Source organism: Biomphalaria glabrata, chromosome 9 (genome assembly GCF_947242115.1).
Source record: "Biomphalaria glabrata chromosome 9, xgBioGlab47.1, whole genome shotgun sequence".
In the NCBI taxonomy this organism is placed as follows: domain Eukaryota; kingdom Metazoa; phylum Mollusca; class Gastropoda; family Planorbidae; genus Biomphalaria; species Biomphalaria glabrata.
The window spans coordinates 22,604,472-22,725,810 of NC_074719.1; the positions used below are offsets into that span (position 1 = coordinate 22,604,472).

General features: G+C 37.1%; 5 protein-coding genes and 1 long non-coding RNA gene across 13 annotated transcripts; 2 read left to right on the forward strand and 4 right to left on the reverse strand.

The window, feature by feature from the left end:
* Positions 1-2,752: 2,752 nt before the first annotated feature.
* Positions 2,753-5,025, reverse strand: LOC129928324 (uncharacterized). Its single transcript, XR_008779928.1, has 2 exons — positions 4,511-5,025; positions 2,753-2,920 (listed from the first exon to the last, which is right to left on the reverse strand). It is a non-coding gene; the product is annotated as an uncharacterized LOC129928324 (long non-coding RNA).
* Positions 5,026-6,379: 1,354 nt separating this feature from the next.
* On the reverse strand, positions 6,380-27,351 carry LOC106066665 (uncharacterized). Its single transcript, XM_056042227.1, has 6 exons — positions 27,333-27,351; positions 26,465-26,533; positions 25,774-25,827; positions 19,324-24,056; positions 7,875-7,975; positions 6,380-6,564 (listed from the first exon to the last, which is right to left on the reverse strand). Exons 2-4 carry the CDS (start codon positions 26,508-26,510, stop codon positions 23,062-23,064), a joined length of 1,095 nt encoding a protein of 364 aa, XP_055898202.1. The 5' UTR covers positions 26,511-26,533; positions 27,333-27,351; the 3' UTR covers positions 6,380-6,564; positions 7,875-7,975; positions 19,324-23,061.
* A 584-nt stretch (positions 27,352-27,935) lies between these two features.
* LOC106066666 (uncharacterized) lies at positions 27,936-40,887 on the forward strand. 3 transcript variants are annotated; one of them, XM_056042230.1, is made up of 5 exons: positions 27,936-27,952; positions 29,906-30,281; positions 33,725-33,763; positions 36,125-36,178; positions 39,433-40,887. In XM_056042230.1, exons 3-5 carry the CDS (start codon positions 33,727-33,729, stop codon positions 40,416-40,418), a joined length of 1,077 nt encoding a protein of 358 aa, XP_055898205.1. In that variant the 5' UTR covers positions 27,936-27,952; positions 29,906-30,281; positions 33,725-33,726; the 3' UTR covers positions 40,419-40,887. The 3 variants fall into 3 exon arrangements, with proteins under 3 accessions (XP_055898205.1, XP_055898203.1, XP_055898204.1); XM_056042228.1 differs by lacking the exon at positions 27,936-27,952 and adding an exon at positions 29,439-29,502; XM_056042229.1 differs by lacking the exon at positions 27,936-27,952 and adding an exon at positions 29,540-29,696.
* A 10,989-nt stretch (positions 40,888-51,876) lies between these two features.
* On the reverse strand, positions 51,877-55,959 carry LOC106066667 (GTPase IMAP family member 1-like). The gene is made up of 2 exons (XM_013225735.2): positions 55,802-55,959; positions 51,877-52,925 (listed from the first exon to the last, which is right to left on the reverse strand). The coding sequence occupies exon 2, from the start codon at positions 52,920-52,922 to the stop codon at positions 52,248-52,250; it is 675 nt and encodes a 224-aa protein (XP_013081189.2). The 5' UTR covers positions 52,923-52,925; positions 55,802-55,959; the 3' UTR covers positions 51,877-52,247.
* An 8,573-nt stretch (positions 55,960-64,532) lies between these two features.
* Positions 64,533-80,524, forward strand: LOC106079959 (F-box/LRR-repeat protein 6-like). 4 transcript variants are annotated; one of them, XM_056042223.1, is made up of 12 exons: positions 64,533-64,589; positions 67,809-68,018; positions 68,258-68,370; positions 68,531-68,660; positions 70,137-70,326; positions 71,013-71,153; positions 71,618-71,743; positions 73,430-73,591; positions 76,477-76,571; positions 77,125-77,287; positions 78,773-78,927; positions 79,066-80,524. In XM_056042223.1, the coding sequence occupies exons 2-12, from the start codon at positions 67,882-67,884 to the stop codon at positions 79,223-79,225; spliced, it is 1,572 nt and encodes a 523-aa protein (XP_055898198.1). In that variant the 5' UTR covers positions 64,533-64,589; positions 67,809-67,881; the 3' UTR covers positions 79,226-80,524. The 4 variants fall into 4 exon arrangements, with proteins under 4 accessions (XP_055898198.1, XP_055898200.1, XP_055898197.1 ...); XM_056042225.1 differs by lacking the exon at positions 64,533-64,589 and adding an exon at positions 64,694-64,718; XM_056042222.1 differs by lacking the exon at positions 64,533-64,589 and adding an exon at positions 64,798-67,417.
* A 393-nt stretch (positions 80,525-80,917) lies between these two features.
* LOC106066659 (uncharacterized) lies at positions 80,918-120,874 on the reverse strand. 3 transcript variants are annotated; one of them, XM_056042221.1, is made up of 9 exons: positions 120,744-120,874; positions 118,756-118,988; positions 117,781-117,857; positions 117,455-117,643; positions 97,663-97,805; positions 93,911-96,492; positions 91,046-91,211; positions 88,898-89,027; positions 80,918-81,148 (listed from the first exon to the last, which is right to left on the reverse strand). In XM_056042221.1, exons 2-9 carry the CDS (start codon positions 118,982-118,984, stop codon positions 80,939-80,941), a joined length of 3,726 nt encoding a protein of 1,241 aa, XP_055898196.1. In that variant the 5' UTR covers positions 118,985-118,988; positions 120,744-120,874; the 3' UTR covers positions 80,918-80,938. The 3 variants fall into 3 exon arrangements, with proteins under 3 accessions (XP_055898196.1, XP_055898194.1, XP_055898195.1); XM_056042219.1 differs by having other exon boundaries at positions 88,898-89,030; XM_056042220.1 differs by having other exon boundaries at positions 88,898-89,030; positions 118,756-118,991; positions 120,744-120,859.
* Positions 120,875-121,339: the final 465 nt, after the last annotated feature.

Below are 121,339 nucleotides of genomic sequence, written 5' to 3' on the forward strand. Positions count from 1 at the left end.
TAATACCGTTAATTAAATTTTTTGGATGGTCTCGTATAAAAATTAGATGTACTACAGCCATGTGGAGAGATTTTCATACCTTACTTTGGTGTTTGGATTCTGTTTTCCTTAAAAATCGGAACATAATATTAACGATAATTAGATTTTTTTATGTTTTAGGTAGAAAGTTAAATGTACTGTAATAGAGTAGTGAGTTAAAATATTTTTCATAAAAATCCGTAAAAACATTATTTCGTAAATGAGAAGATTATTTGTTTATTAATTAGAAGAGGGAGTTCAAACAATTATTTGGCATTAGTAGATTTTTAAATAAATTCGGAAATTTCTGGCGACGATTTGTAAGAAACAAAATCCGGAACTTTCTTTATCAATTACAAAACTTCTATGTTATGTTTCAGCAAGAAAATTAAATGTCTAAAAAGTAATTTTCAGTAATCAATTCTAGTAAATTATTTTTTTTTAAGCCCTGAACAACCTATTGTCGATATTTTTAAAATTTGTTTAAAGATGAAAATACGGAACAATTTGATATTGATAACCAAATTATAGTGACGCATTGTCAAATAATATAAGTGTAATATTAGTAAATTATGCGATTTCAAACAATCATTAGGCATAATTCATGTTTTATAAAACAATATCCGGAACATTTTTACACTTAATGAAATATAAGTCAGTATAGAGATTTTGATTTAGCATTAATATGCTATTTACATAAAAAACGGAACAACATATTATTGATAATGAGTTTTTGCAACGTTTATGCATGGAAATGGAATGTAATATAAATTAGAAGAGCAAACAAACATTTGTTTGTGTTGATTAGTTTTGCACAAAAAAATCCGGAACAATCAATTTGTTTAGATACTTAAAACTATTGAGATGTTATGGGAGGAACATTAAAGGGTAAATCAGATTTTCAATATCTTTTAGAGTTCTAGTTTTTTTAATCTAATCGTGACGGACAGACCGACCAACAGACAAAACGCACAAAAATAATCTTCTTTTATTCAGATGGGGGCACTAAGCAAAAAATAAATAAAATCTGATTTTTAAAAAAAAGTTTAAGGGATTGGTTTAGCACCTGGTCATATTGCGACGTTACGCTACTGCACGAAAATCGCTGCATAAAAAGTCCATTTAAAAAAATGTGCGTGATATTTACATACAAAGTGCATTATTAGCCTTTATAAACAAATAGAAATGTTTTCTTTTAATTTTAGCAACTAGTTGACCAGAAAAAACAGCGTTTCAGCCCACACGTTACCGCGCGCCTCAATTCGTTTTAGTCAAGTTACGCAATTTATGGCTTATGCTACTGCTTCAGGCGTATTCTAGTTCTACATCTACTGCTTTTGATCAAGAGCTAGATCTTCTTTTCTCAGATCATTAATGATGTATGAAGTAGACCTAAATTTAATTAGATGAAGTCTAGATCTAGTAATAGTAGTAGGCCTATTGGATATTTAGAGATTAGACCTATCTATATAGATCTATCTAGACTGATCAGATCGAGGTGCTGGGTCTAGATCTAGAAAAACAAAGTTTATCTATACACTTAATAGTGATTATTAACTTATAGTCGTCCCTAAATAGGCCAAATATGGGGAAAAAAAACAACATTAATTACAATGTTGAGCTCATTCAATGTAGTTATTGTAGTACACGATTATATTTAGTTTGAATCTAGAGTCACAACCTCGTACAACACTAGCAAATAGCTTTAACCTTAACCTTGACTTAAAGGTAGTCTGATTTAGATCTAAATTTCTAAAAACAGGCAAAAATTAGACCTAGATCTACCAATTCTATATTATTATTATTATTAATATACGAAATATGGATTTTGTAACACTCTTACTTACATAGTTCTATAAATCTATATGTAAAAATTGAATTTTCATTCATCTCACCAATAGAATCATTAGATAGTTAAGTTAGCAAGTTAATCTGTAACTGTAACAAAGTTTTAAATTGTGTTTAGACTATAAATAGAAGAGATTATCCTACTGGAAAAGGAGTTGTTTTTTTTCTTTTCTCTGGGAAGTGGAAAATAAATTGTAGCATCAATATAATATTCAGTAATGCATATAGGCTACTGTTGATGTAGTTATGCAACTCATTTTATTAAATTTTAGTAACCCAATTATTGCCAGTTAATCACTGAATATATATTTTTTTTTTTTTTTTAATTAAAAAATGCAGAGCTATTCATAATTTAAAGTGTTAAATAAATAAGTCTGGCAGTCGAGTCGAAAGATTAATGAGGAATGCAGTATTTTCCATGGCTACGCAGCCCTAGCTGGTGGTCAATTTAAATGTTCTTTACGACGTCTACGTCTTCCCTCGGCAGTGGAATTTCTTATGGCCTCTAATATCTATTCCACCTTGCAATTTCTAATAAATAGCATCATTCAAAGAATGAGATCCAACTCTTATTTTTTTTAAATGTAACCCCTTTACAGATCAAGTCATCATTGCAATGGACATTCAAAACTGCAATAACATAGAAATTATCAAAATTTCAATACGTTTCGAAACGCAGAAAGTTGTGTGGTTTGCGCTCCTAACTGTCTTCTCTGTGGTCTCAGGTTCAAACATTGACCACTGCCATTAACTAACATCCTGGTGGAGTTTTGGGCTATGACATAATAATATTAAATCCTGATTCGAAACTTTGTCTAAACCTAGCAAGTGAAATGGAACATACTAAAATAATGTTGTGTGTATAATGAAGAACTCTATTAAAATGTGATTTTGTATTTACATTTATTGGTATTTATTATATAAAATAAAATTGTAGAATGTTTCTGTGATTTGTTTCACAATAGAAACAGGGAATATTAACTCTTCTTGTATTTCCAAAATGATGAAAGATCCATCTAGTAAACTTGTCTGTATGCCACATGTCATATGTTGTCTGTAAAATAGATTTTTAAAAATTTATTTATTAACATTTATACTTAATTATGTATACATATATATAGAACTAGTGGTTATATATATATATATTATATGTTATACTGATTATCTGATCTAACATTAACATCTAACTCTTATTGTTCTTAATAATAATAAATTACTCTACTCTAGGTCTAGGCCTAGGCAATATAATATATTTAAGACCAGGGCCGGTCTTAAGCCACTGCAACCTATGCGGTCGCAGTGGACCCTGCACTTTCATAGGCCCCACGCTAATTCTAGGTGTAATTGTTAAATTGCAATATATATATATATATATATATATATATATATATATATATATATATATATATATATATATATATATATATATATATATATATATATACCGGTATATATAAAACCTGGAAATCTCATGAAAGCTCATAAAAATCTCCTGAAAAATAGACAAAATTATCATTTGTGGGTGTCATTCATTCTGGAAAACGCTAATCCTACGCGCAATAAAAGGCATTGTCAGCTTTTATGTAATAAAATGTAATAATCAGGCAAATTCTCACTTTAATCGGAAATTTCCATACTTTATTTACTTTAATAGTGACTGGCATATTAATATGCCATAGGTTGCAAGGTTCGTAAAGTAAAGTGAATTTGATCGTAATCTTGTAATTAGTAAAGATTTAATAAAATTCAAAGTCGAATTTTTAAAAAATACAAAAGCTTAATTTTCACTTATTATCCTTATAAGTTATTCCCACCCAGACTAAGCCCTGCGCAATCAGTTTCACATAAGGCCCAGCAATCGTTAGGACCGACCCTGTTTAAGTTTAAGACTTAAAGACATGTCACATATTTAATATTACCAATATAAATGATGACATTATTTTTTAGATCTAAAGTCTAGCCTTATTAATAAGTATAGTAAGGGCTAGTAGAGGGCTATATTAGAATTAGATCTCTTTTATAAATATATTCTATATAGATTTAGCTTAGGCTTTAGGTTTAGTCCTTGACTAATATAATATTATATTTATTTATATCTATATGAATAATCTTTATGCTAGGACACTACTCATTAGGTCTTACTACTCTTACAATTAGATCTAGTACTATTACAGAGATATACAAATTCAAGCATTAAAAAATGTTGGCGACTGGGCTTAGACTTAACATAGATAGAGGCTAGTCTAGCTTACTCTAGATCTACTTAAATCTAATAGTTTATAAACTATTACTCTAGTGTCTCTAGTATAGTTATTAAACTCTATTAGTATTACTACAAGTCAAAGTCAAGTATTATTATTATATAAACTAGATCTATTCTAGTGAGTGACTAGAGTCTAGTAAAAGTGTTAGAAAAGGCCTAGCTAGAATTAGATCTAGAGATAGATAGATCTAGATCTATTCATTTAGTTTTGTTATAATAAAAATTATAATAGACTTATACTATATAGTATACTTTTAGTATACTAGTATAGTTTATTATTATAATTTATAGTAGATCTAGAATCTACTTCTATCTAGATCTAGAATCTAGTCATAAGTGACTGTCTACCCCCTAGTAGTCTAAGTAGTCTAGTCATATCACCTATCTAAAGTATCTATTCTATTAATCTATATATAGTATAATAAGAGTTATCTTCAGGGCATTTTGGTGCATTCCATGATAAGTATCATTTTAAATTGTTTGACAGCTAGATTTAGATAAGTATATCATCTGAATGGCTATCAATAACGTATCCAGCCATGTCTATTTTTATTTACATTTTCTCAGTCCATTACAAGACGTCACTTCCGGTTTCGGCCATTAAAGCTGATTTTCAAATCTCGTTATTTTTTCCACTTTCAAATTACTTTTTCTAATATAAATACGCTTTTCTAAAATCTCAAAATTTTAGGAACTAACTTTGATGCTATCTACTGTCTGAATCAATCGCTATCTCAATTTCGAAAAAAACCTCTTCAGTTGGTCTTTAAGTAAGAGTGTAACAAAATCCATATTTCGTATATTAATAATAATATAAAATTGATAGATCTAGGTCTAATTTTTGCCTGTTTTTAGAAATTTAGATCTAGTAGATCTAAATCAGACTAACCTTTAAGTCTAGGTTAAGGTTAAAGCTATTTGCTAGTGTTGTACGAGGTTGTGACTCTAGATTCAAACTAAATATAATCGTGTAGCCTACTACAATAACTACATTAAATGAGCTCAACATTGTAATTAATGTTGTTTTTTCCCCATATTTGGCCTATTTAGGGACGACTATAGGTTAATAATCACTATTCAGTGTATAGATAGAGGCCCAGCACTTCGATAGGATCAGTCTAGATAGATCTATATAGATAGGTCTAATCTCTAAATATCCAATAGGCCTACTACTATTACTAGATCTAGACTTCATCTAATTAAATTTAGGTCTACTTCATACATCATTAATGATCTGAGAAAAGAAGATCTAGCTCTTGATCAAAAGCAGTAGATGTAGAACTAGAATACGCCTGAAGCAGTAACATAAGCCATAAATTGCGTAACTTGACTAAAACGAAACATGTGAACTGAGGCGCGCGGTACTGAGTGGGCTGAAACGCTGTTCGCTTGACTACATCAAGAATAAGCCGACAAACAGTAGATCTAACATGCAAAGCCATAAATTGCGTGATTTGACCTAATTTCCCCAACTCTAACATCCACATTTTATAAATTGGTGTGTTTTAGTCGCCTTTGTTTTCAGAAACTAGCATTCCTGTAAAAAGGATTAGGGAAATACGCTAAGCCATAAACTGAAAAATTTGACCTAATTTCCCTTAAACTACGTCATCGACCTTGTTTGTCTGGGAAATGCTGATCTCGAATGGCTTCGAGATTGTGAAATTTAATAGTCCCTAAAACGCACATTAAATTGCTTATATCTAAATAATTACAAAGAATATATGTCTAATATTTCGTATATATGTTTCTTTAAGCATTATGAAACTAAAAAAAAGTATTACACCGGTTTCCGCGTCTGACCCAAAAACCTCTTCAGTTTATTTATATTTGTTGTAAACATTTCTGTACATTTTAAAAATATATTTGACTTAGTGATTCTGAAAATACAAAAAAAAATGTAAATCTTTGTTAGCATATTGTAACATTGCCTCCCTTACATTTACGTAATTGTTTTAGAATTGGTGTATTTTTATGAAAAAATCGCTTGCATAATTAATTTTTATAAATTAAACGGTTTGCTTTCAGAAAACCAAAAGTAGCCGTTGCATCTAAACTTTTCAAGCCGCATTTAATGATGAAATAATATTTTTCATATCTCTTCTAGTTTTCGAGATCTGAGTGTGACAGACAGACAGACGGACATTTTGCACAAACCTAATAGCGGCTTTTTCCCCTTACGGGGGCCGCTAAACAATAAGCATTATGTTTTATTTGTATTATCTTTTAAATAAATGAAAAATAAATAAGTCGCTGTAGTGACATTTTATTGTTTCATTGACAAAGATCCAATATAATATATAATTCAGATGTCAGGACAGTTTTGTTTTTTCAAACTTGGACTGGTTTCTTTTGACGTAAACAGCATTGTCAATGTTTGGGTGCATTCTCATAAAGTTCTTCGGCTAGTTTTTGTACAACATCAAAATACCTTTCTGTAGAGAGAGAAAATCGTACACAATTTTATGACTTTTATTTTTGAATAGCTTTCTCAAGTTTGTAATAAGAATATTTCTATGTTTTCATCTAAATCTAATATTTCACACACATGAAAAACAAAATGTGCAATCGTCAAAATGGTTGACATTTGATTTCAAGTGACTTTTATGGAACCGACTTTTGTGTTTCTGGTGCTAAAGAAAATATCAGAGCAGAAGTAATTTCAATTGAAAGAATCATTGCTACACGACCCACTCATAATCTAAATACCAAAATACAACTGTAACTCCCCCTACCCTTTTCTTTCATGCTATATAGAAGTCAACATGACTTTCACCAGTATTGATACGACTGGGTGCACGAAATAACTTTAAAATCTGTAATAGCCACTTTGAATTATATAATTTTATCCACCTCAGATAAACCTTATTTAAAACAACAACACAGACCAGCACCCTGTGTGGAACAACGCAGCTTAACCAGCACTCTGGAACAACGCAGCTTAACCAGCACTCTGGAACAACGCAGCTTAACCAGCACTCTGGAACAACGCAGCCTAACCAGCACTCTGGAACAACGCAGCCTAACCAGCACTCTGTGTGGAACAACGCAGCTTAACCAGCACTCTGTGTGGAACAACGCAGCTTAACCTTGTTGATGTCCAAGGGTTGAGCCGAAGAGCTCTTCGAACCCTAAGTTTGAAAAAAAACCTGTTTGGACAGTAAAAAAAAAAACAACCTGTGAGAACACAGTTCTGTTTGAGAGAGACCCGAGTCAATGCCTATGTAAAACATTGCTGTTTCCAATGCCTTTGGCCCCCGACGCATGCTTGGCTGCACATGGCCGAAGGCCGAGGGCACGGGAGCCTCCGCCATTTTCCTTCGTTGTACCAAGCTAGCTGTGCGGGACCCGCCATTTATGTAACGGTCCCTTTGAGGAACAGCGCATGGATGTGGGACGTGTTTGTGGGGACATTTTTGTAAATCCGCCCGTGCAATGGGTTGACTCTCGTCTACCCGTGGGCATCCCCACGGGGGTCTTGTTTTGCTACCCATTTAGCATAACCACTTCCTTAACCAGCACTCTGTGTGGAACAACGCAGCTTAACCAGCACTCTGTGTGGAACAACGCAGCTTAACCAGCACTCTGTGTGGAACAACGCAGCTTAACCAGCACTCTGTGTGGAACAGCTGAGAAGAACAGCAAGCTATTGTTTCTTTGGTACAAACTGCAAAAGAGTTTACAGCTCAGCAGCAAATAGCTGGCTAGAAGAGGAAAAAGAAAAACTTTTTTTTTATCAAGTTACCTGACACGACGCAAACTACTGCTACCACCAAAGCAGCAGAAACAAGAAGCTTCTGGATTTTATTGGACATCTTTGAGGACACAGCACACGGGATGATATCTCTATGATCAGGTGAAATTCAGAAAAGGTGAATGAACAAATAAAGAAAAAAAAACATTTTAAAAAATTAATTAAAGGCACAGTCTATGTATGTGTGTGTGTCACATTATATAGGAGCACATTGATATCTGTTTTTTTTTTTTGTTTTTAGTTACCGAAAAAATGTGCAATCAATTACAGATAAAATTATATAAATGTTACAGGATATGTAATTGGTCATGACCCAGACATTATTATATTCATAAGTGAGCTTCTATTAATACAATTATGCTCAGGTTTTTATTGGTTTAGTTGTGTTTCTTCCAGATGTCCTGTCGTTACGTTCAATCGCTGGTGGAAACGTGACAACGCGTAGGCCTACTAAGTAATAAGCCCATTAATTTAGATATAGTTCACAGGTGTTCATTCTATATAATGAATCGAAAACGAGTCTCTTAATATATGGATAATATTATCATCAAATACACAAAGGAATATTTCACCAGCCCCAAGCTTTTTAAACATATTCTATGACACCCAACTTTAGAAACATTTCAGGTGTGGTCAAACATGTAATATAGTTTCGGGGAAAATAAAAGTTACACTTTTTAAAGGCTCCGAAAAAGGGAAAAGCTGCTATTAGTTGTGTGTGATCGTCTGTGTGTCCGTCAGTCTCAAAAACTATACACGATATAAAAAATCCAATATAATATTCTGCAGCTTGCAAGGTGCTGCTTTTATCTACTGTAAGCAATTTATTTAATATGTAGTGTGTTTTTTTCATAAACATATGTGAGCAGGTCAGGGTGGCGTTAACTGAGTGAGGCCTTTTATTATCTGCTGCTCATCATTTATTCAATATTTTACAGTAGGCAGGTGGTAGCTCTACTGGGTGGGCCCAATCTGTGCACCTCGGTCTGCGACCAAGGGGCTAGAGTCGCCTAAGCAACCAGACAGCACAATTAGACTAAACTAAACTAATCTAGCTAACTAAAAGAACAAACTAAACTAAATTTATAAAACAAAACTAATATACACTTTATTTACAACAAACTTACAAAGCAATAAAAATATAGATGAATACGAAAAAAAAAAAACTTTACAGAAACAACTAAATAAACTTAGAAATAAACAACTAATCAACCTGACTATACCACTACCAACACTAATAAGAAACCCAAATGTCTAAATATCTTTACTAGATTATACCTAAAAATACCAACACTAAACACAACAGTACAGCAGACAGCTTAACTGTGGCAGTAATATACTAATAAAGGCAGCTAGGCAGTGGAAATAATGACAGTACTGCCGCACAGTTAGGCAGTAGACGTAACGACAGTAAACAGTTGGCGGTAATAGGCGATATTATGCCGCCCACGCCTGATCCGGTTCTTTCTGTGGTCCTACCGTAGACCATAGGCTCATAAACCTACCCTCCAAAGCTGTACCATCGCAAATTAATATTAAGCGTAGAGTTTTGTTTTTAGTGGTAAACAAACTGATATTCTAATGTTCCGTCTTCCGATAACTTAATTTGGCTATAATTTCTAAATTACGCTTAAAACCTATTGTAGTGTAGACCTCTCTAGATAATTGTTTCCTCGGGGGCTTTGTGCAGTTCTTATGAAAGAAGATGATTGTTGGTAATTTAAAGTCAATTTTGTTTTCAGGATACAAACTCAAGCTGATTCATGTACCCTAATTTTGTATAGGAAGCTTAAGTTACGCCCTGGGCGTATGTCAAAGATGAACAACTCTGTACCGATTAGGTAGGCCTAAATGTTAAAGACAATTGTAATAACATAAAAGACTGAACTAATTGGATGCTCTTTATTTTGTATGTTTTTCTATAATTTTGTGTCCAGTTTTTTTTTTGTGTGTGTACTATTGAGCTAATCAAAAATAAAAGTTGTTTTAAAAGAAACTTTTAAATGTCTAAAAAAAAAAATATTTTGCGAAATTAGTTTTCTAACTAAAACACACATTAAAGTAAAGTATTAAAACCAAGCTTTTTGTTAAAATTCACAAGTTTTCAACAATGACGAACACGACTGAACTTCATTCCATTCCACCACAGCATTACTCCCTTTGTTCTTCTGAGGCCAACTCTCTAGCAGAACTGCTGGTGATATTTTCATTGCAGTGCTTCATCAACCCTGGTCTATCAATCATTGGATTCATCACCAACATGCTAAGTCTGGCCATACTTCACCGTAGTGGCCTCCACAAGCCGTCCAATATACTTCTCTTCGGTCTGGTCATAGCGGACAGTTGGTGCTTGTTTACGACCATGAACTTCGCTATGATTCTCAACTTCTTCGGACCAAATAAATACTTCAAAATGTTATGCGGGTTTCAGTATGAGGAGACTGTTAATCTTTTCCTGGCTTATTCAGAAGAAGTTTTTTTCTTTCTTGGTTACTGGGGTCGCTATGTCAATACTTTAATCCCCATTTTTATAACACTGGAAAGAAATTTGGCAGTATTTAAACCAATGACCTTTAAAGCTATTGTAAAAAAGCAAGCAGCCATAACTGTCGTAGTTTTATCTTTTGTATTTTGGTTGCCATGGACACTCTTTTACAGTGCACTGACCGAAATAATTAATTGGAGTTTAACGGATGAAATTACTTGGACAACCGTTATTCAAAATCTTTTCTTTTATGAGAATATGGAGATTATTACTTTCTTTGAAATTTACGTTGTCGACTGCCTTGTGTCCTGGATTCCCTTGTCTGTCATTAGCATCGGATGCTGTGTCCTAGGGATTAAAGTCAAATTGACCTTATTGAAGAGACGAAGGTTCAACTCTGCTAAGAAGTTGATGTGGTCACCAAGAACGACACTGACCTTGATGACGACCTGTTTCGTGTTCACAACAACCCACGCCGTTGCCTCGCTTATCCAATACCTCGCCCCTTGTGACATCTACGTGCACGTGCTGATGAGGAACTACTTTGTCTACTTCTTTTACGCGCTCAATGCCTCGAGCAATTTCTTTGTTTACATAGCAACCAATGAAAAACTTTTTCACATCTTTCTTCAAATGTTTTGTGTTAAATATAAAAAAAAACAAAAAGCATAAAAAAAATATTTTTTTTTACAATCATACACTAAGCTATTTCTTTCTACAATAAAACGTCCCATTGGCTATTTATATAAATATAAAATCTAACAAAAGCTTAACAATGTTACTCTTCAAATTAGAAAGATAACCTAAAGGATGTGATGCAGCGAGGGTATAATGGCAATGTTTAAAGTTGGAGAAAGAGACAAAAAAACTGACTGATTTCTGACATGCTTTTATATTTAACTATAGAAGATCTGCATTTAAAGGATATGTTAAACTCACAGTCCACATATATGTTAGATCTAGACAGGACGCGCCGATATCTAAACACCACACAAAAATGTCCTTTACTAGTGTGTTTTTTTGTAAAGTAGTTATAAGTAAAGTATTTTTTAAACCTAGCCTGTATAACATACAATATGTATGAAAAAACTTATGTTAAAACTATAATGCCTAACAATTTTTAGATGGGAAGGCAATGACTTTTTAAGATGAATTTATTTGCTAGCTAGGTTTAGAGATATCTTTTGAAATGTACACTCTAAAATCATGATGGCATTGTCTTCGATTCCGAAGATTAAGGGTGAGTGCAGTGTTTCACATGACTACGCAAATTAAATGTGTGATTAAAGTCAAAAGGATTGAAACATTTAGATCTAGGATTGTCGAAAAAGCGACATATTTTGTTATCTTCATGTAAATTATAAAAAAAATAATTATAAAAATTATAGCTTTTATATAGCGCTAATTTCATACTTGTATCATAGATTTATCCTCTTCTATTTAAAACCCGCAAAATTGGATTGTATTATTTCTAAACTTTGAAAACTAAAGATCATCATTTTCTGAGACAGAAGAGCGATTTCTAAATTTCAGAAGACGAATTCCCTTACAGCTTAAGAAAGGGTTAATTACAGTCGTACATAATGATCTGACACGAAATTTGATTGTTTCCAGTCTAGATAGATAGATAGATAGATAGATAGATAGATAGATAGATAGATAGATAGATAAGATAGATAGATAGATGATAGATGATAGATAGATAGATAGATAGATAGATAGACAGACAGACAGACAGACAGACAGACAGACAGACATCTGTGGCTAAACCTTTCAACTTCCTATCACTTTGAGAAAAACATGTCTCACCAGATACTCGAAAACAAAGTTGCAGGCATAGAAAAATAATTATTTGTGGAGTCAAAGCATCACAGCAATAAGAAATGCTTACAGTATAGAATACTTTCTAGCTAACTTCTGTTTCTCTCTTGCTTCTTTTTCAAGGACCCAAAAGATTATTTTATTATATTTATAAATCCATGTTGGATTATTAACCAAGCAAAATGACATTGTTACAATATTTCAAAAATTAAAATATTTTAATTAAAAAAGGTTCTCAACAAGATGAACTTAAAGATGCTCTTAAGTGATCCTGATGTACCTCACATGTTTCTCACGTTCTATTATTGGCCAATGCTGCCTCTTTTTGTATTTGACTTAATTTAATCTGCACTTTTTTAAACACTAATATGAAAATTAGCTCTTGACAGTTTTTCTTATAATTGCTTTATTTGGTCTACCCTGTTCTTACTATGATTTAAAAAAATTAGCTCTAGACACCAGGTTAATTATCTACCATAGCTCATAACGCAAGAAAACACTTTGCGCCGGGGATCTGTTCCTGAATCCACTAAACGTTCATCGTTCCCCCCAAATACATTTGCTGGATGAGTCGGGCCAGGTGGGGGTGATTATCTGCCATTCCAAGAAGGAACTTTTCAAGGCTTTGTAGGATGACCCATGAAACACTGGCTTCGAAAAGGAATAAAAAGAATAAACCGACTAGGTTAAACTAGGACATTTGACATGCTGCATAGAGTACATAATAACAAACTGTTTCTAGCAAAGAGAAATTAGAATGCCGTGGCCAATCTCTCGCTATGGTGTAGATGTTGGCGTTACAAAATCTGCAAACATTGGCAATAACTTATCAACGTTTAATCCAAACTGGACGTCGAAAAAATCAAACACCCTACCATGAAGTTTTTCAACGAAGATGTCTGAGCGAATTCCGAAAAGTTTTAGCAGACGACCGCCAGTCTCTCTATAAGAATTTTGTGTAAAAGTCGTAGGAGACTTATGTCCATCAAGGATAGAACCGAACGAAATATCACATCATATTCTTTGTTTCTGACTCTGTCAGGCTGTATCAGTGTGTTACTCTTGGACTTGGAACCTAAACAAGACATCTGTGTGTAGTCACTCAATGTATCTAATATGTAGCATCCTTTTTACAAAGCTTACATCAACTCACTCTGTCTGCTAAAAAAATTAGAAAACGTTTTTTTTTTCCAGTTCCCATTCTCGGATAAAGTTGAAACTTTTCAGTTATTCAATGAACCTGACAAGACGTGAACCCATAAAAAAGATAATTAACCAATTGCCAAATTATTTTAAAATATTAATACCGGTAATTAAAAAAAGCCATGTTGAGGCCTTTCACTTGACAGCTAGATTGTCTGGGGGAGCGCTGCAAGCACCCCCAATGGGGTCCGGGGCAGAGCCCCGACGCCAAAAGCGTTTTCTTGCATTCTTCACTGATGAAACGCATTCTCCTGACATCTACAGCTCATTATTAATCGTATTAAAAAGGACCTTTTGAATAATGTTTAACTTGAAAAATATTTTAATATGAATTTCAGCACCTTACTACATTGCAAATACAACTGATTTGTTCCTTGAAAAAATAAGATAACCCACATATTTAGATTAAGACTTTGAGGATCGCCGCCGAAAAAAGAAACATTCGTAAAATAATATTTAAAAACAAAAGCTCATTTGTAAGTGATACATTTTGTTCAATAGGCATGTTTGTAACTTATTTTGTTACAGAACTATAATTCAAAGCTCTAAAAACAAATTTCTGAAGTGGTAGGAGAAATTAATTGGGTCAATTAGATTCTACTCTAAATTTCTTGCCTTTTTAGGATTCAAGTATATATTGTGAGTTATAGTCTCAAAATTTTTATACAATAGAAAAATATCTGTTTGAGTAAAGGTTGGAAAAAGGTGACTAGGAAAATAATATTAGTGTTTCTGAAACAAACCAGGGTTTCTGAAACTTTTTGCTTAATGGAACACTTCCCATTTTCGGAGAATGTAATAAGTAGTTTATATATCATTAATATAACTAATAAATTCGTATACACCTAGTGTGATTTCTTTACTAAAATTCGTCGGCCGAGTGGATCCGCCATTGTCCTAATCTGCAGGTGTTCATGATATGTAGTCAAAACACATCTGGCGTCAGGTCAGCCAAACCTGAGGTTCTAATATTCATTTTTGTGTTCGACACTTCCAAAGTAGCCTACATTAAAAAATATCATTTTCCCCAATACTTATAAACACGTGTGTGGGTCTTTGAGAGGACACGCAAGCAATCTTCAGTTATTTTATTTTTTTACAGGCATGTAAAATTATTTCATTTTATTTAGTTCCTGTGAATATACGATTGTTTTAAATTATTGTAACCATTTCATGTAACCATGATAATTGTATTATCAGCGTAAAAAATGAAATTAAAATTGTACCGAGCTTTTTGATGTAAGAATAAATCTATGGATGAGTTTGTATACTAATTTTGTTCCCAAACTATGATTTTTGCTTAAAAATTGGAAAGTGGTTTAAATTTATGGAAAAAAAATCTTACATAACTGATTTTAAAAATAAAATTTTTCGCTTTCAAAAAAAAAGAAGAAAAATTAGCCGATGCATCAGAATTTTGAAAGATCTAAAATATCATAAATTCCGATTTTCAATATATTTGCTAGTTTAGGAAATGTAAACGAGACGGACGGATAGACAGACCACACAAAACTAATAGCAGCTTTTCCCTGTTCTGGGACCGCTTAAAAAAAAACAAAAAACAACCTAAAACAATATCATTTTAAACTTTGAACTGATGTAGCTTTTGACTTGAATTTGAAACAAAGCTACACAGATCAACCATTCAATGATTTTCCGGTAGATTTTGTCTGAAAAATATCAAAATATTTCAAAACAGCTTAATGTTTAACTTGTTAAACAACCTATTTGTGAGAAACAGATTTTTTTATACTATGTTGAAACAGAGTCAAAGTCTAGATCTAGACACAGGCGGTTTGATGCCAACCAGGGGCGGACTGGCTATATGGGCAAACGGGCAAATGCCGGTGGGCCGGTACCAAATGGGCCGGTCTGGTCGCGACCAAAGAAAAACAAAATTCAATGCAGACAACTTTTTAAAAAAGGGACAGCAGAAAGACACAAAACGCCCGAACACGTTTTGTTGTTGTTGTTTTTTTAATTCTTATTACAATTAATTTTGTTTGAAATTCAACAAGAATATCAAGAAAAATACACTATACACTGTACGTATTATCATTTGCAAAACGTTAGACCGTACTTTCTGCTATGCAAGAGCGGCAAGGACTGCTTTGATGTCTCCGAGGTTGAGTTTGGCCTAATCATTTTGCTGGTCGGCATGGGCCTTTGATGACACTTCCATTTTTTTTGCTCCTTCCCTCTCCCGTCTTTTAATGGTTCCAGTGAAATTTAACCAAAAAGAGGGATGAGAGAAGTTTAGTTAGAAAACATTGATATAACGCAGTAAAAAAAAGCGCGACAATTAGCTCTTTAACAATACTTAATAGAAATTAACTTTAACACATACACACAGCCGCGAAATTGCAAACCACCCAACTTATTCACAGCTCAATATGGGTATAAACTATAAAGCTCTACTTTCTGCGATTTGAAAAGAAAAAGTAAGTTTGTTTTTGTTTATTTTTAATAACATAGATCTAAAAATACTACACTTAAGGCTTACAAAAAAAAATATTTAATTAAAAAATAAATCTAGATCTAAATCGATTTTTATGCTGTTATAATTAATGGCAAACTTATGCTTAGCATGAAGTCATTAATGATGAAATTATTACAATAATTACAACTAGTCGACCGGCGGCGTAGCATATGCCGCTATTTTGCTGGGCTGGCCTTAGGCGCCTGCTACCTATGCGACCGCAGTGGGCCCCGCACTTTCATAGGACCCGCACATTCATAGGGCTAGCTCTAATTCAAGGTGTAGAAATTATTAAATTAAACCATTTTATAACTTAAAAGAGATTTCCCGCGCCCTCCTATCGATTTACCAGGAGCACTTTCATAGGACCCGCACTTTCATAGGACCCGCGCTTTCATAAGACCCGCACTTTCATAGGACCCGCACTAATTCAAGGTGCATAAATTAATTAATTAAACCATTTTATAACTTAAAACAGATTTCCCGCGCCATCCTGGCGATTTACCAGGAGCTCCCGAAATCGCAAAATATACGAAAAAGTTCTTAAAATATACGGAAATATAATATATACACGAAAATTGTCATTTTGTCATTCAATATGAAAAACGCCAATCTTATGCGCGACATTATGCATCAGCCGTAATTGTGTAATCTGGTGAAAGAAGCTTCACGCGCCTCACACTAATGAAGAATTACTTGAGATCAACAATTCTCAAAAATAGATTAAAACATTTGGTAATTCTTGCTATTGACAATTGAGCGTGATCTTTGTAGGAAACAGAATTATTGTTATATACTGTATGACTTATCTACACTCAAGGCTCGTAAAGTATTTCTGTACGTAGAAAAGAATAAATAAAATGCATAGACGAATTTATTTTCTAATACAAACTCTAAAATTTCATTTATTATCCGCTTCCCTACTCAAACTTGGCCCCGCGAAATCCGTCTCGCATAGGGCTCCACAATTAGTAAGTCTGGCCCTGCTATTTATATATATATATATAGTAGATTGCTTAGATTACTTCCTAGTCCAAACCTCCAGCTGGACAAAGGGGGATGGGAGCGGGCAGAGTTTGATACATTTAAACGACAGTCCATCGCGCAGCCAGTCATCCGTATATATATATATATATAAATTGCGGAGTGTGGTAAACCCCCCCCCCCCACACACACACACCGAAAATATATGACATGCCATTTGTGGGCCGGTTTATATGGTAATGCCCGGGCCGATTTTGATACCCAGTCCGCTCCTGATGCCAACCAGCTATTAGAATTAAGCTTATTAATGTCATGCCTGATCTCAAGAAAGGGAGTTTTTCAAGAACACAATACCATCGAAGTAATTAAACCTTCGTTTTTGATAATGCCTATATCTGTATTTTTATTATAGTATTATTCTAAAACAGTGCTTTTTTTTGTAAAAAAAAAATAGGTGCCGGTAGTCAGTGATGGATTGCCTAACTTTTAACTACTAATAAATTAATAATAAACGTTAAAATACAAGTAATAATTTTTCCCACATTGAAAAAGGTGCCGGTACGCCGTACCGGTGCGTAACGTCACAAAAAAATCAATGTGCTTAAAAATGTAAAAAATCTATATTTAGAAAATGGTTTAACTAATATTATTTTTATTTAATCGATTGGCAAATAATCTGACCTAAAACAAAACAAAACGAGGTGTTCCACTACATTCTCCGAAAATGGGAAGTGTTCCGTCAAGCAAAAAGTTGGAGAAACCCTGGTTTGTTTGAGAACCCTTGGTTTGTTTGAGAAACACTGGTTTGTTTGAGATACCCTGGTTTGTTTGGGAAACACTGGTTTGTATGAGAAACACTGGTTTGTTTGAGCTACCATGGTTTGTTTGAGAAACACTGGTTTGTTTGAGAAACACTGGTTTGTTTGAGAAACACTGGTTTGTTTGAGAAACACTGGTTTCAAACATTTGAGACAAACTAAACAATGTCCAGAACCATAAATCGGGCTTTAAATTTGCAAACTATATAAGATTTACTAATAGAAGAGCTTAACCTTTTTGGGTCTACAGCCCCTTTTCGTGTTATTTTCTTTTTTAAAAATCCGCCAGCACCCCCTCCCCTCTAATAAAAGATACTGTCATGTACTAGTTTAGAGAGTAGGTTAGTTTTGTTAGTTAAATATATTGTGTATAGTTTTAGCGACGGTAAAAGTAATGACGTAGTAAGACAGACTAATGACGTAGTAGACTTAGGCGAACAAGAGACCAACATGGCGTTATGTTAGAAGTAGGCTGTTTTGAATAGTAATTGAATAGCAGTTAGATATAGCGACGTTTTAGAAAGACTGGACGGATTTCCCAGTGCTTAATAAAGTCCCATTTTATAGAACTGAATGTTGTTATCAAGTCTATCTATTTTGTAATGTTCTGTGGCTAATATTAAAGTAATAATTGCACAACATGAAGTCAGATTAGATTAGCCCACAACAATACTAATATAAAAGCTTGAGAAAGCAAATTTGAATAAAATGTCATTTATTAGTTAGTTCTTACGCCGTCAATTAAAGATCGTTAATTTTATAACTATTATAACAAAATTATGTTAAAAACTTACAGTTATTACACAAAAATGTATCACATTATCAAGACATTCTTTCAAAAGCTGTACTCGGCAGTAGTATAAGTTATGTAATATTAAGGCCTACTATTTTTAGGTTTAACTGTAATGGGAAAATTGTGTCTCCTGCAGTTTGACAATATTAGAAATGTCAAGCTTTAAATTAGTCTAAAGCAAGGCCAATGTCTCCTCTAGTGGCTACATTTAGTCTATTTCTTTGCTTACTCATTAAGTTTGTAATGCACTAAATCCATTTTAATCATGTATGTTGACGGACAAGCTAAAAATAATTCCATTTTCGACCACAGTTTTAGAATTTTTTAGAAACATTTAAGAACAGCCACATCTCTGTTGTCCCTTTTATGTTAATATTCTTTTCATTGATGACAAAATTGTGTAATTTTGTAAAAAAAAAAATAATTTCTGCAACTCAATTTGAACATTAGTAACAGATATTTAACAATTGCTATTTAAATTTATTTATTTTTGTTTTAAATTTATTTACTCCTAGAAGCGAATCGTTATTTCGTCATAGAGCATTGTTAGGTGAATTACATAGACATCGATGACCTATGGCAGTAATTCATTTATCAACAAACAAGTTGTGTGGGATTGTAAAACCCTTTAAAATAGATTGAATTATGTCAATAAAAAAGAAACTGATTTAATGGATGAAAGTCAATTTCTTTCCTTGCAGTCGAAGCTTGGTTTCATATATTGGTGTTAGATGCCTACCTAAAACAAATATTTGTTAGCCTTCTTTAAGTCATCGTCAATCAATAAATCTTCCAACTTCTAAAATAATTTCAAAAATTGTATTAAAGAGTTTAACGAAACAAACAATAGAACTCACTTTTGATAGCAGTGTAGCACAGAGTACACTAAGAGTTTAACATGTGGCATATCATTTGTTCCTCACAACTGTTGTTATTATAGGCACGGGTTTGTATTTAATTTATAATTTTTTATAATTAGATTCTAATAGGAATGAAATTGTAGGCTTAAATTTTAACAAGCTGTTGCCTGTGTATTACAACTCACAAAGTGAATAATGGATAGATTTGGATTATCTTGATCTATATTACTTATGAAGCCTTTGTAGCGTCCAACCACTGATAGTGTTCCATGTGTCGCAATAAACTACTATATTGTATAGTGTTGAAATAATAGTTCATCACTAACCAAAAAGATTAAGTCTTTTTGTGTCACTGATAAGTTTTGAACTATTGGAATTTTAATTTAAATACATTTCAAACAACATTATAAGACTTAATTTGTTTTTTTTTTGGTTTTGTTTTTTTGACTCTGTGACAGGTGGGGAAATGTGACGTGTGTTTGGCGCGTTTTATGTCTAGGGGATGATTATTTTTAAAGCTATCACACCCCAACCTATCAGCATATGTATCGGGAGCAGACACGCAACTAGACAAGCAATGAAAGATAGATACAAAAGTTAAAAATGAAGAATATTTATTTACATAAATATACATATAAGAATAAAAAGGGGGAGGGTTTGCATCTATCTCTAGTGAATAATATGTTTAATCATCACTCTTGCACCTAATAAGAGAGTATGTCACTTTGTCCTCTGACTTAGCTGGTATTCCTGTTGATGTCGCAGCTGGCTGTGTCCTGGCTTGAGGTTCTGCAGCTGGATTTGGCGCTCTAGCGGATAGAGGGACGCCGGTGTTATAGTTCTTGTGGAGTCTCAATCCCCAAAATCTAATATCTGTAGTGGGCACAGTAGGGCGGGTGGCCGGCTACCGTGGGCACAAGGTTACTGCGGGCAGAGCGGATCTGCCGTGGGCAGCGTAGTTGACAGGATATGTCCAGTGAGTTGCAGAGGGTTGGCGTAGCTATGACGTCTCACACAGATCAGAATCTATAGGGACGTCGCACCTAATAGCTTGACAGGTGGGCTGTCGAATAGGCGGGCAATGCCGATAGCGCAAAGTAGTAGAGTTGAGTAGATCTCAGTAGGCAAGTGCAGCGCTGAATAGCACTAAGCACATAGGCAGTAGTTGAGTGGCGTCGAGTAGACACTGAACAGCAAATAGCAAATAAATAGGCAGACACCTGAGGGAGGCTGCGGATAAATAAAGACAAGTTAGGACATGTCTCTCATGCATCTTATCGATGCCCTCGACTGAGGTGCATTCGTCAGATTGGTGAAATTGCTTTAGAGCACAATGAGGAGATGATGACAAATGGGATTTGGGAAAATAGATGGCAGATAGTAGCAATATAGAAATGTACATAAAAGGGGAAATAATAATATAAAAATGTACATAGAAGGGGAAATAATAATCTCAAATAAACAACACAGGTGGATAGAGAAAGAAGGGGGGGGAATGGGCGGTGGTCAGCGACCTAGATGGTTTGTTTACATATGACCGTGGGTCGAGAACAATGAAGCGTGCTTGAATGGAGAGGGTGTCCCTTCAAGCGGCGCAACTCTCCTTAGAGTAAAATGAGTACAGGGGAGACACTTCACTACATGGGAGATAACTCGTATCTCTTTTCTAGACGCAGTATTAGTGCGCTAGTAAAATTATCACGGTTGTCAGCCAAGATAAAGGAAATAGACTAAGATGTACAAATATATACATGGCTGCATCAACGATCAATTGAGCAACGTAGCATTAATAGATTAATGCAATACATAAATAAATACATAGGACATGTTTATATTTTCTACTTACGCCAGTGAGAAATACACAATGCACTAATTAAATATAAATGAACTAGGCAAAATACACATGATAAAATCCAATGGAAATATACACAGAGTAATTAAGATGGAACTTGTGATTAAGTTCGGCTTACCACCAGGTATTCCTCTAGGAGAAAGAATGTATGAAGTAGTCCAGACTCAATAGCTCAACGACAATGAGAAATAAGATGGTCTGATTTGATTTGGATCTACTTTATATATGCCTGGAAAATGTGGGCGGGAACAGGAAATGTCCTAGGCTAAGAATTATCTTACAAGTGGGTGAATTAGACTTGAGATGGGAGTCGCACATTTGGAAGGTCAATGGGCGTGTTTGTCCTTTGTGGTCTCCTAGATCAAAGAGAGAAGTGGGAAAGGGGGGGGGGAGCGACTTGCATCCCACACAAGGTGGTGTCCACTGCGACCGTCCTTCAGACATCCGGCGGGAAGACAAAAGAGATTGTGTGTCTACCTTTCCCCGATCAAGGGCAGATAAATGAAAGGACGCGCCTTAGCTATCTCCAAGGTGGTCAACTAAGTCTAGCCTGGAGCGGAAAAGGTGTGGCGGGTGAATGATTTAGGGGTAGGATGGACAAATAATTAAAATAAAATAAATAAATAGTGAAAAATAATAATTAATGCTGTGATAAATTTGAGTGACTCTGACAGCGAGTTTTTGACTTGTCACAGACTCGATTGTTAAGAGGCCACTAAAACATTCTGTTTTGCCTTTTTAGAAATATTGTTTGAATAATAGAAAGTTTTTTTAATTGTTTATGAATATTCTTCAATTACTTTTCGGATATTGCTACATGTTCTTGAAACAGACTTAGTTTTATACGCTCATTTGAGAATGTTGTCATCTAAAGTAGAACATTCGAATACTTTTAATCTGGTGGCAATTCAATAAAACGTTGGGAAAGACCGATATATACATTACTAGAGAGTTTTTCTCACGACCGACTTTTGTCAATGTTTTAATTTTTTTTTAAAGTTAAATTATTGTATTTAAAGGTAAGCTTTAGCATTCTATTTTTTTAAAAATTAGCATTAACATATTAATATATTAACAAAAGTAGATAAAATAATCTATAATCTAAAAAAGCGTATTACCTAGTTTGTTAATCAAATCATACATGTTGACGCGCGCAAGAACTTAAGACAATAGATACACTCCGATTACGGCAACAGAGTAAAAATTTAAACAGAAAAAAAGGGATTTCCGAACTCAATTTATAACTTTGTTTCTGTTCTTAAATTAGAAGCAAGCTAACTCTAATTTGTCTATATATTTTTTTTGCCAGCGTTAATTATGAAATCATTTGTTATTTGTTTTATTGGAGTGCACCTCGAGTTTCTTCTTGACTCTCTACGTGCTCCTTGTATGCCCCTCGCCCCCCCCCCCCCTAGTAGCGGTCACGTTGAAGACCCACTGGTATAAAGCATCATCTAGACACCACATAGATTGAATAAGAAAACATAGTTCTCAAGACTTCGTTTATTTTGTACTCTGTATACACCAAAAGGCTTCCCGCTTACAGTTTTGTTTTTTGCCATATATTGAAAATCTCCTATAACGAAATTTAATAAGTTCTTCAAAGACTTTTAAACAGTTTCTTCCACTGATGAAACTACATATAACATAACCTAAATCTAGAGCTAATTTTTAAAAATATTTTGTGTGTTTATATGATTATAAAAATACAGGGAAAGATAAAGAGGTTAAAAAAATTATCAAAACTATATATACATTTCATCTCGTCATGTTCAGTGATAGCCCACGATGGATACTTCTCCAATGCTACATCCAATGTGACAGGGGACACTACTCTCATCCGATGTGACAGGGGACACTAATCTCTGTTGAACAAGTGGACACTACACTCTGTGGAACAAGTCAACACTACTGTAATTAAGTCCATTCTCCATCCCTCCATTGTGAACGTGAGTCGTAGCCAGGCCCACACAGTAAATAGAGGCCCCACTACTCCCTGGGCATGTACAGGTTGTATAACTAAACTTGGTCAAATCAATTTCTCTATCATATTCATTCATCTTTTGAACGTAATGCTTCACCCACTTGCCAACACTGACCTGTTTCGAACATCCGTGAGGATGAGACACAATGAAGGTCAATTTGTCGCTGCTCACTGTCTTATATTTCTTGTACACCTTGGTCTCCAAGACGGTCTTCTCTCCAGCAATCTGGTACAGTCTTTCCCCCAGCCTCTCGTCACACGTGACAAACTTCAAGACACACCTGTCCCTCTCAAAATGTACTTTGAAGACGCTGACCTTGTCGATAATAAACTTCTCCCCGCCCCTATCTTCATCGTCGAAAAAGAATCTACATGACGTGTAGGAGGCCTCAATCTCATCGTAAACAACATGAGCCGCTGTGTGGATGTGAACCATCCACCACACACTGCTAGGGGTGTCGGAATGTTGACAGGTTTCACACGGACAAGTGGTGTAGTTGACATCAAATGAGCCCCCTGTCACTGGATTATATCTCTGACCAGTACAGTTGTAGCCACACCCCTCATCGTACATCCAGACGTGAATCTCTCCAGTTCCTGTTCTTCGTTTTGTAGTTCCTCCTTGGCCGTAGAACGGATAGTGGACTGTGGTGTTTGGCCAATACTTGGGTCTGTTTGGACTGACCATGTCCACACTTATTCGAACCGTGAGGTCTGCGACTGCTTTAATTAATGCAAACAAATCAGAGTTTCGATGAGCTTCTGGGAGATGTTCCATCTTTAACTCCTTAATACGAATAAATTGAGGATGACCTGGATTCTTTGTACAGTTTTTATACAACTCACGGAGATGATCCTCTGCTTTGCCTTCACTCTCTTGGCATTCATTTTGACCTGTTTAAATACAACAAACAAAATATTAAAACAAAAAGGTAATCTACCAAATAAAGGCTACTTTATGAATAATAAAAATAAATGATTTCATATCACCAATGTGGTGGCTTCGGCAGTGAAATAATTATAAACTAACCCATATATTTTTGGACTCAGTATTGTTGTTTTGACTGATCTTATTTATATATGTTACGAGTTTCATTGCATTAAAGACAAAACAACAACTTTCATTTAGATCGTTTCTTCCTTAATCCCACTTTTTTATGGTCGCTTCAGGTGAACACTGAACAAGGCAATAAAGTTGAACAAGCACTTGGCAAAAGCTAACGACGAAAGTAAAATGTCAAACCCTCAGTCGCCACTTGAGATACTCCTTCAAATGAAACCACGTCTCTGAAAATCCATTTTTTTTATAAAAGACACTTGAAGGTGGTTTTGGTTTAAACAAGAATAGAACTGCCTCTAAAATATCTACCCAGAGGCAGGTTTTGATATTTTGATGTTTGCTGTTATAAAAAAAAAATACAGAATTTAAGAAGCAGGACGTTTCGACACATCCGTTCCTATGCGTGACGTCTTGGCATAGAATATTGTAACAACATCAACGGCTTTGTCTGTACTAGTTGCGGAAAAATATGCAGGTCAAAACGGGGTTTGCGTGGTCATGTGAAACACTCCACTCTGCCATTCGTATTATCGTAGCAACATTATATATGTTCATTTTATTATGTCTTTAAAATGAATGATACACTTCTAGGATTTGTGTGTGTGTGTGTTCGTGCTTAAACATAGTTTAAAAAACTAGAGTTATTTTTGACCATTATATTTAGGATTTAAGTTTGTTGTGTAATTATTGTTATGTCGTTTATATTAGAACGTTGATGTGAATTATATTATTGTCCAAAACAAAATGAAACAATGCTATAGAAAAAATCGCTCACGAAAAGCATGTATTGAATTGAGCCGAATATAAAGCTCCAATAAAATACAAAGAGAAAACTGAGGAATAACATCATTGGCGTCTCGCCCCCCCCCCCCCCCCCCTGGCTATAATGTATGAAGTGAGGAAAGTCTGTCCAGTGGATGGTCTGAGCCAGGAATCTGACCTCTCATGGTTTGCCTGTTTCACATGATTCAGATGTTACCTCAAAATTGTAAATTAATACATCCTAGACCAAACCTCATGATAGCGAGCAGGGTTCGAAACGACATGCTCCCAATCACATACCACACGACCAGGCAGCCATCCAGAGTTCGCAAGATGCGTTCATGTTGCGTTTGTGTTGGTGGGTAGGAGGGAGGATTTATAGAATAGAAACTATTGCATAGTATAGAAATACAAGAAATAGTTAACAACAAAAAGTTGTATGTTTTATAAATTATAGACAGATCCTTTGGCTCCAAATGCGGTCTCTCCTCAAAATGGCTGTCTAAAGCGTCGCGTACCCGCGCATATAGACCTTAGAGTTCATCGTATGCACTTCTGACCTAACGATTTCATAGCCGTAACCTCTTGTGAAGAAACGAAGTACATTTTTTCCATTTTCCAACCCAAACAATGCTGAATAATAATCCGATTTTTTAAAAATGTTACCATTGTCCTGTCGCCTCCCCCAAACTAAACAAGTGACAACTATAAAAAAACAACAACTCTAAAACCTGTTAATCTGCATATTATTTTAACAAATGAGTACGTAAGATAGAGACAAATGATTACCAAATGTGTGACTTAAATCTATGATCTGATTTTGTCCAGGTACAATGTCTTCTTCTGTGGGAAAAGAAAATATATAGGTCATGTTCTCTTTTTAAAAAGATCCATTCTTTTTTAATTTTTATAGCACTAATTAGCACTTGTGATTGATTTCAAGGATTGTCATATGGCCCGATTAATATCCCAAGTGTGTCAAAAGAATTTCTGAATGTGTTCAATATGCGAAGTTCTACAAAGGAATGAGAGAAAACTTTGATCCGTTCGACTTTTGTATCTTTTCATGATTTCTTTACTGTTAAATGTTTAGAGTTTAGTTTCTTCTCTGGAAATCTGTCTGAGAATTGTATTCACACGATTCACATTTTCAATCCAATGCTTTAGTTTGTGTGTGTGTGTGTGTCCTTGTTTGTTTTAGTTTTGTTGTATCACTTTCTATTTAGACACATTGACAAGTGAAACATTCACAATGTTTGCCACATCTTTTGAAAACAATTACAAGAATAAGTTTATTCTGAAAATAGATTTTGAAAAAAAAAATTATAGCAACATTGAGATCTATTTTTTTTTAAAACTAAGTTCTTATCAAACGAAATTTAAAAAAAAACTTAAAGGAAGAAATTTCTTTTTTAAGGGAGGAAACACAGTCGAGATCAAATGGATACAACTATTTCTAGCAAGACACATGAACACTTACCATTGTCATAACGTAGTGTTGCTGTCTGGCTTGTTGGTTCACTCATTGTTTTCTTTCTGTAGTTATTGGCTACAGTTAGAGTCAATAGAAGTAGAAATATATACAATGAAAACATAAATACATACAATGAAAACATTAATACATACAATGCAAACATAAATACATGCAATGCAAACATAAATACATGAAATGAAAACATAAGTACATGCAATGAAAACATAAATACATGTAATGAAAACATAAATACATGTAATGAAAACATAAATACATGTAATGAAAACATAAATACATGCAATGAAAACATAAATACATGTAATGAAAACAAAAATACATGTAATGAAAACAAAAATACATGCAATGAAAACATAAATACATGCAACGAAAACATAAATACATGTAATGAAAACATAAATACATGTAATGAAAACAAAAATACATGCAATGAAAACATAAATACATGCAATGCAAACATATAGACATGGTAGGCCTAATCATACTATACGTCACAAATATTTTGTTCTTTTAAATCGCATTCACTGTGTTTCCTAAAGTGATAGAAAGTAACACATTTCCTATGGACTCGAAGATGACTGTAAAGTCTAATCCTCACTTTAAAAAGCCGGCCGCATACGTGGCATACGTGGGCAGGGGCGTTGTTAGGGATTTGGGGGCTCGGGGGGATCGACCTCTTTTGGGGCCCTTTGCATTTTGACATTCGACATCATGACATGAGATAATGTACTTAATAAATACTCAACCCTACATTCAAATTCAAGTAGAAAGTAATCAAATCATTAAAACAAGATCAATATAAATCTGCCAGTTCCGATTTAACTGTACGCGATATTTCAAATGTAACAGACATTACCTAATGCCCTGACAATGTGTTCACCTTTCCAATTCTTCAACACATTTCAATATTTGGGATTTTAAAAAAAAGTTTTATTTCTGACGTACTCTTACTTCGTGACTAACTACTTACTGTAAGACTGTCATTTGTCTCTGACCTATTTCTTACATACAGAAAGTTCTAGATCTAGTGTCTCCTTGGTCTGATGATCCTATTCATTTGGTTTGCACCTAACACAGAGAATGTTAAAGATCTAGTGTCTCCTTGGCTGGCAGTCTTGTTACTTGTGCTATTGTCACGCTCCAGTTAATCTCAAGTGGAGCTTGATGGAATAACCAGAGAGGATATTCCCGTTGTAAACAATTATTTATGTCATATAGTTTTGTGTCCAATCATAATACTGTAAAACTATAATTGTTAAGTTTGAAAAACAAATTATAAGAGTTAATTAATAAGATAAAAACGAATAGATAATGGGTTATTTTATTGTGTTCTAAAAACCAACAACATTCTGTTCGTCCTGTGTTAACGATGAGGATTATTTCTATCATTCAGAAGTGAAGTGCTACTTCATGCATCTAGCTGTTGAGACCGTTAGAGCCCTGCCAAAAAATTTGGTTTCGCTACCGTAGAGAAAAGTATTTCATTGTACATGTGACGATAAAATCTAATTCTGGAAGAGCGCATTTAGTGTAAACGTGACATAGAGACGGACAAACAAACAGGACAAACACTGTAGCAGCATTTTTTCAAACTATCAGCAAATACAAATAATAAAATAGTGATTAAGACAGGGTTTGGGGGCGATAACTAGAAATAACCTATTTGTTATGTTTATATTTCTTACTAGTTTTTTTTTATTATTACTACTTTTCCCATAATTTTCATCCGTCTCATATTTTTTCTGGACGATTTAGATTTTTGAACATTTTCATCAAACCGAAGAAGACGCTTGGTCAAGACTTGCGTTGTATGTTATCATTATATAGGCATCGAAGGTTATTATAAACACATAGCAACATGCTATTATAAAAGAAACAGTCATAAGTAAAAATTTCCTTGTAGTACCTGTGGGATTTGATATGCATAACAAAGTAGTCACAGTTCAGAAGAATACAACTGTAATACATGCTAACTTCATTTTAAATGTTGTCCACCTATATAGCACGATCAAGTGGCAGAGCGATAGTTGTACCAGTTCCTCTTTCAGACCTTGCCATCTAAACGGCAGACGATGTAAAGGCCATCTGTTTCTGTGACTCAAGTTTGTAAATTGTAAGGCGACATAGACATGTCTTTTTCTCTTCTGAGAATCCTTTTCCAATGTATAGAACCCGAGCTGTGTCGTAGCAGCTCTGTGTGACTCTGAATTAATGTTGTCAGGTCAACATGCCCTCTTCCAATTAGAATGTGTGTGTGTGTGTAGTTAGTTCAGTCTAATTACTCTTGGAGAGATCAACGTTTGTTAGTTCGGTCTAATTACTCTTGGAGAGATCAACGTTTGTTAGTTCGGTCTAATTACTCTTGGAGAGATCAACGTTTGTTAGTTCGGTCTAATTACTCTTGGAGAGATCAACGTTTGTTAGTTCGGTCTAATTACTCTTGGAGAGATCAACGTTTGTTAGTTCGGTCTAATTACTCTTGGAGAGATCAACGTTTGTTAGTTCGGTCTAATTACTCTTGGAGAGATCAACGTTTGTTAGTTCGGTCTAATTACTCTTGGAGAGATCAACGTTTGTTAGTTCGGTCTAATTACTCTTGGAGAGATCAACGTTTGTTAGGCCTACAGAATTCATCGCACAAAATGTTTATAGAGATTTTAGTGGCAGGAATTGCATTCTATACATCTGTTGAACTCATATAATTCTAAGTAATTGTTTTTCTTTCACAATATTCATGTTTCTTTGCTAACATTTGTCTGCATCCTTCTATTAAGCACTTCATAAAACTCATGCTCTACAAATCCAGCCATCTATCAGTATTTAATTATATCGCTGATCATTAGGGTAAAACATACCTGTGTTGGCAGTGTTGTTGATGCTGTGTTAACGCTCTTCTAAGCGTGTTACTCACTCTGTTGTCAACGTGTTGTCACACTCGGTTGTGGAGGAAGAATGACAGGGGAGGGAGGGAGGGAGGTGTGTAAAGGATTTTCCCGATCTTGTTTGCATAGACTTGCAACTAGAAGGTCAACAACAATTAGTCAATTTTTTTTAAATCAAATAACATTTCTAAATGTCTAACCTTTTATTTTGGTCAACAAAATATCGTTGTATTTGTGTGCTATCTTTTCTTGACTAGCTATCTGGGATTGTTTGACAAAAGCACATGCAAGATTGATCATTAGAATAGCGTTTTAATGGTTGATGGCGTGCTTCTAGTGTGTGTACCGTAGGCTATATTACTTATGTTAAAATTATTTCACTCATTTCAAAATTATAAAAAGAAGGGTGATTACATATTCTTAACAATAAAGTATTGTGTAGATCTATTTCTAAGCGATTTCCTTAGTTTTAGTTATTCATAATGCAGAGAATCTACTGAGCAAATATTATTTTGAAAAAAAAAATGACTTCATTCTTTTATTACAGAATGTATGCAGAAAATTTCAATGCCTGTAATGTCTGCATTGTTCTGATCAATGATAGTACCTGTTACACAATGACTAATTAAAGTCACGGGATACATTTCGTGAACAAACTGCCATGAGTGTGGAGTCCTATCTAAACTATATCTTATCAAATGGCTCACTGCTGCTTCTATTGACAGAATGGGGAAGTCACAAATTTAGTAATATTGTTTCTTGGAAACATTTCTGATCTACAGGACTACAGGACTACAGGACTACCTGTTTGACAGAAGCCTATATGTACATCTCATCTGGGCCTGTCTAGACACAGGTTTCGACAACACGTAGGGAAAGCAAAAAGCAACAGAACAACATTTCAACCAATAAAACTTAACAAAGTAAGTTGTTGGATCTGATTACCATGTTAGAAACAAACAAATCTAGATGTTAAAGTGAATATTTAAAAAAACAACTCAGAAATTTCAGCATTATTGTTTTTAAATTCCAAAGAGAATGGATAAAAAAAATCTGTTGAACTAAGAATCTGATACGCTAAAAGCGTAGTAGTAGTGTAAGTTGTGTAGAGGTATTGTAATAAAAAAGTCAGAATAAGCAATAAATGCAATCTAAAATATTTTTGTACTAATAAAAGAACCGATAGTAGATCAACTGACCAAAGATTTGAACATTGTGTTTACCAAAGTATTGCCCGTCAGGTCTGCACCACAAGAATAAGGAAACGTTTTAAAAGTCTAAAAGTCTGACAGAATTTTCTAAACCCAATCGAGACTATTATGATTTTAACTTAATGATCAGAATTGAGGCAACCATTAGACGTGTGTCATTTTATTAGAGACTTAGTCTATAGTTGGCTGGGAAACATGTTGTAACAAACAGGTCTTTTTAAAATTACTTTGAAAGCGTTCAGAAATAGGATTCACTGTTTCAACATCAACAGTTAATAATGTAATCGCAATTTTAAAAGAAAGCTATTTTAAATTTCAATGTTTTTTTAGGAAGAAATAAAAGACTTTTAAGAAGAGTACACGAGCTAAATGATTATTTGTCTTCTTTTCACTTTATCAATGTGCTGTCTGTGTAGTTTTTGTGTACACTTATAAGGTGTAGTACAATAAACAACAAGTAAAATAATTTAAAACAAGGTTACAAAGACAGTTTGTGTAGAAACACAAACTCAAAATCGACCCCCGAAGTGGTCCACCCAGGCAGGCTTGAAAATTTTCAGAAAGAACATCCGAATGAAATTATATCAAAGACAAATGACAGATAAGAATGGAGAAAGAAGGTTGACAGATCTTGTGTAGTGCCCCAACGGTCCAGCAGATCAAAGGATAGGTGAAAGTGAATGTAAAGTTAGATGTGAACCTGGCCTAACTAGTTCCCCTTTCAGACCTTGTGGTCTATAGGGCATATGACGTAAAGTTCATCTCTTTTTGTGGCCTACGGTTAACGAGGGTATCATGTAGCCAGCATAACGACAAATCGTCTTTACTTTTCCCCAACTAATGTCAGGTATCCATTAGATCTGGGTGGACTCAGAGGCGCCCAAAGATTCCTTAGTTGAAAATCCCAGTCTTCACCAGGATTTGAACCCGGGACATCCGGTTCGGAAGCCAAGCGCTTTACCGCTCAGCCACCGCGCCTCCCCTGGCCAAACTGATGTCTTGGAATTGATCTAATTGTTTTGAAAAGGCTCAAGCTCTTAAATTTAATATATATACGATTGTGACATTAAAACGACAGGAAAATGCAGTTACAAGAGTACTATTTGTTTTAAATTATGTCTAATTTATAATACTAAATAGATTTTTTTCTTTAAAATAATAGTAAACATTTGTTCTTGTGTAAATATAGTACTTAGTGTAACAGAACTTACATAATTTAACAATACAAATATAAAAACAAAAATTTTTGACAAAAAATCTACAACCGTTTGCACAAATGTGTTAAAAATATGGAATATAGTTTGCTCCCCTAATAAAGAGCCTCAAGTGTTTGAGTGTTTAATAGTTAATAGTTTTAAAAGTGGTGTAATTTCATGAAAGCAAAACTGCTCGCATAAGTGATTTTAAAAATTAGATTTTTCGATTTCAGAAAAGAAAAAAGTAGCCGTTACATCAGAACTTTGAATGGTTTAAAATATTGTGATGTCGGAATTGCACTATCTTTTCTAGTTTACGAGATCAAGCGGGACGGACGGACAGACATTTCACACAAAACTAATAGCGCCTTTTCCCCTTCCGGGGGCCGTTAAAAACATTTTAAAAAATCAAAGCTCATTATATGTGTAACTGTGTTTGTATCAATTCTTTTGGATCTGTCATATAATTAAATTTGTAATAGATTTTGACTACAGTAACAATGATAAATCTGTGGGACTAGAATTTTTTTTATCAATTGTTTTTGTGTAGCGCTATTTCATATTTTTTAGCTTTCTCACTCCGCTATGATTCTATTATTTGTCTGGACCATTTGAAAAGAAGGAGGGGGAGAGAAAGAAGGAGGGGGAGAGAAAGAAGGAGAGGGAGAGAAAGAAGGAGGGGGAGAGAAAGAAGGAGGGGGAGAGAAAGAAGGAGGGGGAGAGAAAGAAGGAGAGGGAGAGAAAGAAGGAGAGGGAGAGAAAGAATTAGGGGGAGAGAAAGAAGGAGGGGGAGAGAAAGAAGGAGGTATCTGGGTGGAAGTTGTACGACCTGAACTCGAACTCAAGGGCTCAAGCCCCCTGAAGCCAATGCACTAACCACTGTACAATTTAATTCCCTTGTTCGAAACCAAACAAAATTATTAATTACCAATAAATAATTAAGTATTTAGTTAATTTTTTTATTTGCTTCTTGTTTTGTCAGTTACAAGAAATAATTGTGCAAAATTTTAACTTGATCTGAGATTGGGTTTGGTAGAAATAATGTGTAATTGTATCGGACATACAGAGTGAGTTGATAAAAGCTTTGTTATATAAACTACAGAGAAATAAGTTAAGAGTTTGCTAAATCATTCATTGTAGTATTTTATGACTTGGAATTAGTGTGTTTGTACCAAATCCTAATAAGCTAAAATGAGCTAACATTAATATGAAGACATAAAAACTGGACAATTCAATTCAATTTTTAGTTCATTTAATCAGTTGAGGGGGAGATTATCTCCTATCTCTTGTTCCTGCTGTACTTCTTATTTGAAACAAATACTGTTACAGTAGGCTTCTATTCACTATGCTATATTCGATGCCTTCAAAATGGTGAATATATAAAGGCCTACAAGACTTACATCAGCTCATTTATACGACATGACAGTGACTTTAGATGACTGACTTTGTCAGTACATTACAATAATATGACCAACCAGACAAAACAATCAGAAATGCGTACAAACTTACTTAGAAACGAAACACAATTTAAAACATAGTTCATCTAATTAAAATCACGATTAATGAAATGAAATTGATTAGACATTACGATTGTTTACAGTGAACTCCTATAAGTGACCTTTGACCTAAAATAAAACAACCATAAGATCTTGAAGTCATACATCTTACCTTTTAGCACAGTCTCCTTTGAATCTAGGTAAAAATTTGACAGTCTGATACACTGGCGGATCCAGGGAAGGCGGTAGGGGCGATCGCCCCCCCCCCCCACTCGTCCAACCGAGACGGGCGAATTATTTTAGAGAAATCACATCAAATTGTATACGAATTGTTACCTTACGTTAATATTATACACAGATTGTTTATTTTTCAATAAGTTTTTAGATTATCTTTCTTTCAAACTATTTTTTTTCAGCTAGATAGATAGATACAAAGGTACATAAATATCAATTCTATTTTCAGTTATGGCTTCACAACATCACGTGAATGAACTAGAAGATGGTAAGCATAAAACTTAACTTTCTTTATTTTATTTTTTAATAACAATTAAAATGTTAAACTCATTTACAAATCATAAAACTTTTATTCAATGAATCTCAGTTCAATTAATACACACACAAAACGTACAGAATGCACAGGAGACAATAAATATTGATATTGTTATAACTCTGCCGTGCGCACCGCCATCCAGGCTAGTGCTAGAAGGTGCGCACTGTGATAGACTAGACCTAAAAGGATGTCAACATTAGAGAGGAGAACGATTTCCGGCCAAGTTGAGAGCCGAAGTGAAAAGACTGTGCCTAGAAAAGATGGTTTTATAACTTGTGATGTCGTGTAAATAAAGATATATGTGCCTCGTTGAGTTGCCTCACTTAAGTTATTACAATTGATGTCCTTAGTGGGATCATAGGCAACTTAACGAGAGGAGGTAGGCTTTGATTACAATGACATATTTGAAGCTATTACATCAGCTCTCAATTAAAGAGCTACGACAAGAGCTTTGGGACCGAGGTTTAAAATCCCTCGGTAGCAGGGAAACGCTCACGGCTCGTCTGATGCAAGCTCTGATCAATGAAGAAGAAGATCCGGAGACCTACAAATTTGAAATTGAACTTGGGATTGTTGACTTCTTTGGCAGGATACAGGAAGAAACTGATGCAATGCGTGAACAAATTAATAGGATGGGAAGTAAAGTAGATGAAAGTGTTTTGCAAGTAGAAGGCCAAATAGAACAAAGTGATAAAATTGTGTCGCAAGCAAAAGGAGGAATAAACTCGTTAGGGAAGGAGCAGTTGCCTGGTCAGAACTGTGGCTGCACAAACAGTGGTGATGGAGGCGCTGGGGATTGGAGCGCTGTTTGTGACTGTGTTGTGGGCAAGTCTGACGGGGATGACTTTCAGGGCGAGAAACGTGACAACGATTGCTGCGACGATCTCAATGGGATGTGCCGATTCGAAAGGAAAGAGACAAATGAAGAAACAAGAGAAGTCTGTTATGAGCCTGAAACTTTTGATCCTGGTATACCTGCAACGAGCCGGACAGATCAAGACAACGTTGGGTCTGCGTCCAAGCTGGCTGCTGTGGACCTTAAAGACCTCTGTTTATCTGTCAGTACCTTTGATGAGAACTCAAACCATGAAAGCCTCAAGACCGTTTCTGATTCCTTGCCTTGGATGTCGTCGGGTGAACTTGCGAAAACGGGCCCCAGCAATGGTCGAGGCAGAAACGAATTTGACTTTGGCAGCGGCATAAGAGAGAACTCCATACTTGGCAACTGCATCCAGGCGATTGACATGAACTGTATATGCGGCGGCCTGCGGGGACAGCGGGGACAGTGCCCATGCCAAGAAACCCAGCTACAAGATCTGAACTTGACAGAAATGTGTACTTCTGCCCACTTCAGTGAGAATGACTTGAACGGTGGTGAATTAATTCCAGCAAAACCTGATGTAGTGGTGGATGAACATTACAAGGATGCTTCATGGGCATACCTTACAGATGAGGCAGAGAAAGACTATGTGCTTGAAACCATGGCTACAAGTGGGCCTACAACTGTGTCACGAGACGTCCATGGAAAAAGGTCCACCAATTGTAATAACTTAAGGGAGGCAATTCAACGAGGCACATATATCTTTATTTACACGACATCACGTTCATAAAACATCATCTATCTTAGGCACAGTCTTTTCACTTCGGCTCTCAACTTAAGCGGAAATCGTTCTCCTCTCTTCCTAATGTTGACATCCTTTTTAGTCTAGTTTATCACAGTGCGCACCTTCTAGCTTAGATGTCGGTGCGCATGGCGGAGTTATAACAATATATTGATTACAAGAAGTTAACATTTTGCTTTTTAGAATATTTAATCATTAGGCATAAGCAGGGCATCAAGCTAATCATCCGCGAAGGGCCGAATCCTAAACCTATCCCTTAGGGACACGCTTGACCACATAGAGACCACTTGCGACCACTAGCGCCTTGGACGAAGATACAGAAGACATCACAGTACAGAAGACTTGAAGAAATTTGTAATAAATTATTGTAAATGACAATATGATAAGTACTAAAGCGAGTGGTTCCATAGAGAACGGTTTTTAGTGGCCGTCCCATTTACCAGCTTGAGACGTCACTTCTGAAATCCTTAGTGAATCAGTCAATTCAAACATAATTAGATCTTGTTATTTTAAAAACCAGCATTGTATCGATACAGACTTCACCAAAACAGAAATGTGTTGTTTTATGAAGAATGTAGGAAACTAAAAATATGCGAATAGTTCTGAGTCTAGTAAAGTTCTGCAAGACTAACAACAGCATACGAATGTTAGAATGTCAGTATTAAACTATCATGAACAAATTTGTTTATAGATGAACCTATGAGACCAATGATTGACGAAAGTCTAGATTTGAGTCATACTTACGGTAAGTATGTTTTTTTTTTTTTTGCATTTTTTAAATATTGTATATATATATATATATATATGTTGTTACGAATCTCCCTATCCAGGCTCGCTGCAAATGGCACCAAACGACACCACCAACTTAAAGAACTTGACAACTCTCGGCTTCAAAATAACGTAATAGTTTAATGTCAATAAATAACAGCCAATACTGTACAATTGGCAGCACATAACACAAGACTATACAAATATCTCTCCGCCGTATCAACTCTTGCACTGGTCTCTCTGTCTCGTCTCGGACTTGTACTGAGCCGTTGTAACGAACTGTAGATCGGGAAGTTGTGACTGACTGGTCTCTGATACCTTCGCTCTTATATAGGGTCCCTACTGGCCTTCTCGAATCGGACAGAACGTCGCTCGACCATTCTGGGTGGTCAGATGACTACATCCTTCGTGAGGCTCCTGAGCTCTGTTCACGACGCCGATCCTTCCGGAACCGTCATGTTGAAACTCGTCTCGGCTGACCATCGTAACTTGTCACGCTCGACCGCTCGTCTAGCGCTGGCCTGAGGCGATTGGCGTTGGCTGACTACACACACACACACACCACCCCCATCTGTGCCACCACCAGGTTTATAACAGGTTTATATATATATATATATTTGTAATGTTTACTTTCACTATATAGTAAGAGATACCTCGGTTATATTAACTTGGCGCCACTAATAACTTTCAGTGTTGGTCTCTAGTCTCGTAGTACTTTTCAGGGCAGCATTGTATCAAACGTTGAGTCACACTCAGAGGACAACTGCCAGTCACAGATCATCTTCAGGCGTGACTTTGGTCAACTTGGTCTCTTGTCTTGCAATAGAAAGCTCATATTTAAAAGGCAGTAGTATTCACCTTTTCTGTGTAGCACCAAGATCTGAGAGCAGTGGCATGCGTCCAAGTAAAGGGGAACTAGGCTAGTCCCCTAAGAGCCTCATATAATCGGGTCTTTTTTAAACATTTCTTCATCATAAGGTGTTTTAGAATTAAGGAAAAACGCCGGTGAGACAAATGCGAATCATTCTCTTCAAACTGCAGCAATGCGCCAAAAAGGCCAACAGTACACTAGGGGAAGTAACTCCTAGCAGCGTTGCCGCGTTATCTGCTAGTTGGATCCCTTGTCTTACTCTTTGGATTACTTGGTTACAGGTAGAGATTGATGTTCCCTGCTCCATTGTTGTTCATTAGCACTGCTGTTAGCTTTGTAGTTCCATGTACCAAGTTATCTACGAAGTAGCTCAAATAGATCGACAAGAAACCGCTGACAGAAAACCAAAAAGCAATAATTCGTTGAACTGATAAGAGACTGTGTATCAGTCTCTTTTCTTAGCCATGTCGAACTGCTGTACTCTTTCTTAAACTTCGGACTTGAAGACAATATCGCAGTTTTAGTGGCAATGTCTATTGGGGATTTTCAAAATAAACTCAACAATGTCAAGGACGCTAAAGTTCAATGTTGTCAGCTAATTAAAATACAAATTGAGCTACAAACAGAAGAGCCTCGAATTTTTTTTTGTTTGCAGTGCTTAAAATTTCACACAGTTGTTTAGATTCAAATAAACGCATAGCTTATTGATACCTCTTGCCTCTGTTACAAACATCCATTTATTGGTTCAGGCTATCTATTTGTAGTTTATGTTACATATATATATAGTTTAGGCTATTTATTTATAGTTTAGGCAATCTATTTATACTCCTTATAGTTTAGACCAGTGATGCCCATCCTTTTTCGACCGGCGGGCCATTTTAATTTTCGACACCCGCGGGCCACATCATGGAATAAATTAAAAAAAAATGAAATAGCGAATAAACCATTTTAAATAGTTTTATTACAAACTATAATTACAAACCCGTAGCAGTGCTAGGCGATTATGTAAGATCGGTTTCATCCGTTTTATCAATGAAAAGTTTGTCTACTCAATGAAGTGCTTATAAACATTGGGATTGTGTGGATGTCCTTAACACTTGATTTCGGAAATTTGAAAAGTTCCTTCATACAAATTGGTGAAGAAATCTCTTGTTTGTATCGCTCTAAATTTCTCAAGCAGGAATGTCTGGCTGTGTAAGTCAATCAGCTCCATTTGCAGATCTGTCGGAGCAGTCCTTAGTGGCAACAGAAGACATTTCAAAATCTGCTGCTCTGTCGTTTAGTTTTGAATGGAAATTAGTACCAATATCGTCCAATCGTTTGCAATGCTTTAACTGTTTTTCTCCCCAGGACAAATTCTTTCATCACTGCTAGAAAACAATTTTTAACGCTTCATTTCTCATAAGTTAAAACAACTCTGTAGTTTGCCCTTACCATGGGCACAAATCTTTCTCTTTTTTCTCGTCACTCGCTCAACTCACTCAATTAGGCGTAAGTTGTTGATTTTTTTCTTTGCGGCTTAAACCAACAATCTACATTCATAATCAGGTTTTTGTTCCTACGGTTCTACCATTTCGTTAACGCACAAATATTAATTGGTATATTAAACGGTACGTATTATTCTCTTTGATATCAAAAGAACTTTACCAAAATTGATACGGAATTGATGCCCTGTGTTACACACAACCTGTTTAGAGCATGACTAGCTCAAGACAGCAGCGGAATTATCCAAGAACCTAAAACAACTGTCAACACTTGTCACCGAACAAAATAAACGTCGTGTTCATTTAAAAATAATATGAATATTAGAATACATTAGATTAGAATGAAATCCATCCAAGAAAAAGTCCTAACGTATCAAAAATACATTTTTCAACCTTTTTAAAAATTTTCTTCACTTTGTGCCGATGTTTAGGCGGGCCGGATGGAGCCACGTCGCGGGCCGGATCTGGCCCGCGGGCCGTAGTTTGGGCATCACTGGTTTAGACAACCTGTCTATAGTTCAGGCTATCTATCTATAGCGTACGTTATGGTGTCTTAACCCAAGTTATCTATTTGTTGTTTAGCTTATCTATTTATAGTTCAGGTTATCTGTTTATAGTTTAGACTATTTACAATTTGGATTTTCTATTTATAGTTTAGATTTATCATGTAGGCCTTTAGTTTAGGTTATCTATTTATAGTTTAGGTTATCTACTGTATAGTTTAGGCTATCTATTAATAATTTAGGCTATCAAATTATACTTTAGGTTATCAATTTACAGTTTGTTTGTTTTTTGCCGTAGATAAACATTTTTCAATAACGTTTTCTTTTATTTTGAAGATTTATTTCATTACAAGTGCAAACATTTCTTTCACAGGTGACAATGAATGTCAAGAGTCAGTTGGTGGGGCGGAAGCCGATTTAAATAAACTTTACGATAAATGTGTTAAGAATCCAGGTCACACTAACTTTATCCCAGTTAAAGAATTCACCCAGCAACATCTGCCAGAAGCTTATCGTAACAATGATTTGTTTGAATTGATCAAAACTATAGCAGATCTGACAGTTCGAATAGGGTCTCAAATGGTGAGTCCTCACAGACCAAAGTTTTGGCCTAACACTAAAATTAACTATCCTTTCTATGGCAGAGGAGGGGATCAAAGCACGAGATCCGGAAGTGGGGAGATGGATGTGTTCAGGTACAAAGAGGGATTAGGATATGATCCAAGCGGAAGCAGATTTAATGCCTTTTCTGAAACTCAATTTGATGTGGAGAACAAAACTTGCCCTTGTGATAAATGTCGAGACTCAGATAAACCGAACTCTGTGTGGTGGGTGATAATAGTCAACACAGCTGCCCACGTTGTCTTTGATGATGTCGAGGCTGAACATACATCGTGTCGTTTGTTTTTCGATGAGCCGAGGTGTCCAACAAAGGTCATCCTTGAGAAACTGACCGTTGATGTGATTGACTTGGACAGAGACAGCTGTACTTTGAAGCACGTGACTTGTGACGAGGCACTAGGCAGTAGACTGTACAAGACCGCGACACGCAGGAACGATCTGTGGAATAAAGTTCTGAGAAAGTATCAACTGAGACTAGCTGACAAATTAAATTTCATTGTTTCTCATCCCCATGGATGTTTTAAACAGGTCAGCATTGGCCAGTGGGTGGAGAATCTCAAAGTTGGCGAGTATGAAGATGGCATCGAGATCACCAAGTTGACCTACACAACAAGTACTTGCCCGGGGAGTAGCGGCGCCAAGGTCTACTGCCTGGGGCTTGCAATAGGTCATGTACACAACGGAGTCCTCAAGTCCGGCCTTAATTACAGCAGCATCGATCTGTATCGCAGGTTCTAACAGCACGATAAAAACACTCAGATTAAAAAATACTCAGATTAAAAAACACTCAGATTAAAAAACACTCAGATTAAAAAACACTCAGATTAAAAAACACTCAGATTAAAAAACACTCAGATTAAAAAACACTCAGACTAAAAAAACACTCAGATTAAAAAACACTCAGATTAAAAAACACTCAGATTAAAAAACAAATGTCATTTGGTCTTTTTGATGTTTATCCCCTTTTTATTTTGTACACTTAAAAGTTAGGTATTTATAGTTTGTCCGCCATATATGAAAAGCTCCAATACAGTAACGCATATGTATGTGCTTTCCTTTTTACTTTGGCGTCAGAAATAATACTTTTAAAATAATATTTTGTTATAAAATAACCGTCCATCTACTTTTGGACAAAGTCAGTTTGATCTATCTTCTCTAGTGTTTGTTTTTATTTCATGCTAATACCAATTAAAATATATGTTTTATCCGTGTATTTTTTTTTCTTCATTTCAATTTTAATTTAATTCTATTTATTTTGTAATGTCTCGTTTTGTTGTTATCGTAACAATGAATTGTTTGAATTGATCAAAAGCTGATCTGACAGTTTGAATAGGTTCCCACATGGTGAGTCCTCACCATATAATAATAAATATTAAAATATAAATATTCTGAAAGGCTTTAACATAGAAATGAATAGCCAAGATAACAAGAATACTACTCTTAAGTTTAGATACTTGTGTTACTTAATGGAAAAACCAAGAGTTACATCTGGCGCTCTCTCTCTCTCTCTTTCCTCTTCGTTGTGTTTCTCTCTCCTACAAACTAACATCTAACTAGGGACATGCGGAGGAATCTTTTTTTTTCCTGAAGTAACCGCTGTATTTTATATGATAAGATAAAAAGACATAATACATCCCACTGGGCCTTCAGTGCGGGACAGATTTGTGTTTTCTTTTCATTATTAACTTATAGTTTGGTTTTTCTAATGCAAACATTTGACTTTTCTGTTGGTCAGCGGAAATAATCTTAAAAATACATTTTACTACCATTTTTAATAACATCTGTAGAGATGCACTTCATGTGACTGATGGTGAACGCATAATTGTGACGAAATTAATCCAAAGTGAGGGTTAGACTTTAGTTTAGATAGATAACAGACAGTTGAGGCTAGGCTTTCATAGAGGTAACATCGTACATGATAGTGACTGAGACTAGACTGCTCCCGGTATGAATTAAACAGTTGGTTGTTCTTTTTGTGGAGTGGTGTTATTTGTCTGCAGTCAAGAACTCGACGCGTACAGAAACACGCAACCTATTTGCTGAACAACACAAATTATACAGACGCAGAATAGACATTCATCTCTACATATCATAGCTATTGGCTTTTCCTAGAAAACTTCCTGAATTGAGCAGAATTTCATTTCATTACACGAGAAGACATAATAAGAAATACTAAGTCCCGAGTCTGTGACCTACGACCTGTATGTCTTCCTTGTCATCAGTAACCCCCCCCCCCCCCCCGCTTTTATGGCGTGTCTGTGTTTCTATGGTGACGGTGTGAAAAGGTTATCGATTGGTTGTGAATGATGCAACATAGTTCACATTGTCGGCATTTGGTCTTGGTTAGGACAGACTACTCCAGAACGTGAGACTAAAAGGTGTTATTGAAGTGAATTAGATTCTGTTAAGAAATATTATCACTAAAGTCTACTATATTTATTTCTTTTCATCACAAGTTGATTTTCTCTACATTGTAAGTTATTCAAGTTTTTAAAAGTCGTATTAGTTCAGGTATACTACGCCTATAGCGGTGTAGTTGTCTACCAGCAGTTTGGTGCTACAAGTCAACGGCCGTCAACAGCATCCACCCCCAACCAGCAGAAAAAAAAAAAAATAGATCACTGTTGGTATCAGTGTTTTATGTGTATGTCTGAGGAGAAGGGGTGGGTCATTGCACTAAGTCCAGACCTTCAAAAAGTCCATTAGGGAATTAGAGTGCAGAACGTTTTCTTTGACTACTGAGAAGGATTTCTCTTAAACCTGTCTGAAGGTTCCATAATGCATGTGACCATTACTGACCAGTTCTGACCAGCAATGCTTCAGGAATTCAGTGTAGATTGTACGTGTAGGTAGAAAGCCGCGTGACGCACGATTCTTCCTTGCGTGGACAATTAAAGAACTATACTGAAGTAAAAACAACGTTAAAATAGGGTCTCGCAATAAAGACATTTAGGGAGGCAAAGAAAGATTTGACCCGTGTTGAATTTGTTTGGCTCTTTTTAATCAGGTTTATAAAACTTCATTCAATGGGCTTTGTTGCTGCACAAAAAAATTATATATGTGTCAGGCGCGAATAGCCCAAATTTTCAGTAAAAGAAATTACAAAAGTCATTTCTCTATAGAAGAAATTACGAAAGTTATATAATATAAAACCACAGGCCTATATATACAACAATATATATAGATATTTGCTCTCTATTTACGATTTATGTAAGTAGATGCTGTTTTACAATTACACACCAAGTATCAGATTTTAGAAAAACCCAGGTTCGTTTTTTGTGTAACGCTATTTGCTAACACCGTATAGATCTAAATTACATCTCTTTATTAGTATAATTCAATCTATATATTAAAATCTGTATGAATGCGTTGGTAATTGTGACATGAATTAGTGGGAATCACAAAGTATAACTTTTTGTTGTGTTTCACGTGAAAGTGAATTCGAGAATTCTGGGAGTTAACCACATGGTTAGAGCAGCAGTAGTCGCCTTATTCTTGAAGCGTATGGATGTGTAATACAGTGAGTTAGGACGCATAAAGATTCAATGTAGCAAGTATAAACAGATGTGTGCTTATTGTGCTTAATATATTATTGGATTATTATTGGAGAATTTCTTGTATTCATTGATGGCTGGATTTGCCAGTATGTTAATATTTTATGTCGAATAAATGAGCTCTAGCTCCACCTGACTAAGTTTATTAATAAGGATAGATCTACATCTACTATCTAGATTATATAGAATTCTATATCTAGATTATTCTATATAGATTCTATATCTAGATCAAGAAAAATTGTATAGATAGTCTAGATCAGACTCAGTAGAATTACTATCTATACAATATTGAATATACTTCTACTTAAAAATCTACTTTTCAACGCCAAGACCTAATTTACTAATATAATAATAATAAGGCTTGTCATCGAGTCCGAAGATTAATGAGGAGTGAAGTATTTCCCGTGGATACGCAGCCCCAGCTGTTACCTACATATTTTCCCACAACCATGGCAAACATAACCATTGGTGGATTAAAATTTTCTTTTCGCCGTCTGCGTCTGTCCTCTGCAGCGGTTTTTCTTTTGGTCTCAAATGTGCATCCCGCGGCCTTCGTGAGTGACCTTCAGCTGTCTCGTTCTGAGGCCGCATACAACCAGGTGCTCTCTTCTATGTCTGCTAAGGCAAGTTGGCGCCTAAGGTGGTCTTTAAAGCGTTTCCGTGGGACACCTCTGTTACGTCGACCACTTTTTAGCTCACCAAAAAAGACTGCTTTTGGCATACGTTCGTCCCCTATACGGGATACGTGCCCTGCCCAGCGTAATTGTCGGACCATAAGAAGTCCCTCTATACTAGTTTATACTGTCCATACCGGCGTTCGCAAAGACATCGCTTTGTAGTGCTGTCTTGCCACCGTGTGTCCCTGGTGGATCTCAAGCATCTTTGGTAAAGCTTTGCAGTAGTCTTAGTTGCTTTCTGTATAATACACGTCTCAGATCCATATAGATTATAGAAGGTTTAGAGAACCACTGCTAGGTAGACACTTTTTTTTGTAGGCAGTTGGAGCGATGTATTCCGCCAAACTCTTGCCTGGCCCTGGCCAGACGGTTATCAACTTCCTTGAAAGCGAAGTGTCTTTCGATACTATACTTCCCTGATATGTGAAGTGGTCTACCACGTTAAGGGGACGTCCATTTACGGTGATCTTTACGGCTAAGTAGGTTTTATTGGGTCACTTCTGGAACATGACTTCTGTTTTCCCGAGGTTTATAGATAAACAGAAAGAGGCGGCAGCGTATGCGAAATCGTTGACAGCGTTCTGGAGATCATGTTCATTGTGGGCTAGCAGGGCGCAATCATCGGCATAGAGAAGCTCTGTTATGACCAATTCTTTTGTTTTTGTATGTGATAGTATAAGTCGAAGACTGAACACATTGCCGTCTGAACCAGTGGCGTAGCAAGGTACCCGTGGGCCCGGGTTCAAATGTGTTGATGGGCCCCTACCCCCCCCCCCCCCCCCCGGAAGACAAATATTTTGTGTGACAAAGAAATCCAGTAGTTTATATGTATCGGTACATTTACTAAAAGACATTTCAATGCAAGTTCATGACCACAGCTGACAGAATCATTTTACAAAAAATGTTCATGTACTGTTTAGCACAGTGAACATAATGTGCAAGTTGCTGCTTTTGTTGAAACAATACCTGAAGGCTATTGTACTGTCCGCTCATATTGGCATCGTAAGTCATTTAAAGAAAGATGTTGATACTTTAATACATAAGATTATTTTTTCAGTCAATCCTACATACTTCTGATTGCAATTTCTTTTGGTAGTTCGTCATCGGAGTTCACAATACATTTTCAGAAAAAAAATGCAAATTTAATAAATTTTTAATTCTCTTTGTTGTCAACCTTGATAGAGAAAAATGGAGCAGATTAGGACTCCATTAGTATTTTCGCTATCTTTGCATTACTCATTATCTTTATTATTATGAATCTTTAGGTCGAGGTAAAGGCTTGTGTTTTTGTGAATTTATATACTGCTAAGACATTGTCGTTGTCTAACTAAAAGATACTCTTCGCGATGATCACTAAATGAAAGGTTGTTGCATGCTCAAGTTCAAACTAACATTCACTATGCAATGAATTCCTTTCAGTCACTAATTGTCAACTTCTTCAATCTGCTCCTTGTTTACATCATCCACTGTTCTCAGTCGTTCATGGTGTCTTTACGGTTGGCAAGCTTGTTGATGAAGTGAAGTCATTAGTAGACTTATCTTTTTTTTTTTTGACGATTTGGTTAGAAAAGAAACAACATTGATGATGTGTCAGGATAAAAACCCGAGACCATCCGAATGACTTTCCACTGCACATACCAGACAAGGAAGCCATTTAAGCGAAAGACACTATTTCATGATGAATTATCACTTTATCTTAACATTTTTTGTTATAGGCCTAAACCTCCTCTCAAATTCAGTCACAATAAGTAGCTAAAAAGTCAACATCTTTAATGTTTCCCGAAGTAACAAACAGAATATGATTATTTTTTTTTTCTTCTTTAATCTCTAATTTTAAGTCTAAATCTAGATTTCTGGTAGCAGAAAAAATTTAAAAAAAAAGCTTACTTAAAAAAAAAGAGGAAAACAAAATGACAAAAGAAAGAATGGGACCCAAACGTCAACACCATCGCATCGTCAGCACAGTACAATCAGCCTGTTGAAAGCAGTTCCTTACAATGACTCTAGCTGAAAACACGGGCTAATGTTTGGTGTTAATATAAAGTGTAATATCACGTTTAGGATATTTTAAGGGAACTATTTAATTTTTTTTTTATCATTTTTTTTTTCAAAATTGCATTCTAGGGTAAGCCACAATTGGTCATTAGTCATGGGACCAGGCGAAATCAAACCCCTATGCGCCATGCAGTGCCTTATATAGAGTTGAAAAGGCCTTAATTATAAGCTATTTGAGATATGGGGGCCCATAAAAGTCCATATATTGTATGTACTGTAACTATTAAATATTCATTTGAAGCCCTAAGCTAGAACTTATGTTGAAAACAGGTAAATCCACCCCCCTGTTACTACCTCGAATGTTGGCCCCTAAATGGTCGTGGGCCCGGGTTCATTGAACCCCTTCGCGCCATGGATGCTACGCCACTGGTCTGAACGAAACCTGATGTAGATGCTAGATGCAATCACTGCCTCATTTGACCCAGCATTATGCCAAAGAAGATAGCGAATAGAGTAGGAGCAAGTACACAGTCCTGCTTCACACAAATAGAGTAGGAGCAAGTACACAGCCCAGCTTCACACAAATAGAGTAGGAGCAAGTACACAGTCCTGCTTCACGCAAATAGAGTAGATGCAAGTACACAGTCCTGCTTCACGCAAATAGAGTAGATGCAAGTACACAGTCCTGCTTCACGCAAATAGAGTAGATGCAAGTACACAGTCCTGCTTCACACAAATAGAGTAGATGCAAGTACACAGTCCTGCTTCACGCAAATAGAGTAGATGCAATTACACAGTCCTGCTTCACACAAATAGAGTAGATGCAAGTACACAGTCCTGCTTCACACAAATAGAGTAGGAGCAAGTACACAGTCCTGCTTCACGCTAATAGAGTAGGAGCAAGTACACAGCCCAGCTTCACACAAATAGAGTAGATGCAAGTACACAGTCCTGCTTCACGCAAATAGAGTAGATGCAAGTACACAGTCCGGCTTCACACAAATAGAGTAGATGCAAGTACACATTCCGGCTTCACACAAATAGAGTAGTTGCAAGTACACAGTCCGGCTTCACACAAATAGAGTAAGAGCAAGTATACAGTCCTGCTTCACACAAATAGAGTAGGAACAACTACACAGTCCTGCTTCACACAAATAGAGTAGGAGCAAGTACACAGTCCTGCTTCACACAAATAGAGTAGATGCAAGTACACAGTCCTGCTTCACACAAATAGAGTAGGAGCAAGTACACAGCCCAGCTTCACGCAAATAGAGTAGGAGCAAGTACACAGCCCTGCTTCACGCAAACAGAGTAGGAGCAAGTACACAGCCCAGCTTCACGCAAATAGAGTAAGAGCAAGTACACAGTCCTGCTTCACGCAAATAGAGTAGGAGCAAGTATACAGTCCTGCTTCACACAAATAGAGTAGGAGCAAGTACATAGCCCTGCTTCACGCAAATAGAGTAAGAGCAAGTACACAGCCCTGCTTCACACAAATAGAGTAGTAGCAAGTACACAGTCCTGCTTCACACAAATAGAGTAGGAGCAAGTACATAGCCCTGCTTCACGCAAATAGAGTAAGAGCAAGTACACAGCCCAGCTTCACACAAATAGAGTAAGAGCAAGTACACAGCCCTGCTTCACACAGATAGAGTAAGAGCAAGTACACAGTCCTGCTTCACACAAATAGAGTAGATGCAATTACACAGTCCTGCTTCACGCAAATAGAGTAAGAGCAAGTACACAGTCCTGCTTCACGCAAATAGAGTAGGAGCAAGTACACAGCCCTGCTTCATTCAAATAGAGTAGGAGCAAGTACACAGTCCTGCTTCACGCAAATAGAGTAGGAGCAAGTACACAGCCCTGCTTTTGTATTGGAAAATTATCAGACAGGTCATCATTGTGTCTCATCTGGCCTTTTTGTCCCACATGAAACTGCTTGAGAATGGATAGGAGCGTAGTTGGGCATCCGAGCCTGGTCAAAATTCTCCATAAACCATCGGCCGTGTCGAAAGCCTTGGTGAGGTCCACAAAGGCAGCGTATATATAGGTTTATATAGTATACAAGACTTTAATCTAGTCTAAAATCAAGACTAAGTCTAAGACTCTAGATCTAAACTAGAGTTACAGTCTAGAGGTAAATTCTGATTATCTTAGATTCTATTTCTACTATATTTATAACCTAGATATATATATTCTAGAAGTAAATCTATGCTGATTCTATAATTACAATTTGATTTCAACCTGAATATTTATGATTACATAGATTTGTGACAAGTCAAAAACTCGCTGTCAGAGTCACTCAAATTTATCACAGCATTAATTATTATTTTTCATTATTTATTTATTTTATTTTAATTATTTCCCCACCCTACCCCTAACTTCTTCACCCGCCACACCTTTTCCGCTCCAGGCTAGACTTAGTTGACCACATTGGAGATAGCAAGGCCACGTCTTTCGATTTATCTTCCCTTGACCGGGGCAAAGATACGCACAGTCTTTGATCTTATCGGCAGGATGTCTGACAGCCGCAGTGGACACCACCTTGGTTTGAATGCAAGCTAATCCTTCTCCCCCCCCCTTCTCTCACGTCTCTCTTTGATCTAAGAGATTACCCTGGTCAACACACCGCGTGATATTCCAAGGTGCGGCTCCCATCTCAAGTCTAATTCACCCACGTGGAAGATAATGCTAAGCCTAGGACATTTCCGGTGTCCGCCCACATTTTCCAGGCCTGTATATAAAGTAGATCCAAATCAAATCAGACCCTCTTATTTCTCATTGTCGTTGAGCTATTGAGTCTGGACTACTTCATACATTCTTTCTCCTAGAGGAATACCTGGTGGTAAGCCGAACTTAATCACAAGTTCCATCTTAATTACTCTGTGTATATTTCCATTGGATTTTATCATGTGTATTTTGCCTAGTTCATTTATATTTAATTAGTGCATTGTGTATTTCTCACTGGCGTAAGTAGAAAACATAAACATGTCCTATGTATTTATTTAGTATTGCATTAATCTATTAATGCTACGTTGCTCAATTGATCGTTGATGCAACCATGTATATATTTGTACACCTTATTTTATTTCCTTTATCTCGGTTGATCGCCTTGATGATTTTACTATTGCACTAATACTGCGCTTAGAAAGGAGATATGAGTTATCTCCCCTGTATTGAATTATCTCCCCTTTACTCATTTTACTCTAATGAGAGTTGCGCCGCTTGAACGGACACACCATTCAAGCGCGCTCCATTGTTCTCGACCCACGGTCATATGTAAACAAATCGTCTGGGTCGCTGACCACCGTCCATTTCCCCCCCCCCTCTCTCTTTCTCTATCCACCTGTGTTGTTTATTTGAGATTATTATTTCCCCTTCTATGTACATTTTATATTGCTACTATCATCCATCTATTTTCCAAATCCCATTTGTCATCAACTCCCCCTTGTGCTCTAAAGCAATTTTACCAATCTGACGAATGCACCTCAGTCGAGGGCATCGATAAGATGTATGAGAGACATATCCTAACTTGTCTTTATTTATCCGCAGCCTCCCTCAGGTGTCTGCCTATTGCCTATTTATTTGCTATCGAGGATCACCTACTATTTATGTGCTTAGTGCTATTCAGCACTGCACTTGCCTACTGAGATCTACTCGACTCTACCACTTGGCGCTATCGGCATTGCCCGCCTATTCGACAGCCCACCTGTCAAGCTATTAGGTGCGACATCCCTATAGAATTAGATCTGTGAGAGATGTCATAGCTACGTCAACCCTCTGCAACTCACTGGAATTATCCTGTCAATTACGCTGCCCACGGCAGATCAGCTCTGCCCGCAGTAACCTTGTGCCCACGGTAGCCGGCCACCCGCCCTACTGTGCCCACTACAGATATTAGATTTTGGGGATTGAGACTCCACAAGAACTATATCACAGGCGTCCCTCTATCCGCTAGAGCGCCACCTCCAGCTGCAGAACCTCAAGCCAGGACACAGCCAGCTGCGACATCAACAGGAATACCAGCTAAGTCAGAGGACAAAGTGACATACTCTCTTATTAGGTGCAAGAGTGATGATTAAATCCATTATTATCTAGAGATAGCTGCAAACCCTCCCCCTTTTTATTCTTATATGTATATTTATGTAAATAAATTTTCTTAAATTTTAACTTTTGTATCTATCTTTCATTGCTTGTCTCGTTGCGTGTCTGCTCCCGATTCATATGCTGATAGGTTGGTGTGTGATAGCTTTAAAAATAATCATCCCCTAGACATAAAACGCGCCAAACACACTTCACATTTCCCCACCTGTCACAAGATTACTGATTATAACTAGATTTTATAGATCTATGGCTATTATGACAATGCCCATGGTATGTGTTATATCAATTTTTCAAAGCAACCATAATTAATGGACTTCATCTAAAACAAGTTCATTCAAATATTCACATGCTATCTTTTTTAGCGGCCCCTCGAAAGGGGAAAAGACGCTATTAGTTTTGTGCGAAATGTCTGTCCGTCCGTCCCGTTTAGATCTCGTAAACTAGAAAAGATATTGAAAATCCAACATCACAATATTTTAGACCATTCAAAGTTCTGATGCAACGGCTACTTTTTTTTTCTGAAAGCGAAAAATCTAATTTTTAAAATCAGTTATGCAAGCAGTTTTTTAAAGAGAAAAAGCTAATTAGTATGCATTATAAGTTAGACCTAATTTAAAACGAATAGTAATCTTGTAAACTTTATTTTCCTGAACTTTTTTTATAGTGCGGAATCTTTTAAATAAGGATTTGAATAAGAGATTGAGCCTTTTCAAAACAATTAGATCAATTAAAAGACATCAGTTAGGCCATTGAAGGCGCTCAGGCTTCCGAACCGGGGGTCCCGGGTTCGAATCCTGGTGAAGACTGGGATTTTTAACTTTGGGCGCCTCTGAGTCCACTCAGCTCTAATGGGTACCTGACATTAGTTGGGGAAAAGTAAAGGCGGTTGGTCGTTGTGCTGGCTACATGACACCCTCGTTAACCGTAGGCCACAAAAACAGATGAACTTTACATCATCTGCCCTATAGACCACAAGGTCTAAAAGGGGAACTAGTAAGGCCAGGTTCACATCTAACTTTACATTCACTTTCACCTATCCTTTGATCTGCGGGACCGTTGGGGCACTACACAAGATCTGTTAACCTTCTTTCTCCATTCTTATCTCTCATTTGTCCTTGATATAATTTCATTTGGATGTTCTTTCTGAAAATATTGAAGCCTGCCTGGGTGGACCACTTCGGGGGCCGATTTTGAGTTTGTGTTTCCACACAAACTGTCTTTTGTAACCTTGTTTATTTATAAGCTTGGTATTATTTTGGACCAATGTCTCACAACGGCTGATAAGAGAAATCAGGTATAAACATCAGGAGAAAACATGATCCCTTAACACAAGAAAACATTAAGAAATTAAAACAGACACAAAATAGTGACATTCCTAACAAACGAATATTTAGAATTGATTACAGTATCACCTTTTTAAAAACACCTTTTAACAAATTAAAAGTTAAAAACATTTAAGTTTTAAAATCACTGCAAGTGGAATTTCTGCAATTATTTTTGTGTGTGACATTGTGTATCAGAGAATGTCGGTTACTTGAAGTAAGCTAGTCCTAAAAAAAATACATAGATCTTGGGTAAAAGACTCATCAATAAAGTACTGCAATGTGTAGTTTCACACGCTTGTTTCAGGTCTTTACTTTTTATAGCCTCTATCAGGTTTGATTCCAACTACCCGTATTTTTGTGCAGATTTATTTTTTCTATCTTCTACACTTAAATTGACAGCCAAATAATGTCCGTTTAATTTAAAATGAGAACTGAAAAATGCAAAAGATATATAAGGAAAAGAGTACTTCCGGCCCAGTTGACTAATTCTAGTTTTAAACCAAAGAAATGAAACGCATAGGTCTAAGTGCAACAAAGCCCATTTCTGACAAGTTATTTTATTTTTGATCACCCAACTCAAAATATATGTTTTCAGTGCTTCAAGAGTTGGTTATTTTCTACTAGATCTGGAACATTTTTTGTGCAATTCTATTAAACATGGAAAGTAACATTTTAAATGAAATATTTTTTACTAAATTATTATTTACATTTAATAAACAATGACTATCAAAGGAAATCCGCAACTTAAGATATTATTTGTGTACCAACATTGTTAACTGACAATTCGTAATGCAAAATTATTTGATATATATGTTCATATTTTATATAACAGTAAACAACTTGTATACTTAAATGTGTAAGAAGTTAAGGTTATAAACCAATAACTAACAAAGATGTGCATTTAAAGTCACTTCAAAGAACGGTACACCATCTCTTCTGATTGTCATATTCAGTCTTAGAATAGCTACCATTTGTGGCGATTAGATTTCGCGCCATTGCAAGAATGGCCTTCGATGATTCCATTCTACTGCTTCCTTCTGTTAAGGGCTCGATATTATTCACAAGTAGTATTCTATTGTTTACTTTACTGACAAGATCTTTAAATCCTCTAGTGTGGTTCTGGCACCATAGCTCAAAGTCTCCTTTTAAGTTTGTCGAGTTAGGATGGTGGGTAACGAAGTCGTCTCCATGGGTGATGACTATCATTCCATGTTTCTGTAAAAACTGTTTCCCAAAAATGCGTTCAAGCACGACAATCACCTGAGACTCCTCGTGTGTAAACCTAGCACTCCAGCTATAAACCAATATGAAAACATCCATCCCATTAGCTGCGCTCATTAGATAATCCATATCCATTAAAGTCATCTTGGCTCCATCTTTTTCTGAAAATTCAGTGCGCATAACACCGGGTGTATCATAAACTTTGACTCGAACTGATTCAATGTCTTCAGAATGCATTACTACCAATTCTGTGCCGTTATTTTGATGGATCCACTGCTTAAAAACTTGTTTTCTTAGAATGGTGTTACCAGTAGATGTTTTCCCGTGTCCCGTTTTACCTAAAAGGGCTAATCTTATAGGCTGCATGGTCTGTTGACAAAAAAGAAATTGTATTAATATTAAAGATTTAGATTTTTTATCGATAATCTTAATATAAAAGTATGTACAGAAAAAAATACTTCATAAATTATTGAATTATTGTTATTAATTAAAAACACTTAAGAAATTAAGAAACTGGAGGAGACACAAAATAGATCAGTTATATTCATAACAAACGAATATTCACATTTGACTAGAGTGCAGTGTTTCCCAAAGTGGTCTATATTGAACCCACAGGGGTCTACGAAGACTTCCAAGGGGTCTACGAAAGTGAAAAAGTAAATTGGGGGTCTATGAGATGTCCATGGGGGTCTACGATAGTGGATTTCATTTAAACAAGTCCTGACTTTAATTTTCACACCCCGTTAATTAAAGTAACAATTTCAAACACTTATTAATGATTTGTACCTTTGTTATAAATATTCACATCTCCATTCAAATGTAAAATTGTTATATTTAATTTCAATTCTTATTTAAATCGTTTATTTTATCTACATGTAAATAATGTTTAACAAAAAGATCTCTAGATTTTAAAGCGTTGATTATTTATTCCTTTGTTAAATTAGAGGTTGTCTAAGTGCCTTTTTATAACCATATGAAACCAATTACACTGGAGGATTAATTGAGACTATGCCGAGCTGATAAAAATATGAAGGTGTGAAAAATTTCGGAAACTCAAAGATAAAGATCAGAATAGACCCGCAAAATCTTTCTTCAACATCGTATAGAGAAGATGGTGGTTTGTGAGCGTCTTGCTAGATCTCTTTACCAATAGCCAAAAACGAAAAACACTGTAGATAAAACATTGACTTTACCAGCCTTTGAAGTAGTTTTAAAAAGTGTTTTACACAAACCTACATCTGATATTATGAAATGAATTTCTTTAAGCAACACTACAATTCAAGGGCACAGTTTTGAATTCTGTTTTCCTACAGCTAGGTGGGCTGCAAGCCAAGGCTAATGAGTCCCTCTTGCCCGTAGCTTACTGGTTTAGGCGCCAGTAACTCACCTTTGACCCTTCTCCTGTTTGTGAAAATATTTGAGCCAGACGTGAAAGATCAAGAAATACACGAGAAACTGCTCTTTGCGAAAACTTTTACAATGATACTTAAGGTAAATTATATATATTATATATATCATGGGCGTAGCCAGGGGGGGGTTCTTGGGGTTCAATCAAACCCCCCCCCCCCCCGAAATGAAATCCCCCCCCCCCACAGAACGGAATTAAGTGACTGATTTTTGCTTTTCATTTTGTTTATTTTAGGTGAGATTTTAATACTAAATCATCACTTACCACAGCACAGACGAGGCAGTTTTGAGTTAAAAACCCTCTACCACGGGGTTTTGAGTTTAAATCCCCCTATTAGGGGGTTTTGAGATACAAATCCCTCTACCAGGGGGCTTTGAATTTAAAACCCCCTACAGGGGGTTTTGAATTTTAAACCCCCTACCAGAGGTTTTTGCAGTTAAATCCCCCTCTTCTTAAAACAAAACAAAAAAAAATGCAAACAACAATCCCCAAATTCCAACAGCACAGTTGAGGAAGATTTTGATTTTAAACCCCCCTCCAAAATTTACGATTAACCCCATCTTCAATATAAAAAAAGCAAATTACACACTCAAAATTCTATGAGCGTAGCCAAAGGGGTTTTGAGTTTAACCCCCCCTCCCCACATCAGTTGGGGTTTAAAGCTAAAAAGTACCTCTTCAATATAAAAAAAAAAGCAAATTACACACTATAAAATCTATGAGCGTAGCCAAAGGGGTTTTGAGTTTAAATTCACCTCCTCCAGATGGCTTTTTCTTTAAAGTTTAAAACCCCTCCAGATGGTTTTGAGTTTAAAATTCCCATACAGAGCGTTTAGAGTTGAAAACCTCTCTCTTCAATATTATTTTAAGCAAACTACAGTCACCAAATTCTAAGATCGTAGCTAAATGGGGTTTTGAATTAAAAACAAAACAAAAAAACTCCAGAGATTTCTTAGTTTAAAACCCCTCAACAGATGATTTGACGAAAAAAAATTTCCTTTTCGATATAAAATCTAAAGCGAAATACAGGCATGTAATTCCAAGAGCGTAGTCAAGAAAGGTTACAAATTTCTACCAGTGGCTTGGGCTCCATTAATAAAGTGTGAATAGTCTTCTGCCGAAATTGAAAATCATTAAATGTGTCTCAACAAAGATGGCTAAGACAGATTTTAGGAGTCAGTCATAGAGATCGGGTCTAAATCAAAGAAATCATATGCCGAACTGGGAGGCGAATCCTTAGTAAGGTTGTGACAGAGCGTCGCATGAGGTTTTGCGGGACATGTTCTCACACAAAATGAATTACGCAAAATAAGAGTTGCGGAAACAGCTTGCCGGAAAATGCGCCGAACGGCGCGAGAGGGTCTAAGTCAGTAAGAATAGCACATTCACATTAGGTTTTTGAAATAAAACTTTTTAATAGCAAGATAATGCACTGTAGATACCTCAGAATATGCATTTTGTTGGCTTTCAATATCAGAAATAGTGCTCGGCGGCGGGGCTTCGCCCCGCGCTGGGGGAGCGCTGCGAACTCCCCCAGACCTCCTTGCTAGCAAGGGCGGGGAGTCTACAATAAACAATAAACGTCTTCCGAAAGGGTCAGAATGTAATAAAGATTAATTATGTACACACACACACACACACATAAATATATACATATAATTTTTTCTGCGGGGGGGTGGGGGTGGGGTCGGGGGGGATCCCCCCCCCCCAAAACCCTCGCCGAAACAAAATCCTGGCTACGCCCATGATATATATATATATATATATATATATATATATATATCAAACATTCTTAAAGACACATTTAAATAATGTTTGTTTCGAGTTTTATTTTTTACCTCATTATAAAATGAAAAATAACAAATAACACTTCAACTTTCAAGTATGCACTAGTCCCTTGAATAAATATATTATTTGCTTAAACGTCGCCATAAAAAGCTTGAACTACATTTGACATCATACCTTTTTTTTTTGTTAGGAAATCTAAAACTGGGATTTCCCGATAACTTTGAAGAAGGTATTCAAAATGTAAAGCTTTTCCGAGAAATACAGCAATCCAGTGTAGGACTGATGAGAGCTGGTTTAATATGGGGAAGGAATCAATGCATTGATACGGCGATCATAAACAGCTTGTCTCGTTGTGCTATGTCCAAGTCTTTGTAACCTTGTATTGATAGTAGTTTCAAAGTATGAAACAACCCTTAGAAGAAATGTATGTAATAACAGGTGAAATCTTCGTATTGTATCATCCACAGGAAGTAGGAAGCATTAGCGATGATCATTCACCTGGGCCAAGAATTGTAGATCTCTAGGGGCCTATAGTAGAAGATGAAAATCATATTTACTTAGGATTATGACAAAAAATCGGTTGGGGGTCGCCGCATTGTAAGAAAAGGTCTCGTCGAGATAAAAAGGTTGAAAACCGCTAAGTTAAATCAACACGAGAGCTATTTCCTATGCTGTAGTTAATAGATTCGAAGGAAAAAATTCCATTGCTTCAATATAGAATCCTCAGTGCACTCTGGTCCAAACTCTTTTCTGGACATATGAAGAAAATCTGAGTGTGTGTGTGTGTGATAAAAATCTGAGAGTGTGTGTGTGTGAAGAGAATCTGAGAGTGAATGCGTGAGTGAAGAGAATCTGAGAGTGTGTGCGTGAGTGAAGAGAATCTGAGAGTGTGTGCGTGGGTGAAGAGAATCTGAGAGTGTGTGCGTGAGTGAAGAGAATCTGAGAGTGTGTGTGTGTGAGTGAAGAGAATCTGAGAGTGTGTGTGTGAGTGAAGAGAACCTGAGGGTGTGTGTGTGAGTGAAGAGAATCTGAGAGTGTGTGTGTGAGTGAAGAGAACCTGAGGGTGTGTGTGTGAGTGAAGAGAATCTGAGAGTGTGTGAGTGAGTGAAGAGAATCTGAGTGTGTGTGAGTGAGTGAAGAGAATCTGAGAGTGTGTGAGTGAGTGAAGAGAGTCTGAGTGTGTGCGTGAGTGAAGAGAATCTGAGAGTGTGTGCGTGAGTGAAGAGAGTCTGAGAGTGTGTGTGTGGGTGTGAAGAGAATCTGATAGCGTGTGCGTGAGTGAAGAGAATCTGAGAGTGTGTACATGAGTGAAGAGAATCTGAGAGTGTGTGCGTGAGTGAAGAGAGTCTGAGAGTGTGTGTGTGGGTGTGAAGAGAATCTGAGAGTGTGTGCGTGAGTGAAGAGAGTCTGAGTGTGTGCGTGAATGAAGAGAATCTGAGAGTGTGTGCGTGAGTGAAGAGAATCTGAGAGTGTGTGAGTGAGTGAAGAGAATCTGAGAGTGTGTGAGTGTGTGAAGAGAGTCTGAGTGTGTGTGAGTGAGTGAAGAGAATCTGATAGTGTGTGAGTGAGTGAAGAGAATCTGAGAGTGTGTGCGTGAGTGAAGAGAATCTGAGAGTGTGTGTGCGTGAGTGAAGAGAATCTGAGAGTGTGTGAGTGTGTGAAGAGAGTCTGAGTGTGTGTGCGTGAGTGAAGAGAATCTGAGAGTGTGTGAGTGAGTGAAGAGAATCTGAGAGTGTGTGTGTGGGTGTGAAGAGAATCTGAGAGTGTGTGCGTGAGTAAAGAGAGTCTGAGTGTGTGTGTGGTGAAGAGAATCTGAGAGTGTGTGTGTGGGTGTGAAGAGAATCTGAGAGTGTGTGCGTGAGTGAAGAGAATCTGAGAGTTTGTGCGTAAGTGAAGAGAGTCTGAGAGTGTGTGCATGAGTGAAGAGAATCTGAGAGTGTGTGCGTGAGTGAAGAGAATCTGAGAGTGTGTGCGTGAGTGAAGAGAGTCTGAGAGTGTGTGAGTGAGTGAAGAGAGTCTGAGAGTGTGTGCGTGAGTGAAGAGAATCTGAGAGTGTGTGCGTGAGTGAAGAGAATCTGAGAGTGTGTGCATGAGTGAAGAGAATCTGAGAGTGTGTGCGTGAGTGAAGAGAATCTGAGAGTGTGTGCGTGAGTGAAGAGAGTCTGAGAGTGTGTGAGTGAGTGAAGAGAGTCTGAGAGTGTGTGCGTGAGTGAAGAGAATCTGAGAGTGTGTGTGTGGGTGTGAAGAGAGTCTGAGTGTGTGTGCGTGAGTGAAGAGAATCTGAGAGTGTGTGCGTGAGTGAAGAGAGTCTGAGAGTGTGTGCGTGAGTGAAGAGAGTCTGAGAGTGTGTGCATGAGTGAAGAGAATCTTAGAGTGTGTGCGTGAGTGAAGAGAGTCTGAGAGTGTGTGCATGAGTGAAGAGAATCTGAGAGTGTGTGCGTGAGTGAAGAGAATCTGAGAGTGTGTGCGTGAGTGAAGAGAGTCTGAGAGTGTGTGAGTGAGTGAAGAGAGTCTGAGAGTGTGTGCGTGAGTGAAGAGAGTCTGAGAGTGTGTGCGGGTGGTGTACGAGATTGAGTGTATTTACAATGTGTGTTGATATTTCATTTCTTGAAATATGGTCCGCTAACTTCAGTAGAAGAAACCACGACTCGCAGGTTTCAACTATTTCTTGGACTCAAGCAGCTCGCTGGGTGTAGGAAAGTCTTACTGTTATTTGCAAACAAATTATTTAAAAAAAAGAAATTTTTAAGAAAGTAGGCCTAATATTATAGTGCATCACATGAGAATCAAAACTTGATGGTAACATATGGCGATGCAATTGAATGAAAACTCACATTTTTTTCAGGAAAAAATAGATCTAATCCTGAGGCCTACATAGAGGAAATCCTTGTGGATCAAAGTAAAAATGCAGGCCCCTTAACATTCCTAGGAACATTCTCGTTGCCTGTCAGAGGGCGGTACTGCTGCAGACCTGCCCTATCACCTGAACATTCCTCAATGGAAACTTATAAAGGGACTACAATGAATTTTGTTTCTCTTTAGCGAAACTCGACCCTGGCAGCGCCAGAGAATGACTACTCGTTCATTTCTAACATAATAATAATAATAATAATAATAATAATAATAATAATAATAATAATAATAATAATAATAATAATCAGAGGGTGGTACTGCTGCAGACCTGCCACATCACCAGAATATTCCTCAGTGGAAACTGTTAAAGGGACTACGATGAATTTTGTTTCTCTTTAGTGAAACTCGACCCTGGCAGTGCCAGAGAATGACTACTCGTTCATTTCTAACATAATAATAATAATAATATGTATTAACCATATAGAAATTTGTCTAACAATTTGTTCATTACACCAAAAAAACAATATTATAACTATAGAAAACAAAATATACATTCACACCAGACTCACTCATAATTTACATGTGAAAACTTGATATCAGATAGTTTCTATTTAATGATTTGATTGTCAGGGGAACAAAGAGTGTTTGTGTCTCTTTGTCTTTGCTATCGGTGTCCTTTATGTCTTTTGTGATGGTAAAATCACAACATCCTGACCCTAAGGAAGATTTTTATTTCCGTATTTAGGATTGTATGAATTTTATTTTTATTTTTAATGTTCAGATTGCTATTCCAGGCAGTAATATTAAAACTTAAAATATTGTAGATGTGAGCGTGATAAAACATAGCCGCTTTGCCTACTGCAACGCTTGGCTAGCAGGTATACCCGATGACCCACACAAAAAACAAAACGTGATTCTGCTATTTTTCTCTTGCGTACACTCAATGGCTTCCTGGACTACAAGGCGACCACACTTTGTCATCAGTGCATTTACATAAAGAAAATGCCCTTGTACCTTAGCGAACTGATCACTCCATATGTTCCTCAGAGAACCATCCAGCGGGGCAGGGGTCTATGGAGTCATGGCTTGTAGTGGTGCCCTGTTTCTTCCGCAAAAGTTCTGTTTGCGAGCTTTTTTTTCAGTGCACGGACCAAAGGCTAAGAACTCACTCCCCATTGATCTCGGACAAAAAATATGCTTCACTACTTTCATGAAAAAAAAAAGACCTATCGGTTCAAAACTTTTTTAGATTAGTTTCCCTTTTTAACTCAAGTGTCTATGCTTGTTATGTTATCGTTGCGTCTTATTTCCTTACAAGAGCCCGTTTGGGCTCCTATTGGTCGTGTGCCCGGGCGCAATAAAGTCTTTCACGCCATGGTTGCTACGCCACTGCGTTTTATCTGGACGTAGTGGTGATGTTTGTTAGTTCTGTGAATTGGATCACGTGACAGGCCTTTTAAAAATGTCCTGACACTATTTCACAGTAAAGTGCGCTGGGCTAAGGAAAGTTACTAAAGCGACTTTTTACAAATTAAAGACATGAAATAGGCCTACACATTTTTATTACGTAGAAATCAAAGCAAACCTCAATTGTACGACCTCTTATGGTTGTGGGATTTTGCTATTTTATGCAACATCATATCACCTAACTACAGAAAAAAGTCAAGTTAACTGTGCATGTTTATGCTGAAACAATTACTTTTCAAACAAAATTGTAACTCTTCATTCAGCTGACGTAAATAGATCACTTTTATCCACTTTCCAACGTGTAGGCTACCAACTATAAAAATGATGAGCAGCTAAATAAGTCTTTACTTAGACTTAGGTCCTCCCACGCATTGGGCGGCAAGCTGTCTCCATAAAGATCTGTCACTGGCAATGTCTGAAGCCTCCTCCCACCTGGTGTCCACTGTTCTGAGGTCCTCCATGAAGGTGTGTCGCCAAGTAATACGAGGACGTCCCTGTTTGCGCATTCCTCGTTTTGGCTTCCATGTTATCGCAACTCTTGGTGTACGTAATTCATTTTGACGTAGAACATGTCCCGCAAACCTCATGCGACGCTCAGTCACAACCTCACTAAGTGTTCGACTCCCAGTTCGGCATAGGATTTCCTTGTTTGAGACCCGATCTGTGTAACTGACTCCCAGAATCCGTCTCAGCCATCTCTGTTGAGTCACATTTAGTCTTTTCTCAATTTTGACAAATGACTTCCATGTCTCACATGCATATGTAGCAGTTGGAATGACGATTGTGTTGAGAAGGTGTATTTTTGTCTCGAGTCCAATGGCTTGGCTAGTCCAAATAGGCTGCAGCCTTTGGAAAATGCTCCCTGCCTTTCCTATTCGGCACGCTACATAATGGTAAGCATCTCCATCATTTGTTATGATGCTGCCAAGGTACGTGAACTTGTCCAGCTCTTCAAGCTTTGACTCGCCAAGTCTGACGGGGGCACCCTTTGCCTTATATCCCACTCGCATAATTTTAGTCTTATCCAAGTTTATGCGGAGGCCAATTTTGGGTGCCTCTCTGTCTAGGCTCTCCTTCATTTCTTGAATGCATTTATTTGTAGCCCCGAGTAGTGCAACATCATCAGCAAAGTCCAAGTCCGTCAATCGGAGTTGTTCACGCCATGGAATACCAAAGGCAGTCTGGTTCATTGCTCTCCTCATTATGTAGTCGATGGCTAGGATGAAAAGGAAGGGAGATAAGATGCACCCCTGTCTGACACCTGTCTCGATTGTAAAAAACTCTGTTGTTCCCTCTTCTGTTTTAATGCAGCAACTAGACTGACTGTAAAGGTGTCGTAGGATCTGGACGAATTTTTCTAGGATGCCGTATTCTCTATTTTCCATAGCGATTCTCGGTGGACACTATCAAACGCTTTTTTTAAGTCCACGAAATTGATCGTTAGCCGTTGTTGGTACTCAAGACTGTTCTATGATATTTCGTAGAACGAAAATCTGCTCTGTACATGATCTGCCTCTTCGGAAACCTGCTTGTTCTTCTCTGAGCCTTTCATCTACAGACTGTTGAAGCCGTCTCAACAAAACAGTGCTGAAAACTTTGCCCGGGACAGAGAGGAGAGTAATGTTCCTCCAGTTGTTGCAGTCTGCCAAGTTGCCCTTTTTTGGAAGCTTTACAATCACTCCCTTTTGCCAGTCCTCTGGGACTTTTGAACTGCAAATAAGTCTTTACCAAAAACAAAATAATCCAACTTCTGAGGCTCTTGAAGGATAATTTCAGCAATTGTCTTGTGGATGTTCATAATTTGAAGTAATTCCACTTGGGCCGATGTGTCAAGTGCCCAGGTAGATCTGCAACTAAAACTAAATTGACTTACAAAGCCACAAACCCTGCTTTAGTAATTTTGAGCGATGCAGACAATTGATCTCTACTTCATGTTGCCTGCAAAAAACAAAAAACAACAACAAATTACCGAAAACAAGCCTTAGCTAGGATCACAATATTTACAAACATTAAATGTTACGAAATGGCCTTACGTGTGTTAGGCCTACAAAAGCCAAGTCGGGTTTCTATTAAAACTATTAAAATGGTTTCTTCTCTATTTCGTTTTTTTAGTGTCTGTGTGTGTATATATATAATATCTTTCCGTTGATGTGGCTCGCGACATGAGTGCTGGAAATTAATATGCCCCGCAGACCGAATAATGTGGGCTTCACTGGCATAGCCTATAAGGCTAGGCCTAGGCTATATCAGTATAGTAATAATAGTGGGTGGGTAATAAAGGCTTGTCTTCGAGTAGGCCTATATGATTAACATTTATTTGCCAAATTTAACGAAATTAATTTGAAACTAGATCTATTAGAGTTAGATGACTTATTAGATTTAATCAAACCATGCTACAGAAATAGTATACTCTATAGGCCTATGCTATATATCTGCGTTTGATGAAAAACTTTGTTTGAGATTTTCACGAGAAACTATAAACAATGTCAAAAGGACGCGGTCGAGGTGTTAAATCCTTTTCGAGTCTAGATCTAGGCCAGTGATTCCCAAAGTGGTCTCTATAGACCCCCAGGGGTCTACGAAGAGTTCTAAGGGGTCTACAAAAGTGAAAAAATAAATTGGGGGTCTATGAGATGTCCATGGGGGTCTACGAAAATGGATTTAATTTAAGCAGGTCATGACTTTAATTTTCACATCTCATCAATGTAATTACTTTCTACACTAATGTATGATTTGTACTTTAGTTAATCCGATCAATAGGCCTATTTATCCTGCTATTCAAAAAAAAAATTGTTATATTTAATTTCAATACTTATTTAAATAGCTTATTTTTTTCTACATGTAACAAAAAGAAATATAGATTGTACAGCGTTGGTTATTTAAAATTGGGATTCATTTCTTCCTTGTCAAACATGTGATTGCCTAAGTGACTTTTTTATGACGATATGAAACTATATTATTAAATAGGAAGATCGATTGAGACGATGTCACCCTGATAAAAAGATAAAGGTTTTAAAAAACTTTCGAACTCTCAATGATATAGTTCAGAATTAGTCCCACAAAATCTCTCTTTAACACCATATAGAGAAGATGGTGGTTTGTGAGCGTCTTACAAGATCTCTTTACTTATAGCCGAATATGGAAAACAATAGATAGCCTAAAACATTGATTTTACCAGCTGTTATAGTAGTTTTAAGAAGTATTTTACACAAACATTCATGTGATATTATTAAACAAATTTCTTTAAGCAACAATACAGTAGGCACATCGGTGGTATGAGTTATATGTAATTCTTTGCAAACAACATATACAGTTTGGGATCAGTGGCCTCACAGGCTCTGACTGGGTGTAGCGCTGTGTGCTGCATACTGCCTAAGGGTCATCTGCTCCTTATTTTTCCTCGAGGTTGACCCACGAAACAGTTCCCATGTTTGGGTATAGCTGCAAGGCAGCAGAGGGTTCAATTCAGTTTTACCCTTGCTAGTTGGGTTGCAAGCCTAGGGTTTGGACGCCCGTTACTTCGCCCCTTCTCCTGTTTGAGAAAACAGTTCCGCTGACTCAATATTTGAGCCCAGACGTGAAAGATGAAGAAATAGGCCTACACAAGAAACTGCTCTTTACGAAAACTTTTGCAGTGATACTTAAGGCCAATTAATTAATTAATTGATATTTATTGTTTGAAGAACTACTTCACAGAACAACAAATTCCTATATGAAACATATCCGTAGCAACGGATGATGAACCTGCAGAAAAACAACAACAACAACAACACATTTCCAGTGTGTTTGGTGGTTCCAGTAATACATATCAATTGTTATTTGAATTGGTATAAATTTGAATTTAATAATAAAAAAGAAAGATCTCTCTAACTTACTAAGTAGATTGAAATTACTTATTTATTGTTTTACTCACTACAGCTAGAAATTACTTTTAAAAAAATGGAGTTGGTGAATTTGCAAAATTGCAGTACCGGTATAAGTTAAGCAGGGGGTCTACCGAAAACCAGAAAAGATGGCAAGGGGTCTACGAGACAAAAAAGTTTGGGAACCACTGATCTAGGCCTAGCTTCGATAAATTCTTCTTCAAAGATATGTTTAACATTCCTTTAATTTTTAATTTGCCCAGAATTTGCCGATCTTTTTCATTCGAGGAGGAAAAGGAGGGGGGGGGGGTCCTTGTAATGGGTAATATTTTACTATAATAAAAGGGTTTCGAGACTCAAATGTCAAAAAAAAATTAGAACAACTGATCTAGATTTCTATAGCTAGATAAACACTAGAGACCAGAACTAGTAGGTAGATCTTTATAACTATAAGCCCGAATAAGGCGCGCATCTCCATGATGATTTGGAAAAAAAAAACATTAATCATATGGTACTTTTTTTTTGTGACATAATTTCTAGATCTAAATATTTCTGGGTATATTTCACGAATCGAAATGGTAGCACTAGCATATATATATTTATATAAAGAATCTAGATTTAGATTTTAGATCTAGAATTCTCGACTAGCTACTAGGTTATATCTAGATCTATATACTAATATATATATAGCTAATATAGGTCTAGATCTAGAAATCTTTAAATTATTAAATCTAGATATCTAAATCTAGGTCTAGAATAATTATATTTCTATTAGATCTATAATGTAGGGGGTAACCTTTCTAGATCTATATAGATCAGTAGATCTAGTAAAATCTAGTTTAAGTTCTTATTTAGAATTAATTTAGATTTATTTAGTTATTATAGTATTATGGCCTATTACTGGCTATACTCGGCTATATATATAGTAGCCAAGATATGATACTATTTACTATATTCTATATCACTATATTACTATATGATAGTATAGTTAGGTACTTCGATAAAAATTTCAAAATGATCACAATGCAATGGAACCTATTTAGTTAGATAGAGCTTGAGAAATGCTTTCCAATGATACCAATTTTATATTGCTAAGTTAATTGTGAGGGAAGTTATTAAATTTTTAGTGGCCAAAAATTAGCCTTCTTTAGCCTTTGTAAATAAAAAAAAAATCTGTGACCGAAACAACTGACAGTTGAACTTAAATTAACTGTATTATAAAAGTCTTAAAGATATAGGGTTGAAACTTCACACTCTTTTACATTAACCAGTATTCTGTTAAAATAAATTAAAAAAATAAGACCAAGCAATAAAATCTTTGAAAAAAAGTTAATTAATATATAAAAAAAGCCTTCGACAAAAAATAAAAATATATGTGATTTTGTCATCCTATGAGCCCAAAAATCACAAATAAAACAAATCAGAGATCTGTATTGTGTTTTATTTTGTTTAATTATAATTCTACTGTATTTAAATAGCTATTTATATGCATCAGATAGATAATTCTTATAAATTATAAATGAAAATAGCACTGCACAGAAAAATATTTCCTAAAATTTAATGACTTAATATAAGTTTCATAAACTTCATAAAAAAACAGTTTTAACCTTTTTGTAGAGCACTGGCAATTAATCATTTTAAAATGCCTTAATTTAAATGCTTTAAAAATTAGATTGTAAATGAAAAATTTCTTGCTTCGGACAATAAAATAAAAAAGAAACCTTGCGATTTTTTTAGAAGTTATTAAAAGATTTTTTACTTGAATTTTTGTGCAATAATAGCTCATCATTTTAAAAATATAATGTACTCATTTATTAACTATTAATTTACATGTATATTAATAGAAAAAAACAACACACAGAAAAAAAAATTAATTATTAGTTCGCTGAGCTAAAAATATGAAAAAAAAATTGTAATATTTAATATTATTTTTTAAAGTAATTAAACTTTTTTCTTTAAAATTTGCAGATTACAAAGTCATTATAATAAAGACACATTCCCTCTCCATAATCTAGCATTCAAACACTATAAAAGTTAATCTAAATGAAAAATTCCTATGTGTGCTTCTAAAAATAGCCCGTGATAGACAGAAATTGACCATTTCCAGTAAATCACAGTGTTGGTTGTTACTAAAAATAGATTTTAACCATCAACTTTGAAAATTAATATCTAAAGAGTGCGCCAAGCTACAAAGTTCAAACTTAGCACACATATATATATATTAACATGCTAAATTCAATAGAATTAGTGAGATTGTTGTAACCATAAACACTTTTATTTTATTTAAAAAAGAAAATTTTACCCTTCTTTGTCTTTGTTAATTTTAATATCAAATATCTTTAAAGTGTGCCAAGAGAATTTAATGAAATTTGAAATATACACATTTCATAATATGATAAATTATTGTAGCAAACAGCATTGTTGTAACTTTTATAGGAAAAAAGTTGTAAAAATGTCAACTTTCACATAAACTTTTGTTAAGAAAAATTTAACAGATTGGCTTCAAAAGCAAATAAAAATGATCTCTGATATCTTATGTTTACAAAAAGTAATCATAATTAGTCGTCAAATCAAATACAATATGTTAAAACTTTGATGGAAATGACCACCCCTTAAAAAAGGGTAAAATGTGCTGACACACTTTTCAGCCATTTTTTGGGAGAAAAAAAAATGGATCTAGGTCAGTTTATCGAAGTACCTAGTATAGTGGCTATATGAGTATAGGCTCTACTCTTTGCCATAGGCGCCATAGAAAATAGTCTAATTAGTCTAATAACTAATAAGTAATTTCAAAGGCATAGTCATAGTCGGGCATAGATCTATTCTATTAGATTATCATTAGAATAGAATTAGACTACTAGTGACTAAATAGTCAATAGATTTAAATCAATTCATGTCGATGACAATTCAAATATGATTAAAATAAAAAAAAAATAATAGTAGTAGTAGTCTAAATGGAGAGACTATTGAAATTGTGCAAACCTTTAAATACCTTGGTACTATCCTAGACAATAAACTAAATTTTACTGCAAATACTGATTATATCAGCAAAAAAGGGCAGCAAAGATTACGACTACTAAGAAAACTGTCCTCGTTTAATGTTAGCGAAAAGGCCTTGGCTATGTTTTATCACGCTCACATCTGCAATGTTTTCAGTTTCAATATCACTGCCTGGTATGGCAATCTGAGCATTAAAAATAGGAATAAACTTAATAGAATCCTCAATGCTGCTGGCAAAATCATTGGCAAAAAACAAACCCCATTTGGGCAGTTGTTTGAGACAAACATCTATAAAAAAGCTAACAAGATCCTTGAAATAAAGAATCACCCTTTGTGTCAGGATTTTGTGATTTTACCATCACAAAAGAGATACAAGACACCGATAGCAAAGACAAACAAACACAAACACTCTTTTGTTCCCCTGGCAATCAAATCATTAAATAAGAACAATCTGGTACAAACTTTGTCACATGTAAATTATGAGTGAGTCTGGTGTGAATGTACACTTTGGTTTCTTATAGTTATAATGTTTTTTGTTTGGTAATGCACAAATTGTAAGACAAATTTCCTTACGGATAATAAAGATTATTATTATTATTATTATTATTATTATTAAATTCTAAATCTCTATAATTATATTGTATATAGTCAATATAGAATTATATAGGTCTAGTCTTCAAGATCATACTAGATCTAGATCAGATGTAGACCTATATTGATATATATTATATCTCTATAGAGAATTAAGCAAAAGTTAATTATACATTATTATTTATTTATATATGTTATCAAATATTTTTTTTATATAAAACTACTCTAGATCTATTCTATATCTATAACTATATTATATATCTTTTAATATATATTCCTGTAGTCTAAATTTCTCTACACCCTAATAATACCAAAGATAGATCAAAAATATTATATATTATATACAAACTCTGCAAATGTCAAAACCTAAAAGACGTGGTGGAAAGGGTCTGTTTGGTCTTCAGAAGAAAAAGTCTATCCTATTTACATTCCAACCTAGAGAAGGAGAAGAATATTCATCTGACTCAGAAGATTCAGATTATGTTCCTGGAAGGTATTTGATCATTTAAAACTTTTTCCCCTCATTATCTCATCAGACTCCAAATGTTCAGTTTTTTATTTTGTATAGTGCTGGTTAACTTGAAACCTTTTCATTTGTTTAATGCAAATGATATTTTAAAATAGTACTCATATTTCAGAGTTTTACACAATTATAGAATTCAACATGTCAAGATGTAGATCTATCACTTTAAGATTTTACATTTCATAGATGTTTAAAATATTGTTTTCCAGACATTCATCAGACGAAGGCGAGGAACTTCCTTTGAATCAGGTGAAAAAAAGAGTCAGAAAAGAAAATGTGAAACACAATAAAGTTCAGTCAGGGAAAAAATTAAGAAATTCAGGTTAAAATTATAATTTGATCTAATTTAAGTTTAAAGAACTATAAGAAAAGAGACATGACTTATTGATAAGAGGTTAATATTAAGATATGAATAAATAAATATACAATGTTTTGAAGTAGGAATGAGCACAATTTAATAATTTTAACTTTACTCCATTCAGCTAGATCATCCGTTGAACAATGCACTGTATCAAATGACGATACAATGACTGTGAGATTGCCAGATGAAATATTATTGAGAATATTTCAGTTTTGTGTATTAAATGAAGGAATTTCCAAGTTTCTACCCAGGTAAATGTCTTTTAAATTTTGAGTTATCTTTCCATTAGTGACATTCCATCTAATACCTGTCTTATACCACCAGTTGAAACACAGAAAAGCAACAAAAGAAGTGCAATTAATTAGTCTGAGCATATAAACAAAATTTGTCCCAGTTAAAAAAAAGTCTTAAGAAAAAAATCATAAAAATGTTTAGATCACTGATATTACAAAAAAGTCACAGGTATGCATATTACTTGAACGAATATATTATTATTAGTCAAAAGCATGACATTATTTAGACTGGAAGGAAACAAGAAAAACAAAAATAATACTTTTTTTTAAAAGAGAAGGCTTATATGAAGTGTAATTGTATCAATTAGTTGGGATCACTCATGTAAATATATGTATAATAATAATAAATCTGTGCCATTAGAAATATTTTTACCATTTAAAAAAAAAATTAGCTTTTTAGCTTTCTTAATGCGCTATGATCCTATCATTTGTCTGGATCAGTTTTGAAAGGGGGAGGTGGAAAGTGGGTATCTTGGTGAATGTTTACATGATTCTTTTTTAAATGCAAAAATAAATAGTTCACTCAGGGCTTAAGAGTCCTCAAGGAGACTAATTCAACTTATACCACCACATCTATCAAGTACGATCACTTTTTATAATTTCTTTCCCTTGTTCAAGATACCAAATAGAATAATTAATTACCAATAGTTAATTAACTAATTGGTTAATTATTTTTATTGATTCTTGTGTTGTCAGCTACAAGAAATAATAGTGCAAAATTACTGCTTAATCTGAGATTGGATGTCCTGCTTTAAGTCTTTTAGAAATTTAAAAAAATTAAGTAAAGTTCCCCTTTCAGACCTTGCAATCTATAGGGCAGATGATGTAAAGGTCATCTTTTTAAATGGCCAACTTTAATAATAATTATAATAATAATAATAATCTTTATTGTCCGTATGGAAATTTGTCTTACAATTTGTGCATTACACCAAACAAAAAACATTATAACTATAAGAAACCAAAGTGTAGACTCACTCATAATTTACATGTGACAAAGTTTACATCAGATTGTTCTTATTTAATGATTTGAGAGTGTCATGTGGCCAACTGCCTTTACTTTCCTCAACAAATGTAATTCAAAATCCCAGTCAACACAATTCCAATCTGAGACCTCTCTGTTCAGAAGCCAAACACTTAACCATCTAACCGCCATGTCCCCTACATAAAAAGATTTGTATGAAATTTTAAAGAAAATCAACATTTTTACCTGGACAAGCAATACAATTTATATTAATCATCACAAACTTTGTATTTTTTTTTTAGACTTTGAGATAGATCATACCATTTTTTAATTATTTTTTTTTATTAAAAAAATAGATTTTCACTCAAACTAAACTTTTTTATTTCCTTTTTTAGGATAGATATAAAAATTGTTGAGAATATATGTAAATATTATTGTATAATTTTTATTTGATTGCATTTTCTTTTAACAAGGATATCAAGAGTCTGTAAAGACTGGAATCGACTTTCCCATGATCCAACATTGTTTGAGAAACTGGACCTAAGTGCTTCGCAGTTGCAATTGACCAAGACCCTACCTAAGGGTCTCCTCGAAAATGACCTTTCCTTGTGTAAATCACTCAGTCTATCTGGACAAACTAAACTTCAAAACAGTATCATTGAGGTTAATAAAATATTACATTCAATTTAGATACTTACATTACTTAATGCACCACTTCTGCCTGAGAGACATATGTTTCTAATGTGATCTTATTAACTTATGTTTGTTATCCTTCAGATTCTCTTGTTATTTATGCCCTTTTTTTTCTTTACATTTATTGGCAACCCAAAAAGCTTAGAAGCCAGCATTGTACTACACTTGGAATGTTGGCGCTACATTCTCTGATTATTTGATGTTATTCAGGATCAATCCTTGAATTCTTTTCATTTCTTGGGTTTAACTTTTAAAAACTTGGTACTTTTTACCATTATTGAATTTTATTTTTTAGTAAAAAACCAAGAGATTAATTATAATTTTCCCTTGTGTTAAAATATTTATTTAGATGGATCAAGAGGGCTTGGAAGTTATCAGTGTCCAGTCTATATTTATGCAGTGTAAGAAATCTAAGTGTACAAAATCTAGCTGTGAAGATATTTGTTGACTGATAGTAATCAATTAAAATATCCACTTGTTTGATGAAGTAAACTTAACAAAAATTAACTCATTAAATTTCTGTTGTTTTTTTTAAACATATTAAACTTATGAAAGATAATGTAACTAAATTAAATTTTCACCAGTATTAAAAATGTGATTTAAGACAGTAGCTCTATATGTTCATACATTCACTTTCTGTAGGTCTTTATCAACAGTCTTTACTGACTTCCACTCCAGCTTTAGTATCCCTGGATGTCTTCAACTGTCCTACAATCAAACCTGAACTTGTAAAGAGGTTACCTCAACTTTGTCCATGTTTGTCACATGTGGATTTGTCACACTCCAATGATTTCAATGTGAGTCTACTTAACTGGCTTACAGTTATATTTAAAAAAAAAAAAAAAAAAAAAAAAAAGAACAATTTAACAAATGAAGAACCATATATGGCTTCAAGAAATTTAATATGCAAAACCTTTTATGATACACTAACTTGACTAGATGCAATGACAAGCATTACAAAAGAAGAGATATAAACTTAAGCTAGGTTGATAATAATAAAGAATTAGAATCCTATGCTCATTCCTTGAGGACTGCAGGAGACTAAGGAAGATAATCTATCATTGTTAAAGGATCATCTATGAAACTCTTCCCACCTTCTCTTGCAGACAGTGTCAAGAGTTTACAGTTAGTTGTTACCCAGACACCATTAGTGTTAAAAGTTTTACAGTTAGTTGATAGGCAGACACCTTAAGTGTTTAGAGTTTAGAGACATTTTTGCTTGAAATAATTTTGTTTCCTTTCTGATATTCTGACATTACAGACAAGCATTACAATTTCCTCTATTGAAGTGCTCATCACTGCTTGTGGCTTAAGACTTGTGGAGCTTCGCTTGGCTAGAATTCTAGCTGTCAAAAATAACATGAAGTCTCTTTTCAAACTTTTGCAGGTTGGCATTTGAGATATTGATTAGTGAGAACTCTTAGACAAAAATTGTTTTAATTTGTTTCTTCATATTTTTGCCACATTTAGCACACTTTTTTGTGTGATTTGTATTAACTATGGGGAAAGTAAATTGAAGAATCTATATGCATGCCATTTAGACTCTAATTAACTTAAAGATAACTCCTGTCTAATGGATTTAATCTTATTTCACAAAGAACTATTCAAGTTGAAGATGTCCGGTGCAATATCTTTCCCATTGCATATATTAAAGTATGTACCTTGAACTCTGAATTATGGAGTTAATACCCTTGCCATATTAAAGTATGTACCTTGAACTCTGAATTATGGAGTTAATACCCTTGCCATATTAAAGTATGTACCTTGAACTCTGAATTATGGAGTTAATACCCTTGCCATATTAAAGTATGTACCTTGAACTCTGAATTATGGATTTAATACCCTTGCCATATTAAAGAACTGAACTTTTTTTTTTCATGTGTATTGTCTCAGAAAAAGACATCAGTTGAATTGGCAAGACATCCTTCAGAGTTAGTAGCTGAACACTATCAACACCAACAAAAAAAGTCTCAACTCAGATAGTCTCAAAATATTTTCTGCATGGCTGAAATGTAATTTTCTGTAAGACTTGAACTGGAAGCTATGCAATTGAAGTTGACAACTTATAAAGGTGCAAATATGCACTTAAGATTTTCCTTAAAGAATGTCGACTTGACATCTTGAATGGGGTAAATAAACTCAAGGTTCATCATCATGGCATAGTGTTGCTCAAGTTACTAGCTTTAAAAGAAATCAATTAGCCAATGGCAATGCACAATAAGGGGAAAGAAGCTTTTGAACAGATGACCCAACCTACACATACATTAAGAAGAACTAACTTTGGAGGATTTAAGAACAATCCACCCCATTGTCATATGTTCTGACATGTTTGTAAGAAGAAATTGCAACAGCTTCAAACTGCAAAATAACATCTTGGTTAATTTTTACAGTGCAACAATTCAAAATCTTCTAGTATATGCAATAACTTGTTGTCAAGGCAACATGACCTCTAAACTGTTGTCTTATAAAAGAGCTTAAAACACACACACACACACTCACACACACAACCATTTTTAAATGAACTTCCTGAACAAAAAAACTTTCAGCAAAGTTTGGAACAAATCCTTCAAGAGGATTGCCACCGGCTTCATTATGACTTGGTCATGTCATTAAGAAGTGATTGACTTCTGTCCATCAAGACTAGAAAAAAACATTTAAAAAACTCATTTGTACCTCATTCTGTCTGACTTGATCAGTGCTACTCATTGACTAGGGATCATGAAAAAATCAAGGCATGTGTCTGTGTAGTCAATGTGTTGTGTCTGTTCTCCTTCGTGGAATGTTGTTGTTATTTTTATTTATTTACTAATTGAAAAAAAAAGACCTTGTAATCACACAAAAAATTCCAGTAAGGATCAATAAGGCTGTCTTAGTCTTCTGCTTGCCATATAACTTTGTGTCAGTTCAACTTTATGTACCTAGCTGTCGAGAGAATTTTAGATTTTAAATATAGTTAGTAAACTCATCGGACAATAATAATAATAATTTTTTCTTTAACTGAATCAGATTCTTATAATGTAAATTTTTTACATTATTATGTTTTTAAAAGTTTTCTAATGTTTATTCTTTGCAGGACAACTGTCCCAATTTAGAGGAACTTGATTTAAGAATGAACCCAAGGTTTCCGCAAGCGGTGTCTCCACACTGTTATGTTGATATGGTTGGATTCATTAAGGGCTGCCCCAAGCTGAAAGAGCTTCGACTGGATGGTGTCAACATTTGTGAAAAACTTGAGGTAATCTTTTAGATTACTCAGCACTATGTTCTACCAGCATGTTGCAAAGTATTTGCAAACCTTGTATTGGCAAAGCTCCTTTCAATCTTTAGATTAAATTAAATAAGAGAATTGTCCAAGATCTTCTCTAATTATTCGAAATGTTTGTTGGAAATTACTTTCAACTGTTCTTTTATGGTCATGTTTTAGTTTCTATTCCAATTTTTATTTGAATGCTGCACTTATAAAATTTCTAAACCTTTTATCTGATTAGTTTTTCGTCACCCATTTTAATCATCTGAAACTGCTTTCAAGGGGGAAAACATTTTATAACTCAATACTGTTTTCCCAATTCTAAAACCCTTCTACTACCCTTAATTGGACAGTTCCACCTCTAAGCAGTGACGTAGCGAGGGGAGGAGGGGGGGGGAGAATATACAAATATTGGCATAACAGAATGTACCAAGATGTAGTCCACACATCACATTTAGTGAAGAAAAAAAAAAGGTTAGATTTAGGGTTAATGCATTCCAAGGAAAATTGTATGTCTTATTTTTGCATTCCAAGGAAAATTGTATGTCTCATTTTTTTAAAGTTCACATTGCTGGTTAATTCACTTGTGGCCTTTCTATACATTTGTGTTTGTCTTTCTGCTTTGATGTCATAATTCCCAACTGCATAACTTTTTATGTGATTGTAGATTTTTTTATGTACCTACTTTGTGACACTCAGACCAGTTAGCAAGATTTATATCTTTTCAAACAAAATGTATGATTCATTAATTCCTTCCTTCTTCACTCTTGTTATGTCACATGATCCAATGTTCAGTAATTCCTGGATATGATTATGATTCACTTTCTTTGTTTCCTTCTGTAACATTATTCTGTAATGCAGTCTTGGCTTACACTGGGCATGTTATTGTCTCTTAACAGTTAACTCACCCAGTTCTTTTTTCTTCTACTGTCTTATTATATTTATTATTATGAAATGTATTGTGTCACTTTGTTAGTTTTCTGATGTAGATTTGATTGGTTCTTTGTTTGTTATTGTCTGATGTAGATTTGATTGGTTCTTTGTTTGTTAGTATTCTGGTGTATTCGAGAGACTAAGTATGCTTGAATTTGGCTTGGCTACCTATGCAGGGGGCTCGAGGCTCAACACCCGACGAGCAGAGTTGTGTTTACTGAGCACCTAAAGGCAGCACAGAAAACCATATCACAGATAGCCCCTTCCCCCACTGGTCCACTAATGAGGTTGGACCATAGCACTCTGAGCATGCTGTAAGCATGAAAGTAGTGCTATATAAAAGTTATAATTTATTTATTTTATGTAGATTTGATTGGTTCCTTGTTTGTATACCTTCATTCATTTACTTCTTCATTGTTCTCATTGTTATGTTGGAGTGTTCATATCACTAGACCAATACATGAGATGAACTGCACAGTGGTTTCCAAATCAGGGAGCTCTCCATATAGTTTTCTTTCTATTGGGGTGATTTGGGGCCAATGTCTTATACGGGCCTCTTGATAAAAAGAGCAGTTTTGGAGGACGTGGTCGGCATTTTCTGGTGATACTCCACATGGGCAGATTTCACTGGTTCCAATTTTGAGCTTCCGGTACATGTGTTGTCACATTCTGTTGTGTCCGGTCCTGAGTCGAAAGATTAGACGTTGGTCTTGTCGGGATAGCTTATAGTAAGCGTCATCTTTCTTGTGATTTGGATGGGAGCTCGTCCATTTCTCATTTATTTTATCTACAATTAATTTCTTCATTTCTTCTGGATAGAGTGCAGAGTGTACATGTGAGTTTGTTCTCCCACTCTTGGCGAGTGTTTCAGCCTTCTCATTTCCTGCTAGTTGTATATGAGCTGGTATCCATTGAATAACAGTTTTTTTGCTGTTGTTGTTGAGCTTTGTAAGTGCTGTTCTGAGGTTTTTAATATAAGAGGAATCAGAGTTTTGCAAACTTTGGAGGGTTGTTTTTGCGTCTGTTAGAAAGACAATCTGACTGTGAGGGGAACTTGGATGATTTGCTAGCATGGTAGCAGCTAGTGCTAGTGCTTCCCTTTCTGCTCTGTGACTTTCAGAGAGCTATCCAGTTGCAATGGATTTTTCTAGTTTGCCTCCATCTGGCCATTCGATAAGTATTCCAGCTCCTCCATTTGTGGTGGCTTTATGGGTTGAGCCATCTGTGTAAACTCTGATCCACTGATTGCTATTATAATTGGTATGTAGAAAACAGTTCACTATTTTCTTGAGCTCTGTTGGTCTGTGATCAGATTTTCTTTTTATGCTTTCAATATGGTCCCTTATAGTAGGAAAAGGGCTTTCGTCCCAGGGTGGAGATTCATTATAGTGTATCGAGGATTCCAGAGTAATTTTTTCAAGTTGGTGTTTCTTTTTTAGGTTTAGAGATTCCTGTATGAAATTGGTCCTTTTGAGACGGTTTTTTGTGCCAGTTTTGTGGATTTTTGTTCTGAGTGGGTGCCTCTCCAAGGTTTCCAATTTAGTGAATTGGGAAGGATTTTTATTTCTCTTCTTTCATCCAGAGAGATCAGGGCAGCGGTTTCCTCCATAGCTCTTATGGGTGTTGTTTTGATTGCTCCTGTCATTATCCTTAGACCAATATTTTAAACCTTGTCTATTTTCCTTAGGTTGGTTTGGGCTGCTGAGCCCCATGCTGAGGCACCATATTCTAGTACAGGTCTTACATAACTGGTATAGGTCTTTTTCAGGATGTTGTGATTAGCTCCCCAATCTGTGCCAGCTAATTTTTTCAAGAGGGATAGTCTCTGGATGCCTTTACTCTTACTTATTCATTTACTAAATTTGGATTATCAGGGTATTTTTTTTGGAAGATTAAACTTAACATAATTATTTTTATTTTGTTTATTGTTACTCTTACAGACTAAAAAACCTTATGAACCAACATTAATCAATCTAAAGACATTCTCACAGTCTGCTGTTCTATGTGACACTTCTGTCCAACCAATATTTTATTTGTAAGTAGTTTAAGTTGATTTTAAATGGTATTAGCTTGTGCTGTATGTCTAGATACAAATACACAGACTAAATGAACTGTTTATAAAGGCAGAAATTAATACATATTGACCTAAAATCAGTGATAGTTAATTTATCGATTGTTTACAATTTGAAATTAATATTTTTTAAATATTAATTAATATTAATTATAATATTAATTTTTTACATTGTTTTCTGAATATAATGTATCTTCTAGTCCCAATCTATCATTAGCTAATAAGCCAATTAAATTAGACAGTTTAATTTTAGAGTAAATCTTTATTTTCTTAATTCAATTAATTTTTTTTTTAAGAAATGAATTTAACATTTTTAAAAAGTCTAGTTTTGTACCCAAGCCAAAGTGATTATGCAAATATATATATAAAAAAAGGATGATAAACTATTTCTATCAACATAGTTCTACTTGTATTGAACTTCTTTGTAGTCTGTTAAGCTTGTATTGAACTTCTTTGTAGTCTTGGAAATCTATCACCTGTGCATTGTCATCTAAATGTACATTTGTTTTGAATACAGAATGTTTGGTCCTGACTGTCGACTGACTGAACTAAACATCAGCAGTTCTAACCTTGTACCTACTGAAATTATTGACTTTGTGACTGAAGTGGAGTCTTGCTACATGGCTGACATGAAGTGGAAATCAGTGGAGGTCATGATCCTTTATGAGTGTTTATCTAAGGTTAGGAACTGAAGAGATTATAATGCACTTATCAGTAAATAATGAGAGATTATAAAGCACTTATCAGTAAATAATGAGAGATTATAAAGCACTTATCAGTAAATAATGAGAGATTAAAATGCATTTGACTGTAAATAATGAGAAATTAATATGCACTTATCAGTAAATAATGAGAGATTATTTTTAAAATATCAGGCAACACATTGACAACTGGTGTTGTACAATGTGATAATAAGTGACCAGCAGTTTTTTAGAGTTCTTTCTGTCTAGTACTGAATAAAAAGACTTGGCTTTTGCTTTCCTATGTTTTAGCTATTGTTGTAAATGGTTTTTTTTCAGTAAAAAGTGCCCTTACTTCTGTGTAAGGCCAAGCTTAAAATGAAGCCTTTATTCTGTCCTAAAGTTATTGAACGTATGCATTTATGAACATTAAATTAAAGTTTGTTTTTTCGTTTCTATTGTTCTAAAACAATTTAAATTGTTCTGTATGAAATAAGCCTAGGAATGAAAGATGAATTAGATAAACCAGAAGTAGGAAGTAATGGGTTAGTGGATGTCGTTTGATGGACATTTACTTAAATCTACTCAATCTGTAACACACCTTGGAAATAGTCCTGTCCATTGGGAGTCGGAGCACATTCATCACTGAGAAGGATTTCATGCAGTAGACAGGTGTGGACGGAGAGCTCTACATCCCTAGTCCTATCTGAAGTTTCCTCTTTGGCATTGACTATCAATGAGTTGGATGGTCCCATGTTATGGCTGACACCCCCTGGCAATTTTTCATATTCTTTTTATATGACATCATGTTCCATGGATGGACTGCCGATTTTCGACACACCATACATAGCAACCATGTGTTATGACCCATGCTAATTATTCCTTAATGTAAAAATGTGTAAAGTGCTGTTAAATTTCCTAATTGAATAGAGATTGTCAAAGTAAAAAGGTTGATGTAAAAATGATTTAACTCAGTTACATTAACAGTCACATACAACTATTTAAATATTATGATTCCTTTTATAATCCACTAAGTTCCTGTTTTATTTTTTGTAAATTGATATTTATTTGTTACATTTGTATTAAAAAAAAATTGAAATACTCTGTTGAAATACTCTGCTGAAATACTCTGTTGAAATACTTTGTTGAAATACTCTGTTGAAATACTTTGTTGAAATACTTTGTTGAAATACTCTGTTGAAATACTTTGTTGAAATACTTTGTTGAAATACTCTGTTGAAATACTTTGTTGAAATACTTTGTTGAAATACTTTGTTGAAATACTCTGTTGAAATACTTTGTTGAAATACTTTGTTGAAATACTCTGTTGAAATACTTTGTTGAAATACTTTGTTGAAATACTCTGTTGAAATACTTTGTTGAAATACTTTGTTGAAATACTTTGTTGAAATACTTTGTTGAAATACTCTGTTGAAATACTTTGTTGAAATACTTTGTTGAAATACTCTGTTGTTCAATTTTCAGTGGTGCACGTCTCTCAGAGTTTTAGATTTGTCTTACAACAAATTAAATGAAATTCTGGACACAGGACTTGGTGCTTACAAGTTGAGCAATGGAGTTTCTTATCCTTTAGAGGTTCTCAACCTATCCAATACAGTAGTCAGTTCTAATGTAGTCATGTAAGTACTCCAAATATTCCTATTGCAATGAAAGTTTTCAGTTTGTTCTTTTCTATCTTTGTAATTAGTTGATTGAGAATTTTTACATTTTATTTCACTATACCAAGAAGATAAATATTGCTTTTTTGCCATCATCAGCCAGATGATTAAGTCATGCAAGGGTCTTGTTAGCATTGACTTGACAGCATGCAGAGAACTACCAAGGGGGACAAAAAGGATATTTCAGAAAAATGAATTCCGCACATTGTTGAAAATTCTTTCTGGAGCTGGATCAGGTGAAGATACTGACAGTGGATAGAATGACACTTTGCATCCCATAGTTTTATTTGTAAGCATTTACAGCCATCATTCAGATTCTTGAGGTATTGACAACAGTAGCTCAAGTTATAAATTGTAAACTGTAACAATATTTATATTTGAGTGCTAGATGTGTTAATGTCTTGATGTTACGATGAGATTGTGTTGATCAGGCAATGCGTTTCTGATGTTATAATTTAGTATAGATTTCTATTTTTAAACAATTACTGAACACTGGGATTCAAAATCAACCATAAATTCAAAACAATTAAGATCCTTCAATAATAATTACAAAGCTTTCATTCTGGAACTAGGAACCACTTTAATAATATACACTGTACAATACAATTTAATGAAACAAATTTACTGTCATCGTTCAAGCTCCTTAACTCAATATCCCAGACCTTTAAATACTTTTTACCATCTACCTCTCTCTATATTTGGAAACAACCTCACTCCTTCCTTTTATGGTCTGGAATTTACCGGACAAGGTGATGCAAATATTCAGCCAATAAAGGCATTGATAATGGACTTGCTCTCTTCTTTTCTGTGAAACTAGTCAATATAACCATGACCTTGCATTGCAGAAATCTAAAAATAAACTAGATGCAACAGTAGCTTTATGCTACATGACATAAGAGAATTAACTTCATCACCTGTTGCTTTGCACCTCAAAAAGAAAATTCTGTTTGAATGTGTGCTGTGTTAGCTACAAACATTTCATATTGTGTGAATTTATGAATTAACTTTTTTGTGTGTAGTTCAGTGATGCTGAAAAATATGTCTGCCAAGTCATATTCCTACTAGGTACTCTCCCCTGCTTTTTTAAAATTTTGGTATTATTGTCTGAAATTTCATAGGGGCCAAATAGAACCGCATCATAGGCTGGATGGTCTGCAGGCTGGAGCATGAATGTTAGAATTAGTAGCATTTCTAGTGTGACTTTTAATATCCAAATCTCACTAGTGAAAATGAACTTGTCTAGACACTTTTATTTAATTTAGAATGTTATTGGACAAGTAAATGCTTACAAATATGTTGTGTTGATACTGGGCAGCACATGTTTTGTTATATCCCTTGGAAAAACATATTTTTTGTAATGATCTCAAATTTGATGATGTATGTTTGGAAGTGATGTTCATTTCTTACTTTTGTGTGTGTGTAGATTTTTAGATTTTATTGTCACATTCACAGATACATTTGTTGTTTTTTTTTACTTTAAAATATGTAACATGTTGTAAATAAAACCACAAAAAAAAAAAATTGTCACTTCCAGAATAAATAACTGTCTCTCCATTAATTGGATGTTTTTTGTTTATGTTATTTGAAGACTTTCAACTGAAAAATTATTTTCTCTATAATTATTATTCTAAAACCTTTAGTTCAATTGTTAAGAAAGGTTGCAATTATTTCATTATGCAGATCCAGCTTTGGCCTAAATATTAATTTTTTGTTTACATTGACTTTAGCTTTTCATTTGGTGTGTCAAAGGTATACATTGAAGTCCTTTTACATTCTCAAGCAAATAATTGCATTTATACTACAGTCTTCCCCCATACAGGATTATACACTCTCTCTCTACTGTCCCCATTACCATTGGCCAAAACATTACTTCTTATTAAGTCCTCTTAGGACACTAATACACATCTTAATACACACACTAGAGGAAGGCAATAATACAATCACACACATATTGTAACTTGAAGGAACTTTTTTATTTTGTGGAATTATAAAAGCTGCAACTAAGGAAATAAATAAAATTCATACGAAAGCCCCTGGAGTAGTAAGCATAGACGATGGGCTGGAGGGCCATTCTGGTGCACCACAACAAAATGTAGTGCATCTCTGGAGCGCCCATTGAGCCAGGGAAGTGGGAGATGTTGTAGTAGATATACAGGCATGTGATGGGCAGCCAACACATCAGCTGGAGAGAGAGAACACACTTTAGAATAGGGGCCGGAGTTGAATGGTACACAGGGAAATGTGTGGCAACAATGATTGGTGAATAAACAGATTTATGTCCTTCAATGTGAATTATTTACAGAAAATGAAGAATGAATCTTTCTGTGGCATTATCTGGTCATTAGTTGTTTCAATAAACTTATTCTAGTTGTTCCAATAAACTTATTCTAGTTGTTCCAATAAACTTATTCTAGTTGTTCCAATTAACTTATTCTAGTTGTTCCAATTAACTTATTCTAGTTGTTCCAATAAACTTATTCTAGTTGTTCCAATAAACTTATTCTATTTCCTTTTTTCCTTGTTTTGTTTTTAACATTCCTCAGTGGTCACTGGCTCTAGAATTGTAAATTTTGTTTTTTTCTGTTTCACTGATCACATCCAATAATACTAGCCACCAAAAGTTTTGCCCCTTTGATAGAATGTATTCATCAGAGTTGGATGGAATCTATTGAAGCTATTCAGCCATCATGCTTTTTGTCCTAAGTCATCTATTGTTTTGTCCTAAGTCATCTATTGTTTTGTCCTAAGTCATCTATTGTTTTGAACTAAATGACAGAAATGAGTTAGTTGGATTATTTGCATACCGAAAATGACTATTTAGTATGAATGTGTGTTGCCCACAATTTTAGTCATGCATGAGTGTATTTGTGCCCAATATTTAGGTTATGTATGAGTGTATTTGTGCCCAATATTTAGGTTATGTATGAGTTTGAGTATTTCTCATTTATTAGATCATGAATGTGTCTGTTCCCCATTAACTACTGAGTTATGACTTAGGTTGTCATTTCATTTTTAAGCAACTAATAAATAATTTCAAATCAAAATCTACACTAACAATACATTCCTTTCAGTCAGAGTCTACACTTTACTGGTCTACACTATCTAACAATACATACCTTCCAGTCAGAGTCTACACTTTACTGGTCTACACTATCTAACAATACATTCCTTCCAGTCAGAGTCTACACTTTACTGGTCTACACTATCTAACAATACATTCCTTCCAGTCAGAGTCTACACTTTACTGGTCTACACTATCTAACAATACATTCCTTTCAGTCAGAGTCTACACTTTACTGGTCTACACTATCTAACAATACATTCCTTCCAGTCAGAGTCTACACTTTACTGGTCTACACTATCTAACAATACATTCCTTCCAGTCAGAGTCTACACTTTACTGGTCTACACTATCTAACAATACATTCCTTCCAGTCAGAGTCTACACTTTACTGGTCTACACTATCTAACAATACATTCCTTCCAGTCAGAGTCTACACTTTACTGGTCTACACTATCTAACAATACATTCCTTACAGTCAGAGTCTACACTTTACTGGTCAACACTATCTAACAATACATTCCTTCCAGTCAGAGTCTACACTTTACTGGTCTACACTATCTAACAATACATTCCTTTCAGTCAGAGTCTACACTTTACTGGTCTACACTATCTAACAATACATTCCTTCCAGTCAGAGTCTACACTTTACTGGTCTACACTATCTAACAATACATTCCTTCCAGTCAGAGTCTACACTTTACTGGTCTACACTATCTAACAATACATTCCTTCCAGTCAGAGTCTACACTTTACTGGTCTACACTATCTAACAATACATTCCTTCCAGTCAGAGTCTACACTTTACTGGTCTACACTATCTAACAATACATTCCTTCCAGTCAGAGTCTACACTTTACTGGTCTACACTATCTAACAATACATTCCTTCCAGTCAGAGTCTACACTTTACTGGTCTACACTATCTAACAATACATTCCTTTCAGTCAGAGTCTACACTTTACTGGTCTACACTATCTAACAATACATTCCTTCCAGTCAGAGTCTACACTTTACTGGTCTACACTATCTAACAATACATTCCTTCCAGTCAGAGTCTACACTTTACTGGTCTACACTATCTAACAATACATTCCTTCCAGTCAGAGTCTACACTTTACTGGTCTACACTATCTAACAATACATTCCTTCCAGTCAGAGTCTACACTTTACTGGTCTACACTATCTAACAATACATTCCTTACAGTCAGAGTCTACACTTTACTGGTCAACACTATCTAACAATACATTCCTTCCAGTCAGAGTCTACACTTTACTGGTCTACACTATCTAACAATACATTCCTTTCAGTCAGAGTCTACACTTTACTGGTCTACACTATCTAACAATACATTCCTTCCAGTCAGAGTCTACACTTTACTGGTCTACACTATCTAACAATACATTCCTTCCAGTCAGAGTCTACACTTTACTGGTCTACACTATCTAACAATACATTCCTTCCAGTCAGAGTCTACACTTTACTGGTCTACACTATCTAACAATACATTCCTTCCAGTCAGAGTCTACACTTTACTGGTCTACACTATCTAACAATACATTCCTTCCAGTCAGAGTCTACACTTTACTGGTCTACACTATCTAACAATACATTCCTTCCAGTCAGAGTCTACACTTTACTGGTCTACACTATCTAACAATACATTCCTTCCAGTCAGAGTCTACACTTTACTGGTCTACACTATCTAACAATACATACCTTCCAGTCAGAGTCTACACTTTACTGGTCTACACTATCTAACAATACATTCCTTCCAGTCAGAGTCTACACTTTACTGGTCTACACTATCTAACAATACTTTCCTTCCAGTCAGAGTCTACACTTTACTGGTCTACACTATCTAACAATACATTCCTTCCAGTCAGAGTCTACACTTTACTGGTCTACACTATCTAACAATACATTCCTTCCAGTCAGAGTCTACACTTTACTGGTCTACACTATCTAACAATACATTCCTTCCAGTCAGAGTCTACACTTTACTGGTCTACACTATCTAACAATACATTCCTTTCAGTCAGAGTCTACACTTTACTGGTCTACACTATCTAACAATACATTCCTTCCAGTCAGAGTCTACACTTTACTGGTCTACACTATCTAACAATACATTCCTTCCAGTCAGAGTCTACACTTTACTGGTCTACATTATCTAACAATACATTCCTTCCAGTCAGAGTCTACACTTTACTGGTCTACACTATCTAACAATACATTCCTTCCAGTCAGAGTCTACACTTTACTGGTCTACACTATCTAACAATACATTCCTTCCAGTCAGAGTCTACACTTTACTGGTCTACACTATCTAACAATACATTCCTTCCAGTCAGAGTCTACACTTTACTGGTCTACACTATCTAACAATACATACCTTCCAGTCAGAGTCTACACTTTACTGGTCTACACTATCTAACAATACATTCCTTCCAGTCAGAGTCTACACTTTACTGGTCTACACTATCTAACAATACATTCCTTCCAGTCAGAATCTACACTTTACTGGTCTACACTATCTAACAATACATTCCTTCCAGTCAGAGTCTACACTTTACTGGTCTACACTATCTAACAATACATTCCTTCCAGTCAGAGTCTACACTTTACTGGTCTACACTATCTAACAATACATTCCTTCCAGTCAGAGTCTACACTTTACTGGTCTACACTATCTAACAATACATTCCTTCCAGTCAGAGTCTACACTTTACTGGTCTATACTATCTAACAATACATTCCTTCCAGTCAGAGTCTACACTTTACTGGTCTACACTATCTAACAATACATACCTTCCAGTCAGAGTCTACACTTTACTGGTCTACACTATCTAACAATACATTCCTTCCAGTCAGAGTCTACACTTTACTGGTCTACACTATCTAACAATACATTCCTTCCAGTTAGAGTCTACACTTTACTGGTCTACACTATCTAACAATACATTCCTTCCAGTCAGAGTCTACACTTTACTGGTCTACACTATCTAACAATACATTCCTTCCAGTCAGAGTCTACACTTTACTGGTCTACACTATCTAACAATAAATTCCTTCCAGTCAGAGTCTACACTTTACTGGTCTACACTATCTAACAATACATTCCAGTCATAGTCTACACTTTACTGGTCTACACTATCTAACAATACATTCCTTCCAGTCAGAGTCTACACTTTACTGGTCTACACTATCTAACAATACATTCCTTCCAGTCAGAGTCTACACTTTACTGGTCTACACTATCTAACAATACATTCCTTCCAGTCAGAGTCTACACTTTACTGGTCTACACTATCTAACAATACATTTCTTCCAGTCAGAGTCTACACTTTACTGGTCTACACTATCTAACAATACATTCCTTCCAGTCAGAATCTACACTTTACTGGTCTACACTATCTAACAATACATTCCTTCCAGTCAGAGTCTACACTTTACTGGTCTACACTATCTAACAATACATTCCTTCCAGTCAGAGTCTACACTTTACTGGTCTACACTATCTAACAATACATTCCTTCCAGTCAGAGTCTACACTTTACTGGTCTACACTATCTAACAATACATTCCTTCCAGTCAGAGTCTACACTTTACTGGTCTACACTATCTAACAATACATTCCTTCCAGTCAGAGTCTACACTTTACTGGTCTACACTATCTAACAATACATACCTTCCAGTCAGAGTCTACACTTTACTGGTCTACACTATCTAACAATACATTCCTTCCAGTCAGAGTCTACACTTTACTGGTCTACACTATCTAACAATACATTCCTTCCAGTTAGAGTCTACACTTTACTGGTCTACACTATCTAACAATACATTCCTTCCAGTCAGAGTCTACACTTTACTGGTCTACACTATCTAACAATACATTCCTTCCAGTCAGAGTCTACACTTTACTGGTCTACACTATCTAACAATACATTCCTTCCAGTCAGAGTCTACACTTTACTGGTCTACACTATCTAACAATACATTCCAGTCATAGTCTACACTTTACTGGTCTACACTATCTAACAATACATTCCTTCCAGTCAGAGTCTACACTTTACTGGTCTACACTATCTAACAATACATTCCTTCCAGTCAGAGTCTACACTTTACTGGTCTACACTATCTAACAATACATACCTTCCAGTCAGAGTCTACACTTTACTGGTCTACACTATCTAACAATACATTCCTTCCAGTCAGAGTCTACACTTTACTGGTCTACACTATCTAACAATACATTCCTTCCAGTTAGAGTCTACACTTTACTGGTCTACACTATCTAACAATACATTCCTTCCAGTCAGAGTCTACACTTTACTGGTCTACACTATCTAACAATACATTCCTTCCAGTCAGAGTCTACACTTTACTGGTCTACACTATCTAACAATACTTTCCTTCCAGTCAGAGTCTACACTTTACTGGTCTACACTATCTAACAATACATTCCAGTCATAGTCTACACTTTACTGGTCTACACTATCTAACAATACATTCCTTCCAGTCAGAGTCTACACTTTACTGGTCTACACTATCTAACAATACATTCCTTCCAGTCAGAGTCTACACTTTACTGGTCTACACTATCTAACAATACATTCCTTCCAGTCAGAGTCTACACTTTACTGGTCTACACTATCTAACAATACATTTCTTCCAGTCAGAGTCTACACTTTACTGGTCTACACTATCTAACAATACATACCTTCCAGTCAGAGTCTACACTTTACTGGTCTACACTATCTAACAATACATACCTTCCAGTCAGAGTCTACACTTTACTGGTCTACACTATCTAACAATACATTCCTTCCAGTCAGAGTCTACACTTTACTGGTCTACACTATCTAACAATACATTCCTTCCAGTCAGAGTCTACACTTTACTGGTCTACACTATCTAACAATACATTCCTTCCAGTCAGAGTCTACACTTTACTGATCTACACTATCTAACAATACATTCCTTCCAGTCAGAGTCTACACTTTACTGGTCTACACTATCTAACAATACATTCCTTCCAGTCAGAGTCTACACTTTACTGGTCTACACTATCTAACAATACATACCTTCCAGTCAGAGTCTACACTTTACTGGTCTACACTATCTAACAATACATTCCTTCCAGTCAGAGTCTACACTTTACTGGTCTACACTATCTAACAATACATTCCTTCCAGTCAGAATCTACACTTTACTGGTCTACACTATCTAACAATACATTCCTTCCAGTCAGAGTCTACACTTTACTGGTCTACACTATCTAACAATACATTCCTTCCAGTCAGAGTCTACACTTTACTGGTCTACACTATCTAACAATACATTCCTTCCAGTCAGAGTCTACACTTTACTGGTCTACACTATCTAACAATACATTCCTTCCAGTCAGAGTCTACACTTTACTGGTCTACACTATCTAACAATACATTCCTTCCAGTCAGAGTCTACACTTTACTGGTCTACACTATCTAACAATACATACCTTCCAGTCAGAGTCTACACTTTACTGGTCTACACTATCTAACAATACATTCCTTCCAGTCAGAGTCTACACTTTACTGGTCTACACTATCTAACAATACATTCCTTCCAGTTAGAGTCTACACTTTACTGGTCTACACTATCTAACAATACATTCCTTCCAGTCAGAGTCTACACTTTACTGGTCTACACTATCTAACAATACATTCCTTCCAGTCAGAGTCTACACTTTACTGGTCTACACTATCTAACAATACATTCCTTCCAGTCAGAGTCTACACTTTACTGGTCTACACTATCTAACAATACATTCCTTCCAGTCAGAGTCTACACTTTACTGGTCTACACTATCTAACAATACATTCCTTCCAGTCAGAGTCTACACTTTACTGGTCTACACTATCTAACAATACATTCCTTCCAGTCAGAGTCTACACTTTACTGGTCTACACTATCTAACAATACATACCTTCCAGTCAGAGTCTACACTTTACTGGTCTACACTATCTAACAATACATTCCTTCCAGTCAGAGTCTACACTTTACTGGTCTACACTATCTAACAATACATTCCTTCCAGTTAGAGTCTACACTTTACTGGTCTACACTATCTAACAATACATTCCTTCCAGTCAGAGTCTACACTTTACTGGTCTACACTATCTAACAATACATTCCTTCCAGTCAGAGTCTACACTTTACTGGTCTACACTATCTAACAATACATTCCTTCCAGTCAGAGTCTACACTTTACTGGTCTACACTATCTAACAATACATTCCAGTCATAGTCTACACTTTACTGGTCTACACTATCTAACAATACATTCCTTCCAGTCAGAGTCTACACTTTACTGGTCTATACTATCTAACAATACATTCCTTCCAGTCAGAGTCTACACTTTACTGGTCTACACTATCTAACAATACATTCCTTCATGAAATTGTAATTCACATTTGGGGTCTGAGCAGAGTTTTTTTCCCTTATATCAGATGTAAACGCAAATAGGTCTGTATTTTAAGAGGTTATGAAATTAAAGCCCCATGAGAAAGCCAACGGTTAAGTTCCAGAAAGAGCAAGCACATTCGCCTTCTGTAGTTCTTGAGCAACTAATTTGGAAGTGTGATGGTCTATTTAAAATCTGTGCAATATAGATCTAGATGTTGGCTAGCTTTTGGAAAGTTCCTAAAAACTATATGTTTTCTTTTCACTGTTATGAATATCAAAATAAAGAGCCTATATAATTTGACAGACTAACGGAAATGATTTCTACTGAATGTAGAGATACCATAGAAATAGTTCTCACTCTGTCTGATGGTACATCTCAATCATCGAGTTTTCTTAATGCATTGAAACAAAATGTTTTACCTGTAAAACTATCACTAGTAGCAAACTGACCAGTATGCTCAGTTCTGGATCGTAGGATTTGACCATCTCAAAACTTAATAATTTCTTGGCTTTCTTTAGCGCAGGTGTCCAGTTGCTGTAGCCTGTACTTCTTCTGGTAATTAAGACCAGGAAGTTGAGACAATGAGACTGGTAATATTATTTTATTTAAAAAATGTTTGACAAATTATTTCCAGTATAAAGTGCTACAGAGTTAGACCTATTTAAGATAGGATTATATAAATTATTATTTTCTATAGAATTGATAAATGTTTTCTATGATCTAATTATAATGTCTCTGAACTTTAAATCAACAATTTTTTATGAAAGGCAGGACTTAAAATATTTGTGTAACTGAATCATTAGCATTTGGGATATTGTTCACTAATTGTTAATTAACTCAAAGTAAATAAACTTCAGCTCTTTGGATTTATAAAAGTTTCTTTTACTATTATGTTCATCTATCCCTAAGTCTGTTGGAGCATCACACAAGATCTGTTGACCGTGTTTCTCCATTCTTCTCTTTCAATGACAAGCCTGTCCATTCTTTGATGTTGTCTTCCCGTCGCTTTCTCTGCCTCTTCTTTTCCTGGTACTCTTCGCTGAAGGAAGGTCTTTGGGAGCCCTAAGGACCTTCCTTGTGATATGGCCATAAAGTTTAAGTTAGCGTTTTTGACAGTAGCTAGCAGGTCATCGTGGGGTCAAATTAATCCTGTTTCTAATCTATTCATTTGTGATGCGGTCTTTGTAAGTGATACATAACATCTTTTTGTGGCTAGGATCCTCATCTGCAAGCATACAAGAATGTGGCCGTGACGAACGAACGGTGTTGAAGGCTATACCTTTGTCTGTCCAGATTGTTTTCAGTTTTGCAAGTGTTGCTGTGGACTGTGCAATTCTGGTTAGTAATCCAGGTTTTGTTCTATAATCTGATATGATAGCTCTGAGGTATTTAAAACTACTGACACTTATCAACTTTACTGATGTCCCTTTTAAAGCCCTGTAGGATATTAGTCATAATTTGTGTTTTGTTTTTTCGGTACTGAGCTAATTTTCTTCTGTCCCTGATAGGCCATCAATGTCATCTGCCAAGCGCAAGTTAGTGTTTCTTCCTCGAATGCTTACGGTACCGTCAAAGCCCTAGAGATCATCTTTCTTTCTCCTTTCAAGGAAGATTTTGAAAAGAGTTGGTGAGACCGTGAGAGTAGTCAGCCTTGTTTCACTCCAACTGTGGTTTTAAACCAGTTCACAGTGCTGTTGTTTTTGAAGTACACTGAAATAGTGGCCTGAGGTTCTGAATGACTTGAATAATGTTTTGATTTACAATGTACTTTTCTATTATCGCCCAGAGTGCCCCACGCCGTACTCTGTCGATAGCTTCATTGTAATCAATATTGAAATACCGTTATATATTATATAAACATAATACGATTCAGCGATTCTCGTTCACGGGTCAGCGGACAAACGGTTGCCGTGTGATATGTTGCATTGAAATCTCTAAGAACGTGCATCAGTGGCATTCTACAAGGCGATGGCCTGAGGCTGCTAAAATCAATGGCATTTAATTAGCATACGGTTGACAACCGCTAATTTACTTGAGTTCTTATATGTCAAAAAAATGTTTGTCAGGTAAGTCTGCTAGTGAAGTCTAAACGATACAGACTCATATATTCTTGTCTGTTGATCATATAATATGGGAAAACAAAATAATAGCTAATGCGAGGCCAATTGAATCAGCTCCAGTCTCTTTTTGCCACGAATGTATCGTCTATGCTCCTTTTCCCTTGTGCCAATAGAGCATAGAAGAGGCTTCCTGAATCATCCAGGAAAACCAATGACTAGGCAGAGGGCAGAGTTTAAGTCTCTAATTAACATGTACGACTAGCTAGCTCATGGTTACGGGCAACACCATCTTGGTATAAAAGTCAAATGCAAGGGAATTCTTCAATAACAAGAAATGACGGTTTTTATATTAAGAACCTAGAACCTTTGCTTAAAGTAGCGACTCAAAAAACTATAAACGTCTAGGAGAAATACACAAAGTTATGTTTTTTATGACTAATGGGAAGACCTGTCTGAAGAAGAGTCTATAAAAGATCTACTTAAAAAGGAAACATAGATTCTCAGTACCGAATTCTGAAGTGGTCAGGCATGTCAATGGCGAATACCGGGCATCGGGAGGAGGCCGTACACCAGCTGTCAATACCTGCTGTTTCTTTAGAATAGTATGGACTCGAAGATGGCTGCCAATCATCCCGCAACATTGTGTTGTTACTGGAGGCGTCTGCTAAAAGTTCTAGGGAATAGAGAAAAAGAATATCATAATTCCATAATTAGCTGTTTGAATATTGGATTATGTTTCTAATAAACAGAGACCATATTATTCACATCTCATCTTTTCACGGTTTTTTAATGCTTGACTATTTCTTGAAAATGTTTAAAAGAGGTAAAAAACTCTAGGCATATATTTGGTCTACTAGAAATGTAATATTCAGAGAAATCTTTCAGCAATAAGGCTAATACTGTACTATTTATGGGTAATCAAGACAGGCCCGGAATACGGTGTTTGAAATGCTACAGGCCTCCAGGCTGAAAAGATTTCACTTTTTTTCCCCTAAAGATACAACATCGTGCCATTTCAACTATAAAACATCTACTTAAAAAGGAAACATAGATTCTCAGTTTCCTATAGTTATAATGTTTTTTGTTTGGTGTAATGCACAAATTGTAAGACAAATTTCCTTACGGATAATAAATATTATTATGTTAGAAATGAACGAGTAGTCATTCTCTGGCGCTGCCAGGGTCGAGTTTCGCTAAAGAGAAACAAAATTCATCGTAGTCCCTTTAACAGTTTCCACTGAGGAGTTTTCTGGTGATGTGGCAGGTCTGCAGCAGTACCGCCCTCTGACAGGCAACGAAGATGTTCCTAGGAATGTTAAGGGCCTTGAAGGTGTCTGTGAGGTCAGTTGTTATTATCCCCTCGGTTGATATAACAATGGGGTATATTGTTATTTTGGACAATTTCCATAGACGCTTAATCTCCAAGCCTAGGTTCCCATATTTTCTTTGTTTTTCTATCTCAGTTTTTCGTAAATTATGAGACAGTGGTACGGCGATATCGATAATGGTAGCGGTTTTTTCTTTTTTATCGATGAACAGCAGATCCGGGCGATTGAAATCTACCGTTTTGTCGGTCAGAATAGGCCTATCCCAGTACAGCAGATGTTCAGTAGACTCGAGAACCTCTTGCGGAGAGTATTTATAATAAGGGGGAGTGTCCTTACCGATCAATTTGTACGTCAAAGCCAGGTGTTGGTGTATTAACTTTGCAACTTGGTTATGGCGACCTAGGTAGGCTGATTCTGATAGGGCTGGACATCCTGCCATAATGTGTTCAATCGACTCGCCCACATTTCCACATTTTCGGCATTTGTCGACAACATTGAGTTTCAGGATATGCTTCTCGTAATTTTTTGTCCTGATTACTCTGTCCTGTATTGCTGTAACAAAGCCTTCTGTTTCAGGGTAGAGATGACCTGCTTTGAGCCATGTTAAGGAAGCAGCCTTGTCGATGTTGTCCCCATGTAATGAAGCCGGAAATTTTCCGTGGAGTGTTTTTTCTTCCCATTGGCGAATCTCATGCCCTACGTCGTCCAAACCGATATTGACATCAGCATTGTGTAGGTTCAGAGGGGTTGCATCGGAGTCGTATTTCCGTAGGAAGGAAACTAATTTGTTGCTGGAGGCGAGCAGTTTTGAACGTATTTTTAAAACTTGCATCTTACACAATTTGAAGATGTTCTGCAATCCACGACCCCCATCCTTCCTGGGCAGGTATAACCTTATGGTGGAGGACTTGGGGTGTAGGCATCGAAACTTGGTTAGTAATTTTCTAGTGAGTCTGTCAATGTCATGTAGGTCGGTGTCAGTCCATTTGATCACACCGAACGTGTAAAGGAGCACAGGGACGGCCCAGCTGTTAATTGCAGTGATGAGATTACTGCCAGACAGTTTGGTGTTGAGGATTTTATTAACTCTTTGCTTATATTTGCCAAGAAAGTCCTCTTTTAATTTCTTATGGTTTATCTTGGCATTCTGGTTTATTCCAAGATATTTATAAATAGAGGCGGAGTTCAATTCCTCGATGCCTTCAAATTATAAACAAGCCAAGAGTGCTCTTCCTTTTTGACGTGCTACATTGTGTCTTACAGCTCTCCAGAAAGTCGCTTAGCTGCCGGGTCTCCAGTGTGGACGGTAACGGGCCTTTCTCGATTCATAATGACGGAGCCTATTGTAAATATTATATGTTTGTAAATATTATATGTTTGTAAATATTATATGTTTGTAAATATTATATGTTCACAATTTCTTGCCCTATCACAAATCAAACGGTCAAGGATTTATGAGGCTGTTGTGTAGCTAGCACAAATACAGCCTTCACGTGACCCCGAAAATGTCACAGAACAAAAATGTCATTAAAGTTGAGTGTAATAGAAAACTTTCTGTCAGAACTTCCGGCTCGGTAGCCAAGCGCTCTAACACCTAGGCCAAGGCAATAGTGTAACTTCTCAGAAACCCTAACTGCCATCAATCTTAGAAAACAGTGTGTTTGTGATTCTTGACGGAAAGGAAAGATAGAAAGGCAGACAAAGGGAAGAAGAAAAAAAAAAAGAAATCAATTAAATTATTAAAATGTGAAATAGTAGATCAGAGGATGATGTTAAGGTCATCTGTTTCTTTTCCCAATGGTTAATGAGCAGGGTGTCATGTGGCCAGCACATCGACCACAACCACCTTTACTTTCCCAAACTAAAGTCAGTTGCCCATTAGAGCTGGGCGGACTCAGGAGCGTCCTAAAAGTCCAGAATTTCGAAATCCCAGTCTTCATCGAGATTCGAACCCAGGACCCAAGATTCCGAAGCCAAGCGCTAAACCACTCATCCTCCTCCCCCCGAGGTATTATACAACGATTTGACAGCCACAACTACTCACTCCATTTTGTACGTTGTGATTCATACAGAAGTGAACGTCTCGCTAGTTTGTCTGTAGTGCCAGTAGAGAAGTCTGCCATGGAGGAAGCCTCTGAACTTGAGATCTCTGAGAGACTCTCTGAAGACATGCTTTTTTCTTTGTCCTGACAGTACGGACACTGTGGGCAAGGGTCAGGCTGTATCAGACTAGGATCAAGGGTCACGTGACCCATGAGAATATCATGGTATAGACCGATCTCTGCCAGGTAAGCTCTCTTTGATATGCTGAGGCTTTCCAAAAGCTGAAGAGGCGTCAGCTTGACCTCATTCTTTTCCGGTGCCTCAGAAATGTTGACTTGTGGCGATACCTTCTTGCCCAGTTCATCTAACAAGTCAGCGTTATTTTCTGATAGTTCTTTGCCTGCGTCTTCTAACACAGAATCTTCTGATAGTCTAGTTTTAAGTTTACAATCTTCATTGCGAGGCTTTCTGTTCACCTTGTAAATACATTTCTCTGACGGTTCTTCCGAAAACTTATAGCTACACTCCACGAGCGGTCCATCATGTTTTAATTTACTATCAGGATTAATCATTACGAATGGGTTCTCACCCCTGTCTACAATTTGACACTGACTTGTGACAGACGTCGTTTTGGCGAAACTATCAGGTGTATTTTTAGATACAGAGACTAAGATTCCATCAGACGATGAAGACATAATTTTTGTGGCCATGTTCTTGTCTTCAGAGGATGCGAATATCTCTTCTTGATCGAACGTTGGATCGTGTGCTATCTGAACGGATACGTTGTCATCTGGATCGTGTGCTATCTGAACGGATACGTTGTCATCTGGATCGTGTGCTATCTGAACGGATACGTTGTCATCAGTCTGAGATTCATGCATCCAACTAACTTGTGACCAGCCTCGTACATTATCACCTGAGGCTTTTATTTTACTTTCGCTGTCTGGGTTCAATATCTTGGATGCCGTCTGGTTATCATCAACTTTAAATATATCTGTCAAACAAAGCTTTTGACCGTCTGATATCTTTGAAACTTTTTCTGCTTTGTTTAGTTCTACTTCCGCTGAATTTACGTAGATTTGACTCGTTGTGGAGCAAGATGGCAAACTTCCTGCGCTGTCGTCTAATCGTTCTTCTGGAGTTTGTCGGATATTGTAAAAAGTTATCCAATCACGAGTTGCCACGTCAATATCGATTGGCATGTTGGAAGAAGATCGATGCTGAACATCCACTACTTTATTTCCCGGAACTTCAGTTTCCGAAGTTGGTAATAAGGTAGTAATGTTGCTTTTAGCGTGTTCAAATGTGTCCTGAGTCGCCACTCTGTCCTCGTTGTGCATGGTGGACAGTTCAAAGCTAACATCTGCCGAAGAACTAGTAGGTTTTAATTCACTTTGAGTACCAAAATAATTGTTGCATCTATTCCCTGCATCCCAAAGTATTGAATTCGCCTCCATTTTGTCTTCTGTTAGCTTCCGTAGTTTAGTAGGAAGTTGACTACAAGAGGTCCCTTTGACATTACAACTTGTCAACCCTTCAAGTTCAGTGATAACCTCGGAAGAGGCATTTTGCAATATTGGCAGTTGGTCAAAGCTCTTTGAGGAATCAAACGGTTTGAAAATGTTTTGCCTTTTGGCATCCGGTTTTGTCGTATCTATGCTCTGGTTGTTATCTAATGTCGTACCACACGAGTCAAGAAAAGTTAGATAAAGACCTGACGCGTTTTTAAATTCCTTATCAACAGCCTCTAGGTCGTCAGCGTTAGCGGTTAACTCCAGCGAATTGGTGGCATCTAAGTTTGTCGCTTCTTCTGTGATGCTCATACAAGAGCGTAGAGTGTAGAGTGAATCTGTTCTTGGCTTGAACCTCGGCATTGGGATGTCAGTTGGCTCTTCCTCTGAGAATGAACAAGATGAGTGCGACCATTCATCTTGGCTGTTAGATGAAGCCTCCACTTCCAACTTTTCAGACCCTTTTGTCTCCGACTCTATCCTTTTAGCACCAGCATTTTTTTCGGCATAGGCATCTAGAATGCGAACGCTTCTTCGGGTTTCACTTTTGCAGCGATCAAAGACTCCTGACCTTCTTGCTCCCAATCTCTTCTCCGTCCTGGAAGCACGAGCACTTGCAGCCAGGTTGGGTCTTCCGTTTTCTGAAACAATGGGCAGAACACCGTCACTGTTGTTCTGGATCTCCAGTATCTTGTAGTGAGTTCTGTGGCTGCCTATGTGCTGCACGTATGGATCAGTTGTGTTCTCTTGCACTACTTCCAACTGAACAGTGTTCGCATATGGCATGGCTAAAAACGTAGGTGGTGACATATCATAGGAAGAGTTAGCAGCCCTTAACTTCTTCACATCTTTGGGAGATTTGCAGTCTCCACTATTAATTGTATCCTCTTTAAGTACTTTCGGTTGATACGTCCTATCTGGACTTGTGGGAATGTCTTCGTCTCTGTAGATGGGAACTGGGCTCCTTGGTATGAGACACTGTGAAGATGTTTTATTGTCGATGTAGCCACCTAATGTAGGCTCTAGGTCTGGAGTTAATCCAAGTGAGTACGTTTTTTTCAGTTTGTGTTTCCTGAAGATTAGAAAAAGAAGAATGCAGCCAAGTTGGATAATATATATTGCTTCCTAATATGTAAGAGCGTCGATCAAAGCTAGAATCTGCTTGCACCCAACTGTAAACATCACATCAGGAAAAAAGGTTTCATGTAAGGAAAGTTAACTTTTTGCTAAAATTATCTTACTCACTCTGTCTGTCTGGTAAAAATTTTGCACACGTTAATTCTACCACACCCAATTTCGAATTAAGCTGAAATTTTGCACAATTTTTTCTTTTACCTGACAAAAAAAAAGAATCAATAAGAAAAAAATTAACCAATTAGTTAATAAACTATTTTTAATTAATTATTTTGTTTGGTCTCGAACAAGGAAAATGAATAGTATTAGACTGATTCGGTGGTAAAAATTGAACTATACTTTATACTATGTAGGTCGCAGCTTAAAATTTGAAGCTAACAACTGTAAAACCTTCCAATTTTCATAAGCACTTCGCTGGCACATTGATTAGTTCTTCTTTTTCTTCGTTCTCATGTTTCATGTTGGGAGTTTAGATTTAGATCAGTAATCCTATTTCTGAGATGAACTGCGCAGTGGTTTCTAGATCAGACAAATCTCCGTATAGTTTTTCTTCTATATGACGGTTTGGGGGGGGGGGGGAGTTTTGTTCGGACTTCTAGATAAAGTATGCAGCTTTGAAGGACGTGGTCAGCATTCTTTGGTGATGCTCCACAAGGGCGGGTTTCGCTAATCCCGTGATGAGTGTGTTGGCTTGTGTTGGATTGAGCCCTCGAGTTCGGATCCAGGTCTCAACTTTTTTGAACAAACTACAAATGCCCTTCAAAAGGTGTAACATTCACATATCCCTTCCCCCCCCCTCATTTCCCAACTGGTCCAAACAAGCTATTGAGAAAGCTAAAAGCTTGATATTGCGCTAAACAAAAACAATTGGTAAAAATATTTCAAATCGCACAGATTTATTATTGTAAATCTAGATCTGTTACACATTTAATTACATGACTGATCCAAGCTATGCAATAGATTCACGTTTAGTATACGTTTTTTTAAAAGTATTTTATATTTTCTTGTTATAAAGTTTCTTTGTATTTAAAACAAAAAGTTAAGTTTATCAATGTCCAAGCCAAAAAAAACTAATTGTGTCCTCTAGTGGTCCTACTTGAGCACACACCTGAAGTCCACAATGACGTAGATCAATGAGAGTAATAGCAGGAGCAAGAGAAAGGCGTGAACAAACGCCATCTGACTGACATAGAGTGGTCGTTCTTGGATATAACACAATGTAAACTTGCCATGATGAAGGACAATCACAATCTGAAGAAAAGAGACGTAACAGTTAGTGTAACAGCATTGATGACAGACTTTCAGGTGTGTGTATACTTCAGACCTTAGTGACCTAATGGGGAGGAGGAGGAATTCATGACAGACTTACTTGTGTGTGTATACTTCAGACCTTAGTGACCTAATGGGGAGGAGGAGGAATTCATGACAGACTTACAGGTGTGTATATACTTCAGACCTTAGTGACCTAATGGGGAGGAGGAATTCATGACAGACTTACAGGTGTGTGTATACTTCAGACCTTAGTGACCTAATGGGGAGGAGGAATAATTCATGACAGACTTACGGGTGTGTGTATACTTCAGACCTTAGTGACCTAATGGGGAGGAGGAATAATTCATGACAGACTTACGGGTGTGTGTATACTTCAGACCTAAGTGACCTAATGGGGAGGAGGAGGAATTCATGACAGACTTACTGGTGTGTGTATACTTCAGACCTTAGTGACCTAATGGGGAGGAGGAATAATTCATGACAGACTTACGGGTGTGTGTATACTTCAGACCTTAGTGACCTAATGGGGAGGAATAATTCATGACAGACTTACTGGTGTGTGTATACTTCAGACCTTAGTGACCTAATGGGGAGGAATAATTCATGACAGACTTACTGGTGTGTGTATACTTCAGACCTTAGTGACCTAATGGGGAGGAATAATTCATGACAGACTTACTGGTGTGTGTATACTTCAGACCTTAGTGACCTAATGGGGAGGAATAATTCATGACAGACTTACTGGTGTGTGTATACTTCAGACCTTAGTGACCTAATGGGGAGGAATAATTCATGACAGACTTACAGGTGTGCGTATACTTCAGACCTTAGTGACCTAATGGGGAGGAGGAGGAATTCATGACAGACTTACAGGTGTGTGTATACTTCAGACCTTAGTGACCTAATGGGGAGGAGGAGGAATTCATGACAGACTTACAGGTGTGTGTATACTTCAGACCTTAGTGACCTAATGGGGAGGAGGAATTCATGACAGACTTACAGGTGTGTGTATACTTCAGACCTTAGTGACCTAATGGGGAGGAGGAATAATTCATGACAGACTTACGGGTGTGTGTATACTTCAGACCTTAGTGACCTAATGGGGAGGAGGAATAATTCATGACAGACTTACGGGTGTGTGTATACTTCAGACCTAAGTGACCTAATGGGGAGGAGGAGGAATTCATGACAGACTTACTGGTGTGTGTATACTTCAGACCTTAGTGACCTAATGGGGAGGAGGAATAATTCATGACAGACTTACGGGTGTGTGTATACTTCAGACCTTAGTGACCTAAAGGGGAGGAGGAGGAATTCATGACAGACTTACGGGTGTGTGTATACTTCAGACCTTAGTGACCTAATGAGGAGGAGGAATAATTCATGACAGACTTTCAGGTGTGTGTATACTTCAGACCTTAGTGACCTAATGTGGAGGAGGAATAATTCATGACAGACTTACAGGTGTGTGTATACTTCAGACCTTAGTGACCTAATGGGGAGGAGGAGGAATTCATGACAGAATTACGGGTGTGTGTATACTTCAGACCTTAGTGACCTAATGGGGAGGAGGAATAATTCATGACAGACTTACAGGTGTGTGTATACTTCAGACCTTAGTGACCTGATGGGGAGGAGGAATAATTCATGACAGACTTTCAGGTGTGTGTATACTTCAGACCTTAGTGACCTAATGGGGAGGAGGAATAATTCATGACAGACTTACAGGTGTGTGTATACTTCAGACCTTAGTGACCTAATGGGGAGGAGGAGGAATTCATGACAGACTTACTGGTGTGTGTATACTTCAGACCTTAGTGACCTAATGGGAAGTAGGAATAATTCATGACAGACTTACAGGTGTGTGTATACTTCAGACCTTAGTGACCTAATGGGGAGGAGGAATTCATGACAGACTTACAGGTGTGTGTATACTTCAGACCTTAGTGACCTAATGGGGAGGAGGAGGAATTCATGACAGACTTACAGGTGTGTGTATACTTCAGACCTTAGTGACCTAATGGGGAGGAGGAGGAATTCATGACAGACTTACAGGTGTGTGTATACTTCAGACCTTAGTGACCTAATGGGGAGGAGGAATTCATGACAGACTTACAGGTGTGTGTATACTTCAGACCTTAGTGACCTAATGGGGAGGAGGAATAATTCATGACAGACTTACGGGTGTGTGTATACTTCAGACCTTAGTGACCTAATGGGGAGGAGGAATAATTCATGACAGACTTACGGGTGTGTGTATACTTCAGACCTAAGTGACCTAATGGGGAGGAGGAGGAATTCATGACAGACTTACGGGTGTGTGTATACTTCAGACCTTAGTGACCTAATGGGGAGGAGGAATAATTCATGACAGACTTACGGGTGTGTGTATACTTCAGACCTTAGTGACCTAATGGGGAGGAGGAGGAATTCATGACAGACTAACTGGTGTGTGTATACTTCAGACCTTAGTGACCTAATGGGGAGGAATAATTCATGACAGACTTACAGGTGTGTGTATACTTCAGACCTTAGTGACCTAATGGGGAGGAGGAATAATTCATGACAGACTTACGGGTGTGTGTATACTTCAGACCTTAGTGACCTAATGGGGAGGAGGAGGAATTCATGACAGACTTACTGGTGTGTGTATACTTCAGACCTTAGTGACCTAATGGGGAGGAATAATTCATGACAGACTTACGGGTGTGTGTATACTTCAGACCTTAGTGACCTAATGGGGAGGAATAATTCATGACAGACTTACAGGTGTGTGTATACTTCAGACCTTAGTGACCTAATGGGGAGGAATAATTCATGACAGACTTACAGGTGTGTGTATACTTCAGACCTTAGTGACCTAATGGGGAGGAATAATTCATGACAGACTTACAGGTGTGTGTATACTTCAGACCTTAGTGACCTAATGGGGAGGAGGAATAATTCATGACAGACTTACGGGTGTGTGTATACTTCAGACCTTAGTGACCTAATGAGGAGGAGGAATAATTCATGACAGACTTTCAGGTGTGTGTATACTTCAGACCTTAGTGACCTAATGTGGAGGAGGAATAATTCATGACAGACTTACAGGTGTGTGTATACTTCAGACCTTAGTGACCTAATGGGGAGGAGGAGGAATTCATGACAGAATTACGGGTGTGTGTATACTTCAGACCTTAGTGACCTAATGGGGAGGAGGAATAATTCATGACAGACTTACGGGTGTGTGTATACTTCAGACCTTAGTGACCTAATGGGGAGGAGGAGGAATTCATGACAGACTAACTGGTGTGTGTATACTTCAGACCTTAGTGACCTAATGGGGAGGAATAATTCATGACAGACTTACAGGTGTGTGTATACTTCAGACCTTAGTGACCTAATGGGGAGGAGGAGGAATTCATGACAGACTTACTGGTGTGTGTATACTTCAGACCTTAGTGACCTAATGGGGAGGAGGAATTCATGACAGACTTACAGGTGTGTGTATACTTCAGACCTTAGTGACCTAATGGGGAGGAGGAATTCATGACAGACTTACAGGTGTGTGTATACTTCAGACCTTAGTGACCTAATGGGGAGGAGGAATTCATGACAGACATACAGGTGTGTGTATACTTCAGACCTTAGTGACCTAATGGGGAGGAATAATTCATGACAGACTTACTGGTGTGTGTATACTTCAGACCTTAGTGACCTAATGGGGAGGAATAATTCATGACAGACTTACAGGTGTGCGTATACTTCAGACCTTAGTGACCTAATGGGGAGGAGGGGGAATTCATGACAGACTTACAGGTGTGTGTATACTTCAGACCTTAGTGACCTAATGGGGAGGAGGAGGAATTCATGACAGACTTACAGGTGTGTGTATACTTCAGACCTTAGTGACCTAATGGGGAGGAGGAATTCATGACAGACTTACAGGTGTGTGTATACTTCAGACCTTAGTGACCTAATGGGGAGGAGGAATAATTCATGACAGACTTACGGGTGTGTGTATACTTCAGACCTTAGTGACCTAATGGGGAGGAGGAATAATTCATGACAGACTTACGGGTGTGTGTATACTTCAGACCTAAGTGACCTAATGGGGAGGAGGAGGAATTCATGACAGACTTACTGGTGTGTGTATACTTCAGACCTTAGTGACCTAATGGGGAGGAGGAATAATTCATGACAGACTTACGGGTGTGTGTATACTTCAGACCTTAGTGACCTAATGGGGAGGAGGAATAATTCATGACAGACTTACGGGTGTGTGTATACTTCAGACCTTAGTGACCTAATGGGGAGGAGGAGGAATTCATGACAGACTTACTGGTGTGTGTATACTTCAGACCTTAGTGACCTAATGGGAAGTAGGAATAATTCATGACAGACTTACAGGTGTGTGTATACTTCAGACCTTAGTGACCTAATGGGGAGGAGGAATTCATGACAGACTTACAGGTGTGTGTATACTTCAGACCTTAGTGACCTAATGGGGAGGAGGAATTCATGACAGACTTACAGGTGTGTGTATACTTCAGACCTTAGTGACCTAATGGGGAGGAGGAATTCATGACAGACTTACAGGTGTGTGTATACTTCAGACCTTAGTGACCTAATGGGGAGGAGGAATAATTCATGACAGACTTACGGGTGTGTGTATACTTCAGACCTTAGTGACCTAATGGGGAGGAGGAGGAATTCATGACAGACTTACTGGTGTGTGTATACTTCAGACCTTAGTGACCTAATGGGGAGGAATAATTCATGACAGACTTACGGGTGTGTGTATACTTCAGACCTTAGTGACCTAATGGGGAGGAATAATTCATGACAGACTTACAGGTGTGTGTATACTTCAGACCTTAGTGACCTAATGGGGAGGAATAATTCATGACAGACTTACAGGTGTGTGTATACTTCAGACCTTAGTGACCTAATGGGGAGGAGGAATAATTCATGACAGACTTACGGGTGTGTGTATACTACAGACCTTAGTGACCTAATGGGGAGGAGGAATAATTCATGACAGACTTACTGGTGTGTGTATACTTCAGACCTTAGTGACCTAATGGGGAGGAGAAATAATTCATGACAGACTTACAGGTGTGTGTATACTTCAGACCTTAGTGACCTAATGGGGAGGAGGAATTCATGACAGACTTACTAGTGTGTGTATACTTCAGACCTTAGTGACCTAATGGGGAGGAGGAATAATTCATGACAGACTTACAGGTGTGTGTATACTTCAGACCTTAGTGACCTATGGGGAGGAGGAATAATTCATGACAGACTTACGGGTGTGTGTATACTTCAGACCTTAGTGACCTAATGGGGAGGAGGAGGAATTCATGACAGACTTACAGGTGTGTGTATACTTAAGACCTTAGTGACCTAATGAGGAGGAGGAATAATTCATGACAGACTTTCAGGTGTGTGTATACTTCAGACCTTAGTGACCTAATGGGGAAGAGGAATAATTCATGACAGACTTACAGGTGTGTGTATACTTCAGACCTTAGTGACCTAATGGGGAGGAGGAGGAATTCATGACAGACTTACGGGTGTGTGTATACTTCAGACCTTAGTGACCTAATGGGGAGGAGGAGGAATTCATGAAAGACTTACGGGTGTGTGTATACTTCAGACCTTAGTGACCTAATGAGGAGGAGGAATAATTCATGACAGACTTTCAGGTGTGTGTATACTTCAGACCTTAGTGACCTAATGGGGAGGAGGAGGAATTCATGACAGAATTACGGGTGTGTGTATACTTCAGACCTTAGTGACCTAATGGGGAGGAGGAATAATTCATGACAGACTTACAGGTGTGTGTATACTTCAGACCTTTGTGACCTGATGGGGAGGAGGAATAATTCATGACAGACTTTCAGGTGTGTGTATACTTCAGACCTTAGTGACCTAATGGGGAGGAGGAATAATTCATGACAGACTTACAGGTTTGTGTATACTTCAGACCTTAGTGACCTAATGGGGAGGAGGAGGAATTCATGACAGACTTACTGGTGTGTGTATACTTCAGACCTTAGTGACCTAATGGGGAGTAGGAATAATTCATGACAGACTTACAGGTGTGTGTATACTTCAGACCTTAGTGACCTAATGGGGAGGAGGAATTCATGACAGACTTACAGGTGTGTGTATACTTCAGACCTTAGTGACCTAATGGGGAGGAGGAATTCATGACAGACTTACAGGTGTGTGTATACTTCAGACCTTAGTGACCTAATGGGGAGGAGGAATTCATGACAGACTTACAGGTGTGTGTATACTTCAGACCTTAGTGACCTAATGGGGAGGAGGAGGAATTCATGACAGACTTACAGGTGTGTGTATACTTCAGACCTTAGTGACCTAATGGGGAGGAGGAATAATTCATGACAGACTTACAGGTGTGTGTATACTTCAGACCTTAGTGACCTAATGGGGAGGAGGAATAATTCATGACAGACTTACGGGTGTGTGTATACTTCAGACCTTAGTGACCTAATGGGGAGGAGGAGGAATTCATGACAGACTTACAGGTGTGTGTATACTTCAGACCTTAGTGACCTAATGGGGAGGAATAATTCATGACAGACTTACGGGTGTGTGTATACTTCAGACCTAAGTGACCTAATGGGGAGGAGGAGGAATTCATGACAGACTTACTGGTGTGTGTATACTTCAGACTTTAGTGACCTAATGGGGAGGAGGAATAATTCATGACAGACTTACGGGTGTGTGTATACTTCAGACCTTAGTGACCTAATGGGGAGGAGGAATAATTCATGACAGACTTACGGGTGTGTGTATACTTCAGACCTTAGTGACCTAATGGGGAGGAGGAATTCATGACAGGCTTACTGGTGTGTGTATACTTCAGACCTTAGTGACCTAATGGGGAGGAATAATTCATGACAGACTTACAGGTGTGTGTATACTTCAGACCTTAGTGACCTAATGGGGAGGAGGAATAATTCATGACAGACTTTCAGGTGTGTGTATACTTCAGACCTTAGTGACCTAATGGGGAGTAGGAATAATTCATGACAGACTTACAGGTGTGTGTTTACTTCAGACCTTAGTGACCTAATGGGGAGGAATAATTCATGACAGACTTACTGGTGTGTGTATACTTCAGACCTTAGTGACCTAATGGGGAGGAGGAATTCATGACAGACTTACAGGTGTGTGTATACTTCAGACCTTAGTGACCTAATGGGGAGGAGGAATAATTCATGACAGACTTACTGGTGTGTGTATACTTCAGACCTTAGTGACCTAATGGGGAGGAGGAATTCATGACAGACTTACAGGTGTGTGTATACTTCAGACCTTAGTGACCTAATGGGGAGGAGGAATTCATGACAGACTTTCAGGTGTGTGTATACTTCAGACCTTAGTGACCTAACTGGGAGGAGGAATAATTCATGACAGACTTACAGGTGTGTGTATACTTCAGACCTTAGTGACCTAATGGGGAGGAGGAATAATTCATGACAGACTTACTGGTGTGTGTATACTTCAGACCTTAGTGACCTAATGGGGAGGAGGAGGAATTCATGACAGACTTACAGGTGTGTGTATACTTCAGACCTTAGTGACCTAATGGGGAGGAGGAATAATTCATGACAGACTTACTGGTGTGTGTATACTTCAGACCTTAGTGACCTAATGGGGAGGAGGAGGAATTCATGACAGACTTACAGGTGTGTGTATACTTCAGACCTTAGTTACCTAATGAGGAGGAATAATAATTGACAGACGTACTGGTGTGTGTATACTTCAGACCTTAGTGATCTAATGGGGAGGAGGAATAATTCATGACAGACTTTCAGGTGTGTGTATACTTCAGACCTTAGTGACCTAATGGGAAGGAGGAGGAATTCATGACAGACTTACTGGTGTGTGTATACTTCAGACCTTAGTGACCTAATGGGGAGGAGGAATAATTCATGACAGACTTACTGGTGTGTGTATACTTCAGACCTTAGTGACCTAATGGGGAGGAATAATTCATGACAGACTTACGGGTGTGTGTATACTTCAGACCTTAGTGACCTAATGGGGAGGAGGAGGAATTCATGACAGACTTACTGGTGTGTGTATACTTCAGACCTTAGTGACCTAATTGGGAGGAGGAATTCATGACAGACTTACAGGTGTGTGTATACTTCAAACCTTAGTGACCTAATGGGGAGGAGGAATTCATGACAGACTTACAGGTGTGTGTATACTTCAGACCTTAGTGACACAATGGGGAGGAGGAATTCATGACAGACTTACGGGTGTGTGTATACTTCAGACCTTAGTGACCTAATGGGGAGGAGGAATAATTCATGAAAGACTTACGGGTGTGTGTATACTTCAGACCTTAGTGACCTAATGGGGAGGAATAATTCATGACAGACTTACTGGTGTGTGTATACTTCAGACCTTAGTGACCTAATGGGGAGGAGGAATAATTCATGACAGACTTACGGGTGTGTGTATACTTCAGACCTTAGTGACCTAATGGGGAGGAGGAATTCATGACAGACTTACGGGTGTGCGTATACTTCAGACCTTAGTGACCTAATGGGGAGGAGGAATATCTCATGACAGACTTACGGGTGTGTGTATACTTCAGACCTTAGTGACCTAATGGGGAGGAATAATTCATGACAGACTTACTGGTGTGTGTATACTTCAGACCTTAGTGACCTAATGGGGAGGAATAATTCATGACAGACTTACTGGTGTGTGTATACTTCAGACCTTAGTGACCTAATGGGGAGGAATAATTCATGACAGACTTACTGGTGTGTGTATACTTCAGACCTTAGTGACCTAATGGGGAGGAATAATTCATGACAGACTTACTGGTGTGTGTATACTTCAGACCTTAGTGACCTAATGGGGAGGAATAATTCATGACAGACTTACAGGTGTGCGTATACTTCAGACCTTAGTAAACCTAATGGGGAGGAGGAATAATTCATGACAGACTTACTGGTGTGTGTATACTTCAGACCTTAGTGACCTAATGGGGAGGAATAATTCATGACAGACTTACAGGTGTGTGTATACTTCAGACCTTAGTGACCTAATGGGGAGGAGGAGGAATTCATGACAGACTTACGGGTGTGTGTATACTTTAGACCTTAGTGACCTAATGGGGAGGAGGAATAATTCATGACAGACTTACGGGTGTGTGTATACTTCAGACCTTAGTGACCTAATGGGGAGGAATAATTCATGACAGACTTACAGGTGTGTGTATACTTCAGACCTTAGTGACCTAATGGGGAGGAGGAATTCATGACAGAATTACTGGTGTGTGTATACTTAAGACCTTAGTGACCTAATGGGGAGGAGGAATAATTCATGACAGACTTACTGGTGTGTGTATCCTTCAGACCTTAGTGACCTAATGGGGAGGAGGAATAATTCATGACAGACTTACTGGTGTGTGTATACTTCAGACCTTAGTGACCTAATGGGGAGGAGGAATAATTCATGACAGACTTACTGGTGTGTGTATACTTCAGACCTTAGTGACCTAATGGGGAGGAATAATTCATGACAGACTTACAGGTGTGTGTATACTTCAGACCTTAGTGACCTAATGGGGAGGAGGAATTCATGACAGACTTACTGGTGTGTGTATACTTCAGACCTTAGTGACCTATTGGGGAGGAGGAATAATTCATGACAGACTTACAGGTGTGTATATACTTCAGACCTTAGTTACCTAATGGGGAGGAGGAATAATTCATGACAGACTTACAGGTGTGTGTATACTTCAGACCTTAGTGACCTAATGGGGAGGAGGAATAATTCATGACAGACTTACTGGTGTGTGTATACTTCAGACCTTAGTGACCTAATGGGGAGGAGGAATTCATGACAGACTTACAGGTGTGTGTATACTTCAGACCTTAGTGACCTAATGGGGAGGAGGAGGAATTCATGACAGACTTTCAGGTGTGTGTATACTTCAGACCTTAGTGACCTAATGGGGAGGAGGAATAATTCATGACAGACTTACGGGTGTGTGTATACTTCAGACCTTAGTGACCTAATGGGGAGGAGGAATAATTCATGACAGACTTACTGGTGTGTGTATACTTCAGACCTTAGTGACCTAATGGGGAGGAGGAATAATTCATGACAGACTTACTGGTGTGTGTATACTTCAGACCTTAGTGACCTAATGGGGAGGAGGAGGAATTCATGACAGACTTACAGGTGTGTGTATACTTCAGACCTTAGTGACCTAATGAGGAGGAATAATAATTGACAGACGTACTGGTGTGTGTATACTTCAGACCTTAGTGATCTAATGGGGAGGAGGAATAATTCATGACAGACTTACAGGTGTGTGTATACTTCAGACCTTAGTGACCTAATGGGGAGGAGGAATTCATGACAGACTTACTGGTGTGTGTATACTTCAGACCTTAGTGACCTAATGGGGAGGAGGAATAATTCATGACAGACTTACTGGTGTGTGTATACTTCAGACCTTAGTGACCTAATGGGGAGGAGGAGGAATTCATGACAGACTTACAGGTGTGTGTATACTTCAGACCTTAGTTACCTAATGAGGAGGAATAATAATTGACAGACGTACTGGTGTGTGTATACTTCAGACCTTAGTGACCTAATGGGGAGGAATAATAATTGACAGACGTACTGGTGTGTGTATACTTCAGACCTTAGTGACCTAATGGGGAGGAATAATTCATGACAGACTTACTGGTGTGTGTATACTTCAGACCTTAGTGACCTAATGGGGAGGAATAATTCATGACAGACTTACAGGTGTGCGTATACTTCAGACCTTAGTAAACCTAATGGGGAGGAGGAATAATTCATGACAGACTTACTGGTGTGTGTATACTTCAGACCTTAGTGACCTAATGGGGAGGAATAATTCATGACAGACTTACAGGTGTGTGTATACTTCAGACCTTAGTGACCTAATGGGGAGGAGGAGGAATTCATGACAGACTTACGGGTGTGTGTATACTTTAGACCTTAGTGACCTAATGGGGAGGAGGAATAATTCATGACAGACTTACGGGTGTGTGTATACTTCAGACCTTAGTGACCTAATGGGGAGGAATAATTCATGACAGACTTACAGGTGTGTGTATACTTCAGACCTTAGTGACCTAATGGGGAGGAGGAATTCATGACAGAATTACTGGTGTGTGTATACTTAAGACCTTAGTGACCTAATGGGGAGGAGGAATAATTCATGACAGACTTACTGGTGTGTGTATCCTTCAGACCTTAGTGACCTAATGGGGAGGAGGAATAATTCATGACAGACTTACTGGTGTGTGTATACTTCAGACCTTAGTGACCTAATGGGGAGGAGGAATAATTCATGACAGACTTACTGGTGTGTGTATACTTCAGACCTTAGTGACCTAATGGGGAGGAATAATTCATGACAGACTTACAGGTGTGTGTATACTTCAGACCTTAGTGACCTAATGGGGAGGAGGAATTCATGACAGACTTACTGGTGTGTGTATACTTCAGACCTTAGTGACCTATTGGGGAGGAGGAATAATTCATGACAGACTTACAGGTGTGTATATACTTCAGACCTTAGTTACCTAATGGGGAGGAGGAATAATTCATGACAGACTTACAGGTGTGTGTATACTTCAGACCTTAGTGACCTAATGGGGAGGAGGAATAATTCATGACAGACTTACTGGTGTGTGTATACTTCAGACCTTAGTGACCTAATGGGGAGGAGGAATTCATGACAGACTTACAGGTGTGTGTATACTTCAGACCTTAGTGACCTAATGGGGAGGAGGAGGAATTCATGACAGACTTTCAGGTGTGTGTATACTTCAGACCTTAGTGACCTAATGGGGAGGAGGAATAATTCATGACAGACTTACGGGTGTGTGTATACTTCAGACCTTAGTGACCTAATGGGGAGGAGGAATAATTCATGACAGACTTACTGGTGTGTGTATACTTCAGACCTTAGTGACCTAATGGGGAGGAGGAATAATTCATGACAGACTTACTGGTGTGTGTATACTTCAGACCTTAGTGACCTAATGGGGAGGAGGAGGAATTCATGACAGACTTACAGGTGTGTGTATACTTCAGACCTTAGTGACCTAATGAGGAGGAATAATAATTGACAGACGTACTGGTGTGTGTATACTTCAGACCTTAGTGATCTAATGGGGAGGAGGAATAATTCATGACAGACTTACAGGTGTGTGTATACTTCAGACCTTAGTGACCTAATGGGGAGGAGGAATTCATGACAGACTTACTGGTGTGTGTATACTTCAGACCTTAGTGACCTAATGGGGAGGAGGAATAATTCATGACAGACTTACTGGTGTGTGTATACTTCAGACCTTAGTGACCTAATGGGGAGGAGGAGGAATTCATGACAGACTTACAGGTGTGTGTATACTTCAGACCTTAGTTACCTAATGAGGAGGAATAATAATTGACAGACGTACTGGTGTGTGTATACTTCAGACCTTAGTGACCTAATGGGGAGGAGGAGGAATTCATGACAGACTTACAGGTGTGTGTATACTTCAGACCTTAGTGACCTAATGAGGAGGAATAATAATTGACAGACGTACTGGTGTGTGTATACTTCAGACCTTAGTGATCTAATGGGGAGGAGGAATAATTCATGACAGACTTACAGGTGTGTGTATACTTCAGACCTTAGTGACCTAATGGGGAGGAGGAATTCATGACAGACTTACTGGTGTGTGTATACTTCAGACCTTAGTGACCTAATGGGGAGGAGGAATAATTCATGACAGACTTACTGGTGTGTGTATACTTCAGACCTTAGTGACCTAATGGGGAGGAGGAGGAATTCATGACAGACTTACAGGTGTGTGTATACTTCAGACCTTAGTTACCTAATGAGGAGGAATAATAATTGACAGACGTACTGGTGTGTGTATACTTCAGACCTTAGTGATCTAATGGGGAGGAGGAATAATTCATGACAGACTTTCAGGTGTGTGTATACTTCAGACCTTAGTGACCTAATGGGAAGGAGGAGGAATTCATGACAGACTTACTGGTGTGTGTATACTTCAGACCTTAGTGACCTAATGGGGAGGAGGAATAATTCATGACAGACTTACTGGTGTGTGTATACTTCAGACCTTAGTGACCTAATGGGGAGGAATAATTCATGACAGACTTACGGGTGTGTGTATACTTCAGACCTTAGTGACCTAATGGGGAGGAGGAGGAATTCATGACAGACTTACTGGTGTGTGTATACTTCAGACCTTAGTGACCTAATTGGGAGGAGGAATTCATGACAGACTTACAGGTGTGTGTATACTTCAAACCTTAGTGACCTAATGGGGAGGAGGAATTCATGACAGACTTACAGGTGTGTGTATACTTCAGACCTTAGTGACACAATGGGGAGGAGGAATTCATGACAGACTTACGGGTGTGTGTATACTTCAGACCTTAGTGACCTAATGGGGAGGAGGAATAATTCATGACAGACTTACGGGTGTGTGTATACTTCAGACCTTAGTGACCTAATGGGGAGGAATAATTCATGACAGACTTACTGGTGTGTGTATACTTCAGACCTTAGTGACCTAATGGGGAGGAAAAATAATTCATGACAGACTTACGGGTGTGTGTATACTTCAGACCTTAGTGACCTAATGGGTAGGAGGAATTCATGACAGACTTACGGGTGTGCGTATACTTCAGACCTTAGTGACCTAATGGGTAGGAGGAATTCATGACAGACTTACGGGTGTGCGTATACTTCAGACCTTAGTGACCTAATGGGGAGGAGGAATATCTCATGACAGACTTACGGGTGTGTGTATACTTCAGACCTTAGTGACCTAATGGGGAGGAATAATTCATGACAGACTTACTGGTGTGTGTATACTTCAGACCTTAGTGACCTAATGGGGAGGAATAATTCATGACAGACTTACTGGTGTGTGTATACTTCAGACCTTAGTGACCTAATGGGGAGGAATAATTCATGACAGACTTACTGGTGTGTGTATACTTCAGACCTTAGTGACCTAATGGGGAGGAATAATTCATGACAGACTTACTGGTGTGTGTATACTTCAGACCTTAGTGACCTAATGGGGAGGAATAATTCATGACAGACTTACAGGTGTGCGTATACTTCAGACCTTAGTGACCTAATGGGGAGGAGGAATAATTCATGACAGACTTACTGGTGTGTGTATACTTCAGACCTTAGTGACCTAATGGGGAGGAATAATTCATGACAGACTTACAGGTGTGTGTATACTTCAGACCTTAGTGACCTAATGGGGAGGAGGAATAATTTATGACAGACTTACGGGTGTGCGTATACTTCAGACCTTAGTGACCTAATGGGGAGGAGGAGGAATTCATGACAGACTTACTGGTGTGTGTATACTTCAGACCTTAGTGACCTAATGGGGAGGAGGAGGAATTCATGACAGACTTACGGGTGTGTGTATACTTTAGACCTTAGTGACCTAATGGGGAGGAGGAATAATTCATGACAGACTTACGGGTGTGTGTATACTTCAGACCTTAGTGACCTAATGGGGAGGAATAATTCATGACAGACTTACAGGTGTGTGTATACTTCAGACCTTAGTGACCTAATGGGGAGGAGGAATTCATGACAGACTTACTGGTGTGTGTATACTTAAGACCTTAGTGACGTAATGGGGAGGAGGAATAATTCATGACAGACTTACTGGTGTGTGTATCCTTCAGACCTTAGTGACCTAATGGGGAGGAGGAATAATTCATGACAGACTTACTGGTGTGTGTATACTTCAGACCTTAGTGACCTAATGGGGAGGAGGAATAATTCATGACAGACTTACTGGTGTGTGTATACTTCAGACCTTAGTGACCTAATGGGGAGGAATAATTCATGACAGACTTACAGGTGTGTGTATACTTCAGACCTTAGTGACCTAATGGGGAGGAGGAATTCATGACAGACTTACTGGTGTGTGTATACTTCAGACCTTAGTGACCTATTGGGGAGGAGGAATAATTCATGACAGACTTACAGGTGTGTATATACTTCAGACCTTAGTTACCTAATGGGGAGGAGGAATAATTCATGACAGACTTACAGGTGTGTGTATACTTCAGACCTTAGTGACCTAATGGGGAGGAGGAATAATTCATGACAGACTTACTGGTGTGTGTATACTTCAGACCTTAGTGACCTAATGGGGAGGAGGAATTCATGACAGACTTACAGGTGTGTGTATACTTCAGACCTTAGTGACCTAATGGGGAGGAGGAGGAATTCATGACAGACTTACTGGTGTGTGTATACTTCAGACCTTAGTGACCTAATGGGGAGGAGGAATAATTCATGACAGACTTACTGGTGTGTGTATACTTCAGACCTTAGTGACCTAATGTGGAGGAATAATTCATGACAGACTTACGGGTGTGTGTATACTTCAGACCTTAGTGACCTAATGGGGAGGAGGAGGAATTCATGACAGACTTACTGGTGTGTGTATACTTCAGACCTTAGTGACCTAATTGGGAGGAGGAATTCATGACAGACTTACAGGTGTGTGTATACTTCAAACCTTAGTGACCTAATGGGGAGGAGGAATTCATGACAGACTTACAGGTGTGTGTATACTTCAGACCTTAGTGACACAATGGGGAGGAGGAATTCATGACAGACTTACGGGTGTGTGTATACTTCAGACCTTAGTGACCTAATGGGGAGGAGGAATAATTCATGACAGACTTACGGGTGTGTGTATACTTCAGACCTTAGTGACCTAATGGGGAGGAATAATTCATGACAGACTTACTGGTGTGTGTATACTTCAGACCTTAGTGACCTAATGGGGAGGAGGAATAATTCATGACAGACTTACGGGTGTGTGTATACTTCAGACCTTAGTGACCTAATGGGTAGGAGGAATTCATGACAGACTTACGGGTGTGCGTATACTTCAGACCTTAGTGACCTAATGGGTAGGAGGAATTCATGACAGACTTACGGGTGTGCGTATACTTCAGACCTTAGTGACCTAATGGGGAGGAGGAATATCTCATGACAGACTTACGGGTGTGTGTATACTTCAGACCTTAGTGACCTAATGGGGAGGAATAATTCATGACAGACTTACTGGTGTGTGTATACTTCAGACCTTAGTGACCTAATGGGGAGGAATAATTCATGACAGACTTACTGGTGTGTGTATACTTCAGACCTTAGTGACCTAATGGGGAGGAATAATTCATGACAGACTTACTGGTGTGTGTATACTTCAGACCTTAGTGACCTAATGGGGAGGAATAATTCATGACAGACTTACTGGTGTGTGTATACTTCAGACCTTAGTGACCTAATGGGGAGGAATAATTCATGACAGACTTACAGGTGTGCGTATACTTCAGACCTTAGTGACCTAATGGGGAGGAGGAATAATTCATGACAGACTTACTGGTGTGTGTATACTTCAGACCTTAGTGACCTAATGGGGAGGAATAATTCATGACAGACTTACAGGTGTGTGTATACTTCAGACCTTAGTGACCTAATGGGGAGGAGGAATAATTTATGACAGACTTACGGGTGTGCGTATACTTCAGACCTTAGTGACCTAATGGGGAGGAGTAGGAATTCATGACAGACTTACTGGTGTGTGTATACTTCAGACCTTAGTGACCTAATGGGGAGGAGGAGGAATTCATGACAGACTTACGGGTGTGTGTATACTTTAGACCTTAGTGACCTAATGGGGAGGAGGAATAATTCATGACAGACTTACGGGTGTGTGTATACTTCAGACCTTAGTGACCTAATGGGGAGGAATAATTCATGACAGACTTACAGGTGTGTGTATACTTCAGACCTTAGTGACCTAATGGGGAGGAGGAATTCATGACAGACTTACTGGTGTGTGTATACTTAAGACCTTAGTGACCTAATGGGGAGGAGGAATAATTCATGACAGACTTACTGGTGTGTGTATCCTTCAGACCTTAGTGACCTAATGGGGAGGAGGAATAATTCATGACAGACTTACTGGTGTGTGTATACTTCAGACCTTATTGACCTAATGGGGAGGAGGAATAATTCATGACAGACTTACTGGTGTGTGTATACTTCAGACCTTAGTGACCTAATGGGGAGGAATAATTCATGACAGACTTACAGGTGTGTGTATACTTCAGACCTTAGTGACCTAATGGGGAGGAGGAATTCATGACAGACTTACTGGTGTGTGTATACTTCAGACCTTAGTGACCTATTGGGGAGGAGGAATAATTCATGACAGACTTACAGGTGTGTATATACTTCAGACCTTAGTTACCTAATGGGGAGGAGGAATAATTCATGACAGACTTACAGGTGTGTGTATACTTTAGACCTTAGTGACCTAATGGGGAGGAGGAATAATTCATGACAGACTTACTGGTGTGTGTATACTTCAGACCTTAGTGACCTAATGGGGAGGAGGAATTCATGACAGACTTACAGGTGTGTGTATACTTCAGACCTTAGTGACCTAATGGGGAGGAGGAGGAATTCATGACAGACTTTCAGGTGTGTGTATACTTCAGACCTTAGTGACCTAATGGGGAGGAGGAATAATTCATGACAGACTTACGGGTGTGTGTATACTTCAGACCTTAGTGACCTAATGGGGAGGAGGAATAATTCATGACAGACTTACTGGTGTGTGTATACTTCAGACCTTAGTGACCTAATGGGGAGGAGGAATAATTCATGACAGACTTACTGGTGTGTGTATACTTCAGACCTTAGTGACCTAATGGGGAGGAGGAGGAATTCATGACAGACTTACAGGTGTGTGTATACTTCAGACCTTAGTGATTTAATGAGGAGGAATAATAATTGACAGACGTACTGGTGTGTGTATACTTCAGACCTTAGTGATCTAATGGGGAGGAGGAATAATTCATGACAGACTTACAGGTGTGTGTATACTTCAGACCTTAGTGACCTAATGGGGAGGAGGAATTTATGACAGACTTACTGGTGTGTGTATACTTCAGACCTTAGTGACCTAATGGGGAGGAGGAATAATTCATGACAGACTTACTGGTGTGTGTATACTTCAGACCTTAGTGACCTAATGGGGAGGAGGAGGAATTCATGACAGACTTACAGGTGTGTGTATACTTCAGACCTTAGTGACCTAATGGGGAGGAGGAATAATTCATGATAGACTTTCAGGTGTGTGTATACTTCAGACCTTAGTGACCTAATGGGGAGGAATAATTCATGACAGACTTACTGGTGTGTGTATACTTCAGACCTTAGTGACCTAATGGGGAGGAGGAGGAATTCATGACAGACTTACAGGTGTGTGTATACTTCAGACCTTAGTGACCTAATGGGGAGGAGGAGGAATTCATGACAGACTTATAGGTGTGTGTATACTTCAGACCTTAGTGACCTAATGGGGAGGAGGAGGAATTCATGACAGGCTTACTGGCTGGACTAATAGATAGAATACTTTACTTTCTAATAAGTAATGTCCTTGAATATGTAGATAAAGGATTGTAGATAATTAATAAATTTAGCTGCTTAACAAGTTGAGTTTCTTTATTGAGTGACTTTGAGGTGAGTTTCTTTATTGAGTGACTTTGAGGTGAGTTTCTTTATTGAGTGACTTTGAGGTGAGTTTCTTTATTGAGTGACTTTGAGGTGAGTTTCTTTATTGAGTGACTTTGAGGTGAGTTTCTTTATTGAGTGACTTTGAGGTGAGTTTCTTTATTGAGTGACTTTGAGGTGAGTTTCTTTATTGAGTGAATTTGAGGTGAGTTTCTTTATTGAGTGACTTTGAGGTGAGTTTCTTTATTGAGTGACTTTGTGGTGAGTTTCTTTATTGAGTGACTTTGTGGTGAGTTTCTTTATTGAGTGACTTTGTGGTGAGTTTCTTTTTTGAGTGACTGTGGTGAGTTTCTTTATTGAGTGACTTTGTGGTGAGTTTCTTTATTGAGTGACTTTGTGGTGAGTTTCTTTATTGAGTGACTTTGAGGTGAGTGACTTTCTGGTGAATGACTTTGTGGTGAGTGACTTTGTGGTGAGTTACTTTGTGGTGAGTGACTTTGTGGTGAGTTACTTTGTGGTGAGTTACTTTGTGGTGAGTTACTTTGTGGTGAGTGACTTTGTGGTGAGTTACTTTGTGGTGAGTTACTTTGTGGTGAGTTACTTTGTGGTGAGTGACTTTGTGGTGAGTTACTTTGTGGTGAGTGACTTTGTGGTGAGTTACTTTGTGGTGAGTGACTTTGTGGTGAGTTACTTTGTGGTGAGTGACTTTATGGTGAGTTACTTTGTGGTGAGTTCAAGAAAACAAAACGAAGACATTGTTATTACTACTAGCGGCAAAGCTGATAGAAAACAATTTGTTTGACAGACAGACTGATGGAGACGGATAATATGACAGTCAATAACACGGAGTAACATGAAAATCAACAGATAAACAGCCAAATTGACATGCAGGCAGACAGACAGACAAACAGACAGATAGAAGATAGATAGATAGATAGATAGATAGATAGATAGATAGATAGATAGATAGATAGATAGATAGATAGATAGATAGATAGATTACATCTGTTATTAGGCAGCTTGCTGTAAAGCTGAAAGCCCAGGTCACTGCCAGTCTAAGTGGCTCACTGTACAGCTGACGGAGCTGGGAGTAGGCCAGCCTGCGAAGGAAGGCCTTGTGTCGATCATTACACATCATGTGAGTTATAATCAGCTGCTCTGTGGGGATGGCATTGACCAGGATACTAAAGAACTGGAAAGAGAAAAAATGACATGAGCGTGTACGTATACACCTACAAAAAGTACAACTGTTAAACAACACATCGTTGACGAAGTATACCATGAGAGTGTGGGGCTAAGTCAGTGTACAGTAAAATCTGAAATGCTTACCCTGCAAAGTATTGTGGAGTCTGTTAAAAACATTTGGTTTACCGAGATGCCGACTACTTCTGATATGAGCACAACACCTTCAAAGTAAACATGTGTTTCATTACTGGTCAAGAAACATTGATTTGACTAAATTTAGGCTACATCTACATTTGATATCTGAAACACGACTTAATGAACTAAGTCTAATTATATGTTTATAGTTGTTCAATACAGATACTAGAATCCTTTAGACTAATATGTTTAATTCTGTATTGATTGTGTACTTACAAAAAAACGTCTTTCCACATTTTTTTTTCTTTATAATCAATCTTAGACTAATAGTTCAATTACTACATATAAAAGCGCGTAAGACAAATAGTTGTTATAACACTTAGGCCTATCATTCAAAGTTGTCAGTGAAGCGTGTCATGTTAACTCTAAGATTACATTCAATTCATTTTGAGAACATCGTTTAATATCCAAGTTTCACGTCTCAAAGTACTGTGCGCACATTGTGGGGCTGCCGTTGTTCAATTGTGTTCAACTTTCTACTGTTACAGGTGGGTTACAAAGTGTGCAAATATTGCCATTGACATTAACAAAACAATTCTCAACACTTCCTTTTGTACACCGGAGACACCAAATAGATTGCTATTTATAGTTTTCCTCAATGTATGAACATTTCCAATAGAATGAAAAAGCTGGGCCAGTGCTAGAGGAGTTGTTTCTTGAAAGTTATATGTTCATACAGCACTGTTCAAAGAATTTCAAAGCCAACCAACAACTGGAGATTTATTTTACTTCCAAGACATTTTCTATTGCGGGAAAAAACACAAGGCTACTAACGAGTCCACGCACGCACACACAACTACTTACTCATGACTATGTCCACACACACTTACTTACTCATGGCTATGTCCACACACACCTACTTACTCATGACTATGTCCACACACACCTACTTACTCATGATTATGACCACACACACCTACTTACTCATGACTATATCAGCGATGGCTAAAGTGACAACGAAGGTATTGAACACCACACGCAGCCTTCGGTCCCTAATGAACGCAGCCACAACCAAGCCATTGCCAAGGACGCTGAAGGTGAGGATGACCAGTGCAGAGTATGCGGCCCGAGGGTGAACACTGTGAACATCAAACTGGCCCTTGCGTAGCATGCCATCCGTAGCATTGTGGGTGGTCGAATTCACCTCAGCCATCAGGCTGCTGATTAAGACCTTATTATTTAATTTTAATCAAACCTAGTCCTACCTAACCTAGGTCTCTTACAAATCTAACTACAGGCCTACACCTATCCATTACTCCAGCCTAGGTCTTTATATCTAGCCTACAAATCTACAAATCTAACTATACACCTATCCATCACTCCTATTATCACATGTCTCTATATCTAGCCTACAGATATACAATACGCCTATCATCCGCATATGATCAACCCTAGCCTATGTTTACATATCTAGCTCATTGCAGACCAAATTAACGTTTCACATTTTATATGTCATCTTAGATTGACGCTGTTATACCAGCAAACCTTATGTTTGGCCAACTCTGTATGACAGAGCAGATCAGATAGATTCATATATCATATAATCCCCCCACCCCAACTTTTTTTTTTCAATTGCTCAGACTGCGCAAGAGCCACTATTGAAGATTTGTCAGATTAATTATTTAGCGTGTTTTAGAAGAGAATCAAGAGAGCGAAATTCTAAATTTGTTGAAATAATTAAAATATTTTACATTTTTTTTTTTAAGTGGTTCTTACAACTTTTTGTATGGCTATAATTTGAGATCTATATGAGAATTTAAGCGACCAAGTCTCTGCGAAAGCTTTCACCAAAGATGTCTGCGCTCCATAACGGACATGCGCTGGCTAGAGTATTTTACAAATAGCCATGGTCTGCTGGACGCCGAATATGAATACGACGGGGTCCCAGTGGTGCAGCCTTCGACCGCGTCTCTAGTCCGCGAGTCCGGAGTGCCCGTGTCCATTGGAAGTGAACGCTAAACAAACTTTAAGTTTAACCCCGAGTCTCACCCCCCGTCAGACAGGCTTTTGAAAGGGAGCTTTTGTTCGCTTTTGCTGTTCCAAGTGCGACGCACAACACTATTAGACAATTTCAGAAGGACGCCGATGTCCGATGTAGACTGTAGGCCTATAGATCGAGGATAGATCTAGTCATCAAACAAAAATATTATAGAATCTAAAATTTTAATCTAGATCAAGAATATAATTATAGATCTAGTTCTATAGATATTTTTTTAAAGCTTTGGAAAGTTCCTTCAGAAAAGTAATTAATTAAATCTAGATCTATGACTATATATATATGCCTTAGCCTCAAGCTCAGGACCACTTTGCGATTGCGATTGCGCAAAGGCTTACCACACGTCCAGGCATCCTAGAGAATCTAGACAAGATTTAGATCAATAATCTTGAGTAGATCCCCAGAATGTCAGGGATATAGCTATAGGGTCTAATTACCGTCTAATACTAGTAGTAGCCTATGTTAAATTAGTATAATGTTAGATCTATCTATATATTTTTATAGATCTATTCATAGTAAAAACAAATATAGATCTAGATTAAAATAGATTCTAGATCAGTGGTTCCCAAACTTTTTCCTTAATGGAACACTTCGCACATTTTGAGCATTTAGCTGAACACTTAGGTTATTTTTTTTTTTTTAGAGAGGTTAATTCACGTGTTGGCCTACTAGTTAATTATTCCAGTAGTTCGTGGAACACCTATTCAGGCCTAGCGGAACACTAGGGTTCCGCGGAACTCAGTTTGGGAAACACTGTTCTAGATCATAAATTATATTCTAGATCTAGTATAGATCTAATTCAAAATCTAAATTCCATTCAAATACTTAGATAATTTTAAAAAAAACTGTCTTTTGGCATACAAAATTTTCCTCATATAATACTTATCAGCTTTTATAAAGGAAGAAAAAAAAAGACCTGAATAAATGTCAGTCAAGCTCTTAAAAACCGTTTTCAAACATGTTTTAAGAGTCTAATACCACCATTTATGTATACATACTAAACTCCCTCCGGCAGTGTTCATTCAACGTTAACTATAGTGCACTATCAAAACAAAACGAAATATTTCTACGCACCAAAAATTGAAACTGGTTATAATGTGCTGCACCAATAGCAGTGGCGTAGCTACCAATGTGCGGGTGGTGCGGGCCGCACAGGGCACCAAGTGGAGAGGGGCACCAAAATTCCCCCAGTGTGTATTAATTTCCTATTTCCCTGAGCATTTCAGTAAAAACGACTAATTGTATGGACACGAGCAAACATAAGCTACTGTATTTTAAACATGCACTAACGATTTATAAACTAGTCATGTTGCTATTTTGTTTCATCTCTTTGACTATTTCTTCCATACAATGTAAGCTATAGAACAGTTTGAATCTAATTTACTAGATTTATTTGTTGTTGTTACTACACTGATCGATGCTTTGTAATATAATGAAGAAGAAGAAGATAGGCCAACCTTTTTTACTTCATTGTTTAGTCCATTGGTTTCATCTAGATATTGAGTTTACAAA

Bases quoted from the DNA above. Each gene is read 5' to 3' on its own strand.
- LOC106066665 (XM_056042227.1), bottom strand. From the start codon at position 26,510: ATGAGTGAACCAACAAGCCAGACAGCAACACTACGTTATGACAATG. The intron at 25,828-26,464 runs GTAAGTGTTCAT...CTTTTCCCACAG, and splicing joins AACACTACGTTATGACAATG to AAGAAGACATTGTACCTGGA. The intron at 24,057-25,773 runs GTAATCATTTGT...GTATTTAAACAG, and splicing joins AGATTTAAGTCACACATTTG to GTCAAAATGAATGCCAAGAG.
- LOC106066666 (XM_056042230.1), top strand. From the start codon at position 33,727: ATGGCTTCACAACATCACGTGAATGAACTAGAAGATG. The intron at 33,764-36,124 runs GTAAGCATAAAA...ATTTGTTTATAG, and splicing joins CGTGAATGAACTAGAAGATG to ATGAACCTATGAGACCAATG. The intron at 36,179-39,432 runs GTAAGTATGTTT...TTTCTTTCACAG, and splicing joins AGATTTGAGTCATACTTACG to GTGACAATGAATGTCAAGAG.
- LOC106066667 (XM_013225735.2), bottom strand. From the start codon at position 52,922: ATGCAGCCTATAAGATTAGCCCTTTTAGGTAAAACGGGACACGGGAAA.
- LOC106079959 (XM_056042223.1), top strand. From the start codon at position 67,882: ATGTCAAAACCTAAAAGACGTGGTGGAAAGGGTCTGTTTGGTCTTCAG. The intron at 68,371-68,530 runs GTTAAAATTATA...TACTCCATTCAG, and splicing joins GAAAAAATTAAGAAATTCAG to CTAGATCATCCGTTGAACAA. The intron at 68,661-70,136 runs GTAAATGTCTTT...TCTTTTAACAAG, and splicing joins ATTTCCAAGTTTCTACCCAG to GATATCAAGAGTCTGTAAAG.
- LOC106066659 (XM_056042219.1), bottom strand. From the start codon at position 118,984: ATGGCTGAGGTGAATTCGACCACCCACAATGCTACGGATGGCATGCTA. The intron at 91,212-93,910 runs GTGAGTAGTTGT...TCTATTCCCTAG, and splicing joins ATCACAACGTACAAAATGGA to AACTTTTAGCAGACGCCTCC. The intron at 89,031-91,045 runs GTACTGAGAATC...CTTAATTACCAG, and splicing joins CCTGACCACTTCAGAATTCG to AAGAAGTACAGGCTACAGCA.